Genomic DNA, 144179 nt, shown 5'->3' with positions numbered 1-144179 from the left:
AGGAAGAGCGGGAGCGCAGAGGCTCGGAGCCCGAGGTGAGGGGCTGGACGGACGGCGAGTCCGAAGCCGAGGGCCGCGCACCCGGAACCGACTGGGGACTGAGCTCTCTGGGGGTGAGCACGGACAGGCCGAGATTTGGGATGGGGCAGGGGGAGTCCTTGCGGAGGGAGCCAAGAGGATCCTTAGCTCTAGTCGGGGAGTCGCCAGCCCACCTGGGGAGACCGAGACAAGGAGAGCCAGAAGGGGCCGAGTTTGAGGACTCCCGTCCCTTAGGGCAGGGATGTCGGGCGAGTCCTGGACGGGTGGTAATCCCAGGACCTGGAAGGATGAGACATCTGCACCAGCCTTCAAGAACCCCTTTAAGGGTATTGAGACGTGGTGGGAAAGAGGCTCTTTTTACTTTAGTTTTATTTTCTTTTATTTCTTAAGGCAATACACTCACATATTTAAAGTCACAAATTTGTACAAGGCTTTGTTACTCAAAACCTCTTCTCTCCATTTCCTGCGGAAATATTTTCAAACCTTTGGACTTCCTCAGAAGTTTAATTTCTTCCTATTGTATTTGCATCTCTTCTCTGTGCTCTTCCTTCATCAGCCTCACTGAATTTGAATACTTAGATCTGAAGTATTTCCTCATTGATTTGCTTTGCTTCCTGGTCATTTTGCTGCTGCATGTACGTGCTCAGCCATTTGTTTTTCTTTCCCTTTTTCTAGTCGTACCCTTGACTATATTTTGCACTGGTTCCTTTTTTTTTTGGTGAGGAAGATTGACTTTGAGCTAACATTTGTTGCCAATCCTCCTCTTTTTGCTCAAGGAAGACTGTCACTGAGCCAACATCTGTGCCAGTCTTCCTTTATTTTTCATGTGGGATGCCGCCACAGCGTGGCTTGATGAGCCGTGTGTAGGTCCATACTGGGACAAACCCCTGAACCCAAAGCCACCAAAGCAGAGTGGGTGAACCTAACTACTATGCCACCAGGCTTTTTGACACCTCATCTTGGAATGAGCCTAAATTCAGCAGGTTGTAGGGGTGGGTCCAGGGCTTTGTCTCAGGCTCATGTATTTTCTTTTTGATCAAGATTTTTGTGTGTAGTTATTTTTTTCCCTTTTTTTTTTGAGGAAGACTGGCCCTGAGCTAACATCCATGTCCATCTTCCTCCACTTTATACGTGGGATGCCTACCATAGCATGGCTTTTGCCAAATGGTGCCATGTCTGCACCCGGGATCCAAACTGGCGAACCCCTGGCCTCCGAGAAGCGGAACATGTGAACTTAACCGCTGTGCCACCGGGCTGGCCCCTTTTCCCATTTTAAAAATAAGAGATATGACATATAAGAGAGAAATTATAAAACCTATCTCGAAGGTGTAAAGAATACTATTCAACTCAAGATCTGTGTATCCATCACTAATCTTAAGAGAACTTAATAGAACTCTACGCTTATGACCTTTTTTGTAGTTCCAGTCATCACAGCTCCCTCCCCGTCACTGTCTTGAATTTTAGCCTTGTCAATTACTTGCTTTTCTTTATAATTACACTAAAATTGTATGTATCCCAGGAAAAAATGTATTGAATAGTTTTGCATGTACTTGGATTCTATATAGAAGTTGTTTTATACTCTATGTTTTCTTCAGTGCCTTTCTTTTGTTAATCAGCCTTGTCTGTTGTCTTCAAAGGATCATTCCAAGACCAGGCATAAAGCTATAGTATTTTTTAGCTGTTTTATAGTATCCCATTTAACAAGCAGGCAATAATTTTTTTCTCCACTATTCTATTCAAGGACGTATTGGTTTTCAGTTTGGGATATTATAAACAGTGGTGCTTTGAACCAGCGGGTGGTGGCCAGAGGGCACATCTGCCAGACATACTTTAGGCTCTATACCTGGGATCGAATTCCTGAGTCATAGGGTTTGCCCACTTCATCATATAAGGACACTTTCTAAAATGGTTGTACAGTTTACCACCTTAACCCCAGTGGGATTGCTATATTATATAGTGAGTAAATATTACACTTTATAAGAAATTACCACATTTTTCCAGTGTCTGTCCTACTTTACATTCCCATTAGCATTTATAAGAATTCCAGTTGCTTTGCATCTTCAACTAGCACTTGAAAATTGAAACTTAAAAATTTTAAAATATTTATTTTAGCCATTCTATAGGGGTACATACCATATTTTATCCTGGCTTTAATTTACATTTCACTAATGGCTAATAATGTTGATTATCTTTTCATGAGCTTATTTGTCATCCCAATATCCCTTTGTAAAATATTTGGTCAAATGTTTTCCCATTTTAAAAAATTGGGTTGTTTCCTTCCTGTTGAGTTTTGACAGTTTTTTATACTTTGTAAATATAGGTTCAGATGTGTGATTTACAAAATTTTCTTCCAGTTTGTAGTTTATCTTCTCTTAACAGTGTTGCAGAGCAAAAGTTTTTAATTTTGATGAAGCCAAGTTTGTCAGTTTTTTCCTTTATTGATCTTGCTTTTGGTGTTACATCTAAGACCTCTTTGTGTAACACTAGGTCTTGAAGATTTTTCACCTATATTGTTTTTTTTAAAAGTTTTACACTTTTAGATTTACATATAGATGAAAGATTCATTTTGAGTTTTTTTGTTTTTGTTTTTTAATGAGGTGTGATATGTATATACAATATGGGTATACAATTGTTCCAGCACCATTTGTTAAAGAGACTATTTTCTCCATTGAATTGCCTTTGCTCCACTGTAAAAAATCAAGTGACCATATTTGTGTGGGTCTAGATCTGGACTCTTTAGTCTGTTCTGTTGATTTATATGTGTATTGTTTCATCAATAACTGTACTGTCTTCATTGTAACTTTATGCTGATTTCTAAAATTGTGTAGGAGTTCAACTTTATTCACCTTTTTCAAAATTGTTTGGCTGTTCTAGTTCCTTTGCCTTAATTAAGTTTGCCTCATTAAGTTTGTCTGTTTCTCTCAAAAATATCGCTGGGATTTTGATAGGAAATGTGTCAAACCTGTGTGTCATTTTGAAGGGGAATTGACATCTGTCTTTACTATGGTGAGTCTTTCAATTTGTGAACACAATATGTTCATTTACTTAGATCTTCTTGGATTTCTTTCATAAGCATTTTATAATTTTTAGTATACAAGCCCTGCATATGTTTTGTTAGATTTGTTAGATACCTAAGGTATTTTAATTTTTTGAGCTATCATAACTGGTATTATATTTTTAATTTAAATTTCCACATGTTTTATTGCTAGTATGTAGAAATATAATTGATTTTTATGTTGATCTTGTTAGTCTTATGTGCTTAACTTATTAGTTCGAGGAATTTTTTTGTACGTTTCTTGGGTTTTTTTATGTGGCACACCGTGCCATTTGCAGGTAGAGGTAGTTAGTTGTACGTCTTCTGTTCCAATCCATATGCCTTTTATTTCCTTTTCTTGTCTTTCTTCACTGAGTAGGACTTACAATACGATGTGGAATTAGAGTGGTGAAGTGGACGTCCTTGCCTTCTTCCTAGTCTTAGGGAGGAGCATGCAGTTTTTCTCCATTATGTGTGTTAGCTGTAGTTTTTATAGATGCTCTTTATCAAGTTGAAGTGGTTCCCCTCCATTTCCAACTTGCTGAGAGTTTTTATCATGAATGGGACGTTGCATTTTGTCAAATTTTTTTGTGTCAGTTCATATGATCATATAATTCCTCTTTAACCTGATGACGTGCTGCATTACATTGATTTTCAAATGTTGAACCAGGCTTGCATATTCCAAACTCTACTTGGTCGTGGTGTATAATTGTTTTTCTATATTACTGAATTCTATTTGATAATATTTTCTGAAGGATTTAGCATCTGTATTTATGAGGGATATTGGTCTAGTTTTTCTTTGTTTTTCCCATGTCTTTGGGTTTTGTGTCAGGGTATAATACTGACCTCATTAAATGACCCGGAGAAGTGTTTCCTCCTCTTCTGTTTTCTGAAAGAGATTGTTTAAAGTTGGTTTTAGTTCTCCTTTAAATATTTGGTATAGCTTTCCAGTGAAACCATCTGAGTCTGGAGATTTTGGGGAGAGTTTTAAATTACAAATTCAATTTCTTTAATAATTATAGGGCTATTCAAATTATTTGGGTTGGGTGAGCTGTGGTAGTAGCTTTTTGAGGAATTAGTACATTTCATCTAAGTTGCCAAATTTATGTGAGTAGAGTTCTTTATAGTTTTCCCGTGTTACTCTTTGAGGTTGTTTTGCCAAAATTGGAATATTTTCAGTCACTATTTCTTTGGATACTTTCCAGCCCCACATTCTTTTTCCTTCCCTTCTGGAACTCCCATGACATGAATGTTAGGTCTTTTGCTACAGTCCCACAGGTTCCTGAGGCTCTGTTCGTTTTTGTTGCTCTATTTTCTCTCTGTCATTCAGATCGAGTAGTATTTATTGTTCTGTGTTCAAGTTCCCTGATTTTTTTACCCCTCAATTGGTTCTACTCTGCTTTTGAGCTCATCTAGTGAGTTTTTTATTTTGGTGATTAAATTTTTTAGTTCTAGAATTTCTACTTGGTTCTTTAAATCTTCTTTTTCTTTGCTGTGTTGTACTTTTTCAGTTGTTTCAAACACGTTCTTAATTGCTCATTGAAGCATTTTTGTGAGGGCTGCTTTAAAATCCTTGTCAGGTATTCCAGACGTTGGTGTTGATGTCTTTTTGGTTTTCTTTTCTCATTCAAGTGGGTATTTTCCTGGTTCTTGGTGTGGTGATTTTTTTTAATTGGATCCTGGACATTTTGAGCAATTTCATGAGACTTACTTAAATCTGTTTTTAGCAGGTCTTCTCTGACGCCACACTGGCAAGGGAAAGGAATGTGCTATTTTATTACTGCCAGGTAGGGTGGAAGTCCAGTTTCTCTTCTTGGCCTCTGTTGACAGTCTGGGAATGGGGAATGGGAGGGTGCCTCATTCTAGTGGACTGGGGTAGCTGTCAGGTTTCTTACTGGACCTTAAATGACAGCACCTTGGCCGGGAGGGTGAGATGTGCTGTGTTGCAGCCTGGTGAGGCTGCGCTTCTTATTAGGCTTTGCTAATAAGGCTAATAATATGGGTGGGGATGGCGTCACACTTTTTTTCTGTGGAGTTTGGCCAGAGTAGGGTGGTTATTGTCTAAAGGTTTTTTTGTCTTGCAGGGTTGCCCCTTTCCTCATCCTTTGGCTCGAAAGAGCAGGCTTCTCTTAGGCTTTTAAAAATCTGTACCTATTGACATTTTCAGATTGCTGGCTTCTCTAACACTCAGTCTGGAATATATAAGGCAAAAAGAAAACCCAGGGAACTCAACATGTAATTTCCTGGATTCCGAGATCCCGTCTTGGTCTCCCATTTTCTTTCCACCTTTGTTTTGTTATGTTTATTTATATAATGTTCAGGATATTTATCTGTGCTTAGTAGATATGAAGTAGTATTTACTTCATCTTATCCTGAACTGGAGCTTTGCCTTCACTTTTGAAAGATATTTTTGCTATCTCTAGAATTAGACAGTTTTTTCTTTCAGTACTTTAAAGTTGTCACTCTACTGTTTTCTCTTTTGGATTGTTTCCAGTGAGAAATCTGATGTCGTCTTTATGTATGTTCTTTAACATGTTAGTTTTTTCTGACTGATTTAATATTTTTGTTTTTGAGGAAGATTAGCCCTGAGCTAACATCTGCCGCCAATCCTCCTCTTTTTGCTGAGGAAGACTGGCCCTGAGCTAACATTCGTGCCCATCTTCCTCCACTTTATTATGTGGGACGCCTGCCACAGCATGGCTTGCCAAGAGGTGCCATGTCTGTACCCAGAATCCAAACCGGCAAACCCTGGGCCGCCAAAGCGGAATGTGTGCACTTAACCACTGTGCCACCAGGCCAGCCCCTAATTTTTTTTTTTAAAGATTGGCATCCGAGCTAACATCTGTTCCCAATCTTTTTTTTTCCCTTCTTCTTCTCCCCAAAGCCCCCCAGTACTTAGTTGTAGATTCTAGTTGTGAGTGCCGCTGGTTGTGTTATGTGGGATGCTGCCTCAGCATGGCCTGGTGAGCGGTGCCATGTCCCGGCCCAGGATCCTAACAAGTGAAACCCTTGGCCGCCAAAGTAGAGTGCGCCAACTTAACCACTCAGCCATGGGGCCGGCCCCAACCTTTTTTTTAATCATTTGTCTTGAACAATTTGATTATGGTATTCTTTGGTATAGTTTTCTTCATGTTTCTTTTGTTTAGGGTTTGTTGAGCTTCTTAGAACTGTAGGTTTGTAGTTCTTTGTAAGTGTGGAAAGTTTTAGGCCATCATTTCTTCAGATGTTTTTTCTGTCCCCTCCTCCAGTTGTCTATCTATTAGTCTGCTTAAAGTCATCGCACAGCTCACAGATGTTCTTTCCATTTTGCGGGTTGAGAAATGAACTTCATTGTCTTTAAGTTCACTAATCTTTTCTTCTGCAATGTCTGATCTGTTCTTCATTCCATCTAATGTATTTTTCATCTCAGACATTATAGTTTTTATTTCTAAAAGTTTGACTTGGTGTTTTTATATCTTTCATGCCTGAACTTAACTTTTTGAACACATAGAGTACAGTTATAGTAATTCTGCTTAAGTCCTTTTCTGCTAATTCTTAGATCTGTGTCAGTTGTGAGTCAGTTTCAATTCATTCATTATTCTCTCCGTTATAGATCATATTTTCTTGCCTGTTTTCGTGCTTGGTAATCTTTTATTGGATATTAGGCACTGTGAATTTTACTTTGCTGAGTGCTGGATATTTTGTATTCCTGTAAATCTTTTTGAGCTTTATTCTGGGATATAGTTAAGTTACTTGAAAACAGTTTGATTGTTTTTGGTATTCATTTTTGTGAGATTTGTTAGGCAGGTCCAAGGCAGGGCTCAGTCTAGCGTTAGTTATTCCCTACTACTGAGGCAAGATCTTCCTGAGTACTCTACCCAATGGGCCATGAATTATGAAGTTTTCCTGTCTGCTACCTTGGGACAGGCACTATTCAAGGCCCTGGGTGAGCACTAGTCACTGTTCCCTCAAATGCTTTTGAATGGTTCTTTCCCCAGACCTGGGTAGTTTCCTTACATAGACATGCTGATCAGCGCTCTGCCAGTTGCTCAAGGGGGAACCTCTGCAGATCTCTGGAGTTTTCTCTCCTTGTAGCTCTCTCCTCTCTGGTAGTCTGTTCTGTGAACGCTAGCTGCCTTGGTCTCCCTGGACTCTCAGATCTCTCTCTTCAACTGAGGGGGTCCACCAGACTCTGCCTCAGTTTTTTCTCCTAGCAACACAGTCTAAAAACTTCTCAAGGCAGTAAGTTGGGGCAATTGTAGGACTCATTTCAGCCCTCATAGCCTAGTGGTTAAAGGTTGGTGCTCAGCACTTTGGCGGCCCGGGTTTGCTTCCTGGTCATAGAACCACACCACCCATGGGTCAGTTGCCATGCTGTGGTAGCAGCTCTAATAGAAGAACTGGAACGACTTACAACTAGTATATACAACATGTACTGAGGCTTTGGGGAGGAAAAAGAAAAAAATTTTAGGGCTCATCTCATTTGTTTTCTTTCTCTCCTTTGTTGTTTGATGTCCATTGTCTTGGAAAATTGTTTTCCCTATGTTTTGTCAATTTTTTTGATCATTTTAGGTGGGAAGGTTAATCTGGTCCCTCATACTTACTCCATCTTGCCTAGGAGTGGAAGTCCTCTGTATTTTGTTTTTATTTTTTACGTAAATCTTTTTGTTATTTATCTGTTTTAAAATTTGGACTGGAGTACAGAATGGTGAATGAATATTTTTTTCTTAGTTTTATAACACTCTGTGGTCCATTTTGTTATATTTATGCATTTATTCCCTTTTTTTAAATTTTATTTTTTTGATTTTTTTTTTTTTTGAGAAAGATTAGCCCTGAGCTAACATCTGCTGCCAATGCCCCTCTTTTTGCTGAGGAAGACTGGCCCTGAGCTAACATCTGTGCCCATCTTCCTCTACTTTATATGTGGGATGCCTATCACAGCATGGCTTGCCAAGTGGTGCCATGTCTGCACCCAGGATCCAAACTGGCGAACCCTGGGCCGCCGAAGCAGAACATGTGAACTTAACCACTGTACCACTGGGCTGGCCTCGTGTTTATTCCATTTAATCCCCATTTCCTATTTCCGTTCTCTGACCTCATGGCAACAATTCTAATTTGTATTATGTATGTCCTTTTATTTGTATGTGAATTTATGTATATAATTTGTATATACATATTATGTATATATATGTATTATATGCATATATATACATACAAATTATGTATATAACTTGTTTTCTGAGCATGTATTTGCAATGCACATAACTAACCTGCTGGTGAATTTGTTCATTTGTCCCCCAGCACAATATTTTCACATCTAAACATGTTGGTATGTGATAGTTATTCCATTCAGACTGCTGCTTACTGATGCCTGCTCATCTACCACTATAATGTGCCTTCCCACATTTCACTTACAAGCAGGATTGCTAGCTCATAGTTTATGCATGCACATATCCTGCCTCCTGCTATTCAGTATATCCCATATGGAAATTATTTACAATCTTAATTTTAGAATTTTATTTTATTTTTAAAAATCTATATTAATTTAGACTTAGCAATACGTTGTATACTTTTCTTCTATAACTATTGTTTATTTGCATCATATTTTCCTTTTACAATCAGTTTTTTATTTTGATAGATTATATCCTCTAATAATTCTTAAAAATAGTATTCATGGATCAAAATAAATCTGCATTTAGGCCTTATTGGTTAATTTATTTTCTAATTGAGAATTTTAGGATAAAAATTATATTCCCTTAGTGTGTGGAACTCTCTGCTGTCTTGTATTCTTGCAAACATTGTTGCTGATGTGATTCTGCTTCCTTTCTAGAACTGTCAAAAATTTTGATTTTCTAAGGGTGGTTTAAAAAATTGTGATATATTCTTCATTTTTTATTTTAACCAAAATTTGTTATAAGGATAAAGCAGATGGTTGCTTATGACCACAAGGCATTAGAGCAGTTATTTTGCTGGTTCTGTTAATCATAACAATTATTAAAGCCATAGACAGGAGTTAAAAATTAGAAGGTTTGATTGTCAAGGTGAATTCCAGCTTCCATCATTAGTCACACTCCATGTAAATATGCCTCCTATCACAAACAAGTAAACCAGTATTATTGGTTAAATGTAAGAGGTTATTAGAACTAAGACTATTACAGAGGAGTTCCTTATAATCAAATTACCAAATTTTATCATGACATTATAAGGCACCTGTGCCTTAACTTGACAATATTTGTATTCCCAGTATGTTCAAGGCATCTGAATCATATTTATCCTCCTTCTTTAGTCATATAGTAATACATAAAATATATGGACTCATATTTTCCTCCAATTTGGAGAAATTATCTTACTATTCTTGGAGTATTACCCCCAATTTATTCTCTTTTTTCTCCTTCTAGAACATTCAGTTGGTTACTAGAAATTATATTAGAAATTATAACCAATACTAAATACTAAACTCCCAATACTAAAGCTCACACTTTTTTCTTTTGCTCCACATTTGAGATCATTGACTAGGTCTTCCAGTTCACCATTTCACTCTACAAATTTTCCTCTGTTCTCCTACTTCCTTAATATTGTAAGCATTTTCTTTTTCAGATTTTGACACTTTTTAATATCCAAGACGAATTGTTCTTTTTCACTAAGGATATTTCTTCTTTTACAGGTTGTCCTAATCTCTCATATTTCTCTGCATATATTAGGCATACATCTTTCAAAATCTCCTATTTGCTGTATTGGCTTAGTTTTCTTCAGTTAACCTTTGTTTTTTCAGTTGGGTGATGCTCTTTGGGGTGTTGGTTATCCTCATATGTTGTGTGAGAGTCTCTGCTGGCCTGACTCTAAGTACTCTGTTTATCTACACCCTTTATGGGTAATAGGATGGGATGTGGTGTGGGTTATGGGTGCCAGGAGATGATAATGATGTGGGGTTCCAAAATTATCCTGGCTCCTGCCAGACACCAAGGACACTTTACTGCCTCACTGGTCACACTCACTGTGCCAGCCTAGGAGTGGACCCACAGCTGCTTTCCAGCCCTCTGAACACAAGGAGAAGGGAGCCCAGAACTCGGACTGTTCCTGGAGCTTCTTGCATCTTTTCCACCTGTCGTGTCCTATAGGTTCGGGATCATGGATCTAACTCTGTGGTCATTCCATCTTTACTGAATTACTCAAAATTCCATGTCCACTGAGGGTGACCCTTCTCATTTCCCAGCAATGGTACCCATTTATATTTTTGAAATATCTTTTGTCATTTTTCTAGGTTTTTTGGTCAGAGGGCCTACTGCAATATGTGTTCTGAGTGCCGTTTTGATTTTGTTTAATTGTGCACACTGTTAGTAATAGTTCAATTGTGCACACTCTATTAGTAGTATTAGATAATGCTTGTAGGTGGGATGAGGGTATTTGTACAAGCTTTGGAATCAGAGAGACTTGGGGTTAAATCTCACTTTTAAAACACATTTGGTATTCTTAAGTCTCTCTATATAATTTCAGTCATTATTACCTTCCTCCTCTATAACTGTGGGGAAAGTGATGCTTATTACATATCCTTGTTTTATATATTAAATGAAAAATTATGTTGTTTTTGCTTTGTTTTCAGCCATAAAATGTTGTAGCCAAGCTAGTTTGATGCCTGCCCTGTCAAGTGTCCCTGATGCTTGGTCCTTAAGGCAATGGAGGATTGATGACCAGCTCACCCTGGTGCTGTCTGCTGAGATGTGCAGAATTTCCAAAATTGAAGATGGGCATCAGGTGATCATTTCATCTTTTGTTAACTTTAATGGGAAGATTATATCAAATGGCCCTGAAAAAAGACGGAGGAACCATGGGACACAGATATATTGAAGTATTCAAGTCCCATAGAACTGAAGCAGGTGGATATTGAAGCATAGTGACACATAAAGTATTAGTCAAGACAGCTCAAGTTGATACAGCTAGTTTTATAGGAAAATTCCACTGATTTCAGTCTAACCTTATATAGGGAACCCAGGAACAATGAACTGCTGCTATTACAGAAGTGGAAGCTGTGTAGCACATTCGTGCCATGAACTTGGGAAATCAGTACTTAAAAAAAATTTTCTTTTCAGTGTTTTGTAATGCCTCAAAGTACTTCTTGCATTGTTAGCTTATTTCAATTTATATTGTAGTAGAATACCTTAGCACTATATGTATATACTGAAGAAATTTCAGTTATGTGAAATACAACTTTTATACCATGTTGTTCTAAACACATTCGAGAAATGTGCTTTTGAAAAATTAGTTTAAAGTTGTTAGATCCATAATTTTAAAAAAAATTGATTTTTTTCATTTTATTCTTTTTTTCGTTTATAATCCTTTAAGGTAAGTTAAGATTTTGCAATTATATTTGAAAATTGAAACATAATACTAATACTGTAAGGTTCTGGTCTTTGTGATTATATGAAATTGTGAAGCCTTAATTTAAAGCTCTCTTTTTACTGTTCATTTTAGGTGTGTTTTGCTAAGTGAAACATTTAACTAAAATTTTTGTTATCAAATTAAAATAAATTATTTTTTACAGAAAAGCTCACAGGACTCAGGATATAGACATACTTGTGGCCAAGATTTATTACAGCATAAGGATGCAAAGGGAAAAAAGATGCGTGGGGTGAAGTCCAGAGGAAGCCAGACGTGAGCTTCCCAGAGTCTCTCTTAGTGGAATCACACAGGATGCACTAATTCCCCCAGCAACAAGTTGCAACAACTTGTGTGAAGTGTTCTCTACCAGGGAAGCTCACCAGAGACTAGGAGTCCTGGGTCTTTCTCGGGGGTCCGTTATGGAGGCACAGAGTTTCTGTGTGACTGATGGCAGTCACTGAAATTCCAGATGCCCAGAAGGAAAGCAGGTGTTCAGCATATACCACATTGTTTGTTGATTTAGGCACAGTAAGCCACTCTTATCATTTAGGGAAAGTTTAAATGAGTGTGGGCAGCTGTTTATCAGGCCCGTTCTCAGGTGCCAGCCAAGGGCCAGCCTTGTAAGCAGGCCTTTCTAAGGACAGTAGGCTCAGGCCTGCTATGTTAACTCTTTTTGGCATGAAACATAAATGGCATAAGCATACCAATTAAATGACAGAGATTGTTAGATGTATTTAAGAAAAGACTCAATATCTATAAGAAAGTCTATATAGATCATTTTAAAGATAAAGAGAAGGAAAAGGATATAACGTGCAAACAGTAAACAAAAGAAGCCTGAAGTGGCTGTATTGATATCAGATGAAGTAGACTTCTGAACAATGAAAATTACCAGAGATAAAGAGAAGCAGTATATAATGAAAGAAAGAACTGAATAGCCAAAACTGTTTTGAAAAAGAAGAATAAAGATGGCAGAATCACACTACTGAATGTTAAGACTTACTGTAGGGGCCAGCCCCGTGGCTGAGTGGTTTAGTTCCCGTGCTCCGCTTCTGCAGCCCAGGGTTTTGCTGGTTTGGATCCTGGGCGCGGACCTAGAACCACTCATCAGGCCATGCTGAGGCGGCCGCCCACATAGCACAACTAGAAGGACCTGCAACTAGAACGTACAACTGTGTACTGGGGCCTTTGGGGAGAAGAGGAAAAAGATTAGCAACAGATGTTAGCTCAGGTGCCAATCTTTAAAAAAAAAGACTTACTGTAAAGGTATAGGAATCAGTCTAGCATGGTACTGGTGAAAGGATAGATTAGTGGAACAGGCTAGAATCCAGAAATTGACACAAATATGGCCAATTGAATTTTGATAAAATTGTAGGAATTCAGTGGAAAAAGGATAGTCGTTAACAAATAAGTGTTGGAATAACAAATAAGTGCTGATACCCATATGCAAATAAAAGAGGCCCAGCTGAAACCTCATACCTTGTATGTTAACTCAGAATGGATCACAGATCAAGGTATAAAACTGTAAAATGATTTATTGGTTAAACCCCTTAGGACCATGTTGAAGTAACAGCAATTGAAATATAGTCTAAGAATACCTCCCTTGTGGTGAGTGTAACATCAGTAATATCACCACCACTGTTTTACAAATGAGGAAACAGGCAAATAGAAGGTTAGTAACTTAAGGCTACACAGCTTGTAGATGTGTCTTGCAGTAGTGGTTTATGGGGGATTTGCGTGACAAAAGTGATGGTAAAGAAAGGGGTAGGAAGCAAATGTTTTAGAAGACTTTTTCTCAAGAGAGTCTCTGGATATTGGAAACTTGTTCCTTTTCCTGCTGATTCTGTTAATAAATTCTGTTTCAGGTTTTAAGCCAAACCTGGTGACTAAAAAGAAAATTTATTCTCTCACAGGTCTAGAAGCCAGAAGTCTGACATCAAGGTGTCAGTAGAGTTGGCTCCTTCTGGAGGTTCTGAGAGGGAATCCGTTCCAGTCCTCTCTCCTGGCTTCTGGTGGCTGCTGGCAATCCTTGGTGTTCCATAGCTTGTGGCTGCCCTTCATTCCCTGCCACCGTCTTCACATGGCCTTTTTCTCTGTGTATCTCTGTCTGTCTTCTCTTTTTCTGTCTCATAAAGACACCTGTCATTGAACTTAGGGCCCACCCTAATCTAGGATGATCTCATCTCAAGATCCTTACTTTAATTACATCTGAAAAGACCCTTATTTTATTTTATTTTATTTTATTTTTTTAAGATTTTTTATTTTTTCCTTTTTCTCCCCAAAGCCCCCCAGTACATAGTTGTATATTCTTCGTTGTGGGTCCTTCTAGTTGTGGCATGTGGGATGCTGCCTCAGCGTGGTTTCATGAGCAGTGCCATGTCCGCGCCCAGGATTCGAACCAACGAAACACTGGGCCGCCTGCAGCGGAGCGCGCGAACTTAACCACTCGGCCACGGGGCCAGCCCCAAGACCCTTATTTTAAATATGGTCACCTTCACAGGTTCTGGGGGTTAGGACTTGGACATATCTTTTTGGGAGGCCACTATTAAACCCACTACACTACTCATCTATTTACTAAATGTAACAACTTGCCCAGGCCACTCTTGGTCAGGAATGGTACCAGGTTCTGGAGACGGGGAGGTGAATAAGAGTGATGCCTTTAATGTCCCATAGTTTGATTCCAAGAAAAGATACAGAAACCCTTGGGGGCCGGCCCAGTAGTGTAGTGGTTAAGTTCGTGCACTTCATGTCAGTGGCCTGGAGTTTGCAGGTTTGGATCCTGGGTGCGGACCTACACACCGCTCATCAAACCATGCTGTGCCAGCATCCCACATACAAAATAGAGGAAGATTGGCACAGATGTTAGCTCAGGGACAGTCTTTCTCAACAGAGAAAACAAAAACCCTCACACACTTCTAATGTGATATGTTAAGTATAATGAACAGATAAATACAAATCTTATGGAAACAGATTAGAATGCTCACAAAGGTATTCCTTGAAAAGGTAATGTGTGTCTAAAACTGCTTTGTCCAATATGAAGCTACATGTGACTGTTGAGCACTTGAAAGATGGCTAGTGAGACTAAGGAACTGAATTTTTCCTTTTAATTTTAATGTAAGTTTAAATACAGATACTCAATTCAGTTATTGGAAAACTCTTTAAGTGTGCCTGGAATAACTTGGGATGTGAATATTTTTTTTCAATAGTAAATTTTGTGAAATCTAAATACAGATCAAATATTTCTGATGAAAATTTAGCATCTGAATTGAGATACTCCTAAGTGTAATATACACAGCAGATATTGAAGACTTAGTACAAAAAAAAAGGGCTTCAACTATGTCCTTATTCATGAAACGTGATTGACAGCACCTGTGCTGTGATGCTCTTACAAGCAGTCTATTTGGAGGAGCATTGTCGATTGCAAATTTTACATCATTTTATTATTGGAGCATTTACAAAGCCTACTAATTAATGGTAGGCTGGTAGAGAAGAGGAGTACTAGAAAGGAATTCCGGCGTCACAAAATAAAAACTACACTGGCTCTCTGAGGAGCCGGACAGCAGTGTGGTAAGTACGAGGGACCACGGGGCACTGTAGGATCTGCTTCCCAAGCCTGCTGTCTGATCTCTTCTTCCTATCTCACATTCCTGCAGCCCAGCTAGCCTCCTTACTGTCTCTAGATCATACCAATCATACTTGCTATGATCTTCTTCCAGGTACCAACATGCCTTACTCCCTTCCTGCCTTCACCTCTTTGCTCAAATATGACTTTTATCACAGAAGCTTTCCTCTGAGTCCTACATAATATGCCCCAACACTCTCACTCTACATCAGTCTTCATCCCAATAGTCTGCTTTATTTTGCTTCACTACCGCATGACATATTTATTATTTTCTTCCCATTAAAACAGCAGCTCCGGGGCTGGCCCGGTGGTGCAGCGGTTAAGTGCGCACCTTCTGCTTCGGCAGCCTGGGGTTCGTAGGTTCAGATCCCCGGTGCGGACATGGCACCACTTGGCAAGCCATGCTGTAGCAGGCATCCCACATATAAAGTAGAGGAACCTGGGCACGGATGTTAGCTCAGGGCCAGTCTTCCTCAGCAAAAAAAGAGGCAGATTGGTGGCAGATGTTAGCTCAGGGCTAATCTTCCTCAAAAAAAAAAAAAAAAAAAAAGCTCCATGAGAGCAAGAGCTTTGTTTCTTGCTTCATCCCTAGAAGCTGTAGTGTATGGATGTAAACGAGTGACCAGATGGGGCTGGGAGCAGAGTAGCTGGGTTCCGTCCTTCCTCGCTATTTTAATAGGGACAAGTGTGTCAGTTGTTCTTGCATTTCAGTTTCATTTGTAGGTAAGACATAATAGCAATTTTGTTTTTCACTCACAGTAGTTGTGGAGATTAATGGAAGAAGGGGTAAACTTATTTATGACCATATACTACTGGGTATGCATTGCTGCAAGTAATTTGCATATATTATCTAAACCCTGTATCAGCCTGATAAAATGGATATTAGTATTCCCATTTTACAGATTAAGAAACCGAGGTACAAAGAGTTTGTGACTTGTAAAACTGAAGTGATGAAAGTGTGTGAAATAAATATCAGAGATAGAAAGCTTTCTGCAATAAAGAATGAAAAGTACCTCAAAAATTTTTATATTGTTTACATGTTGAAATGCTAATATTTTGAGTATGTTTTAAATAAAATATGTTATTTTAATTTCAGCTGTTTCTTGTTATTTTTTAATGTGGCCACTACAAAATTTTAAATTACATATATGGCTCTCATTATATTTCTATTGGACAGCACTGCTGTGTCTAAAATGATGAAAGCCAGTCAGTCAGGTCAAGGAGGAAGGAATATTTCACAGAGGAGAAAGAGGTATTATTGAGTGCGATAATTAGTTATTGAATGAATGTATGGATTAAGTTTTACCCTGGTGTCCTTTCCTTGCTAGTTTCCCTTTTTGGTTTTAATGACCAGGAATGTCTAACGGTAAGGAGGAAGAGTATTTGCAAACAGTCTCATTGGAAATCTCCATCTTTGGCTATGGGGAGCAATCGAAGCAGAGGTCAGCCTTTCTCCCCAGGGGAATTTTACTGAATCTAGGACCACAATTTTTTCTTTTTGTTTTTAAAAAAAATTTTTATTTTATTGAGGTCATCATAATTTACAACATTGTGAAATTTCAGTTGTGCATTATTGTTCGTCAGTCACCATATATATGTGCTCTTTTACCCCTTAAAACCACTTCCCCCGCAACTCCCTTCCCCTCTGGTAACCACTAGTCTGTTCTGTTTGTCCATGTGTTTGTTTATCTTCCACATCTGAGTGAAATCATACAGTGTTTGTCTTTCTCTGTCTGGCTTATTTCACTTCACATAATACCCTCAAGTAGGACCACAGTTTTTAATGCATACTGAGTGAGGAATCTGAAAAAAATAAAAAATTTGATATCTCTAGACTTTTTTTTTAAGATTTTATTTTTCCTTTTTCTCACCAAAGCCCCCCAGTACATAGTTGTGTATTTTTAGTTGTGGGTCCTTCTAGTTGTGGCACGTGTGACGCCGCCTCAGCATGGCTTGATGAGTGGTGCCATGTCTGCGCCCAGGATTCGAACCCGTGAAACCCTGGGCTGACAAAGTGGAGTGCACCAACTTAACTACTTGACCACGGGCCGGCCCCTCTTGATGTTTTTGAAACCAGGCATGGAGAGTTATGGAGTATATAGACAATAAACAATTGAAAAAGCAGTCAGCCTGTTAGGTGGATTGATCCATACTCTGTTCTGTAATGTGACTCTGAAAACCTAGAGTTTGGAAATATATTTTCTTTTTCTAGTATTGTCTTTATTTTGTGTGTCTCAAATCTCTTGGATATACACAACCCAACTTTTAAACATTTCTAGGTTCACATATATATTGAGGGCTCCTGGAGTTTACGTTTTCCTTTAAAATTTTATAGTCTGAATTATTTTACTTTTTTAAAAAAGTTATTTTCTTTCATTGTAGTAAAATATATATATTGTAATGTTTCCCATTTTAACCATTAAGCATACAGTTCAGTGGCATTTACATGTACATTGTTATGCAACTATCACCACCATTTATCTCCATAACTTTTAATTGTGATAAAATACATATACCATAAAATTTACCATCTCAACCATTTTTAGATGTATAGTTCAGAAGTTTTAAGTACATTCATATTGTTGTGCAACCAATCTCTAGAAGTCTTTCATCCCCCAGAAGTGAAACTCCACACCCGTTAGACAACTCCCCACTTCCCCTTCCTCCCAGTCCCTGGCAACCACCAATCTACTTAGTTTCTATGAATTTGCCTATTCTAGGCACCTCGTAAGTGGAGTCAGACAGTATTTGTCCTTATGTGACTGGCTTATTTCACTTAGCATAATGTCCTCAAGGTTCATCCATGTTGTAGCATGTATCAAAATTTCCTTGCTTTTTAATGTTGAATATTCTGTTGTATGTATGTACCCCATTTTGTTGATTCATCCGTTGATAAACACTTGGGTTGCTTCCACTTTTTGTTGTTAATACTGCTGTGAACATTAGTGTACAAATACCTGTTTGAGTGCTTGTTTTCAATCCTTTTGGGTATATGCCCAGAAGTAGTATTGCTGGATCATAGGGTAGTTCTGTTTTTAATTTTGGGGGGAACCGCTTTTTTCCATAGTGGAAAAACTACTGTCTTCCATAGTGGCTGTACTGTATTACAGCAAGGCACCAGGGTTCTAATTTCTCCACATCCTCACCAATACTTGTTATTTTCTGTTTTTTTTTTTTTTTAATGATAGCCATCCTAATGGATTTGAAGTGGTATGTAATTGTGGTTTTGATTTGCATTTCCCTAATGATTAGTGATGTTGAGTGAAATAATTTTAAACTTACAGAAAAGTTGAAAAACTGGTATAGAGAGTTCATGTATACCTTTCACTCAGCCTCCCCTAATGTTAACAATTTATGGAACAAGAGAAACCAGCAAATTAACATTGGTACCATACATTAATTAAACTTTATTCACAACCCATCTTTTCCCCTTAATTTCCTTTTTCTGATCCAGGATCCCACATTGCATTTAGTTGTTTTGTTTTAGTCTCTTCTAATCTGTGACACTTCCTCAGTCTTGTTTTTCAAGACCTTTACACTTTTGATGAGTACTGGTCACTTATTTTATAGAATGTTTCTCAATTTGAGTTTGTCTAATATTTTCTCATAATTAGATTGGGATTATGCATTTTTGGCAAGAATACCACAGAAGTAATGTGTTTTTCTCAATGTATCATTGATGTCTATATGTTTTATTACTGGTGGTATTAATTTTGTTCACTCAGTTAAGGTGGTGTTTTCTGGGTTTTTCCACTGTAAAGTTACTATTTTTCCCTTTGTAAGGGATACTTTTCTTGTGGGGATATATTTTGAGACTATGCATATAGTGTTTTTCAAACTTTTGCCCACTGATTTCAGTTAGTGTCCATTGGTGGATCTTTGTTTGCCCAGTGGTGATTTTGCCTTCCCCTCATTCCTTTACCTTTATTTATTGGAACTATTTTGTAAGAACTGTCCCTTCTCTTCTATTTGTGCTTAATTAGATATGTTCTTACTCTATTCATTGAATGGTGAGTAACAAATATAATTCAAGTACAGTGGTGTGTTTTGATGTTGATCAATATGAGATTGTCTAGACCCAAGAGATCTAGAGAGGTCGACAGGGGCCGATGATATTCATGATGAGTCTTTAGTCTCAAACCTATGAAAAGTATGTATTCACAAGGAAAATCTTCCAACGAATCTCTTGAAATCCAGTGGCCCACTCCCACCTCCTTAGATATGGAAAAGTCGTGACCACAAGGTACATGAAGGACAAACTGCCCTACTTTCACCAGACATTTGAAGGCAGCAGGAAAGTTACAAATGTAGAAAATATCATGCTCTATTTCAGAGAATCTTTTCTCATTCTGTGTTGTTGTTAAGCTGGACATTCAGAAAGGTATGGAGCTGGAAGAGATGCAGCTGGTATGGTAAAGAACTGGAAGTGAAAGAGAAACCTTGAATTGAGAGAATCATGGATATAATAGATTTTTTTTAAAGTCAGTTTGTTAAGTTGTAAACAAATTTGACAAGCACAGAATTGGTCTTTGGTCATTTCTCATTCTTTCAAAACTGCGCTTACTGGCTCACTCTCTCCAACCTACTTATGTCAGAACTGGTAATTTCAGTATCAATGTAGATGATGAGTCCCACACACTGTTCGTTCCTCCCTTTGACTCCTCTCCTCCAATGATCTTATTCTTCATCTTGTGTGTACTGCTGATTGTCATGATCATGTCTGAGACCATGTCTGCCCCTCACCAAGTGATGTCCCCTTTTCTTACTTGTGCAGTTGATTCTCAATCATTATGAATCCCTCCATTCTTGCTTTATCATTTGGTCAAACCCAACATAGCTGGACTTGGGTGAACATACTTATTCTTAACACTTCACATTCATGAACAACTAACCTACAGGATTTCCACATGTATTCAGCAGTCATACTGTTTGTCTATAGTCTAGTTAATCTTCCATTCTTCCAGACAACTCATTTTATACTTATTTTATACATGAATGTTATTTCAACATTCATTGTTCTCCCATCCTGTCAGCAAGGAGGCCATCCCTACTGGTGTGAGAGGGATAGTCTCAGTCTACTCCTTTATCTAGGCCTAATAATTAGCAGTGCTCATTTTTGTTCTCAAAAGTGTTCATATTTAGATGATAAATTATAACCATCCTATTCTTAGCAGATAATCAAACCTTTAGAGCAGGGCATGTGCTTGGACCTTTTACTCTTTTCTGTCTCTCTGTTTACTTAAGTGATCTTATTAAATCACAAGGTATTAAATAACACCTGTATCCCTAAAAATTTCAAAGTGAGATCTCCTATCCAGACCCATACTCTGATACTCAGAACTCAAATATCCAGCCATTTGCACATCCTTGCATGTTGGTTAAATAGGCATCTTAAAATCTCTATAGCCAGCACAAGATCTGGTGTTTTCCCATCAACCTGTTCCTCTTGATTTTTCCTCAGAATAGTGATAATTAATTCCATCTGCCCAATTTATCAGGCCCAAAACAGCCATTTTTTTGACTCCTCTCTTTCTCTCACACCTCTCACGCACTGTCAGAAAATCCTATCCGCTGTACTCTAAAATATATCAAGATTTTGACCACATCTGTCTCCACTAATATGACCCCAGCCACCACCATCATTTTGTACATGAATTGTTGCATTGGCCTCCTACCTGGCTTTCCTGCTTCTGAACTTGACCTTCAGTCATATTCAGGGCTAGGCATCTGGATAGTGTCTGAAATATACAGATCATCAGTAGAGGCAGGTTATAGATGACTAGGGACCATAGCCTCCCATTTTAAATATTTGCTTAAATGTATACTGGATGACCTTAGTTTCAGATAATAGAAAACATGGGCTGCTGTACTGTGTCAGGCAGTAAGATCTGTTTACTAGTCCAACCAAAACAGTCCCTTAGAGGACCTCTAAGAGCAGAAGGTAGGGAGCATGGGGCCTCCCATCCTGTGACTAGGACAAATGATTCCTCCCTCCATCCTCATGTATGCCTTTTGCCAGCAGTGACATGTCAGTACCCCTCCCCACAAGTTCAAAAGCAGAATTCCCCTTTCAATTTCTTACAAAGCCTGCAACTCTCACACCGGGAGAAGAACAAAAATAAGCAAAACTCACCAAACCTGGAACCTGAACTTGCTTAAAATACACTCAACTCTAAAAATGTGACCCATTTTTTAAACTATAAAGAAGAAAGCCAGGATACAAGGAAAGAGAGTCAAAAAATGAGAGAAAACTCAGAAAAACATCTAGAAAAGTACAGATGAGTGCAAAGAACCTCACAGATACACAGACACACACACATGGGGTCCTACCGCCACTGTCATCTCCTGGGCGATTTGTCACCCTCAGTGATCCTGCCCTCTCATGTTCACATCCTTCTATAGTCCCCTACCATGTTGTATCAGGATTGCCTCTGCAGAATGGGGCAGAAGTGACGGCATGTAACTTCTGAGGTAATGCTATAAAGGACAGACACCATGGCTTCTGACTCTCTTGGACTGCTTGCCCTGAGGGAAGCCAGTTGCTATGTTGAAAGGCCCACATGGCAAGGAATTGAGGCCTCTGCCAAGAACCATGTGAGTGGCCATCCGGGAAGCAGATCCTCTAGCCTTGGCCAAGCCTTCAGTTGTCAGCAGCCCAGCTGAGAGCTGAAGTGCAACCTCAAGAGAGACCCTGAGCTGGAAACACCCTGCACCTGACTTGCAGAAATGGTGTGAGATAATAAATATTTGTTGTTTTAAGCCACTAAATTAAGCCACTAAATTTGTTATGCAGCAATAGATAACTAATAAACTGCCTGCAAAATTTGTGACTAACAGTTTCTAAGAGAACTAAACTGGAAAGGGACAGTGGTCCCACTATTTTCATATGTGCAGAAGCAGCTCGATGAATACCTTCTGAAATTCTGGACATCAACATATTAACTAAACCATCTGATAGAAGGCTAAGATAGTGGCTTAGGAAATACCCCAGAGAAACAGCATCACTTCCTTTGGGACACCTTCATCCTTTTTGTCACTTCCCTCGTCTATGTTGATGAGTTACCCGGAAACAAGTCCCTTTAGCTGCAGATCTAGAGCCTCTTGAATGGTGGCAGTGTTGACATCTCCACCCCCCACCCCCCCGGCCCCGGCACCCCCATCAGCTATTTCTTCTGTAACTCCATTTATATTCAATTTGAATTTCACTTTCAGCACTATCATTTTTCCTTTCTTTGCTGCAGTTTCATCTGTTTTGGCCAGTTCCCTCTTAATTATTCATTTTTTGTAAAGTGTAAGGTGAGTTTGTATAATAGAGAGTCTGACTCCATATGTAATGTTTGACTGATGAGAGCTGTCAAGCTCCATGTCTTCTTTCCCCTTCTGCCCCACATCTGAGGAAGCTGGTGTGAAAGCCCAGGTGCTCCCTCCTTTGGTTCTGGAGGGAGGTTCAAGCCACATAAACCCTGGCGTGTAGGTGGGAGCCCACTCTTCAGCCCCACCCCTTAACCACAATAAAACCTCTAAGCCAGTCTCTTCCCTGCTCTCTCAAGCCATTTTTGGACCTGCTTGGGAGCTATCCCTGTTCACTCCAGAAAGCAGCATTATGTGAGTAATAATCCTTTTCATACTCTCTTTGTGCATGTGGAGTGTCATCAGTTTTGACATCCATACCAAATTTTGGATGGAAAGTCCATCTCATTTCTTCAGGGTAATGTCAAAGATAAACACAGCTGGACATCAGTTAAAGTGGTCAAAACAGGTTTTATTCAGTAACTACTGACTGCAGGGAAAGGAGCTGAGCTCAGTTCTGATTTGTGCAGAGATGACTGGACATTTTAAAAGGAGAATGGGGGGCAAGTAGGGGTTCAAGTAGAGTCAGAGAAGTGGCAAATTACAAAGGGTTGGTCAGTGTAAATGCAATTAGGCCAGCTGTCTGCCAGCTGTGTCTGCAATTATTGAAGTTAGGATTCTATCCCACAGAGACTGGGAAACAGAAGCCCTATCCTTTCTGATGATTATATTTTAAAGGAGCGGCTTTCAGGTCCTTGAGAGAGACATTTCTGAATTGTAGAAGATACATATACATCTCAAAGGGACAGAGGAAGGAATCATAATTGTAAATTCTTTTTAGGAAATGCTTTAAGAAAGGAGGTCAGGGGCCTATTGTCAGGTGTTGGCTGGAACTAATAGTAAATTCTCCCAGCAGTGTTGAGTTTTCTCAGGCAGGCAGTTTAATGCGTGTGTGTGGGGGGGGCGGGGGGGGCTGGTTGGGGGGAAAGGGGCTGTGTGGGTGGTCATCAGGGGTCATCCTAGGGACATGGCCTTATGCTGCTTAGAAGCTATGTTAGAGTTTGGTTGTCTCTCTGCAGAGGTATGGATGGAGTCATTCTGTGCTAAGAGTGCAATTCTTAGTAACCACAACAGTTTATCACTGGGAGACAGAGAGCCCACACAACTATTGCTGTCTTTGCATGAATCGAATAACAGATTTGCAGTGACCAATTACGAATAGTCTTGGAAAGAAGCGATGTGGCTTGTCACTGATCATGATGCACATCTGTTATTAATGTAGTGATTGTAGACTGAAGAGCTAGCAGCCAAGTTTTTGTACTTTATGCGATTACTCATAGTTAATATAAAGTGGTAACTGAAATTTGAATCTGGTGTTACTTAACTAAACCATGATGACTGAAATTCATGCATGTCTGAACCATGCAAAGGATTGCCTGTCGAGTATAGTGCTGCCACATTTTACAGGAATGTAAATTGTGCAAATTTAAAATAATGTGAATAAATATTTCAAGGTTGTATATTATGCATAAAGTTTGACATAATGCAATCCTCTTAGTATTTTAAAAAATTGTTGGGAATCACAGAATTTCAAAACTCAAACAGCAAATTGAGGACAGTATTCGTTATTACTATACATCACCCCCTTTAACTAAGACACAAAATTTAACTCTATCATGTGTCAGTCTCCTATAAATGTGTGTGTGCTTTGAAATTTTTGTGAAAGATCTGCTGACTTGTGCTGTGTAGGGGAGGAAGACATTTCCTCTTCCCAAATGTGGGTTCGTCTGGCCGGAGAATGAATTAAATTCACATGAGACAGAATAGCAAGAGAAAATTAAACAAAGCTTTATGAGGACCATGGCCAGGGGCCTTTCTTCCCGAAGAAAGGGCACCGAAGAAGTGGGGTGCACAGAGTGGTTATATACCCCCAAACGGGGTGTTTCACATATGATTGAAATGTCCCTCCGACAATAGTCACAAGATTGCCCTGTCAGCACAGTGCTTGATGGACACAGCAGGTAGTGGTCTGCTGTCTCAGAGGGCATAGCAGGAGGCAAGTCTATTGTCTTGAGCTGGGTGGTCACAGGTGAGCGCTGCAATCAGTTCCTAGCCTAAGGAAAGATGCTTAATCCTTAAAGAAATGCCAATGTTGGGAGGGGGAGCAAAGTCAGTTACAGGAGGTTACCAGACAAGCACAATAAAATGCAGATTTAAGTCCTTGCCTTTGGTATTGATTAAGAGTTTTTAGAAAGAAGGTCATCGCCTTTCTTCTTCCTGGTACAGAGAGGGAGGCACCTTTACAGACAGAGATTTAGTTCTACTTTTTAGTTGCTTTCCTGTCTGCAAAGACATGAGCCACAAATAATCATGCCAAAGAGACATGTGTTGGGGTGGCCAATTCCAAACCCCTACAGCTGCTATTTTAATATTCAGTGTGGTTAAAATTCAAAATCTCTTTTTTTTAACCAACTAACCCAATTATTCATTTAAGAGTGCTGTTAATGCTTGTGCTGTAAAACATGCCTGAAAATTGATAACTCTGGGATAGAATTTTTATGTTTAATAAAATTTGATTTTGATGCACTGTGCAGTTGAATTGGTAGTTAACAGTTTGAAATGCTCAGAAAATATGAAGTAGAAGTAAAACAAAATTTCTTTAGCCCATTTGTAGATTTATGCTCTTTGAGAATGCACTCTCTACACTTATTCCGAAGGGAAAATTAGTACTTGATTATCTAGGGGGTGAATCTTGCCATGTCTTCACTTACATATTCTTCACATCACTACTATGTATTATAATATGTTGGTTTCGTTGAACCCTGATTAAAAAAAATAGCTTCGAAAAACTTAAACCTCTATAATAGACGTTCTCGGGACAATTGGGAAATTTGAATATGGACTTGATATTAGATGCTATTTATGAAATTACCATTAACTTTTATAGGTGTGATAATGGTATTGTGATTATAGTATGTCCTTAATCTTAGAAGATACATGATAACATATTTAGGACTGAAATGTCATCACAAATAAATAATTACACATCTAGATAAAGCAAATATGGCAAAATATTAACCAGCTGTTGACTCTAGATGAGGTATGTCTGTTCAATGAGTTCTTCCAAATTTTGTTTGAAATTTTCAGTAAGACCTGGGAAATACACTGACCAAGAAAACGTTTACCTTGTTTACTTAAAACAAGGATTAGATTAAAACTTAATCTCTAATAGTTATGCCCTTAAAATCCCATTTCTTAAAAATATCAGAAGGTTGTGCACAGTCGTGTAAGGGAGATGAGGCTGTGTATGCTAGTCCTTTTCTTTCTGTTTGTGTGTACAGTAGTTCCCCCCAGGGGATGCCTGAAACCACGGATAGTACTGAACTCTATATATACCAGGTCTTTTCCCATACATAACATACCTATCATAAAGTAATTTTAAATCAGGGACAGTAAGAGAGTAACAACAATAACTTCTCTGTGGCATATCTGAATTGCAAGCACCACTGCTCTTGCACTTTGCGGCCATTAGTAAGTAAAATAAGGATTACTGAACACAAGCCCTGGGGTACCCAACAGCCTGATAACCCAGACAAGCCACTAAGTGACTAACGGGCAGGTCGGGTATACAAAGGAATGATTCACGTTCCAGGCGGGATAGAGCCGGAAGGCAGGACCTTTCATCATGCTACTCAGAACAGAACGCAATTTAAAACTTAGGAATTGTTCATTTCTGGAATTTTCTATTTAATAGTTTTAGACCGGGGCTGACCGCAGGTAACTGAAACTTCACAAAGCAAATCAAGGATGAAAGGGGGTTTACTGTACTTTTATTCATTTACAGTTTTTGTGTATCGCAAGTAATTTTGAGAAGCTGGTGTCATCATTACTACCACTGCCAACGCCACAAGCACTAAGCTGTTGTACCTTCCTGGGAGAAGCTGTGCTCTTACGGGGCTCGTTTTCTTAATGTCTGCACTGCCGGTTTCCTCTCCGTTCTTTCGCCGGCGTCAGAGTCTGGCCTAGCACGGAAAGCTCCCCTCCCCTGCCGCCGTTCCCGCCTACGCGGCTCGGGCCCCACCGCCCGCTCCGGGGTGGGGGGTGGGGGTGGGAGAGGGTGGCTTTTGCCGCGAGGCCTGATGGGAAACGCCCCTCCCGGTCTGCGGCGCGCACTGTGCAGGCGCCGGGAACGAGCGCTCTGGCGCATGCGCCGCTAGGCCCACGGCCTACGTCTGGGTGCGGCGGAGGCTACTGGAGCGTGGTCGGGGCGCGGCCCTAGCGCAGACGGCCGAGCCTTCGTGGGGCTGGGGCCGAGACAGCGGGGGGCGGGGCCGAGCCTGCGGCGGGGCGGGGCCGAGCCTGCGGGAAGGCGGGGCCGGGCCTCCGATCCTAGTCAGGTGGAGCGGCAGCGGCGGGTTTGTCCTGTCCCGGTTCGGCGCTTGTGCGCCGACTGGCGCCTGCGGGTGGCGGTAGTGTTGACGGCTCCAGTTTGGGGGCTGCCGCTCACTCAGTGAGGACAGCAGGGAGTCCGCGCCTTCTCGCTCTGATTAGGAAACGGACAGTCGGGCCAGCGACTGCCTCCAGACCACACAGCTCATGGGAGACGGCGCTGAGAGGCACATCCACATCTGCCTGCTTTATAAAAAACGATTCTGCCTAAATCCATCGTTATATCCGTCCCAGCCCTGAGCCAAGGGACATTGCCGTCAAGTATAATGTGAACCCCGTTTTATCACTGGGCGCTTGTATTTTGGGGATTCTTGGTGTGTTTTCAGGGCTTTTGGGTCACATTTCATGATGGTTAGTTCTGGGCCTGATCTGGACTCTTTAGCCTGTGTGTCCTCAGTCCTTCTCATTTGAGTTTTTTGTAGGTCTAGCCCGAAATTGTGGGGCATAGGGAGTTCCAAGGTTTGGGGCCATCATGTAGGTTACAACTAAAATGATTTTGTCCCCTAGGTTCAGGTCCTGGGTCCTAGGAACTGTAGGGGAGGAGGACATTTCCTCTCCCCAAATGTGGGTTCGTCTGGCCGGAGAACGAATTAAATTCACATGAGACAGAATAGCAAGAGAAAATTAAACAAAGCTTTATGAGGAACCATGGCCCGGGGCCTTTCTTCCCAAAGGAAGAAAGGGCACCGTAGAAGTGGGGTACACAGAGTGGTTATATACCCCCAAACGGGGTGTTTCACATATGATTGAAATGCCCCTTTTACAATAGTCATGAGGCTGCTCTGTCAGCACAGCGCTTGATGGAAACGACAGATAGGTCTGCTGTCCCAGTGAACGCCGCGGGGTGGCAGGTGTGTTGCCTCGGGCTGGGGGGGTGGGGGGGGGGGGTCACAGATGAGCGCCGCAATCGGTTCCCAGCCTAAAGAAAGATGCTTAATCTTTAAGGAGATGCCAACGTTGGGTTGGGAGGGGGAGGGAAGTCAGTTACAGGAGGTTACCAGACTAGCACAATAAAATGCAGATTTTAAGTCCTTGCCTTTGGTATTGATTAAGAGTTTTTAGAGAGAAGGTCATCTCCTTTCTTCTTCCTGGTACAGAGAGGGAGGCAGCTTTTACAGATAGAGATTTACCTTACAAATGTAAATGTGTCCTAAGGAAGGGCAAGTTCCATTCCTCAGAGCCTCCTTCCCTGTCCCAGTTTATCAAAAGCAATCAGCCTCAAATAATCCTGATGCCAAAGAGACACATCTTGGGGTGGCCAATTTCAGGTCCCCACAGAACAAAGGTGACCTTGTGAGGTAAAGAGGAATCCCACCTGGAAGATGGCCCATCTGAAAGGAGACCTCCCACGGGGCCTGCAGAGCAGAGGAGCAGCAAGGCCGGAGAAAGAGCAGACCCTAGATTTGCAATGGCTATTAGCGGTATGAGATCCTTGTGCTCCCGCAAGCCATCCTTCAAACTGTGACAACCTGAGGTTTGAACCAAGTTTCAGGGGAGGTGAGCTGGAGCTAAGGCAAGGGGCAAGTCTGCCCAGGAAGTGTTGCTTCATTTGAGGGTTTGAGAGAGTATGGTCTGGGGGAAAGAAATTCCCCCACCACTAAGAAAATTCTCAGACCTCCCTAACAGCCTTTGACTTCTTTCAGATTCTTCAGTTTTTCCAGATCCTCAGGGGCCCTCACATCCTGCCCCTTACTACATGCAGCTTTGAGAGATGTGGGTGCTTTCTCCATCCTGACTTCACAGACTTAGAAGGTAATGCAGGAAAAAGCTCCCTGGATTACCCATGTCTGCCTAGCATGAAAGATGAAAACCACTGAGCCAGAGAAGGTGAATGTGTGGGTCATCTCGTTCATTACTCACCTAGGCAGTAGGTTTTCAGACACAGTTCAGTCAAAACCAGTTTCTGTCAGAAGACTGAGAAACTACTGCCAAGGTGGTTAAGAACCAAAGGATGTTCTCCAATGGAAGGATATTTTATTCGGCTAGCAAGTGGAACTCTCTAGGCAGGAGAATCCATGAGGTACAAGGCAGTTCAGATCTCTTGTAATCCGTTCTTTCTTCTCTCCCAGCTCCACCTTTGTACTTCTCTACACGTTTCCTAGACCCACAGAAGATGAACAAATCTCAGGTAAATTGTTTATTGTTTTTTCCCTACTTCGTTTATAATGTCTTGTGTGAGGCTTTTAAGGGTCAGGTGAGAATGAATATATAAGAATACATGAAAATCAACTTCAGGGAAAATATACAGGAGCACACAATATCAGGTAAAGTGGTAACGCAGAAATATGCAAGTTCTATACTATTACTATGCTATACTATGTTATCATCAGGCAAATTTGTCTGATTTTTCTGATGTTCATAGCAAAAATGCAAACATTCTCTGTTAGGTGATTTGCATTGGCCCTTAAAGAAATCTTCATGCAAATTACTCAAGAGACATTAAGAATTCTAAACAATGTTTCTTTCCTGGTCTTCCTGGAGATAACATAATAAATTATCTTTCAGTGACTACTGGAAACCAATGCAGCCTACTGCTTGTAATCGTTCCTTAGGGGAAGCAGGACACTTTGTGCCAAAGGGAACTCAGTCAATACAGGTTTCTAAGGGGCTGAAACACCGTGGTCCCGTGGACCTCTTTCTGATGGTCCTGCTTGATCCAGGTGTAGAACCTGGGATATCTGCAAGAAAGCATGGGTTATATCACCTTCAGATATCTCCTTTAATATTGCGTATAGATTGTGCAGCAGATGGGTATTTTCTGGCAAATGTTTCCCTATTTCCCTTCCACATGTCAAACCACATCACTTGCTGGATCTGTCTGGTAAGTGATACCAGTGACCTTATTATGGCAAATGTCATGGATACTTTAGTAGTTGCCAAAATTGAGCATTCTGTCCAGTTGATGCTCATGGCCAGTCTCCTAGAAAGTCTTCTCAGTTGGTTTCTGGTCTATTCCTCCCTCTGTGATTATTGTTTTTCTGTTTTCTCGATGGAGTCTTTTTCCTCTTCTTGCCTCTTATTTTTGCTTCTTCCAAGGTGTCCGTTATTGCTCTCCTGTTGTCCTCACTCTCCTGGTCTTGCTGGCTGATCTCTTCTCCTCTTTGGGGATGCACCGTTCGCTGGGGTGCTTGAATCTGGCTCTCCCCTATCTTAGGCCCTAATGGCCAACTCTCTGCTGAACATCTTTGTATAGCTCTTCTGAAGGCCCTCCAAACTCTACAGATCCCGAAGGAAAGTTGTTATTAACAGCACTCCACCCTTCTTCTTTATTTCTGATATGTGATCATCAAATGTTACCGTCAGCCAGCCCATCAACCAGGTGACAGACGTGGCATTTATTCTAAGTGCTGTCTTTTACCAGCTACCTATACATCCAATCAGTGATCAAATCTTATTACTTTTAAGTTGCTAATATTTCTTTCTTCTTTTGCAATTGAAGTAAGTTGCACAAATCCTAAGGGTACAACTTGATGAATTTTTCATATGTTCTGCATCTGGATAGTTATCACCCAGATCAAGATAAGGGACATTTTCTGTACTGTAGAAGGCTTCCTTGTGTTGTTTCCCAAATGGTACTTGCCCACTCTCCCTCGAGGGAGACTTTGACTTCTATTATCATATATTAGTTTTGCCTCATTTTAAACTTCATCTAAATAGAAGCATGGGTTATATATTCTTTTGTGTCTGACTTCTTTTACTCAGCATTGTGTTTGTGAAATCTTCCACGTGTAGCAGTGGTTTGGTTTTTTCCCATTGTATGAACATACCACAGTTTATCCATTGTGCTCTGGATGGATGTTTGGGCTGTTTCTAATTCTGGCTTTTATACATGTCTTTTGGTATACATGTGCACTTGATTCTGAGGGGTATAAACCCAGGAGTGGAATTGGTGGGTCATAGCACGTGTATGTGTTTGGCTTTGATAGATTTCTGCCAAACAGTTTGACAGAGTAGGTGTGCAGCTTGACACTCCTGCCAGCCGTATGTGAGAGGTCCTGTTGCCCCATAGCCTTGTCGGCATTTGATATTGTTTGTGAGGATTTCCTTTATTTTCTTTCTTCTTTTTCAGTGTTCAGTGGGTAAGTGTAGTGCTGTCTTATTGTGGTTTTGATTTGCACTTTTTTGATGACCAATGATGTTGAACATCTTTTCATGTTTCCTCACTATTTTGATATCTTTTTTTTTGAAGTGCATGTTCCAATCTTGTTCATTAAAAAAAATGATAGTTTTTCTCTGCTGTATTAACTTGTAGGAATTCTTTATATGTTCTAGATATGAGTCCTTTGTCAGATATATGTACTGCAAATATCCTCTTTGAGTCTGAGGCTTGGTGTGAATTTTAAGTCCAATTTATCAATCTTTTTTTAATGGTTAGTGCACTTTTTGTCCTATTTAAAAAAATCTTTGCCTAACGCAAAGTCATAAAGGAATTCTCCTATGTTTTTGTTCTAAAAGCTCGAATTGTTTTAGCCTTCACATTTAAGTCTATGATCCATTTAGAATTTTATGTATATGCATATATGTATATATCTTTTTATTTTTTGGTATGAGCTATAGCTATCCACTTCCCACAGTACTATTTATTGAAAAAACTTTTCTTTCCCAACAAAATTGCAGTGGTGTCTTTGTCGAAAATCAGGTGACCAAATATGTATGTCTCTTCGTGGATTCTTTTTTTTTTTAATTTTTAAATTTTTAAAATTGTTATTAGTTTTTAAAGATTCTATTTTTCCTTTTTCTCCTCAAAGCCCCCCGGTACATAGTTGTGTATTTTTAGTTGTGAGTCCTTCTAGTTGTGGCATGTGGGATGCCACCTCAGCATGTCCTGATGAGTGGTGCCATGTCTGCACCCAGGATTTGAACTGGCGAAACCCTGGGCCGCTGAAGCAGAGCACGTGAACTTAACCACTCGGCCACGGGGCTGGCCCCCTGTCTTTGTGGATTCTTGTTTCTGCTGCAGTTGTCTCTTTGTGTAACCTCATGCCAATACACCTGCCCTTATTATTGCAGCTTTATAAAAAGTATTCGTATCTGTGGATATAAATTTTCTGCTTTTGTTCTTCAAGATTTGCCTTGGCTACCTTAAGTCCTTTGTATTTCCGTATAAACTTTATAATCATCTTGTCCAACCCCCTCCTCCATGAATCTGCTGGAATTTGGTATTGCAATCAATCTATTATAGATCAATCTGGGAGACTGGTCATATTAATATTAACTTGAATTTTCAATCCATGAATGTGCTGTTTTTCTCCACTTACTTATGTCTCCTTTAATATTTCTCAGCAATGTTCGATAATTTCCATGTGTATGTCTTGTACTTCTTTTGTTAGATTTATTCTTACGTAGTTGAAAATTTTTCTTCCCTGTTTAGAGTTGCTAGTAGATAGAAATATAGTTGATTTTTCTATATTGAACTTGTTTTCAGTGACCTTACCATTTATTAACTCTAATAGTTTATCTGTAGATTATTTTGGGTTTTCTACCCATACAATTATATTATATGGATGTTTCTTCCTTTTTAATCCACTGTTTTTCCTCCCCAAAGCCCCAGTACATAGTTGTATATCCTAGTTGTAGGTCATTCTAGCTCTTCTATGTGGGATGCCACCACAGCATGGCTTGATAAGCAGTGTACAGGTCTGTGCACAGGATCTGAACTGGCGAATCCTGGACCACCGAAGCAGAGCACACGAACTTAACCACTTGGCCATGGGACCAGCCCCCCTTTTTAATCCATTTTTAAGCTCTTATTTCTTTTTCTTTCTTTATTGCTGTGGCTAGGAGCTCTAATGTACCATGGCATAGAAATAGTACATTTTTGTTTTCTTCCCAGTCTCAGGGAAAGTTTTTAATATTTTGTCATTTAGCATGATGTTTGCTGTAAGTTTTTTGGTAGATATTCTTCAGGAAGTTTCATTCTATTTGTGGTTTGCTGAGAGTTTTTATCATCTAATGGGTGTCGAATTTAAATATTAGGATGATTATATGGTTCTCTCCTGTATTTAACATGTTGATTGAGGTAATCCTATTAATGTTTTGATTTTCAGGTGTTAAACCAGCCTATTTTCTAGGAAAAATCCCACTTGGGCTTGATATTCTATCATGTTTAAATATATTTCATCATAAATTTTTTAGGAGTTTTGTCTTTGTCATGAGAGAGACTATTTTCATTTCTTATAATGTCTTTGTCAGGTTTTATGCCAATTTCATACAGACCTCAAAGAAACATGTTAAGTGTTTCCTCATTGTCTATTCTCTAGAAGTGTTTTTGTGTAAAGATTGGTGTTATTTATTCCTTAATTGTTTGTAAAAATTCACCAGTTAGTTTATCCAGGGTCTAGATTTTCTTTATGGAAAGTTTTTAAGTTATAGATTTAATTTCTTTATATTAGTGAAGTTATCCTTTAGAACATGATATAAGTTGTAGTTGTTTCTTCCCAGTTTGCCATTTGTCATCCCCAGCTGGGAGCAGATCCTTTTTGTTCCAGGGCAAAGCACAGCTCACACACACCAGTTCAGATAACCGCAGTCACACCAAGGGTTGCTCAGAGTTCACTTTGCTTTCTGGCTCTCTTTCTCCTTGGGTTGCTCCTCAGGGAGGAAGCCAGCAATGGTGCTAATTTAGCATCTTGATAGGAACTAAAGGCTTAAAACCCTATCCCACCCCTTAATATTTTAGTCAAGGTCAACAGTGACCTCCATTGCTAAATCCAGTGGTGAAGTCTCAGTCTCTGTCTTACTTGACCCTTTAGCCACATTTGACACCATTGGTTACTTTTTCCTTCTGATTCACTTTATTCACTTGGCTTCCACACTTGCTTAATTTCCCTTCTCTCTCATTGTTTGCTGATTCCTCCGTTTCTTCCTATCTCTGAATGTTGGTGTGCCCCAGAGCAAAGTCCTTGGGGCTCGTCCTTTCACTGTCTGAGGCCCTCCCTTGGTGATTTCATGTGTTCTCATCAGTACTGTTTGTGGCCTGACCACTTCTGATAATCTCTGGTGCACAGATGTCTTCCTGCACTTGAGATGCGTATATCTAACTGTCCTCTATATCTCCACTTGAATGTTTAGTAGACTCAAATCATCATGACTAAAACTTACCTCCTGGGCACCCCCTCCCAAACCTACTGCCTTGGGAGCCTTCCCCTTCTTGTTTAGTAGCAGACCCTTTGGAATCTTCTTTTTTTCTTCTTCTTCTTCTCCCCAAAGCTGCCCAGTAGATAGTTGTATATTCTAGTTGTGGGTTGTTCTGGCTGATTTGTGGGATGCTGCCTCAGCATGGCCTGATGAGTGGTGCTAGGTCCATGCCCAGGATCCAAACCCATGAAGCCCTGGTCCGCTGAAGCAGAGCACATGAACTTAACCACTTGGCCACGGGGCTGGCCCTGGAATCTTTTTGACTTGTTTTTTATCCCTCATGCTCCATATTCTTACTGGTTGCAAAACACCCTGGGCCCTATATCTAATCTAGAGTCTGACCTCTTCTGATCCTCTCCGCTGTAGTTACCAAGACCAGGCCAGGGTAATTGGTCTTGTCTTCTCTGGATTATGGGAATAGTCACGGAGCAGGCCTCGCTGCTGCTCAAGCCTGGCCCCTGAGCATATTACCCAGAGTGTTCCTTGTAGAACATGAGTCAGGTTATTCTGTGTCACTCCTCTGCTCAACATCTACATTTTTCTCTGTGTAAAAGCCAGTGTTCTTAGAGTGGGTTATGTGGCCCTTATTTCTCCAATCTCACTTCCTTAGCTCTTTGATCACTCTGCTCCATCCCTGCTTATCTTCTTGCTCTTCTCGAAACATACCAGGCACAATGCCACTTTCATCCTTGTACCAAATTACCCTCTGCCTGGAGTGCACTTTCCCCAGGGAAACTGGTGGCTCACTCCCTCTCCTCCTTGCTCAAGTGTCATTACTCACTGAGGTCTACACAGACTCCCAGCTTAAAATTGCTCCACTAACCCCCAGTGTTCCCATCCTCCTTACCTTGGTCCACTTTGTTTTTTTAACATAGCACTTCTCATCTCACACACTCTACGGTTTTCTCTGGTGAATGCACTTTTATATTCCCACCAGCAATACCTGAGGGTTCTAATTTCTCCACTTCCTTGCCAATATTTCTTATTGTCTATCCTTTTAATTGTAGCCATTCTGGTGGGTGTGAAGTGGAATCTGATTGTGGTTTTGATTACATTTCCCTAATGACTAATGATGTTGAGCATTTTTTCATGTGCTTATTGGTCATTTGTGTATGTTCTTTGGAGAACTGGCTGTTAAAAACCTTTGCCCACTTTTTATTTTTATTTTACTTTTGAGGAAGATTAGCCCTGAGCTAACAATCTGTGCCAATCTTCCTCCACTTTGTATACGTGGGTTGCCACCACAGCACAGCTGATGAGTGATATAAGTCCGTTCTGGGGATCCGAACCCATGAACCTGGGCTGCCAAAGCAGAGTGCGCCGAACTTAACCACTACACTACAGGGCTGACCCCGCTTTGCCCATTTTTTAATTGAGTTATTTGTCTTTTTATTATTGAGTTGTGAGAGTTCTTTATATCTTCTGAATGTAAGTCCTATCACAGCTGTGATTTCTTTCCTTACATTTCAAATGATTTTTGACCCAAATCATATACCTTTCTAGCTATTTATCATTTTCATTATTCCCAAACGGTTTTTTTCTTCCATTTCCATTACTAAATGGTTATTGCTAACACATAATTTAAAAGTTGCATCTAATTGCCCATCAGCTAGTGATTTTCATCTTGTGTCTCAGATTAATGTTTTGATATAATGACTCGTGGTGCTTAAGCTTCCTATTGTTGAACTGGCCTTACATTATTGGAATAAACCTGTCTTGGTCTTTCATTTATTTAAAAAAATTTATTGAGCATTCCCTATGTTTTATGTGGAAAGTCCACTGTGAACAACAGAAAGCCACTGCATAGTCCAGTGGGTTGTGATATATTGTTTTTATAATATACTCCTGAACTAATATTTTATTAGGAATACTTGCTTCAGCATTATAAGAGAAATTGTCCTATGTTTTGTTGTTGTTGTACTACTTTGTAAGGTTTTGGTATTAAGATTCTCATAGTTCACTAATGATTTGGGAGCTCTCCATGTTCTGTGGAACAGTGTATGACATTGTGACTTACCTCCTTTTGAAAGGCTGGGAAAAGATTTCTAGTCCTCCTGGTTTTTATATCATCAATGGATTTGCAAATCTCATGTTTAATTATTGGTCTGATGATCTTCTTTGGGAATCAATTTTGTTAAAATTTTGCTAGTAAACAATGTTTTCTCCTCTATGTTCTGAAAATTATTGCTGTGAAATGCCACATATGATTCTCCTATAATTTTACTGTTCTTGCATCTTTGTGGATATATGCCTTTTCTCAGCTCTGTTGTATATTTGTTCCCACTTTCCCACTTTTTTCTCCCAAATTTTGCTCATTTTATGGGACATACTAAAAAAAGGCTTTCAGTTTCAGTCTTCCTCATTAATTTTGACTTTATTTTAATTTTATTAATTTTAGATTTTATCCTTATTTTTTCATGTTTTCTTTGGTTTGTTTTTATTTTTCATATTTCTTTTAGCTAAATATAAAGTTCATAATTATTTTCAGCCTTTGTTTTAAAAATAAATTAAAAATAAGTTTTCTCTGTGATGGCTTTAGTTGTAGCTCTTAAGTTTTCATGTAATGAATTCCACCTTTGTTTCTTTCTAGGAAAGTAGTAATTTGGATGTTGGTTACTTTTCTTTGATCTAAAGTTTTTGATTTGGAGAATGTCTCATTTTATGAGTTAATGGCTTTTCGGTAAGATTTTTTTTTCATTTTGGTTTTATAGGTCATAATTACACAGAGTAGCTTGTAAAACCTCTGATCTGTAGAACTTAGTTTCTCCGAAAGCACAGAATTACATAATAATTGTAAGTGGAGCTTTATTGTCAATGACCTGGTTCCAATTTAGGATGACCTTGGGAAGTTGGGTAATCTTTTTCTGCCTCAATTTTCTTATCTGTTAAATGGGGAAAAATACTATTCACGTTATAGGTTTGTCCTGAATATGAGATAATGTATATTTAAAATATTCTTTGAAAAGTACTCTTCTAAACAAGTGCCCAATGAATTTTTGCTGTCATTATTAGCTACCCGAACATGAAAGTTAAATAAACTCCACTGGATAGTTCTTATTGAGAGAGATTATGTCTCACTGTAATTGTGATTTGTTTTCTTTAACCAGATTACCTTGTAATTGTAGCAGTTTTTCCTTTATTTAGATACATGCAGATTTGACTTAAACGTTGATTAATTTTACTATTTATCATTATATGGTATCTGTCTTTGCCCCATTGAAAGTTTAGGGCTGCAAATTCTACTTAATCTGATATAAATAAGGCCATGCTTGTTTCTCTTTTATTTGCATTTTCTTTTAATATTTTGTCCATTTCTTCGTGTTCCACCATTCTTTATTACTTTGTTTTAGACTTATTTTTGTAAACAACAAATGGCAACATTTTGGTTTTTTAGACCAATATAACAGATAAGAAATATATTAATTCACATTTTCTGCAACAATTCATATTTTGGTTTTATGTATCTACCTTAGTTTACTAAATATTCTATTTGAATATAATATAATAATATGTATCATAATTTATATTATTATACTTTTTCGGAATCTTTACTTTTTCTGCCTTGTTAAAATTTCTCATTATTTCATTTTTCTTCTCTGTGAATTTGATAGTTTTCTGGTTTTCAGTTCTCATAGCTACCAACCCCACTCCTGAATATTGTAACTGAGCCTCTATCTACTACCGTATCAGGATTACTTCACTGCTCTTCGGCCACTCCCTGGTGTAGTGATTACTGCTCCCTCTCCTCCAGCTGCTCTTGGATGACCTTAGAAAGCCCTAATCCACCCGTCCACCCCACACCACACCCAGACTCCTTCATTTTGCTAATTTATCAGTCTATTACTGGCTCTTCCCTTATGGAGAATCTCTTCCGTTTCAAGAGGTGGTCTTTAACGTTATGTTATACATTTCAAATCATGTTAATATTACCCATCTAGTTGTAACCACATATCAATAACAAGATCTGTTGTTTCCCACTCCTTCCCCTCCTCTTCACTTTCCCCTTGCTTGAGATTTGTTTGACAGCTTGTTGGTACCTCCTCAGTGTTTTCTCTGCAGAGCTTACCAGGGTGATTTATTCCCCGAGGCCCTGCTCATTTGAATGCATCTGGTTTGGGGTCTGTCACATGAAAGATAATTTATTTGTGTGTGGGATTCCTGGATTGAAATTCTTTTCTCCTAATCTCATCGTCTTTTTGTTTTCACCACTGCAGCGGAGATATCTGAAGCTAAGATATACTTCTCTTTACTTTCTGAGTCAGCTGGTCTTTCCTCTGAAAGCTTGTAAGAGTTTATCCTTGTCTTTCAGAGTTATATAAATGTATGCCTCAGTGTGTCTTTTTCATTAATTCTAGGTTGATGGTTTTCTTCTTTCAACACTTTGGACGTTTCACTTTACTTTCTTCTTGCCTGGATTCTGAGAAGTCTGTTGCAATTCTTATCATTCTTCCTTTGTAGGTAAGGTTCATACTTCTCCAACCTCCCTGCCCCCCAACCTCTTCACTTCTTTCAAGAATTTTCCCTTCGTCCTTGGTTTTCTGCAGTTTAACTATGATATGGTTTTATTTATCCTGTTTGGTATTCTCTGAGCTTCCTGGATCTGTCATTAATTTTTGGGTGTTTTTGGTCATTATTACTTCAGATATTTCTTCTACTCTGTTCCTTCTTCTGCTGATATTCTAATTATGCATATATTATACCTTTTGATGTTGTCCACAGTTCTTGGAGGTTCTGTTTTTTCATTCTTTTTCTCCTCCCGTCTCAGTTTGTGAAGTTTCTGTTGACCTGTTTTCAAGCTCACTGATTCTTTCCTCCGCTTGTTGTGTGATGAGCCCGTCAAAGGCATTCCTCACTTCTATTACTGTGGTTTTGACTTCTAGCATTTCCTTTTGATTTTTTTCTTAGAATTTCTATTTCTCTACTTATGTTACTCATTTGTTCTTGAATGTTGTCTAATTTTTTCACTTAACTCTTTAACATATTAGTCATAGTTATTTTAAATTTCCTATCTGATAATCCCCACATCTGTGCCGTATCTGAGTCTGGTTCTGATGATTACTTTGTCTCTTCTGAGTGTGTTTTTTCTTGCTTTTTGGTATGCTTGGCAATTTTTTCTTGAAAGCTGGACATGGGTCTGGTAATAGAACTGAGGTTTCTCGTGTGAGGATTTATGTTCCTCTGGCTAGGAGCTGGGCTGTGTTTCATGTTTTTTGTAGCTGTAGTTGCCAGAGGGTTCAAATTCCTTTAGTGTCCTTGTTTTTGACTCTCCACTTTGACTTTGGGCCTCCCTGTGTCCTGCTGTGTCTTGAAACTGTTCGGCTCTGATCCACAGCTGTGATCCACTGTTGTCGCCCTGGAGCCTGTTGATGTTGTGCGAAGCTGTAGAGAGGCCAGCATTCTATAATCTTAAAATTAAATCGCAGTCTTTTAATAGGCATGTGTCCCAGTGTTTCTCATGAACTAGAAAACTGCTACTATTTTATTTAAGTTTTTTTCGGCTTTATTGAGGTGTAATTGACAAATAAAATATTAAGATATTTAAAGTGTACATTGTGATGATTTGATATATATACATGTTGTGAAAGGACTTCCCCATCCAGTTAATTATCACATCACCTCACATATTTATTTTATTTTTTTGTGCGAACGTTTAAGTTCTACTCTCAGTAAATTTCGTTTATACAATATAGTGTTATCAACTATAGTCACTATGTTATACATTAGATCCTTAGATCTAATTTATCTTATAGCTGAAAATCTGTACCTTTTACCAACCTATCTCTGTTTCTACCACCCCTAGCCCCTGGCAACCTCTTTTCTATTCTCTGTTTCTGAGTTTGATTTTTTTTGGATTCCACGTATAAGTGATACCGTGCAGTATTTGTCTTTCTCTGTCTGACATATTTCACCCAGCATAATGCTGTCAAAGTCCATTCATGTTGTCCCAAATGGCAGGATTTCCTTCTTTCTCATGGCTGAATAATATTCCACTGTATATATATATATATATATACCACATTTCTTTGTCCATTCATCTGTTAATGAACACTTAAGTTGTTTCTATATCTTGGCTATTGTGAATGATGCTGCAGTGAATATGGGAGTGTAGATATCACTTTGATATCTGTGTTCTTTTCCTTTGAATATGTACCTAGAAGTGGGATTGCTGGATCATATGATAGTTTTATTTTTAATTTTTTGAGAAACCTCTTTAGTGTTTTCCATACTGCCTGCACCAGTTGACATCCCCACCAACAGTGCACAAGGATTACTTTTTCTCCATATCCTCGCCACCATTCAAGGGTCTTTCAAACCTTTGAGATTGTCCAAGCCACCTTCTTTGTTCTTAGTGGCTCCCTGTAGTCGAGGGCACACCAAGACCTGTCAGTGCACCAAAGGAGAGGATCTCAGTCAGCACATAGATGAAGGCTGATTGGAGGCTGGATCCTCAGACAGCAGCTGGGAAAGTATGTAGTTAGGTTCATTTCAAGGAAAAACTGGAGATGGCTTTTTTGCATGCTCCCTCTGCACTGGGCTTGGGTATATAGTCCTGGGGGGTAGAAGGAGGGTGGAGGTGTGTGCTCCTGCACAGTTTAGAACTCTTTTTTTTGTTTACTATAGTCCTGTGGGTCTTGTGAATGCAAGCCCTGGTGGATATCAGAGCCAGGCAATCCAGGGGCCTGTCCCTTGGGCAGCAGCTGTAAAAGTTGGGTTGCCAGACGAGTGTCCAAGCTCTTTCTGGGGAGATATTGGCAATTTGGAGCGGGCTTCAGGAAGAAGGCAGAGTGATGTCTTATGGCTTCCCCAGTTTGCTGGGAGCATTGGAGTTAGCTCCTAGATGCATGCTAAATTAGATGTCTGGTCCTCGGGCAGCAGCTTTTAAAGTATGCAGATAGCCTCTTTCAGGGAAAGACTGGGAGACTGGCCTTCTGTGTGCTCCCTCTGCGCTGAGCCCTTGGGGGATGGCCGCGGCAAGTCTCAGGAGCCCTTTAAGAACTGTTTCTTTGTTTGCCATAGTCTTGTGGTTCTAGTGGATGCAAGCCCTGTCTGCTTTCAGAGCTCACTGTTTTGAGGGCCTATCCTTTGATAAGAAAACTTCACATATTGAGGTATATGGGGTAGCTTATTCTGGTTTGAACCTGATTTGGCCTGAACTAAAGAAGCCTTCCTTATGGCCTATCAGACATACATTGTACATCTGCTTTAACCATTAAAGATAAGGATGCACTAAACATTATCTCAAAGTAAAAGAAGGCACTCTTTGAAGATAAGGATGCATACTTCCTTTCCTATGATGCCAGTAGCACCAGTATCAGTACCCCTGAAATAAGTTTCCTTTTCCGGTCATCAGGGTCATGTTGACCTGCTAATCTATAACTAAATATCTCTTTGAAACTTTGGTGAATATGTATCCTGGACGTGTTTGATGTATGTTCCTTGTTCTAAAAATGTATAAAACTGTGTTGTAAACCATGCTTCTCCGGAACACTTTCTTCCTTTGTGGAGACTGCCCTACCGGGCTAGTCCTCAGCTTGGCTCAAGTAAATCTCACCTTATCTGTCTTATCTGTAGATTGGTTATTGGTTATTTGCATCGATGCCCTCAGGTGGGAGTCTTAAAAGTTGAGGCACTAAATGTGGTGTCCATAACCTTTGCTCCTCAGAGAGAAGCTTAGAGTTGAGAGTTCGTTCCTGATGGTGTGGGACTGTTCTGGGGGTGGGGTTTGTCGTAAGGTTGTGTCTCAGTGTTTCCTATGCATTTCGACGTGGGTATATTCTTATTCGCTCGTTGTGTAGGAGTCACTCGGCTAGATTCTGGATTTCTTTCAGAAGGATTTGCTCTGTGTGTTGTTGTCAATCAGTGTGTCCATTGAAGGAGGTGAGTTCAAGAGCCTCCTATGTCACCGTCTTGGACTGGACTCTGTCACTATTTTATATGCCCAGGAAAGAAGGCTCAATCATCTTGAGATCTCCCATGTGTACTCACCAGTCTCTGTCCTTTGTCATATGTTCTAGAAGATTTGCCCAATTTTTCGTTTATGTCTGTTGTATGTTGGGCCTTCAGTTAGGAGTTTTGGTTTTCACAATTCAGCAGTCAGTTTTTAATTTTTGAGGACTTTTTCTTGTTCTTTGATTCTTTGTAATTGAATTCAGTTCTTTAAACAGTTTTCTGCTCTCTCTCTAAATGTGAGTTTACCATTGGAATTAAAAGATTTTTTTCCATTTCTTGCTGCAGTTTTGTTTTTTGTGTGTTTGGTTATTTTGATTATCTTAGTTCTTGTGTTATGCCCTTGGTTTTCCTAAAATAGCTCTGCTGCTTCATTTTCTGTTCATTTTCCGTAAGTGAAGAACTGTATGTTTATTAATGTAGGTTACTAGTTTTACTTTTACCTTTCAGATAATTTTTTTCTCATTTTCATGGCCTGTTCTTCCAGGCTCCTGTGCGGAGTTCCCCCACGTCCTGTACTTGTACTTTTACGTCCTCAGTCTCTTTCCTTGGAACCATCTGATTCACTGCTGGTTTCACTTACCACCAAATGCCAGTGACTCCCTTTCCTCACCTTCATCTTGGGCTTCACTCCTGAGCTTCAGGACCGCACATCCAGCTGCCTCCTGGAGATCTCTGTTTGCCTATTCCACAGACCCTTCGCGCAGAACATGTCCAAGAGCTCTCTGACTCTTATTTCTGCCCAACCTCTTTCTCTCTGCTTCCCAGTCTTTGCAAATGGCACCTGGATTTACCTGGATCCTCATAAAGACACCCTGGGAGGTAGTTTCCCTGTCTTTCCCTCTGTTCCATGAATCAGGGAATTGATTTTCTTTTTCTGTTGCATCAAGTCTCTATTCTACCTCTCCGTTATTAGCCCCTGGATTAGGTGGTCACCTCTCATCCTGGTCTTTTCCTTCCTTTTTTCCTTAACCCATTCTTCACTATTCTTCTAGATCAGTGCTGATTAATAGAATAGCCACGTATGTAATTTAAATTTTTCTAGTAGCCACTTTAAAAAAAGTAGAAAAGAAACAAGTGAAATTAATTTTAGTGTATTTAATTGAACTCAGCATATTCGAAATATCATTTCAACATGTAATCAATATTAGAAAAACACAATTAATAAAATCTTTTACATTTTTTTGTACTATCTTTGAAATCTGGTCTGTATTTTATACTTATAGCGTACCTCTGTTTCCCCTAGCCACATTTCCTTTGCTTGGTAATACGTGTGGCTATGGGTTACCTTATTGTTTAGCCCAACTCTGCATCATTGCTCCTGAAATGCATATTTGGACATGTAACTCTAGAGTTCATTTCACCTCTTCATTGACTCTGTTATCTGCATCCGTGATTTCAAAAGTGGGGCTCTATCTCCTACCTTGGTGGTCTAAAAGCATGCATTCAGAATCAGCAGCAGCATGAACATCACCTGGGAGCTTGTTAAATTACACGTTAATCATTCAAGAGGCAGTTTCTCTTGCATTTAGAGTGTATTTTATGAGTTTAAATTTGATATTACCATATTTTACTTTTCTTGCCTATTTTCTAGATCAGGGTTTAGCAAATTGTGGCACATAGACTAAATCTGACATGCCACTTCTTTTTCTGCATAAAATTTTAGTGGAACATGGACATACCCATATGTTTACAAGGTGTCTGGTTGCTCTCATGTTACAATGACAGAGTTGAGTAGTTGTGACAGGGATTCTGTGGCTTTCAAAGCTTACAGTATTTATTATTTGGCTCTTTAAAGAGAAGTTTTTCAACTCCTGCTCTCAGTCAGTGGTTTTTAAGCTTTGGTGTCTATCAAAATACCTGAAGGGCTTGTTAAAACTCTCTTTGTTAAGTCTCATCCTCAGAGTATCTGTTTATTAGATGTATTAGTTATCTAATGCTATGTAAGAAATTATCCAAAAACTTAGCAGCTTAAGACAACAACAAACATTTACTATCTAATGTAGTTTTACTGGGTCACCTATTTACAAGTGGTTTCAAAGCAGGGTAATTCTGGCTAGGGTCTCCTGAGGCTGCAGCCATCTCAAGGCTTGACTGGGCCTGGAGGAATTGCTTCCATATTGGCTCGCTCACATACCTGGCAGATTAGTGCTGCTGTTCAGCAGAAGGCTTCATTTCCTCCCCAGGTGGACCTCTCCATAGGGCTGCTTGACTGTCTTCATGACATGGCAGCTGGCTTTCCCCAGAGGCAGTGATCCAAGAAGGAACAAAGTGGAAGCAACAATATTCCTCTGTGACGTGACGTGACCTCATTAGTGATATTCTGTGATTTCTGCAACATCCTATTGGTTACAGAGGTCAGCCCTATTTAATGTGGGAGAGGATTGCACAAGGGCATGAATCGCAGGAAGTGAGAATCACTGATGACCATTTTGGAAGCTGGCCACCATGGTAGGTCTGGGATGGGGCCTGAGAATTTGGATTTCTAACAAGTTCCCGGGTGATGCCACTGTTGTTGACTTATGTCCACACTTTGAGAGCACTGTCCCAGGGGCTGCCCGAGAAAAGCTGTTGGAGTGTGGGAAGGAATTGCTAGCATATCTATATGCAGATATTTGTATTAAAAAAAATAAGAATGAGATTTTACGTACATATAAACGTATAAATAACTATGCTGGGAGAGTGCTCATATTTTAATTAAGGGGTAAAAGATCAAATATTCTGGAACCCCTAACTGTAGGAACATGTCTCCAGTTACTTTTAATCTCGCTTCTGATTATATCTTTGAGGCTTTATCTTGATACATCTCAAGCCCTATTCTGCTATCATGCATTTTCATTAACTTATCAAATATTTTTTAGTGCTGCTATGCCTTATCTACGTAGTTGGCTCATATTTATAAAGAACACATGATTTATGTATCAAGACTTACAGCTTTACTCCTCAATAAAGCTCAACCTGATATTACGTTAAGTTCCATTTTGAACTTAGCTTTTCTTCCCTTTTCGCAACTACCTGTCTACCTTTCAGAGACTTGTAGTATTGCTTTTGGAAAATTTATTGCAGATATATATGTTTAAATGTTTTCTGACCTGATTATAAACCACTTGAGAACAGAATTATTCTTTATTCATGTTTACATTCCCAGAAATTGGGACAGTTCCTGTCACATTGGCAGGACCTTGTATACTGTTTGTAAGAATTAAGAAGTTAACACACTGGCAAGTCCTTGTACTGTGATTTCTTATTTTCCCACAATGTGTAATACTGACAGAAGAGATCCTATATAGCTTTTTCTCTGCAACTATTAGCTGTGAACATGATAATGTGTTAGATCTCCAACATATTGCATGCTGTCCAGTTCTCGTCACTATAGATTGAACACAAATGTGCTGTTTCAGGGGTCAGTGTCATTCAAGAACGTGACTGTGGACTTCGCCCAGGAGGAGTGGTGGCACCTGGACCCTGCTCAGAGGACCCTGTACAGGGACGTGATGCTGGAGAACTACAGCCACCTCGTCTCAGGGGGTAGGGAATGTATAATTTGTAACTCCAAATAACATTTTTTCCTTTTTCTCTGCTGATATATGTGGTTTCTTTGTAGAGATTAGTGATTTATAGATTTGAAATTCCAGAGTCAAAGGCAATTGATCCCTTTCGGGCACTATGAAGAACATTTATGGGGCCAGCCCGGTGGCATAGTGTTTGAGTTTGTGTGCTCTGCTTTGGTGGCCTGGAGTAGGTGGGTTTGGATCCTGGGCGCAGACCTATACACCACTCATCAAGCCGTGCTGTGGCAGTGTTCCATGTACGAAATAGGGGCAGATTGGCTCGGATGTTAGCTCAGCGACAATCTTCCTCAAGCAAAAAGAGGAAGATTGGTGACAGATGTTAGTTCAGGGCCAATCTTCCTCACTAAAAAAAAAAAGAAGAAGAAGAAGAAAGAAAAGAAGAACAATTTGTGTTCTCTTCTCCAGTGAAATGTTCAAGTGGACCTATTTTTCTGCAGGCGCACCTTTGTCCTCCTTTAAAAATCTCGAACCTCACGCTACCTGGTCCAAGTCCTGTGTCATTTCCCATTCACAGGGTATTGTGTTACCAAACCAGAAGTGATTTTCAAATTGGAGCAAGGAGAAGAGCCGTGGATATTAGAGGAAGATTCCCAAACCCAGAGGCCCAGGTGAGTGAGTGAGTACAGAGGATGCTGTAACCCAGGGAGAAATTGGATGTTAGGGACTTAGTTCAGATGTTGGCATCTTTGAAATTTTCAGGAAACTCTTTTTAGAGTTAAAGGAACTTTGGAAGTGGCTGAGAATAATTGGCCACCGTGCCCCAGATTCATATATCACACTGACAGATAACAGCTAAATGGTCCCTTTTGTTTTCTTCCAAAAATCCAATCCTTGCCCCTCTTGTTTTAGATATTTGATTATTCTTTCTGCATCAATTTTAGTTGTCTTCTTTTAATCATATATTATGTATTCCTTCAATAATTATTAAATTGGCGTCTACTGTATGCCACTTTCGTCTGTGTGCTGGTGCTACAGCTGTTAACGATATGATGACTGTTTCAGTGATAAAGAGAATGAAATGTGGTGCTGTTTGTGAAAGTGTGGTCAGGGAGACCCTCTTTGAGGTTCAGTATAATAATGAACAGATTTGAATGGAGTAAGGCAGTAAATTTTGAATATTCTGGCCAGATGGTATACCCTGTACCATGATCCTGAGGCCAGAGTGTTTAGGGTGTGCAGGACAGGATGGTGCGTGCCAGGCTGGATAGAGGTCAGTGAGTGATGGGGAGTGCGTTAGAGATGATGTCAGAGAGGTAGTTGGGCCTTTGTTATCTTTGGCCGTGCTGGCTATTGTAAGCTCCTTAATTTTATTCTGATTGAGATGGAGCTATTGGAAGGTGTTGAGCACAGGAGCACATGTGCTGATCTGATTCGTGTGTGTCTCGACTGCTGTGCAGTGGAAATGCTGACAGAGGGGCGAGGAGGAGGGTAAGAGTAAAGTCAAGGAGGGCAGTTAGCTGTACTCCATGTAAGGGGTCCTGCCGCCTTACACTGGCTTGGGAATCATGAACGTCAAGTGACATGGTTGGATTCTTGCTATATTTTGAAGTTGTAGCCACAACAGGATTTGCTCTTAGATTGGATTGTGCATACAAGAAAAAGAGAATAATCAAGAGAAAAACTCAAAGATTTTTTTCCCTAGGCACTGGACACCTGATAATACCATCAACTGAGATGGGGAAACTTGGGGAGAAGCAGTTTGGGGAGGAAATAAGTAAAGATATAGGTAAACTCAAACAATATTGTCTGTGTAAAATAGTAGTAATGTTTGCTCTGTTGGGTATAAAAATGACAAAAGTAAAATATTGACAAATGATAGCACGTAAATAATTGGCCAGTTGATTTGACTCATGTTCTTAAATCCTTTTATTGTTTAGAAGAAATGTTGACTTAAATATAAATGGTAAAATTTAATGAATAAATGCTAAAAGAAAATGATAGGTAACTTCTAAACTTTTAAAGGGAAGAAAATGGAAAAGAAAAAAAATCACCAAAAATATATTGGATCAGACCAAAAAAGGACAATGAAGCCGGGGTGGGGGTGGGAGGGGGGGGGAGCAAGTGAAAATTAGAACAAGTGGGAACTGTAAATGAAACAGAGGAAACCAATCCAGATATTATAATCCAGTAATTACAGTACATTCAAAGGGACTAAATCCTGTTGTTAAAAGACAGATATTGTCAATTTGGAATTTTACAAATCTAGGTATATGGTGTTTGAAAAGTACACATGAAATATAAAAAGGAGTAAGGGAATATTCCATTACTAGAATATAAAAAGGAAGAGTGATATACTTCAAATATTAAACAAAATGGAATATTAACCCTTGGTGTACCATCAGGGTTCCAGTGTACCCAATTTTAGTTTTTGAGTTTCTTTTTGAAGCAGTTCTATTTGCAAGGATTGATATTTTATGTCTTTCATAATCTCTTATAATTATGAATTAAAATAAAATTTTAACCTGAATGAACAAAGAGAGAATTTACTTATTTTTTTAATTGAATAAAACTTATTTTATCTTGCAATTTCCAGAGGGATGACTTGGTCCCATTTGTAAATCTAAGAAACATAGGATTGTTGTCATCTAATTTTAACATACTTTGAAATGTTTTTCTGTCACCCTAGCAATTATTTTAACACTACTCGTCAGTTAGTCCAACTGTGCTAAAACAGACTAAAATATAAGAAAATAGAAAAATAATGGAATTTCTTAAAAGGATAATACAATAGTGAAGTAAATCTTCATTGTTATACCACCCTTCAGTTTTCTTATTGAGTTCTCTGAAGTTCTGCATCAATTGTGATGAAGGTATGAAAGAAGTCTGGAGACACCTTATTTGTCATTTCTTTCTTTTTTTAACCTTCATTGAACATAGTTGAGAATTCAGAATTTTTATCTTCTGCCTTTAATTGCAAAGAGTAGAAAATTGAGAAGACTTTTCACAATTATTAGACTAACAGAAGATGAATGTAAAGAGACAGGTAGAAGCATGGTATAATTGGTTGTATAAGTGGATTCTCAGACTGTAAGTTTTAGATGATGATATCCTAGATGAATAAAGATGTACATCTGATCCTGTTATAAGAACAACCTGAAGGTGTAGTTCGTTTGGACATTAATATTCCTTGTGAATCCCAGTGAGAATGCAAATATAGCCCAGGCAATAGAATTTTCCTTTTAACTCTAATGGAAATGAGCACTTTCGGAAATTTAATTTGATGGTGTTATATGGAATAGAAAAGAGAGGGATGAGGTTGTAAGCGTGTACATTAGTGAGGCTCTTGCTTCAGGAGGTAATGACTAGATCCTGACCTAATTGTTCTAAATCTAATTGTTCCTTTGATATCTCCCCTCACCATCACTGTCTATTAATTTTCCTTGTGATTCTACTTAGTATTTGTTGAGTTGTTAGGCTGATCCTATTCTTTGTGAGGTTCCCCATCCCAGCATCAAGCAGTCATCCAAACATTTTTCATTTATTGCTTGTTTGTGTTTATTTCAAATTCTATCCACTTTTGAATGTCACATTTTTTATATTGAAGTATAATTGACATACAACATTATATTAGTTTCGGATGTACAACATAATGATTTGATATTTGTATATATTGCAAAATGATCCCCACAATAAACATTTTTGAAGTGCCGAATTATTGTGTTTTGTTGCCAGATTTACCAGTCATTTTCCACTACTGCAAGTTATTTTTTCCAGACTTAGGGGAGCAAGGCAGTGTACCCTTAGGATTACTTTCCCAGCCAAAGACTTGGCTATAAGACATATGAATATGTCTTCCTTTCATAAGAAATGTGTTAACGTTTGTAAACTATAGTAAGTTATTTTAATTTCTAGACTTCTGCATAGTTGACCTGATGGAGAAGAGCCAGGAAAAGTAAAACCAGCCTTTGTGTAAAGTTGATTTTCTCAACAACAAAACACTGGCTAAGGAGGGAAATAGTGTATTAGGAAAAAACATTTTATCTGGACACAAACTCTGTTCTATCCAGAAAAATAGCTGGTAAATGTGACTCATATGGAATCAGTTTGAATTATATTTCAGAATTAATTATTAGTAATAGAAAGTCCTTTGTAAGGAAGGTTGACAAGTTTAATGCACATGAGAAATTGCGCCTCTGTACAAAGCACAAGAATTCTCATTCCAGAGAGAAACTTTTAAAATATGATAGAAGTGGGAAAGCTATCAGTCAAAATGAGGACCTATTTCAGCATCAGGATATTCAAGCTCTGAAGGAATATTTTGAATATAATGAATGTGGGAAAGCCTTCCGTGAGGGGGCAACTTTCATTATCCATAAGAGAGCATGCTCGTGGGAGAAACCCTGTGAATATAATGAACATGTGAGAACCTTTTCTGATAGACCAACATTCATTGTTCATCAGGGAACTCATACAAGGGAAAGTCACTGTGAATTTAAAGACTGTGAAAGGTGGTGTTGGTGAGAATTCAGCTCTAAATAAACACCATAGAGTCATGGGGAAGAAATACTATGAGTGTATTGAAAGTGAGAATAGTTTCAGCAAGAAGTCACTCCTTCAGTGAATGTATAAAGGAGAGAAAACCTTTCACTGTATTGAAGATTGGGAAGTATTCTGCAAGATGCCAAATTTCATTCAGCATCAAGAAACACATATAGGAAAGAAAGTCTGTAAAATTAACCAATATGTTACTTCGTTTTGCAAGAAGCCAATGCTTCCTACAAATCAGAAGACAGATATAGGAGAAAAACTCTGTGAATGTAGTAAATGTGGGAAAACCTCTTGTCCTCCATCAGAGGATACACAGAGGGGAGAAAGACTATGAATGCACCAAATGTGGGAGAAATTTTTCATATAGGTCAGGCCTTGCAGTACATCAGGGAACACACACAGGGGAGAAACCCTATGAATGTAGGACATGTCAGAAAGCCTTCAGTGATGGGTCAGCTCTCAGTACATCAGAGAATACATACAAGGGAGAAACCTTATGAATGTAGGGAATGTGGGAAGACTTTCTCCCAGAAGCCAAACTTCATTAATCATCAGAGAACTCACACAGGAGAGAAACTCTATGAATATGATGAATGTGGGAAATCCTCTGTGAAAATGAAACTGAGAGAACATCAGAAAACACATACAGGAGAGAAACCTCATAAATGTAATGAATGTGGGAGAACTTTCTACCACAAGTCATCCCTCACAGTACATCAGAGAACCCACACAGGAGAGAAGCCCTATGAATGTAATGAATGTGGGAAAACCTTCTACCAGAAGTCATCCCTTACAACACATCAGATGACACACACCAGGGAGAAACCTTGTGACTTTAATGGAACCTTTCACTTGAATCCTGACTTCACTAAACATCAGAGAAACAACACTGAGAAGAAATCCCTGTCAACATCCTGAAAGCTCAGAAAACTTCACCTCTTGTCAGACTCATTGCAAAGTAGAAACAACCTGAGATTGGGGTAGGGGACTCAATAAATATGAGAAATCTTTCACCCAGAAGTGACATTTCATTGAATAGCAAATAATTGATATTTGACCACTTTATTAATGTTTTGAAGATGTAACAGTGTCGACAAAAGTAAAAAAATATGGAGGCCTTTTCTTTTGCAGAGTATGTAGAAGTATGCCATATAAGAGAAATTTTACATGATAGGTTTGCTTGTTGGAACCCAACATGGTAGGAAATATACATGTATGTTGCTTAACAACTCATAAAATTTTCATTTCAGAGTTTTATTATGAATATGAAATGTGCAAGGTGTCTCACCTTAATACCTATGTAAATTTTTTTGTTTTAATTGAAATTTTTATTGAGATAATTGTAGATTGCAAGATGCAGTTGTAAGAAATAGTACAGAGAGATCCCATGTACCCTGTATCCAGTTTCCCTCAGTGGTAACATCTTGCAAAATCAGCCAGGATAATGACATTATTGGTACGATCCACTGATCAGTTCAGAGTTTCTCAGTTTTGTTTGTACTCATTTCTGTGTATGTATTTAGTTCTATGCAGTTTTATCACATGTGTGGGTTCATGTATCTACCACCACCTTCAAGATACAGAACAGTTCCATTAGCACAAGGACTCTGTGTGTTGTCCTTTTATATCCACATCCACCTCCCTTCAGTATCTCCCTCATTCCTGCTCCTGCCACCTAGTAACACATTCTCCGTTTCTAAAATTTTATCATTTAAAAAATGTTATATGAGTGGGGGCCGGCCCAGTGGCATTGTAGTGAAGTTCGTGCGCTCTGCTTCAGCAGCCCGGGCTTCGCAGGTTCAGATCCTGGGCGCAGACCTACCTACCGCTCATGAAACCATGCTGTGAAGGCTTCCCACCTACAAAATAGAGGAAGACTGGCACAGATGTTAGCTCAGGGACCGTCTTCCTCAAGCAAAAAAAGAGGAAGATTGGCAACAGACATTAGCTCAGCGCCAATCTTCCCCCCAAAAATAAAAAGATAAAAAAAGAAAAAAAATGTTGTATGAATTGAGTCATACAATACGTAATCTTTTAGAGTTGGCTTTTTTCTCTCAGCATAATTCCTTGAAGATTCATTCATCCACATTTTTGTGTATATCAATAACTTATTCTTTTTTATTGGTGACTGTTATTCCATGGCATGGATGTACCACAGTTTACCCATTCACCTGGGCTGTTTCCATTTTTGGCTATTTTGAAAAAACTGCTATGAGTGCTTGTGTATAGATTATTTTGTGTGTGAACATGTTTTCATTTCTTTGGGATAAATGCATAAGAGGGCAGTTGCTGGATGGTGTGGTAGTTGCATGTTTAGTTTTTAAAGAAACTGCAAAACTGTTTTCTAGAGTGGCTGTACTGTTTTACATTCCCACCAGCAATGTACGAGTGATCTAGTTTGTCCACACCACATTTGGTGTGTTACTTTTTTAAAAAAAATTTTAGCCATTCTGCTTGGTGTATGGTGATATATCATTGTGGCTTAATCTGTACCTCCCTGACGGCTAGTGTTGAACATCTTTCCATGTGCTTATTTGCCATTTGTCGATCCTCTTCAGTGAAATGTCTATTCCTGTCTTTTGCCTGTTTTTAATTTGGATTGTTTTTTTACTGTTGAGTTTTGAGAGTTCTTTATATTTTCTAGATACTAATTTTTTGTCAGACATGTGATTTGCAAATACTTTTGCCTAGTCTGTAGCTTGTCTTTTCATTCCCTTTACATGGTCTTTCACAGAGGGAAAATTTTTAATTTTTATGGAGTCCAATTTATTAATTTTTCCTTTAGCAGATTATGCTTTTGATGTCAAGTCTAAGAATTTTTTGCCTAGCTCTTGATTGTGAAGATTTTCTCTTATTTTTTAAGAAAAGTTTTATAGTTTTACTTCTTACATGTTAGTCCACAATCCATTTTTAGTTAATTTTTGTGTTAGGAGTGGGGTTTAGGTCAAGGTTCATTTTTTTGGCCTTTGGATATCCAATTGTCCCAGTACCTTTTGTTGAAAAGGCTGTCCCTCCATTGAGTTAATTTTGCATCTTTGCCAAAAATCAGCATATTTGTGTGGGTCTTTGGATTCTCTCTTCTCTTCTGTTGATCTGTGTCTGTCTCACCACCAATACGATATTGTCTGGATTACTGTTGCTATATATAGTAAGTCTTAATATCATGTAGAGTGATTTTCCCCACTTTGTTCTTTGTCAAGATTGTTTTACCTGTTCTAGATAGGGCCTGTTCTTTCCCATGTTTATTTTAGAATAAGCTTGTCTATTTGTACAAAAAACCTTACTGGGATTTTGATATTAAATTTGTAAATCAACTTGGGGAGTGTTGATCTGTTTACTTTGTTGAGTCTTCCAATCCATGAGCATGGTGCATCTCTTCATTTATTTAGATCTTTGATGTCTTTTATTAGCATTTTGTAATTTTCAGCATGCATATCCTGTACATGTTTTGTTAAGTGTATACCTACGTATTTAATTTTCTTTGGAACAGTTGTAAATGGTAATGTGTTTTAAGTTTTGGTTTCTGCATGTTCGTTGTTGATTTATAGAAATACGATTGATTTTTTTTGTGTTTATCTTGTACTCTGTGATCTTGCTGAACTCACTTATTAGTTCTAGGAAGTTTTTTTGTAGATTCCTTGGGATTTTGTAGGTAGACTATCCTGTTATCTGCAAGTAGAGTTTTATTTCTTCCTTTACACTCTGTATGCTTTTATCTCTGTTTTCCTTATTGCACTGACTAGACCTTCCGATACTATGCTGAATGAGAGTGGTGAGAGTAGACACCTTTGCTTGTTCCCCATATTAGGGGAAAAGCATTGTCTTTCAACATTAAGTGTGATGTTAGCTGTGGATATTTTATCGATTCTTTTTACTACGTTGAGGTAATTTCCTTCTGTGTTGATTGTCCCCAAGACCACTCCTAGGTTTGGCGCTTTGCTTGGAGGACTTACAGGACTCAGCATATAGTCGTACTCATGGCTAAGATTTGTTTCAGTGAGAGGATACAAAGCAAAATCAGCAAAGGGAATAAGTACATGGGGTGAAGTCCAATGGAAAAGAGGTACATGTTTCCAAGAGTCCTCTCCCAGGGGAGTCACACAGGATGCGCTTAATTCCTCTGGCATCAAATTGTGACAATATATGCAAAGTGTTGTCTACCAGGGAAACTCGTTAGAGACTCAGTGCCCAAGGTACTGTGCCTGACACATGCCAAAGTTCCAGATGTCCAGAAGGAAAGCAGGTGTTCAGAATAAGTCATATTGTCTGCACTCACAATTTAGGCACAGTGAGCCATTCTTATGAGGGAAAGATGGGAGCACTCCTGAGATCCAAGCTCCCTGGGGCCAGCCACAGGCCAGCCTTGTGAGCAGGTCTTCCTAACGATGTTAATCCCAGGCTTGCTTTGTTAACCCTTTTCTGCACACCTTCTCTTCCTAACTTGCTCAGTTTGTCCAGGTGTTGGATTTTGTTAAATACTTTTTCTGCATTTGATATGATCATATGGTTTTTCTTCATTAGCCTGTTTATATGGTAGATTATATTATGAATTTTCTAATGTTTAGCTAACCTTACTACTTGGAGTAAATCCCTCTTGATCATGGTATATAATACTTTTTACACACCGTTGCATTTCGTTTGCTAATATTTTGTTGCAGATTTTTATGTGTAAGTTCAGGAGAGGTACTGGTCTGTAGTTTTCTTTTTCCTTACTGTATAGCTGGTTTTGGTATTAGGCTGATGTTAGCCTCATAAAATGAGTTGGAAAGTGTCCCTCTTCTGTTTTTTGGAAGAGAATGTCTAATTGGTGTTAATTATTCTTTTAATGTTTGGTAGATTCTCCAGTGAATCTTGGTCTGGAGATGTCTTTTTTGGGAGCTTTATAATTATGAATTTTGTCTGTTCTGTCAGTTGCTGAGATTGAGGTGTTGAAGTTCTCAATTATAATTATGGATTTGGGCTTTTTTAGCTTTATCATATTTTTATGCTTTATGTATTTTGAGGCTCTTCCAGTTGGTTCATTTGCATTTAGGATTTCTGAATGTTATGTCTTTCTGGTGCATTGCTCCTTTTATCATTCGTTATGTAATATCCCTCTTTGTAGTAATTTTCTTTGTTCTGAAGTTTACCTTATTCAGTATAACACCATTTGTAATTGTCCAACAGTTCTTGGATCTTCTGTTCTGTTTTTTCTCTTTGCATTTCAGTTTTGGAAGTTTCTATTGACATTTCTTCAAGCTCACTCACTGATCCTTTCCTCAGCCATGTCCAGTCTCTTGATGAGCCCATAAAGGCATTCTTCATTTCTGTCACAGTGTTTTTGATTTCTAGCATTTGTTTTTGATTCTTTCTTAGAGTTTCCATTTCTCTGCTTACCTTACTCATCTGTTCTTGCATGTTGTTCATTTTTTCCATTAGCACTCTTAGGAGATTAATCATAATTGTTTTAAATTCTTGGTCTAGTAATTCCAAGATCTCTGCCATATCTGAGTCTGGTTCTGATGCTTGCTCTGTCTTTTCAAACTGTCCTTTTTTGTCTTTTAGTATACCCTGTAATTTTAATTGAAATCTGGACATGATGTACTGGTATATTAGTGTTCTCCAGAGAAATAGAACCAATAGGATATATGTAGAGATTTATATATATATATATATATCAAGTTCAGATGAGGTTCTTAGGGTGAACCTCAATCCAGTATGACTGTTACCCTGTGAGAAGAGAAAAGAGACACAGACACAAGAGGAAACACAAGAAGATAGAGGCAGAGAAGGGAGTTACCCTGTCACAGCCAAGGAATGCCTGAGACTACCAGTAGCTGGAAGAGGCCAGAAAGGATCCTCGCCTATAAGCTTTGGAAGGAGCCTGGCCTTGACACCATTTTGATTTCAGAATTCTGGCCAACAGATGTGTGAGAGAATAAGCCATGCAGTGTGTGGTACTTTGGTGTGGCAGCCCGAGGAGACTCAATGCACCAGTCTATTGAGCCCATTCAGCAAGTTTGTATTTGTGTTATTGTATTTTTCACCTCTATAATTTTCATTTAGTTCAGTTTTATAACCTCTGTTTCTTTGCTATTTTCTATTTTTTCATTTATATCAAGAGAATTTGTAATTGATTTTTGAAGGCTTTTTATTATGGCTGCTTTGAAGTCCTTGTCAGATAATTGGAACATCTGATTCGCCTCTGTTGATGCCAGTTGATTGTCTTTTCTTGTTCAGTTTGCGATTTTTCCTGGTTCTTGGTATGATGTATGACTTTCAACTGTATCTTGGATATTTTTTCCTATGCTGTTAGAAGACTCTGGGTCCTATTTAAATCTTTTCTTTTAGCAGGCAGTCACCCTGTTTAGGTTTAGTGTGCTGGTCCTGGCCTACTTTGTGGCCAGTGTGGTTGTGGGTCCAATGATAGATCCTTGATCTGTTTGGAATCATTGGGGCTCCTACTGGTCCTTGCTAGTATTGCTTGAGGGAGTAAAGGGCTTTCCTTAGGCTGGGCCACCAGGTTTCTCAGTGTGCTGAGGGTGGCCCTGCCCCACAGGTATGAAGAAGCTTCCTGGGCCAGACCTCTTGTTATGGCAGAATTGCTTTTGGCAATGCTGCCCAGCTGCTCTGGAATCTCTCGGTGGGAGGGGGAGTCTGCAGACCATGAGGAAAAGGAAGATTCCCAGGCCAGGTTGCTTGTTATGGTGGAGTCCTCTTGATCCTGCCCAGCCACTCTGATGTCTCTGGGTGGGGAAGGGAAGTCTTAGGCCCATGGAGACCAAGAATCTTCTAAGACTGGTCTGCTTGTTGTGGTGGAGTCCCTTCTTCTGGTGCCACCTAAAGGTGCAGGAACTCTTGATGAAGGAGGAGAGTCTCAAGTGGGAAAGAAGCATGCTTCCTCTGGCCATTCATTGTTAGTGGGGCTCCCGATTGATACTCCTTGCTATTAGTGCTGGGCTCACCTGGTGTTGTCAGGTGGGCTTGTGTTCAGTCGAGGGGAGGAATGAGCCTACTGCGCTTGCTTCTGTTGCTAGATTGGAGGTGGGAAAACACTGGGCCTGGGTCGCCTTTTCCTGTTGTGTGGGGGCATGTAAGAGACTCCCTGCCCCGTGCTGTTCCTTCAGTTCTGGGCCCCACACCGGTTTGCCTTCTCACCACATTTTAGAGTTCTCCTTTGGTTGCCTCCCAGAGTCTATAGCTGTACTTAGCAGAGGGGAGCAGGGAAGAAATGAGTATATACCATCTTGTCTGAACTACAAGTAGCTGCATATATTTATAGTGTAAAAACACAATAAATATACTTAAAATGTCTTTTTTTTTGGCTTCTTAGTTTTTATTTTTTTCGGATGTACATCATATTTCAAATTCTGGATACATTACATCATGTTCACCACCCAAACACTAATTATAGTGCATCCCCTCACATGTGACCCTAATCACCCCTTTTGCCCTCCCCCCTCCTCCCTTCCCCTATGGTAACCACCAGTCCAATCTCCAATGCTATGTGGTTTTTTTTTGTCGTTTTTATCTTCTACTTATGAGTGAGATCATATGATATTTGACTTTCTCCCTCTGACTTATTTCACTCAGCATAATACCCTCAAGGTCCATCCATGTTTTCACAAATGGCTGGATTTCATCATTTCTTATGGCTGAGTAGTAGTCCATCGTGTATAAATACCACATCTTCTTAATCCATTCGTCCCTTGATGGGCACCTAGGTTGCTTCTAAGTCTTGGCTATTGTGTATAATGCTGCAATGAACATAGGGGTGCAAGTATCTTTATGCCTTTGTGTTTTCAAGTTCTTTGGATAAATACCCAGCAGTGGAATAGCTGGATCATATGGTAGATCTATCCTTAATTTTCTGAGGATACTCCATACTGCTTTCCATAGTGGCTGCACCAGTTTGCACTGCCACCAGCAGTGAACAAGGGTTCCCTTCTCTCCACACCCTCTCCAACATTTGTTGTTTCCTGTCTTGTTAATTATAGCCATTCTGACCGGAGTGAGGTGATACCTCATTGTAGTTTTGATTTGCATGTCCCTGATAGCTAATGATGTTGAACATCTTTTCATATGCCTGTTGGCCATCTGTATTTCTTCTTAAAATATTTCTGAAGTTTAAATTACTATATAAAAATCTTGAGTGTGTTAGCATATATAAATAGGTATGACTATTTTTACTAAATTCTTCAATAAAGAATTCAAATTGTGTTTTTATAAATGTTTGAACTAATTTAGCATCAGCCTCATCGAATAATAAAATATGCAAAGGTTAGGTACAAAATTATTAATAGGAATTTTTTCTTCCACCCTTGAAGAAGTAACTCTTGTTCTGCTGGAAACAACTAAAATCCTGTAAATAATCTGTGAAACAACTAGAAAACTAGTTGGCTGTGTATGTGAAGGTAAAGATCCAGTAGGCTGGGCAAGGAACACATGCTGTGCAAAAAGCAATTCCTAGGAAGCTCTTTGCTGAATAATTCCTATGGCTCACCAGGAGCTGGGAAATCATTCTGGTTCTCACCAGGCAAAGCAGAGAGACCTCTGAATACACGAGCATTCAGTAGATACAACAAATGGATCATGCCTTTTGGTGGCTTTCTCTAGCCTTTGGTGGAAGAAAGCCCGCTCTAGATTAACTCTGCAAAAGCTTAAATACAAGCCCTGAAAGAATTAAAGTGACCTACAAATAATTGTTTAGAGACAAAGTAAAAAAAAACCCCAAACATTATAATAAAACCCAGCACTCAACAATATAATCACAAGGGCAGGCATGCAGCATATTAGTAGACTTACAAAAAAGCTATAAAATGTGATCCAAGCCACAAGAATAATCAGCCTATAGAAACAGCCTCATAACTAACAGAAAAGGAGCTTAAAACAGGTATTAATCATTTCAAATATATTCACATTTGTAAGGGAAAACATGACAATAAACAGATTGAAGGTATTAAAAAGACCGAGTGGAATTCCACAGATGAAAAATACAGTGGATGGGATTTCCACTGCAGAAAAGAGGTTCAGTGAACTTGAAGACAGCAATAGAAACTATCTAAAGCACAAAAACGAGAGGAGTCCAGGAGAGAAAACAGAGCCTAGGTGAACTGTGGGACAATATAATGTGGTTTAACAGACATGTAAATGGAGTCCCAGGGCAGGGATAGGGTGAGGAAAAAAAATATTTTAAGAACTAATGGCCAGGAGCCAGCCCAGTGGTATAGTGGTTAAGTTCACACACTGTGCTTCAGGGCCTCGGGGTTTGTGAGTTCAGATCCTGGACGTGGACCTACACACCGCTCATTGAGCCATGCTGTGGCAGCATCCCATGTACAAAATAGAGGAAGATTGGCACAGATGTTAGCACAGTGACAAACTTCCTCAAGCAAAAACAGGAAGATTGGTAACAGATGTTAACTCAGGGCCAATCTTCCTCACCAAAAAAAAAAAAAAAAAAAAAATGACCCAATGGCCAGAATTTTTCCAAATTTGATGAAAACTATACACTCATAGATCCAAATAGGTCAATGATACCCACAGCAAGATAAACAGAAAGAAAACCTCACCAAGACACATCATGATCAAATTGCTGCGAGCCAGTCATACAGAATAAAATCTTAAAAGCAGTTAGAGAAAATAGACACAGAACAACAAAGATAATACAGATGTTATTCTTCAACAAGTAGAAGGCAATAATGCTGAAAGAAAAAATAGTTAACCAAGAATTCTCCACTCAGCAAAAATATCTTTAAAAAATCAAGGTGAAATACTTTTCACATAAACAAAATTTGAGAGAATTAATTGGAAACAGAGCTGTACTATATGCTATGTAAAGAAAGTTTTTCAAGAATATGATAAATGATACCAGATGGATACTTGATTCTACAGAAAGAATTATCAAATTCTGGAAATAGTAAATATGTAGGTTAACATAAATTTTTTAAAAAGTCTTTAAAAAATAGTTGACTATTTAAAGCAGAGATCAGCAAACTTTAGCTGCATGCCAAATCTGGCCTATAGCCTGTTTTTCTGTGGCCCATATTGTAAGAATGGTTTTTACAGTTTCAAAGATTTGTAAAACCAAAAAAATGAAGACTATGTAACAGAAACAATAGTTGGCCCACAAAGCCTAAAATATTTGCTATCTTGCCCTTTATAGAAAGTGTTTGCAAACCTCATTTTACAGTAAAAGTATCAACGCTGTAAATGGAATTTCTAACACCCACAAGTAAAATATAGAACTACAAAATTATTAATAGGTCAAGCTTGAATTAATTTAAGGAAAGTAGCTGTCAGCAGTAGTATTTATTGCATTTTATACAAAATAAAGATGGTGCTTTGTTTTTGCAGTGGGTCTTCTCCTTACTATACGTGGCACTTGCTCGATGGTCCTTAATGTTGCCAACCTTCTGATGTTTGTGCCCTTGTGTAATTCCCTCCCTCTTATTGTGGGTGGACTTATTGACTCTGTTCTAACACAAAATACAATAGAAGTGATGGAATATCACTCCCAAGATTAGGTTACAAAAAGACTGTGGCTTCCATCTTGGGTGGTCTCTCTTGCCTTCTGTCCTCTGCCATCCCCTCCCCTCCCCTATCCCTCCCTCTGTTCTCTGCTTATCACTCTCACTGGGGGAAGCAAGATGCCACATTGTGACCAGCCATTTGGAGAGGCCCACATGGCATGGTGATGACTGAGGCCCTTAGTTAACCACCTGCAGGGAATTTGAAACCTGTCAACAACCACGTGGGTGAGCTTGGAAGTGGATCTTTTAGCTCCAGTAGAATTTTGAGATGACACAATAGATAACTAATTCACTGAGCCGTCTTCTTCAGTGCTCAGCCCCAACTTCCCTTTTATATCATAGGCTGATGGGCTGGCTGAACATTTCTCTTTCTATCCATTTACCTGCCTGCCTAGCTTTCTGACACAACAACCTTCATAACTAGCCTACTGAGCAGACTTCATAATTGCTTGATTAATTAGGTGACCAAAAGCGTATCTCTTTAAAATCCGTGTTTTTTTCCCCCTGAGCTCCAGTGACTGAACACATTAGATCTTCAGCTCCCTCCCTCACCTGATGGAGCCTTCCCCTCATTTTTCTAAGACCTTCCTTCCTCAGACTCCAAGCTCCCAGTTTCCTTTCTTAGATGTTTTTTGGTATGGTTCCTAGAGTTAGGAGGGGACACTAGGTGATTTTGATGCCTAAAAATCAGCCTTGTTTCCAGAGTGTCAGCCCTTTCCCTCTGTGGCCTCAATCTTCTCATCTGTAAAATGGGGACAAATATCTCCATCAGTAAGAGTGGAGCTCGTTCTAGGAAGCACTTGCATTCCCCAGAAAGCTCAAGTCTTCAAAACAGAGGATCGGGGGATCAGAAGTAATAACTGCATACCTCCTACTGAGGTCACTGTTGCCATCATGCCCTCTGGGTCTTTGAGTAACATTCTGTGAAAATGAAAGGAACTTGGAGAAGACTAGTAGCCATGGCCAGTCTCCATGGGTGAGCGGGGCCCTCACAGCGTTCCCAGATTGACTGGCAATCCTGTGCCTGCACCATCTGTTGTACTGGGCAGGAGAAGAGATGTGGAATCCCTGTAGAGAGTGCCTTTGAGGAGAATGAATGGGAAGTTGAGACTCAGTTATTGCTAGATGTGGTATACTAAGAAATACATTTGGTTTTTGTACCTGGTTCCTGGCACAGAGCTCCTAAAACCGCTGGAATTTCCCGAGTGATTGGAGTGTCTTTTGTTATTCATAACAGGTCTCTTTAGATCATACCTGAGTTTATGCTAATGAGGTGACTTATGGGAAGGGCCCCCAGATAGCCTCAGGACAGGGCTGGTTACCAGAAAGACCAAGTGATTAGAGGATTGGAACTTTTAGCCCCACCTCTGACCTCTAGGAAAGAGAGGGGTCTGGAGATTAAACTCTGTAAAAACTCTTGAACAGTGAGATGTGAGATTCAGAGAACTTCCAGGGTGGTGCACACAGTGAGGTGCTGGGAGGGTGGTATGCCTGGAGAGGGCATAGAAGGTCTACAGACTGCCCTCCCTCCGTATCTTGCTCTATGCATCTCTTCCAGCTGGCTGTTCCTGAGTTGTATCCTTTATACTAAACTGATAAATGTAAGTAAAGTGTTTTCCTGGTTCTAGAATCCATTCTGTTTCTGAACCAAAAGTGGGTTTACCTCCTGGTGAGTTAAAATCAGACTTGACTAGAAGTAGTTGTCACACAAAGCAGAACTTATTTGCAGCAAATAGGAGGCCACACGGAATCATTCCAAAAGTTGTGGCTGTCCCACAGCAAAGGGAAGCAGGGCCTTTTATTTCGGATGGGGAATGAACATTCAAGAGGCAGAGGTGGGTATTCGCTTGCACAGGCTCAGTTGGAAAACGTGCTTCCACATACACTGCAGGTTAAGGTAATAAGGCCTAAGCTCCTCCTGGAGAGTTCTTAGCATTAAAAATAAGGCAGAGGTCATGGGTGTTGCTCTTGTGGTGAGGCTTGGTCTGGTTCAGGATGTTTAGAGTTTGCACCTCTTAAATAGTTAAACGCTTCCAGAACCTCCCTTGAGTTCCTTGGGGCAATTAGTCGGTGACAATTCTAGCAAATTATTGAACCTGAGGAGGGAGTTGTGGGAACTCATTGACTTTGTAGCTAAATCAGAGAGAAGTGTGGGTAACCTGGGGACCTAGTATTTGTGACTGGTATCTGAAGTGAAGCGGGACCGAGCCCTTAAACCTGTGGAGTCTGACACTGATTCCCAGTGGTTAGTGTCAGAATTGAATTGCATTATCAGACACCCAGTCAGAGAACTGGAAAACACCCTAGAATGGATGACCGTAAGCAGTCACTTTACCTCCCTGCTTTGTATAGATGGTACAGTCATACTTAAAATACGTACTTATTGAGCACCAGCTGTGGTCCTGACCCCAGGTCAGGCATCCTCAAATTCAAATCTTCTTGAAGCCAAATGTGGTGAGTATTGGATGGATCCCTGTGATAAAGATGAAGAGGAAGGAGTCTTATAATCTCCAATTATGGTTGTGGATTTGCCATTTTCTCACTTTACTTTTGTCAATTTGGACATCTATATATATATATATATTTTTTTTTTAAAGATTTTATTTTTTTCCTTTTTCTCCCCAAAGCCCCCCAGTACATAGTTGTGTATTCTTCGTTGTTGGTCCTTCTAGTTGTGGCATGTGGGATGCTGCCTCAGCGTGGCTTGATGAGCAGTGCCATGTCCGCACCCAGGATTCGAACCAATGAAACACTGGGCCGCCTGCAGTGGAGCACGCGAACTTAACCACTCGGCCACGGGGCCAGCCCCCTGGACATCTATATTTTGATCTCTGTTATTATGTGCACGCACATGTACAATTGTTACATCTTTTATCATCTCAAAGTGTCACTGTTTATCTCTGTTAATACTCCATGTTTTGAAGTCTGCTTTGCTTAATATTAATATGGCCACACCAGTTTTCTTCTGCTTAGTGTTCGAATAGTATATCTTTTCCCATTCTTTTACTTTGAACATATCTGTGTTTGTATTTAAGCATACCTTTTTGTACACAGCATTTAATTAGGTTTTGCTTTTTTATCCATTCTGAACATATCTGTCTTTTAATTAGAGTACTTAATCCATTTATATTTTTTGTTAACTTTTAATTTTTATATAATTCCAAAGTGCAGAAAAGTTGCAGGAATAATAGAGGTAACATCCATATATTCTTTAACCAGATTCACCAGTTGTTTACCTGATGCCCCATTTGCTGTATCAGTCTCTCTCTCTGCGTGCACAAACACACATGTGCATTTATATACATACGTACACATATATACAGCATATGTATATATGTATGTGAATGTGTGGCTTTTTGTGTATGTATTATATATATATGTATATACTTTTTTATGAACCATTTTAGAGTTAGTTCTTGACATGATCTTTTACCTCTGAATACTTTATTGTTTATTTCCTAAATACAAGGACATTTTCTTACATAATTACAGTATAATTATCAAAATCAGGAAATTAACATTGATTCTTTATGTAATCCATGTCCAATTCAAATTTCTGAATTTTCCCAATAATATCTTTTTTAGCTGTTTTTATTTTTCCAGTCCAGAGGCCAGTCCAAGATTATGTATTATATTTAATTGTCATATCTCTTTAGTCTCCTTTAATTTGTCTTCCTTTGTCTTTTTTGACCTTAACTTTAAAGAGTGTAGATCAGTTGTTTTGTAAAATATCTTTCAGTTTGGGTTTTTTCCTGAAGTTTCCTCTTTGATTGGATGCAGCTTTGCAATCTTTGAGGGAATGTGATAAAGCGATGTTTTGTTTTAGTTCATCATACCATGAGGCCCATGATGTTGCTTTGTACTGATGTTGGTGATGTTCACTTTAGTCATTGTTTAACCTATATCCACCGGGTTTTTCTACTATGAAAGTCAGTTTCTTCCCCTTGTATAGTGAATGCATAACTTTTGCAGAAAACTCTATGACAAAATGTGAATATTTCTTTTTTTTTTTTTAAGGATTGGCACCTGAGCTAACAACTGTTGCCAATCTTTTTTTTTCTGCTTTATTTCCCAACCGCCCCCAGTACATAGTTGTATATCTTAGTTGCAGGTCCTTCTAGTTGTGGGATGTGGGACACCGCCTCAACATGGCCTGACAAGCGGTGCCATGTCCGCACCCAGGATCCGAACCCTGGGCCACCGCAGTGGAACGCGCAAACTTAACCACTCAGCCATGGAGCCGGCCCCCTGAATATTTCTCATGAAACTTTTGTACATTAGTTTAAATATCCATTACTGATTTTATGAGTCCATTATTTCATTGGTATTCTACCCTGAAGAATTTCCCATTCCCCCCCTTATTACAGTCGATTCTCATTATTTTCAGATTCTATCTTTGTGAATTTGCCTACTTGCTGCAATTTATTTATAACTTCAAAATCAGTACTTGTGTCACTTCCACTGTAGGTTGTGGACATGGGCACTGTGGTGAAAACTTTGAGTTGACTGATGCTTACGTTTCCAGCTGAGGCTGAACACTGTGATACTCTGCCTTCTTTATTTTATTTTATTTTTTATTACGGTAACGTTGGTTTATAACATTATGTAAATTTCAGGTGTACATCATTATATGTCAATTTCTGTAGATTACATCATTTTCACCGCCCAAAGACTAATTACAATCCATCACCATACACATGTGCCTAATCACCCCTTTCGCCCTCTCCCCTCCCTCTCTGGGAACCACCAATCCAATCTCTGTCTCTATGTGATTGTTGTTGTTTTTAATCATCTGTTTGTGAGTGAGATAATATGGCATTTGACTTTTTCCCTCAAACTTACTTCACTTAGCATAACAACCTCAAGGTCCATCCATGTTGTCACAAATGGCAAGATTTCATCCTTTTTATGACTGAGTAGTACACCATTGTGTATATATACCACATCTTCTTTATCCATTCTTCCCATCATGGGCACCAAGGTTGCTTCCAAGTCTTGGCTTTTGTGAATAATGCTGCAATGAACATAGGGGTGCATATATCTTTATGCATCTGTGTTTCCATGTTCTTTGGGAAAATACCCAGCAGTGGAATAACTGGATCATATGGTAGTTTTATTCTTAATTTTTTAAGGAATCTCCATACTGATTTCCATAATGGCTGTGCCAGTTTGCACTCTCACCAGGAGGATACTCTGCCTTCATGTTTCAACTCTCATACTGTCAACAGTCTTCCTTTTCCTGGTATATTTAGTGCCATGTCTTTACATTTTGTGCTTTTTGTTGGTGATTTTACTGTTTAAAATGGCCCCCAAACATAGTGCTGAAGTGCAGTCTAGTGTTCCTAAGTGCAAGAAGACTGTGATGTGTCTTATGGAGAAAATACTGTATGAGAAAAGCTTTGTTCAGGTATGAGTTACAATGCTGTTGCCCATGAATTCAATGTTAATCAATCAACAATATATATTATATGTATAGTTATATAATATATATAATATATTAATAAGGTGCCTTTAAACAGAAACACATGTAAAACAACATTATGTATTGATGGGTTGACAAAAATGTTCTGACCAGAGGCTCATAGGAACCTAACTCTGTATTTCTTCTAGGAGCACTGCCTCATTATTTGCTAATTCAGTGTTTGCAGTGACTTTGTAGAACACAGCTACTATGAATAGCAAGAACTGACTGTAATTTGTTTATTTATATCAATTTGGCACATGAATTGTATTTATCCATGAGTGTCCTTATATATTTGGAAATTCAAATTGTTCTTCTTCTAGCTCCTGTATCCTTTGATGTTTCCATTATTCCTTGAGCTCTTTCTCATTTTCTGTCACAAGATGTTTCAAGTTCATCATACTTTCCTAGCCCCTTCCCTAGATCCAGCCATTTCTCCAGTGAACCCTGATTCCTTTTAGTGAAGAATGGTATTTAGGAATTAAGATCTAGGTGCCAGATGTGCTCATTACTTTTATAGTATCACTGCTCCTGTACCTCTCACTGGAAATAGCTAAGGAACAAACACATGCATACACACATAGATACATAGATACATATCTGTACCTAGCTATGTAAAAGCATGAGTTCATCCATCCAAGTTGTTGCATGTATCAATAAGTGCTTTCTGTTTATTGCTAAGTAGCATTCCATGGTATGGATATATCAGTTCATTTAACTATTCATCTGTTGAGGGATATTTTGGCTATTTCCAGGTTTTGGTTATTGTAATTAAAGCTGCTATGAACAATTGTGTACATGCTTTTGTGTGAATAATTTTTCATTTCTCTGGGGTAAATGCACAAGAGTAAAATTGCTGGGTCATATGATAAGTGTATATTTAGTTTTATAAGGAACTGCCAAGCTGTTTTCTAGAGTGGCTATACCATTTTACACTCCCACAACAGTGTGTGAGAGAGTCAGTGTCTCTGCATCCTCGTGAACAGTGGGTATTGTCACTATTTTTCATTTTAACTGTTCTAATAGGTGTGTAATAATATTTCACCCTTGTCTTAACTTGTATTTCCCTACTGGATAGCGATGTTGAACATCTTTTCATGTGCTTATTTGCCAGCTGTCTATCCTCTTCAGTGAAATATTTTTTTTTGTCTTTTGCTCATTTTCTACTGGAATTCATCCTTCCCTGCTTTCTCCCTCCTTCCTTCTTTCCTTTCTTTTTTGTTTTGAGAGCTCTTTATATATTCTAAACACTAATCCTTTGTCAGATTTGTGATGTGCAAACATTTTCTCCTAGTCTATAACTTATTTTTTTAATCCTTTTAACAGAATTTTTCTCAGAGCAAAAGCTTTTAATTTTGATGGAGTGTGAGTTTGTTTCTGGGTTCTATATTCTGTTCATCTGTGTCTGTTCCTCCATCAATACCACACAGTTTTGATTACTGTACTTATAAAATAATTCCTTCAATTAGGAAATGCAACATAAGGATTATAAGTATTCAAGAGGGAGAAGAGAGAGAGAAAGGAGCAGAGAGCTTGTTCAAAGAAATAATAGCTGAGAAGTTTCCAAACCTGGGGAAGGAACTGGACTTACAACTGTACGAAGCCAATAGAACTGCTAATTACATCAATGCAAAAAGACCTTCTCCAAGGCATGTAATAGTAAAACTGGCAAGAGTCAATGACAAAGAAAAAATATTAAGGGCAGCAAGACAGAAGACAATAATCTACAAAGGACCCCTATCAGGCTTTGAGCAGATTTCTCAGGAGAAAATTTACAGGCTAGGAGAGATTAGAATGATGTATTCAAAATGCTGAAAGAAAAAACTTTCAGCCAATAATACTCTATCCAGCAAAACTATCCTTCAGGTATGGTGGAGAAATAAAAGCTTTCCCAGATAAACAAAAGTGGAGGAAGTTCATCACCACTAGACCTCCCTTATAAGAAATGATCAAAGATGTCCTCATATCTGAAACAAAGAGGCAAAGGTTTACAAAGTCTTGAGCAAGGAGATAAATAGACAGACAAAATTAAAAAATTACAGCTATCAGAACAGGTTGGCAAACATTTAATTACGACATGAAAGATAAAGGGGAGGAAAGCATCAAAAATAACTATAAACACTTCATGTTAATCACCAACTCACAACACAAAACAGAATAATTTGTTACAACAATAACTTAGAAGGGGAAGGGGGATGGAACCTGCTTAGGGTAATGGAGATAAGAGGCTAGCAGAAATTGGATTATCTCATCTATGAGATCTTTTATGCAAACCGCATAGTAACCACTAAAAAAAAAATCAGAGCAAAGACACAAATGATAAATAAAGAGAAACAGAAAACCACCAAATTGAAATGACAGTCAAAAATACAAGGGAAGAATAGAAACAAGGGAAGTATAGAACAACTGGGAAACAAGACAGAATGTCAGTATTAAGCCCTCACATGTTGATAATCGCTCTAAATGTAAATAGATTGAAGTCTCCAATCAAAAGATACAGAGTGGCTGGATGGATTTTAAAAAAAGACCCAACAATATGCTGTCTTCAGGAAACACATCTCAGCTCTAAAGAAAAACATAGACTCAAAGTGAACGGGTGGAAGACGACACTCCAAGAAAATGGCAAACAAAAGAAAGCAGGTGTTGACATGCTTATATGAGACAAAGCAGACATCTAGATAAAAAAAAAACAATGAGAGACAAAGAGGGGCAGTATAGAATCATAAAAAAGACATTCCATCAAGCGGACATAACATTTATGAATCTATATGCACCAAACACAGGAGCACCAAAGTATATAAAGCAACTATTAACAGACCTAAAGGGAGAGATTGACAGCAACACAATAATAGTAGGGGACCTCAACACTCACTTACATCAATGGATAGATCATCCAGGCAGAAAGTCAACAAGGAAATAGTGGATTTAAATGAAGCACTTGAGCAGATGGACTTAATAGATATATATAGAACATTCCATCCAAACCAACAGAATACACATTCTCCTCAAGTGCACGTGAAACATTCTCAAAGATGGACCATATGTTGGGAAAAAGGCAAGCCTCAATAAGTTTAAGAAGACTGAAATCATATCAAGCATCTTTTCTGACCACAATGTTATGAAACTAGAAATCAACTATAAGAAAAAAACTGGGAAACTCACGAATATGTGGAGACTAAACAACATGCTGCTAAGCAACCATTGGATCAATGAAGAAGTCAAAGGAGAAATCAAAAGATACCTGGAGACAAATGAAAATGAAAATACATCATACGAACTCTTAAAGGATGCAGCAAAAGTGGTTCTAACAGCAAAATTCATAGCAATATAGGCCCACCTCAACAAAGAAGAAAAATCTCAAAGAAGTAACCTTAAACTACACCTAACAGAACTAGGAAAAGAAGAACAAACACAGCCTAAAGTCAGCAGAAGGAGGAAAATAATAAAAAATTAGAGCAGAAAGAAATGAAATAGTGACCAAAAAAACTGTAGACAGGATCAATGAAGCTAAGAGCTTGTTCTTTGACAAGATAAACAAAACTGACAAACTCTTAGCCAGGCTCACTAAGGAAAGAGGAGAGAAGGCTCAAATAAATAAAATTAGAAATGAAAGAGGAGAAATTACAATGGATACCACGGAAATGCAAAGGATTATAAGAGAATACCATGAAAAACTATATGTCCACAAATTGGATAACCTAGAAGAAATGGCTAAATTCTTAGACCCATATAACGTCACAAAATGATACTAAGAAGAAATATAGAATCTGAATGGACCAATCACAGGTAAAGAGATTGAAACAGCAATAAAAAAACCTCCCCTGAAACAAAAGTCCAGGACCATATGGCTTCTCTGGAGAATTCTAACATTCAAAGAAGATTGAATACCTATCCTTCACAAACTATTCCAAAAATTTGAAGACAGAATCCTTCCTAACTCATTCTATGAGGCCAACATTACCATGATCCCAAAGCCAAACAAGGACAACACAAAGAAGGAAAATTACAGTCCAATATTGCTAATGAACATAGATGCAAAAGTCCCCAACAAAATACTGGCAAACTGAATAGGGCAATATATTAAAAGGATCATATATCATGATCAAGCGGGATTTATATGAGGGACACAGGGAGGGTTCAACATCCACAAATCAATCAATGTGATACACCACATTAACAAAATGAGGAATAAAAATCACGTGATCATCTCAATAGATTTAGAGAAAGCATTGGACAAGATCTAACTTCCATTTCTGATAAAAAACTGTCAAAATGAGTATAGAAGGAGGGCTCGCCTGGTGGTTTAGTGGTTAAGAATGCGTGCTCCTCTTTGGCGTCCTGGAGTTCGCAGGTTCAGATTCTGGGTGCGGACCTACACACCACTCATCAAGCCGTGCTGTGGTGGCATCCTACATACAAAATAGAGGAAGATGGGTACAGGTGTTAGCTCAGGGCCAATCTTCCTCACACACACAAAAAAATTAATATTAATAAAATTTTTAAAATAATAAATAAACAATTATAAAAATGAATATAGAAGGAAAGTACCTCAATATAATAAAGGCCATTTATGACAAATTCACATTTAACATCATACTGAATGGAGAAAAACTGACAGCCATCCCTCTGAGAACAGGAACAAGACAAGGGTGCCCACTCTCACCACTCCTATTCATCATAGTACTGGAGGTTTTGGCTAGAGCAATTAGGCAAGAAAAAGGAATAAGATGTATACAAATTGGAAAGGAAGAAGTGAAACTCTGTTTGTGGATGACGCGATCCTATATATATATAGAAAACCCTAAAGAATCCACCAGAAAACTATTGGAAATAATCGGCAACTACAGCAGAGTTGCAGGGTACAAAATCAACTTACAAAAATCTATTACATTTCTATACACTAATAATGAACTAGCAGAAAGAGAAGTCAAAAATGCAATCTCATTTACAATTGCAACAGAAAGAATAAAATATCTAGGAATAAATTTAACCAAGGAGGTGAAAGACCTATACAATGAAAACTATAAGACATTATTGAAAGAAATCAAAGAAGACTTAAAGAAATGGAAAGATATTCCATGCTCTTGGGTTGGAAGAATAACCATAGTTAAAATGTCCATATTGCCAAAAGCAATCTACAGATGGAATGCAATCCCAATCAGAATTCCAATGACATTCTTCACGGAAATAGAACAAAGAATCCTAAAATTTGTATGGAACAACAAAAGACCCCAAATAGCTAGAGCAATCCTGAGGAAAAGGAACAAAGCTGGGGATATCACAATTCCCGACTTCAAAATATAATGCAAAGCTATAGTAATCAAAACAGCATTGTACTGGCCCCAAAATAGACACAGATCAATGGAACAGAATTGAAAGCCCAGAAATAAAACCACACATCTACAGACAGCTAATCTTTGACAAAGGAGCCAAGAGCATACAATGGAGAAAGGAGAGTCTCTTCAATAAATGGTGTTCAGAAAACTGGACAGCCACAGGCAAATAATGAAAGTAGACCATTATCTTGCACCATACTAAAAAATTAACTCAAAATGGATTAAAGACTTGAATATAAGACCTGAAACCATAAAAATCCTAGAGAAAAATATAGGCGGTACACTCTTTGACATTGGTCTTAGCAGCATCTTTTTGAATACCAAGTCTACTCAGGCATGGGAAACAAAAGAAAAAATAAACCATGGCACTACATTAGACTAAAGAGCTTCTGCAAGGCAAAGGAAACCATGAACAAAATGAAAAGACAACCCACTGACTGGAAGAAAATATTTGCAAATCATATAACTGACAAGGGGTTAATTTCCAAAATATATAAAGAACTCATACAACTCAACAACAAACAAACAGCCCAATCAAAAAATGGTCAGAGGATGGGCCAGCCCTGGTTGCCTAGTGCTTAAGTTTGGTGTGCTCTGCATTGGTGGCCTGGGTTTGGTTCCCAGGCATGGACCTACACCACTCACCTGTCAGTGGCCATGCTGTGGTGGCGGCTCACATATAAAAAAATGAAGATTGGCAACAGATGTTAGCTCAGGGCAAATCTTCCTCAGCAAAAAGAAAAACGAAATGGACAGAGGATATGAACAGACATTTTTCCAAAGAAGATATACAGATGACCAATAGGCACATGAAAAGATGTTCAACATCAATAGTTATTAGGGAAATACAAGTCAAACCGGCAATGAGATATCACCTTACACCTGTCAGAATAGCTATAATTACCAAGACAAAAAATAACAGTTGTTGGAGAGGATGTGGAGAAAAGGGAACCCTCATACACTGTTGGTGGGAATGCACACTGGTACAGCCACTATGGAAAACAGTATGGAGATTCCTCAAAAAATTAAAAATAGAAATACCATATGACCCAGCCATCCCACAACTGGGCATTAATCCAAAGAACTTGAAATCAACAATGCAAAGAGATTTATGCACCCCTGTGTTCACTGCAGAATTATTCACAATAGCCATGATGTGGAAGCAGCCCAAGTGCCCATCTACAGATGAATGGATAAAGATGTGGTATATATATACAATGGAATACTACTCAGCCATATAAAAAGACAAAATCATCCCATTTGCAACAACATGGATGGACCTTGAGGGTATTATGTTAAATGAAATAACGGAGAAAGACAAACACTGCGTGATTTCACTCATATGTGGAAGATAAACAAACAGATGGATAAAGAGAACAGAGTAGTCATTACCAGAGGTGAAGGGGGTTGGGGGGGTGAAAGGGGTAAAGCTCACATATGTATCGTGTTGGATAAAAACGAGACTGTTGGTGGTGAGCACGATGCAGTCTATACAGAAACTGATAAATAATAATGTACACTTGAAATTGCACAATGTTATAAACCATTATGAACTCAATAAAATAATTTTTAGAAAGCCCCCCCAAATGTCTTGAAATCAAATGGACTGATTCTCCCACTTCTTTTCAAGATCATTTTACTTACTCTAAATCCTTTGCTTTTCATTTAATTAGAGAATAATCTGGTCTATCTCAGTAAAAAAATCTTGCTGAATTTTGATAGGAATTGTCTCAAACTTGGCATGTCAGTTTGAGGAGAACTGATAACTTTACCGTGTTGTCTTCCAATCCATGAACAGAGGGCATCTCTCCATTTATTTAGATCTTCTTTGATTTCTCTCAGAAACATGTTCTAGTTTTTTGTAGACTGCTCTGGTACATGTTTTTGTTAGATTACACCTAAGTATTTAATATTTTTTCTTTTTTAGTGATTGTAAGTGCTGTGTATTTTAAATTTTGGTTTCCATAGGTTTGTTGCTGGTATATGGAAATACAAATGATTGACTTTTATATGGTCATATTTACATTGACTGTATTGTTATTAGAGTGTTTATTCTTTTTTTCACCTTGTGCTTCACTTTGAGTATTTTCTGTTGGTCTGTCTTCCAGTTCATTAATCCTATCTGCCATTATGTCCTATGTACTGTTAATCTAGTCAGTTGATTTCTTAATATCATATAGCTTTTTCAAATTTTTTTAAAGATTTTATTTTATTTTTCCTTTTTCTCCCCAAAGCCCTCCAGTACATAGTTGTATGTTTTTAGTTGTGGGTCCTTCTAGTTGTGGCATGTGGGATGCCACCTCAGTGTGGCCTGATGAGCGGTGCTAGGTCCACGCCCAGGATTCGAACCGGTGAAACTCTGGGCTGCTGAAGCAGAGTGCTCAAACTTAACCACTTAGCCACAGGGCCAGCCCCCTTTTTCAATTTTAAAATTTCCATTTTGTTCTTTTTTATAGATATCAATTCTCTGGTGAATTTCATTTATCTATTTTTCTTCTATTTTCTTTAATAAAGTAAGCCTAATTATTTTATAATCTTTTTCTGTAAACTTTAGACGCTAGGTCATAAGTTGACCTGCATATAACATAGGAGTTTTTCTCTTTACTAGCAGAAAAATGGTCTTGCCTCTTCGTGTGTCTAGTTCTTTTTGACTCTATGGTGGACATTGTATGTAAAAGTACTACTGAGGCTCCAGACGATGTCCTGTTCCATTGGTGAGAGTTCTCCCTTCCATCTCTTGGACACATAGGGTAGAGAGCTAAACAGGTTCAGTCTGGGATGAGTCTTGGTCAGAACTAGGTTGTAATTTTGGTCTACTTCTGGTTTGTTCTTGATATTTGGGTATGGCTCTACTGGGCTATCAATTGATAGCCTGGTGGGTCTTTTTCTCATCAGCCCTAAAAGACTATGGAAAATTAAATTCTGCCCTTAAGAAATTTTAAGTCTTTCTCCTCATGGAATTTTAAATTTGTACTTACCTTGACACACTTCAGATGCTCAAATTTTTCCTTTAACTCCGGTACTTTATGAATGCTAAAATCTCTGTTCTCCACAACTATTTTCTTCAGAGGTTCAAGCCTTATTCTCAACCTCTTTCTGTGCCAGAATCAGTAAGTTGTCCCAGGTTAAAAGTGGACTAGATCCTTAAGAGCAATTCACTACATTGTGTAGGGTTTTCCCATCTTTCCTGTTCTCTTTTCAGGTAACCTCACCCTGAAGGTCTCTATTTTCTAAGCACTGCAAGACTGAGCTAGATTTCATTCTGCCTTTTTGGAAGCATTTGGTCTCATCTCATTAGCCTCTTGGTAGACTCAGAATTCAACAAATGTTTTGTGGTGAATACTAGTTGTGTATTTGAGGTACTTCACGGGTTGAATTTGTTATTCCAATGCTATACCACTGCTAAAAGTTTTGTTTCTTTGTTTTTTGCCTCAGCAGAGACACAGTTCCTGGTGCAAGACAAGTCCAGGTGCTCTGCTTGTATCCAGAATTGGAAAATACTATGAGGAGAAAGAAAAAAGCCCAAATAGCAGGAAATTTGGATTTCACCTCTTCATGATTCTCCTTATTCTGAATTTTTGGTCTCCCTTATCCTTGTTGCTTCCACAACTGTCTGTTGCTTTTAAAATATGTTTCTGTTTTTCTATGGGCTTTGCTAGATGTTTTCAGAAGGAATGTCAGCCTACAGCAATGTAATACATTCTTCCATGAGGAGACGTGTGTTAATGTTTTTACAAAATATTATTAGTTTTAATTTTACAAAGAATTAATAACGTAGTCTGTTTTAAAAAGTTAGCTATTTAGACCATCTCTCTCTCTTTCTCTTTCTATGTTTTTGTGTATATATTGTATAATACAGTACTATAGCATTTTGGGAGAAATTTTAATTATGCAAATATGATATAGCATTTTCTATTATATATATAACACTGTACAATACTAATAAATTCTCACATTATGCACAAAATTCAAAACAATGCAATTCCTCCCCAAATTTTCAAAGTTGTCAGGAATTGCAGAAGTTCAAAAACTGCCATGACAAGTGAGTTGGAGGCCGTGTTTATGGTAGTGTTATTCAGTGTTGCCCTTCAGCAAAATTTAGCTCTCTCATTTTTCCCTTGGAAATGAACCACACTTATATTAATGTGCTTCATAACATTTGTTAATGATCTGGTGAAATTTGCTATTATTTTATATTTAATACATTTTCAGTTATTTGACCCTCATAAACAAATATAACATTGTCACCCATGCATTGATATCTAGTTTTAGTGTACTAACTTTAGTGGAATTTTGATAATCAAAAGAAGATTAAACCTCAAACGCATGCACTGTGCACATACTCTGGTAGAGAACAGTATGTGAAATAGTAAAGGTAATGCTGAGAAAATAAAAAGCAGCATTAAAGCAGAAATCATCCAAAGTTGATGTAATGGTATGCTCTTTTTGAATGCTTCCTCTCTAATTTATTTTTATTCCTGTGAGAAAATTAGTCTTGAAATATGTCTGAAGGAGTTCTGCCAATTTCTCATGCCAAATCTTTCATGTATAGTTATCTGTTCTCGTATGTAAATAGGATTTTACATCTTGATATCTTTCTTTTAGGAAAAATATGAAAATCATCTTAAAGGGTTTTATATAACCTGCATTTTTAATTTCACCTTATATTGTGACTATCTTCCCATTTGAGAAAGTATACCTTTGTATTGCCATTTATAATTTCACCCAATAAACCACACTGCAAGTGGCCGTGTAGATTGGTACCATCTTCTTGCTGTTATGATTTAAATTGTCAGGTACATCTTTAAGATATTATTTCCTTAGTAAATTGCCTAAAATGGAACTTCTAGACTAAATGACATGCTTATTTTATTATAGTCTGTCTCTAGGTAGAGTTTCTACAATAGCACTATCCAATATAACTTTTCTCAGTGAAGGAAATGTTCTGTGTCTGCACTGTCCAATATGTCAGGAGCTACATGTAGGGTTGAGCACTTGAAATATAGTTATTGTGACTGAGAAACTGAATTTTAATTTAATTATATTTAAACAGCCACATTTGACTAGTGTCTACTATATTGAAGAGCACAGCTCTAGAATGTTTCTATAAATTACCCTCTCAATAAAGGTGAATGCAAAGGATCAGTTTCTCCAGCCCACAGCAACTGTGGATATTCTTACTTTTCAAAAGCTTTTACATTCTTAGATACCTTGTTTTTTCTCAATGTTTCCAATTCTTTTACTTTTTTTAAAGTCACTGTCTTTTTTATTTTTATTTTTTGAAGATTGGCCCTGAGCCAGCATCTATTGCCAATCTTTCTCTTTTTTTTTTTTCTCCTGAAAGCCCCCCAGTACCTAGTTGTAGGTTCTTGTAGTTCCTCTGTGTGGGACGTCACTTCAGCGTGGCTTGATGAGCAGTGCTAGGTCTGCACCCAGGATCTGAATCGGGGAACCCTGGGCCACCCAAGCAAAGTATGCGAACTTAACCACTTGGCCACAGGACTGCTCCCAACTCTTTTACTTTCTTAATCAGCCTTGTAGTATTTGTTTTTCTTTTATATTTTCTTAATTGATTGTCTTTAGCATCTTTATATTGTAGTGTTGAACTTTCTATTGATTTGTTTATGTTTACAAATTCAGATAGTAAATCTTTGTCTCTCAAATATGTAATGAGTATATTCTCAAGTTTATTAAACTTTTTCACCTAAAAGTAAGATTTAAAATTTTCTGTACTAAAATTGATCAGTCGATATCTAGGACTCCAGCTCTCAGTGTTATCCATCCAAAGATACTAGGTTTTATGGGGAAAAATGATACCTGTCTTTGTTTTAAGAATTTAGTAATTTTTTTCTCAACTCTTTTTTATGAGCATTTTGAAAGATGCTCATAAAGATGAAGAAAAGATGAAAGAATAATATGATGAGCACCTAGATATCCTCTGTTTAGATTGAACACATCAAATTTTTGCTAAATTTGCTTCATGTAGCTGTGTGCAGTTTTTTGTTGTTGTTAAACCATTTGGAATTAATGTTTTGATATCTGACACTTTGTGAATAAATCTGTCAGGATCTGCTAGGAATAAGGAAATTCTCCAATATAACCAGAATTCCATTATCACACATACAAAAGTTAACAACAATTCCATATTGTGTAATCTAATATTCAGCCCAAATTAAAATTTTCCCAATTGTCCAACGAATGTTCTATACCTGATATTGTATGAACCAAGATTCTATCAAGGTTAATTCATTGCTTTTGATTTTTATGTCTATTTATTTTAATTGAGCACTATTCTATTCACTATTTTTTTCCCCTTAACATTGACTTTTTTTCCCTTCCCCAATGCCCCAGTGCATGAGGCTTATCCTAGTTGTAAGTCCTTCTTGCTCTTTTATGTGAACCACCACCACAGCATGGCAACTGACTGACGGGTGGTGTGGTTGTGTGACTGGGAAACAAACCTGGGCCACTGAAGTGGTGAGTGCACCAAACTTGAACCACTAGGCCATCAGGAGTGGCTCCAATGTTTTAAGGAGTCCAGGCCAGTGACTTGTCTAATGTTTCAGATTCTGTAATGGATTAATTTCTCAGGTGTCATTTAATTTAAAAAAACTATTTCCCGTGTTGTGTGTAAACTGGAAGTTAAGTAAAGAGTAGATTAAATTCAGGTTGAAAAGGTTTTGTGCCATGTACTCAATATTGTATCACATCAGGAGATATATCATGTCAAGTTGTCCCCTTCTTGGTGATGATGAGTTAGGTCACTCAGAGTTGCAGCCACTGGAACACTCCATTGTTAAGGCATAGTTTTCTCCCTGCAGTTAGTGTGCGATCTGTAGTATTGCATGGTAATTATGGGCAGTATTAAGGCACCATGTGCTTATCATGTTTAGCAGGAATTGTTCACATCTACATTTTAGCACCTACTGATGTTTGTTCAGTTATTATACTGGGGTTTGCAGAGTGGTTATTTTCCTAATCCGTTATTTGATCTACATTGATTAACTGGCATCCTACTGTAAGACCTCCCCCCTCCTTCTTTTTTTAAAACTAACTTTTTTCTTTTGAGGAAATTGTAGATTAACATGCAGTTGTAAGAAGTAATACAGAGAAATTCCATGTACCTTTTACACAGTTCCCCCCAATGTACCATTTTGCAAAAACTGTAGTAAAATACCGCTGCTAGACATTGACCTCTGTACAGTCAAGATTCAGACCATTTCCGTCACCGCCAGGATCCCTCATGTTGCTCTTTTATAGCCACACCCACTTCTCTCCTCAACCCCAGCTCTTCCTTAAACCCTAGCAACCTCTAATCTCTTCTCCATTTCTATAATTTTGTCATCTTGAGAATGTTACATAAGTGGAATCATACAATATGAAACTTTTTGAGATTGGCCTTTTTATTTTTCATTCAGCGTAAATTCTTTGGAGATCCACCAAGTTGCTGTGTGTCAATAGTTCATTGCTTTTATTGCTGAGGAGTCTTCCATGATATGGATGTACTGCAGATTAACCATTTACCTGTTGAAGGACATCTGGTTTTTTTCCAGTCTTTGGCAATTGTGAATAAGGTTGTTATAGACATTTGAATATAGATTTTTGTGTGAACATAATTTTTAATTTCTCTGGGATAAATGCCAGGAGTACAATCACCGGGTTGTTTTGTGGCTGCATATATTTAGTTTTAAAGAAACTGCCAAACTGTTTTCCAGATTGGCTGTATCCTTTTGCATTACCATCGGCAATATGTGAGTGATCCACTTTGTCTATATCCACACCAACATTTGGCGTTGTCACTGTTTTCTTTTTCTGATTGATTGATTTATTTAAAAGTTGGCACCTGAGCTAACATCTGTTGCCAATCTTCTTTTTTTTTCTTTTTTTCTTCTCCCCAAAGCACCCCCCCGCCGCCACTACATAGTTGAATATTCTAGTTGTGAGTGCCTCTGGTTGTGCTATGTGGGACGGCACCTCAGCATGGCTTGATGAGCAGTGCCATGTCTATCCTCAGGATCCAAACTGGTGAAACCCTGGGCTGCTGAAGCAAAGAACGTGAACTTAAGCACTCAGCCATAGAGCTGGCCCCTCTGATTTATTTTTTTTACTTACTGGTTATACATCATTTCTGTTGGAAACTTTGATTGCTTATTTTTTAAATAAATTTATTCAGATATAATTAATATATCATAAAACCCACCACTTTAAAGTAAGCAATTCAGTGGTTTTTAGTATATTCACAGAGTTATGCAATCATTGCCACTATCTAATTTTAGAACATTTTCATTACCCTTAAAAGAAAGTCTACCCCCATCAGTCATTTCACACTCCCTCCTTTCCCACCCCTACTCTGGCAACCACATTTACTTCCTGCATCTATAGATTTGCCTATTGTAGACATTTCATATAAATGGAAATATACAATATGTGACCTTTTGTGTATGCGTTCTTTCACTTGGTATAATGTTTTCAAGGTTCAATCATTTTGTAGCATATACCAGTACTTCATTCATTTTTATGGCTGAATAATATTTCATTGTATGGATGTACTACATTTTATTTACCCTTTCATTATTTTATGGACATTTGACTTATTTCTACTTTTTGGCTATTACCAATAATGCTGCTGTGAATATTAATGTAGAAGTTTTTGTGTGGGCTTATGTTTCTCATTATTTTTTTGTTTTAGCTATTCTGATAGGTGTGTAGTGATATCACATTGTAGTTTAGATTTCTGTTTCCCTAATGGCTAATGATGGCGAATATCTTTTCTTGTGCTTATCAGCCATCTGTATCTGTATCTGTTTGGTGAAATATTTTTTCATCTCTTTTGACGATTTTCTAATTGGATTGTTTACTTTTTTACTGTTGGGTTTTGAGAGTTCTTTATATATTCTACATGATAGTCCTTTGTCAGATATCTTGTTTGCAAATATTTTCTACCAGTGAGCAGCTTTTTTTAAATTCCAGCTTTATTGGGATATAATTAACATATACCATAAAATTCAACCTGTGAAAGTGAATTTCTGTCTTTAGCAGAGTAAAAGTTTTTGATTTTGATGAAGTTCAATTTATAAGTTTTTTCATTTATGAATAGTGCTTTTGGTGTTAACTCTAAGAACTTTTTCCTATTACCAGATCTTGATTTTCTTCTGCATTCTTCCCTAAAACTTTTGTAGTTTTACATTAAATCTGTGCTCTATTTTGCGTTAATTTTTGTTTAAGTGGTAAGACATAAGTCAAGGTTCATTTTTGGCCTATGAGTGTCCAATTGGTTCAGCACCATTTGTCGAAAAGGCTGTTCTTCTTGCATTGAATTAATTTTGCATCATTATCAAAAATCAATTAAGCTTATTAGTGGTTCTCTATTTTGTTATATTAATCTCTGTATCTATCCTTCTGCCAATACTACACTGTCTTGATAACTATAACTATAAAATACGTTGTGGAACGTGATTTCTCCCATTCTTTTCTTTTTCAATGTTTTAGTTCCTTAGGAGATTCTTCTGTCTTTTAGCTTTTCTGTCTTTCCATATAAATTTTAGAATAATCTTGTCTATATCTACAAAAGATCTGGCTGGGATTTTTATAGGAATTGCATTAAACCTGTATATCAATTTGGGGAGAATTGACGTCTTTATTGTAATGAGTCTTCTAATCCATGAACATGTTTTCTTTCTCCATTTGTTTAGATCGTTGAATTCTTTAGTCAATCTTTTGTAATTTTCTAGATACAAGTCCTGTGTATGTTTTGTTAGATTTACACCTAAGCATTTGAATTTTGTGAATGTTGGTATTGTATTTTCAGTTTCGATGTCTGTCGGTGTCGCAATCCAATGTACACACCAGGATAGATGTGGAGAGGGCTGATGGCCACTCTGAGTTTATTATAACCAGCGTTTCAATATATACATAGCTTACATCTGTTAAACATACACAGGTGTTCTGGATGAAGTAACTTGCAAATGCCAAGAATTCTTAGTGATTTCTCAAGGAGCCCTCTCTTGGCCTCTGTTTTGATATTATCATGTTATTGCTGTGCTCGTATATTTTATCTCGGAGCATGCAAGGCCTCCTAGGCAACGGCCCCTCCTGCTCCCGATATCCTGTCTCCATCTGTGCCCCTGGGCGAGCGATGCCTGGCTTAGGTTGCCTCCCCCTGGAGGTCTTACCCGTCATTGGCTAACCGGCCTTCTCACCTCCGGGTCACAGTTTGTTGGCAAGCATTTTCCAGTGATTATTAACCCTTCCTGCGTCAGGGGTGGCTACAATGTCCATGTATTTGTTGCTATTATACAGAAATACCATTGATATATTTGCATGTTTCTCTTGTATCCTGCAACCTTTTTTTTTCTTTTTTCTTTTGGTGAGGAAAATTTGCTCTGAGCTAACATCTGTTTCCAATCTTCCTCTTTTTTTTGCTTGAGGAAGATTAGCCCTGAGATAACATCGGTGTCAGTCTTCCTCTATTTTGTATGTGGGTTGCTGCCACAGCATGGCTGATGACTGGTGTAGGTCCATGCCTGGGATCCAAACCCACAAACCTGGGCCACCAAATTGGAATGCACTGGACTTAACCACTACGCCATGGGGCCAGCCCCTCCTGCAACCTTTTTAAAATAGATTTCATGAGATTTTCTATATAGACAGTCATGTTATCTGCAAATAGGGACAGTTTAATGTTTTCCTTTCTGATCTGTATGCCTTTTGTTTTCTTTATTTACCTATTGCATTGGCTAGAACTTCTCGCACTGTGTTGAATAAGAGTGATGAGAGTGATTCTTGACTTTTTCCTGATCTTAGAAGAAAGCATTGGTCTAAGACCATCAAGTATAATGTTAATTGTAGGTTTTTGTAGATGTTATTTATCACATTGAGGAAGTTCCTCTCTATTCCTGTGTTTTTTGGAGTTTTTATCTTAAATAGTTGAATTTTTTTTTGCATCAACTGGTAGGATCATATGATGTTTCTTACTTAGTCTGTTAATATGGTGGATTATACTGATTGATTTTTGAATATTGAATCAGACTTGCATTCCTGAAATAAACCCCACTTGATTATGATGTATAATCTTCTTTACTTACTGCTGAACTATATTTGCTTATATTTTGCTAAGGAATTTTGCACCAATATTCATGAGGAATATTGGTCTTGGTCTGTAGTTTTGTTTTTTAGTAATGTCTTTGGTTTTGGTATCAGAGTAGTACTGTCCTCATCAAATGAATTGGGAAGTGTTCCTTCCTCTTCTGTTTTCTGGAAGATATTGTATAGAATTGGTGTTAATTATCCATTAAATGTTTGGTAGAATTCTCCAGTGAAAACATTGGGGCCTGGAAATTTCTTTTTTCGGAGTTTTTAAAATGATGAATTCAATTTCCTTAATTGTTATGGAGCTATTCAAATGATCTATTTCATACTGGGCGAGTTGTGATATTTGTGGGGTTTTTTTAGGAATTAGTCCATTGGTTGTCATGTTTACTTGTGTAGAGGTGTTTATGATATTCTTACTTACCTTTTGAGGTCTGCATGTTCTGTCTTGTTATCCTTTGTTTCATTCCTAATATTAGTAGTTTGAGTCTTCCCTCTCTTTTCCTTTGGCATTTTTGCTAGAGGTTTGTCAATTTCATTGCTCTTTTCTAAGAAGCAGCTCTTTGTTTCATTGATTTCCTTTATTTTTCTGCTTTCAATTTCATTGATTTCTGCTCTAATATTTGTTATCTTTATTATCCTCTTTCTGCTTGTTTAAGATTTAGTTTGTTCTTTTTTTCTAGGTTTTTGAGGTGGGAACTTATTGATTTGAGAATTTTCCTCTTTTCTAATATATGCATTTAGCGTTATATATTTCCTTCCTAGCACTAGTTTAGTTGGTATCTCACAAATTTTGATGTTTTATTTTCACTTTCATTCAGTTTAATGTTTTCAAAAATTCCTGCTGAGATTCCTCTTTGACTCATAGATTTATTTTACAAATGTGTTGAGTTTACAAAGGTTGGGAAAATTTCCTGTTATCGTTCTCTGTTGATTTTTAGTTTGGTTACATTATGGTTGGAGAACATACTCTATATGATTTCAATTCTATTAAATTTGTTGAAGTTTGTTTTATGGCCCAGAGATGGTCTATCTTAGTACATTTTCCATGGGTACTTGAAAATAATGTGTATTTGCTGTTGTTGGGTGAAGTGTTTTATAAATGTCAGTTAGGTCTTGTTGGTTGATGCTGTTGTTGAGTTATTTTATATGCTTGCTGATTATCTGTCTAGTTATTGTATCAGTTGTTGAGAGAGGTGTGTTGATGTCTCTAACTATAATTGTAGATTTGTCTGTCCTTGCACTTCTGTCAGTTTTTGCTTCACATATTATGTGGCTCTGTTGTTTAGTACATACACATTTAGGACTGCTATGTCTTCTTGGTGGAGTAACCCTTTTATCATTATATAATGTTCTTCTCAGTGTTGGTAATTTTCTTTGTTCAAAAGTCTACCTTATCTGATATTTATATAGCTACTCTTGCTTTTTTTTTTTTACATCGAATCAAAAAGTTAGTGTTTGCATAATATATTTTTTCCATTCTTTTACTTTCAACCTGCCTATATCGTCGCATCTGAAATAAATTTCTTCTAGACAGTATATAGTTGAGTCATGTTTTAAAAATCCACTCTGCCAATGTTTGGCTTTTAGTTGGCATATTTAGACCACCTAGATTTAGTATAATTATTGATATATTAAGGTTTAAATCTGCCATTTTAGTTTGTGTTTTATATTTGTTCATTTTCTTTCTTTGTTTTTGTCACCTGCTTTCTGTGTATTTCTTGGACTTTTTTAGAATTCCATTTTGATGTATCTACAGGGCGTTTGCGTGTATCTCTTTGTATAGCTATTTTAGTGGTTGTTCTATGTATTATATTATACATATATAACTTATTAACTGTGTCCTCATTTTATTGACTTGAGTGAAGAATAGAAAACTTATCTCCCTTTATATTTCTTTTCCCTCTTCTGCTTGTAATTGCCTCAAATGTTTCCTGTATATACATTCAGAATCACATCAGATAACATTATAATTTGTGCTTTAACTGTGAAATATAACTTAGAAAACTCAAGAGAAGGAAAGTCTATTGTTCTTACTCATATTTTTGTTTACTTGTTCCAAGATCCCTTGCTTAATCATTTCCTTTCTGTTTAAAGAATTTCTTCTAGCTATTTATCAGGGAAGTTCTGAGGGTGATAAATTTTCTTAGCTATCCTTCATCTGAGAATGTCTTTTTTTTTCTGAAGAAGAAGATTAGCCCTCAGCTAACATTCATTGCCAATCCTCCTCCTTTTGCTAAGGAAGATTGGCCCTGAGCTAACATCTGTGCCCATCGTTCTCTATTTGATATGTGGAACTCCTGCCACAGCATGGCTTGATAAGCAGTGTGCAAGTCCACACCCAGGATCCAAACCAGCGAACCCCAGCCGCCGAAGCAGGGCACGCAAACTTAACTGTTGTGCCACTTGGCCAGCCGCTGAGAATGTCTTTATTTCCCCTTCAGTACTGAAGGATATATTGGCTGGATATAGGATTTGGGTTTGGCATTCCTTTTCTTTCAGCACTTTTGTGCCATTTCTTTCTGGTCTCTATGGTTTCTAATGAGAAAACCACTGTCATTCAAATTAATTTTCCCCATAAGTAACATGTCATTGCTCTCTTGCTGTTTTCAAGAATTTTTTAAATTTTTAGTTTTCAAAAGTTTGATTATGATGTGTCTTAATGTAGATTTCTTCAGATTTATCCTATTTGGGGTTTACTCATTTTCTTGAATGTTTGTCTTTTGCCAAATTTGGAGAGCTTTTAGCTATTATTTGTTCAAGTCCTTTTCCTTTGCTACTCTCTTTTTCCTCTTCTTCTGTGACTCTGAGAACATGAAGGCTAAATTTTTAAACGTAGTCTGTCAGGTTGCTGAGGCTCTTTTTTCAGTCTACTTTCTCTCTGTCTTTTAAGTTGGGTAATTTCTATTGTTTTCTCTTGCAGTTCACTATTGTTTCCTTTGTCCTCTCCATTTTTTTTTTTTTTTAGCTCATCCAGTTTTTAATTTTAGTTATTATATTTTTTACTTCTAAAATTTCTACTTGCTGATTCTTTGTATCTTCTGTTTCTTTCCTTAGATTCTTCAGTTTTTTATTTTGTTCAAGTGTGTTTGTAATTGCGTGTTGAAGCATTTTCATCATCATGGCTGCTTTAAAGTCTTTGTCAGATAATTCTAACATCCTGTTATCTTGGCATCTATTGATTGTATTTTTGCATTCAGTTTGAGTTTTTCCTGTTTCTTGTTATGAATGAATTTTGGTTGGAACCTGGATATTTTCATATTATCTTAGGAGACTCTGGATCTTATTTAAATCTTCTGTTTTTAGCTGGCTTTCACTGATAGTGCTTCAGCAGGGGAATTGGGAGACACTGCCTGTCTATTGACAGGTCGAGGTGGAAATCTAGGTTTCCCAGTCATCCTTCTTTGAAACCTGAGTTGGGAGATTTTTGTTACTCCAGAGGGAGGGTGGGAGTTCTGGCTCCCCACATGGTGTCCACTGACTTCCTGGTAGGGATAGCCTCATCACTACTGGATGGAGACAAATGTCTCAGTTCCCTTCTTGGCCTGTCTGATACCCTCTAGTGGAGGATGCGGGGATTGAGGCATATCATTACAGGCTGGTGAGGGTGGAAGTCTAGGCTTCCTGCTTAGTCTTTACTATTGTGGGTGGGACTGGGGCCACAATTTTTTCTGTGATATTTGTCTGGAGCATAGTGATTATTGATTAAAAGCTTTCTGTCTTGCTAGGCTGCCCCTTTCCTTGTCCACTGGTTACAGAAAGCAGGCTTGTTTGGGGGCATTTGCTGTCTGCAGCCCTTGGCACTTCCAGGTTGTCACTTCCTTTAGCTCCGAATTTGGAATATATGAGGCAAAAAGGAAACCCAGTGACCTGATCACTATTTTGTTCCTTGGATCCTGAGGTCCCTAGCTATTTTGTCTTCTCTCCATCTTTCAGAGTCTTCTTATATTTGTTTTATATATAATGTCCAGGGTTTTAGTTGTACTTAGGAAGTGGAATAGGGAAAAGTACATCTACTCTATTGTCTCAGAAGTGGAAGTTTTCCTCCTTCCATATAAAAAAATTATTCTTTTAGGTGTTTTAATTGACTCCATAATGTTGCTAACGTCTGCCTCCTCAAGATTGCTCCTATGTGTATTTTACCCCATTGATCTGTAAGTGATTTTTGTTCTCTAGCATGTGTTCCCATTTTCATCTGTATTTTTCTTGGCCAGATTTGCAATCAATCACTTTTCCAAAGATCACTGTCTACTATTCATGGATAATTTCTGAGTACTAACTATGCTCATTGCTACTGGGGGATCATTGTGTTAAAAACCACCTAAAATTCAGCTGAGCAAATTTGAGGATATAATTGGCTTTATTCAATGATTCATGAATTGGACAGCATCCCCTCTAGCAAATAGAAAGGAGCACCAAAGAGCTACAGAAAGAGGTTTCTAATGGCAGGGACGGGGGTGAGACAAGGAAGTCATAAACAGAAAAAAGGATTGTTTCAGACAAGGTCCCCTTCCTTCGGAGGACTAAAGAGTCAATTTAATTTGGTAGATTATTTCACTGGTGCTGACCACAAATTCCATACTGACTGGTTAAGATTACATTCCTAGAGAAGGTTGAAACTGTAATTAGATTAGGTATTAGCTCTTAGTTTGGTGACAAGGGCTTAGCACAAGTAAGTCCATTTTGGGTCTGTTTCTTTTAAACAATTGCATCTAGGCTCTTTGAGTGGCCAGAGCTAGGAAATACATTGTTAAAAAAAAAAATTGTGAGAAGAATATAATACTTTACATATAAAATTTTAATCTTGATTTCATATTTGAAATATATTTAGTGTAATGTGTGAACTGGTATATAAGCTCATTTAATTTCAAGTGTCTCTTTGTCCAATATGATTAATTGAATACTCAATTCTTTTCCTGCTAATCCATGTAATAAATTCTTAAATATTCTTGTCTTTGGTGCTAATTCCAAACTTAAAAAAAGTATAACAATATAATACTTTTAATACATATTAAGCATTACCGTTTTTTTAAACAGTAATTTTTGTTTTTTCCTCTTAGAGTAACATTATGGTGTTCTGTTGAGTAAGACAATACAAAATAAAAAGCAAAACAGGCACAGAAAGTTGTTGATATTCTGTTTGGAATATTGTTAAAGATTGAATTTTCTTTCTGGGAAAGTAATAGAAATCTCTACCTGTTCAAATCTTTTAAATATACACCACAAAATGTCATTTTCTTTATAGGTTTTCTTCTTTTATTAATTCGAATAAGTATTTTGTACAATTTTTGATGCTATTGTGAATGGAACTTTACTTCTCCTATCTTTGGGAAAAAATAATTGGTGATATTTTACAAGAAAATGTTTTCTGCAAGGATGGTGGTAAAATTATGCATATGTGATCACATTTCTGCAAACTACCAGAAGGTTGTGCATATAATGGTTAGGCACATAAATCTCAGGGAGCGAGAGGTGAAGCTGTGTCCGTTGTTTCTTCTGGTTTGTGTGTATTTTCTAATTTTCCTAAAATTTTCGTATAGTACTGTAATTACTGTAACTCTTGAAGGCTAGTCTTGTAAAAAGTATGATAATGAAACATTCATCATTATTTTCCTATCCTGGGAGAAGCTGAGTCCGGGGTCTTTCATTCCCAACGTCTGTCTCTACTTGCCAGCTCGTCTCGCAAATCTGCGCTTGAGGAGGCGCGGTCGCGGCGCGGGTCTCCAGTGGAGTCCGCCGTCTCCCCGCGTCGGCCCTGCGCCGCAGGGGCTGATGGGAAGTTGCGCGCGCGGCGCCCCCGCCCCTCAGGCGCCTGTGCGCCGGGAGGCCGGCTCCTTACTTCCTGGCTGTGCCGGGGCGGTGGTCGTGGTTTGTTCGGGTCTGGCTGTGGAGGTGCGCCCCAGAGCGGGCCGTGAGGGCTGCGAGGGTGCGTGGAGTGCGGTCGAGGGCCCGGTGCGGGTCAGGGGCTGCTCTGGGCCGGGGCGCGGGGGGAGCAGGCCGCCTGCGGAGAGAGCGCAGCCCGACGCCTTGCCCCTGCGGCCCCGGGCCAGCGCGCCCGGTGACCGCTCCCTGCGGGAGACCCGGCTCTTGCCCGGCTTCTCTGCGCGCCGAACGACAGCATTTGCGCAGCGTTGAGCCCGGTCTGTGGTTAACAACTAAGCAGCTGTTTTCTTGTGGTATCTCGTTGGATTTTCACAACCATCTGTTTTAGCAAATAAAACAGGTTTGAAGGGAATGATTTACCCAAGGTCACCTAGCCAGTAGACAGGGGAGTTGGATTGAAGGTCAATTTGTTCCAGATCTCCTGTTGCTGCTAATAGGACACTGCCCGAAGCCAGCGTTGGGTCCTTCACAGCCCCTGAGTGGCACAGGTAGCTTCCTAGCGACTTTGAGGAGCCTTGTATTCAGAGTCCGTAATTGAGAGTATGGGCTCCTCCCAGCCTTCCCAGAGTGTACGCCCGGTGGTCCTGCTTTGAGCCTATAGGGGGTCTACCCTGGGGAGCAACCGCCTAGAGAGTCAAATTCGGGGCCCTATATGAAGATTCCAACTAAATGATTTTGTCCTCTTGGCCCGAGTTCCATTTCCCTTGGAGCAAAGCAGTTCGGGGGAGATAAAGAGGGAAGGAATTGCACGAACTAGAAATCCACCCGGAAGAAAACACCCCTGAGACCTCTCACCAGCGCTCAGAGCAAAAGTGGAAGAGACCCCCAAAGGAAAAGATTCTAGATTTCCAAGGCCAGAAGCAGTTTTTGATCCCCTTGCCCTAAATAAGCATGTGTTCAGATGTCACATCTGAACGTATCACAGCTTTGTGACTGTGGAAGGTCAGGACCAGAGACGTGTGCTGTCTTGAGCGGTGAGTGAGGGGCAGGCTGCGCAGGAAATGCCGCTTCTCTGTGGGTGCTTAGCTTGGGGGCAGGATCACCACAGCTGAGAAAGTTTTATTTAGCTCTTCAACCAGCCCACATTTCTTTTGTTCTCCACTCCCATTTTCCAGATCCTGACCTTGTATATGAGGTGCGTCCATATATTTAGTATCCAGATATTTTTATTCTCTTACTCTGAACTTAGAAGCACATGATGGTAGTGCAGGAGGGGTTTACAAGGTTTATTTCTGCCTCGTTTGAAAGATAAAACATGTGGAGCCTGAGAGGGTAAATGAATTGTTGTGGGTCACTCCTTTGTTACTGATCAAGACATGAGAGTTTCTTGATTCCGAAGATGTCTCCTCTGCACAGTGAAAACAAGTTTCTTATCAAAAAGTTATGAAATGGCAGTCAAGTTAGGACAGATATTTTTTTAAAACTCCTATGAAAGCACTCATTCTCTTTTTCAGAGTTTCTGTGAGTTGTTCAATTTCAACAATATTTCCAGTATTACGTTAGTAGGAAAACAGATAACCAACCTTGTCTCAGTATTTCCAGCCACATCAGTTTAAAGAAAACAGTGTTTCTATATAAGCATCCTGTAATGTATAAATTGGTTGTGATGAGGATTTTAGGCTGGTTAATTTTAAAACTGCAGATGAGAAGCAGGCTCGAGGAGCGAGGAGCGGAGTTGCTTGCCCTTTGTTGGGAAACATTTACATTTGTAAGGGAAACCTCCATCTGTAAAGATGCCTCCCTCTCTGTGCCAGGAAGAAGGTGGGATGGCCTTATCTCTGGAAACTCTTAATGGGGAAGGCAAGGACTTAAGTTGTTCACTGTCTGGCAACCTCATGTAACTGACACCCCTCCCCCCCCCCCAAATCCTCTTTTGTCTTTAGCTGAGGATAATATTTAAGCGGTGACTTCTGCCATTTACTCAATCCAGTTTGATTCTTATCTAAAAGTTGTGGGACCGCCCAATGGCTGGACCATACCGGCACTGATACCATTTTAACTTTTTTTTACATATTCTTTCCTTTGTCTTGCAGAGATAACTCACATACCTATGCCTTAAATTTAGCCTTACTCTCCACCCATGTTTGCAGCAGAAGCGGCAGCAGCAGCTCCCCATGCAAGCAGTACCTCCTCCTGCCCGTCGGTCCTGTCCCCATGCAGCAGCTCTGACTGCCCATGGGTCCTGTCCCCATGCTATTCCATACTATTCTCTAAATAAAAGAGTGCCACTGCCAGATCTTGAGAGTCCAAGAAATCTTTCTTTCGACTCCTCGGCTCACCAACCCCGCATCAGTTGTATTTTAAGTATTTTTGTGCTTCAGCCAGAGAGAGACATAAATTATTAATAAAATCCATGGCAGGCATATGTTTACTTTCACCCAGTGAAAAATTGCTTGTCTAAGCTCAACATGACCTGGTCGTTGATATGTCTCCATATTGTTCAAACTCCCGCCTCTGTCGAGTGTGTTAGGGTGGATCCAGGAACTGCAAGGCAGGCCAGATTCTCCTGACTTCCTTCCTGCTTCCTTCTTCCCCAGCTCTACCTTTACACTTCTCCATACTTTTCCAAAACCAGCAGAGAATGAACAGATCCCAGGTGAGTTTGTTATTCTTAAGTTTATTTATAATACCTTGTATAAGGTTTTTAAGGGTTAGTAGATTAGCGTGGAAATATAGAAATAGGTACAAATCAACATGGAAAATATATAGTAGTAGATCAATGACAGGATGGCGTGTAATATATAGATATGTACAAGTTTTATGATCTTACAGAGTTAACAAAGTTGAGCTGCAAATTTGTTACTGATCTTTCCAATAGTCATGGTAAAATGCAGACCTCTGTTATATGATTTACATTTTCCGTAAAGAGAAACCATATTGCTTGTTAATGGGGCATGAAGACTTCCCAGCATTGAAGTCTAAAACAGTTCCTTTCTTGTTCTCTGTGTGGATGATGAAGTGTACAACTTCCAATAACTTCCCTGAAAGAAATGCAGCCTCTTTCGTTGGGCTGTTCTTCAGTGGGAGCAGAAGACTCTAGAGCTAAGGGAGAGCTCGGTGAATATAGGTTTTCAGACAACCAAAATATCGTGGTCCAGTATTGTATGCTGTCCAGTACATTAACCACTAGCCATATGTGGACATTTAGTTTAAGATAATTGAAATGTAGTTCCTAAGTCACATATCAACGTTTTAAGTGCTTAGTTGTCACATGTGACTAGTGGCTACCAAATTGGACAGCACTACCCTAGAACACTTCGTGATGTTCCTGCTTGATCCAGAGATAAAACAGAGAGTATTTGGAGGAAGGAATCAAATGTACCTCCTTTACTGATTATTTCAGGAAATAATTTTTTTCATTAGGCTGTGTTTACCAGGTAGCATAGACTGTTCCGAGTTATACTCTGTGGCATTCTTGTCCATAATTATATTTCACATTTCAGACCATTCTTGCTTCTTCCTTTCCTCTTGCCTTAATCTCTTGGTAAAGGTCACAGTGACCTAAATATAATCAAATTATGGCTCTTTGTCTGGTGTCTACTGCCTCACCGACACTGTTGACCATTCTCTCCTGAGAGTCTCCTGTTGTTTTCTCTGACATCACCCCACTGGCTTGTGCCTTTGTCTGGATGTTCTATTTTGTGGTATTTTCATCATCTTTTTGCCCTTAAAAATTTTATCCTTAGGTGCCTATCCTGGTCCCTCTGCTTCTGGTTACTCTTGTCCCTCACAGATTCCATCCTCTCTGTGCTTATATGTGGGGAACACCTGTGGGACTCCAGGTCTGTCTTTCCAGCGCTCCTTGGTGCTGGTCCCCTGTGTGTAACTTGTCCAAAAGCATCTCAACATAACAGATCCAAAATGAAAGTACTCATGTTTCTTTATTCTCTGTCTAATGTTAACACTGCTTATCCAGTCATCCAAATGGTAAAAAGCAGATACTAAACCACTCCCTATCTCAGTTCTCCTGTCCATCTAGTTAGTCATCCCGTTCTTCTTTTAAATTCTTAGTATTTCTTTAACCTGTCTTTTCTCACTCATCCTTGTAGCCCAGCATAGCTTCATTTTCTCTTCTTTGTACTAGTCTGTATCATCTGTTTTCTAGCATATCAAGTTTGTTTTCAGTACTTTGTCTAATATGTTCATTGGTTAATGTTTCTCCCACTTCATTGGCTTCCAGCAGTCGGCAGGGTTGAGTCCAAGATCCTGAGACCTGCAAGCCTGCTGCTGACACAGTGACTTTCTATTTCCGTCATTAAATACCTCCTGTGGCTGGGCTGCTGTTTACCAGTGAATCACTGAGCAACTGTGATATGTTACCGTTCTCCTGTGGATTGCCTTGTTTATGTATTTGCCCATTTTTTTCTATCCTTTATAATCTTGTAAGAATCCTTTATGTAATTTCGATAGTAATCCTTTTTCTCTATTTATGTTGCAAACACCTTTCCCCTCTATGTCCCTTGTTTTTAACACGGGAATTTCTTCGGTAATAATAAAATTTTAAATTGTCATGTACTCAATGGAGTTTTTTTTATGTGTTTAAAAATACCATTTGCCTCTGACAAGATTGCTATGAAGAATCCTTAACATACTAAACATAGTTATTTTAAATTCTCTGTATGATAATGCCAACATCTATGTCATAGCTAAATCTGGTTCTGATTCCTTTTTCTTCAGTGTATTTTTTTTGTTGCTTATTGGTAGACCTTGTAGTTTTTTGTTGAAAGGTGGAGAAGTATCTGGTAAAGGGAACTGAGGTAAATAAAGAATATAGGTAAATAGGCCTTTAGTGTGAGGACTTATGTTATTCCGGCTAGGAGATGGGCTGTGTTTAACGTTTGTTGTAGCTGTAGGTTCCAGAGACTTCAGTTTCCTCTGGTGTCCTTATTTTTGTTTCCTCTCTTGACTTTGAGATTCTTTAAGAACTCTGCCTCAGTGAGAGCCTGTGTCTTGCAGCTCATTTAGCTGGTACTCATGTTGGTGTGGTGGTAAAGTGTGGAGGAGGGAAATATTCTATAATCTCTTGATCAAATCTCAGTCTACTGAGACTAAAAATGTGTCCCTGGGCTGTGATTTTTCACTAGTGTTTCTTTGTGGTATAGTGCCCTTCTCTCCCCTCCCACCCTCTCCCTCCCTTGGCTGAGAGTTCCTACTCTCTTTCCTTGAAATCTTGACCTTTATTAAATATCCCTTCACCCCACCTTAAGTGAGACAGGAAGGCTGAAGATGGGTGGAGTGGGGAATTCCCTTCCTCCTGCTGGGACTAGATTTCAGAGAGTAGGCCTTTGTTATGAACTGTGAACCTATTTCCACAATGGTTACTGTTCCCTTCCTCTTGCCATGTCTAAGAGGGGATCTTTTCGGTTCTCCATGAAAACCTGGTGAGGTTCCTAAGGGAAAGCCCATGACAAATAAAAATGGCAAGCAATAGGATATTGGAGTATATGAGGAAGCCATTTGGTATAAACCTAATTCAGCCTGACTTTGTTTTTTCCAAAAGGGCCTGACTGTGGCTATTGAGCACGCATTGCATATCTGCTTAGACATTTCCTATGGCCAGAACAAAGGCCCTTGAGATAAAGGTGCAACTTCCCCCCACATTAGCATTTCCTTAGGGATAAGCATTTTTCCTTAGGCTAGGAACTGATTGCTGCACTCACCTTTGACCACCCAGCTCACCTGTGACCACTCAGCTGGAGACAACAGACTGCCACCCTGCTGTGTTCACTGAGACAGAAGACCTACCTGCTATTTCCATCAATTGCTGTGCGGACAGAGCAGTCTCGTGACTATTGTAAAAGGGACATTTCAATCCTATGTGAAACATCCTCTCTGGGGGTATATAACCAGTCTGTGCACCCCACTTCTTTGGTGCCCTTTCTTCCTTCGGGAAGAAAGGCCCCGGGTTATAATCCTCAGATTTAAGCTCAGAATAAACTCACCCAAATTTTCATTTATAGATTGGTTATGGATTATTTTCGTTGACACCCGTGAACGTGTGAACCCCCTAAGACTGCTGTGACTAGGAGTGTTTTACTCTGAGCCTTCTCCCTGCTTAGCCTCCAGCAATTTTCAAAATTACCACTTCAGTGTTCCTACCAGTTTATGTCTCTGGCAGCTTCTGCTCCAAGTAAGCAGATCTTGGCTGTGACTCTCTGGATATGCCTGTCTCTCCAGCTTTCAGGATGGCAGTTTGCCTTGTGACTCGTTTCTCTGTTGAGTTCAAGAAAGAAAAGTCTTTGATTTTCAATTTGTCTAGCTGTTTGCTGTTATAAGGATGGAAATGATGACTTCCAAGCTCTTTATATGTCAGAGCCGAAACCAAAGTTTTTTTTTTTTTAATTAATTCTGATCTCTTTTAGTATGTTTCTTTCAATGTGAAAACTCAGGCTTTCAATTCAGTGAAAATATCTTATTTCCTTCATGATTAATTTTTTTTCCATCTGTTCCTTTAATTTACTAGAACCTTATTATTTACTTCTTTTCTCAGGATTCTTGTTCCTCTTAAATCGGGGTAGTCATTGTCCTTTTCATGATCTAGATTGTGTATTTCCTGAATACTTTGACAGACAGGCTGTTATGGTCTATTGAGTAGGTGTCACCCAGCAGATAGAGGGCAAGTCAGTTTCTCCTTTTGTGGTGGCTAATAAGCTGGAAGACTGTTACTTTTTTTATGTGCTTAGGAAAGAAGGCTCCGACCTCCCGTGTGTACTGGGCAGTCTGTCTTTTATTCTACATTCTAGGAGACTTGCACAGTTTTTCATTTATGTCCATCCATTTTCTTTCAGGCCTTCAGTTGAGAGTTTTGATTTTGGTTTTCACAGTTCAGTAGTCAAGTTTTTTAATTTTTGAGAATTATTTCTTGTCTCTGATGGCCCCTTGTGATTGAATTCAGTTCTTAGCAGTTTTCTTCTCAAATATGTAAGAATGCTATTTGGAATTAAAAGCCGATTTTCTTCCATTTCTTGCTGTGATTTTGTTTTATTCATGTTCAATTGTTTTGATTATCTGAGTTCTTACCATTATGCCCTTGTTTTTTAAAAAAAATCTCTTCTGCTTCATTTTCTATTCATTTTCCATAAGTGAAGAACTATATGTTTAATGGAGGTTGCTAATGTGTTTTTTACAGAGATCGAAATGATGCGGGGTCGGTGAGCCGAGGAGTCGAAAGAAAGATTTCTTGGACTCTCAAGATCTGGCAGTAGTGCTCTTTTATTTAGAGAATAGTGTGGAATAGCATGGGGACAGGACCCATGGGCAATCAGAGCTTCTGTGCCCTGAGTTGAGGGTTAGGGCTAATTTTATAAGGCATGGGTACGTGACTTATTTTTACTGGAAAAAAGAAAAGATGATGTAAAAAGTCATTAAATGATTTCAGTGCAGATGGGGTCTGGTTATTGTGTGGTCATATAACTTTAGATACGAATCTGGCCATATAGATCGGCACATAGGTGAGGATGCCCTGGGCTTCTCTCCCTGGGGCAGTCCTAATTCATACCATAAAAAAAAGTCCACTGGGTCATATAGTTTGGCATGTAGGCCAGGTCACCTTGGGCTTCTCTAGCTGGGGCAGCCTTAATCCACATCAATAATAGTTTATAACATTGTGAAATTTCAGTTGTACATTATTATTTGTCAGTGATGATATAAATATGTCCCTTTACTCTTTATGCCCACTCCCTCAGCTCCCTTCCCCTCTGCTAACCACTAATCCGTTCTCTTTGTCCATGTGTTTGTTTATCTGCCACATATGAGTGAAATCATACGGTGTCTGTCTTTCTCTCTCTGCCTTATTTAGTGTACATAATACCCTTAAGGTCCATCCATGTTGTTGCAAATGGGGTAATTTTGTCTTTTTTATGGCTGAGTAGTATTTCATTGTATAGATTTGTACTATATCTTCTTTACCCAATCATCAGTCAATGGGCACTTGAATTGCTTACTTGTCTTGACTATTGTGAATAATGCAGCAATGAACATAGGGATGCATAAGTCTCTTTCAATTGCAGGTTTCAGGTTCTTTGGATAAATGCCCAGTAGTGGGATAGCTGGGTTGTATGGTATTTCAATTTTTAACTTTTTGAGAAATCTCCACACTGTTTTCCATAGTGGCTGCACCAGTTTGCATTCACACCAGTGGTGTATGAGGGTTCCCTTTTCTGCACATCCTCTCCAACCTTTGTTATTTTTTATCTTGGTGATTATAGCCATTCTAAGGGGTGTAAGGTGGTATCTCAATATAGTTTCTTTGTTTTCTTTTTGCATTTCCCTGATGACTATAGATGTTGAACATCTTTTCATGTGCCTGTTGCCCATCTGTATGTCTTCATTGGAAAAATGCCTGTTCATATCCTCTGCCCAGTTTTTGATCAGGTTGTTTGTTTTTTTGTTGTTGAGTTGTGTGAGTTCTTTCTATATTTTAGCAATTAAATCCTTGTCAGATATGTGATTTGCAAATATTTTCTCCCAGTTGTTGAGTTGCTTTTCACTTTGTTCCTAGTTTTCTTGCCTTGCAGAAGCTCTTTAGTTTGATGAAGTCCTATTTTTTAATTTTTTCTTTTGTTTCCCTTGCCCAGATAGTCATGGTATTTGAAAAGACTCTTCTAAGTCTGATGTCACAGAGTGTATTGCCTATATTTTCTTCTAGGAGTTTTATGGTTTCAGGTCTTACCTTATTGTATTTGATCCATTTTGAGTTAATTTTTGTGTATGCCAAAAGATAATAGTTTACTTTCATTCTTTTGCATGTGGCTGTTCAGTTTTCCCAACACCATTGATTGAAGAGACTTTCCTTTCTCCATTGTATGTTCTTGGCTCCTTTGCTGAAGATTACTTGTCCATGGATGTGTAGTTTTATTTCTGGGCTTTCAGTTCCATTCCATTAATCTGTGTGTTTGTTTTTGTGTCAGTACCCTGCTGTTTTGATTACTGTAGCTTTGTAATATATTTTTAAGTCAGGGATTTGGGGCCTGCAGCTTTGTTCTTTTTTCTCAGGATTGCTTTAACTATTCAGAGTCTTTTGTTGCCCCTTATGAATTTTAGGATTCTTTGTTCTATTTCTGTGAAGAATGTCATTGGGATTCTGATTGGGATTGCATTGACTCTCTAGATTGCTTTAGGTATTATGGACATTTTAACAATGTTGATTCTTCCAATCTGTAAGCGTAGAATATCTTTCTGTTTCTTCATGTCATCATCAATTTCTTTCAATGTCTTATAGTTTTCACTGTATAGGTCTTTCACCTCCTTTGTTACATTTATTCCTAGATATTTTATTCTTTTTGTTGTGACTGTAAATGGGATTATATTCTTGAGTTCTCTTTCTGTTAGTTCGTTATTAGATTATTGAAATGTGACTGATATTTTTTGTAAGTTGATTTTGTACCCTGCAGCTTTGCTGTAGTTGTTGATTATTATAGTTTTCCGATGGACTTTTTAGGGTTTTCTCTATATAATATCATGTCATCTGCAAATTGTGACAGTTTCACTTCTTCCTTTCCCATTTGAATCACTTTTATTTCTTTTTCTTGCCTGATTGCTCTGGCTAGGATTTCCAATACTATGTTAGATAAGAGTGGTGAAAGTGGGCATCCTTGTCTGGTTCCTGTTTTTAGAGGGATAGCTTTCAAGTTCTCTCCATTGAGAATGATATTAGCTGTGGGTTTGTCATATGGTCTTTATTATGTTGGGGTACTTTCCTTCTGTACCCATTTTATTCAGAGTTCTTTTTTTTTTGTCATAAATGATGCTGTATCTTGTCAAATGCCTTCCTTGCATCTATTGAGATGATCATGTGATTTTTATTCTACATTTTGTTAATGTGGTGTATCACATTGATTGATTTGTGGATGATGAACCATCCCTGCATCCCTGGAATAAATCCCACTTGATCATGCTGTATGATCCTTTTAATGTATTGTATTTGATTTGCTAGTATTTTATTGAGGATTTTTCCATCAGTGATATTGGCCTGTAATTTTCTTTTTTTGTGTTGTCCTTGTCTGGTTTTGGTATCAGGGTGATGTTGGTTTTGTAGAATGAGTTAGGAAGCTTCCCCTCCTCTTCAGTCATTTGGAAGAGTTTGAGAAGGATAGGTATTAAGACTTCTTTGAATGTTTGGTAGAATTCACCAGGGAAGTCATCTGGTCCTGGACTTTTATTTTTTGATTACTGTTTTGATCTCCTTGCTGGTGATTGGTCTATTCACATTCTCTATTTCTTCTTGATTCAGTTTTGGGAGGTTGGATGAGTTGAAGAATTTTCCATTTCTTCTAGATTGTCCCATTTGTTGGTATATAGTTTTTCATAGTATTCTTTTATAATGCTTTGTATTTCTGTGGTATCTGTTTTAATTTCTCCCCTTTCAGTTTATTTATTTGAGCCATCTCTTTTTTTCTTAGTGAGTCTGCCTAAGGGTTTGTCAATTTTTATTTATCTTTTCAAAGAACCGGCTCTTAGTTTCATTAATCCTTTCTACTGTTTTTTTTTTGTTTGTTTCAGTTTCATTAATTTCTGCTCTAGCTTTTACTATTTCCCTCCTTCTGCCAACTTTGAGTTTTGTTTGTCCTTTTCCAATTGAGTTATGTATAGTTTAAGATTGCTTATATGAGATTTTTCTTGTTTGTTAAGGTGGGCTTGTATTGCTATGAATTTCCCTCTTAGGACTGCTTTTGATTTTTGGGTGCTTGTCATTTTCCTTCTGCTCTGCAATATTAATATATTTCCTCATAGTATTTGATGGCACAGATTTGTGCCTTCGCATAGTGATAGTATTGGTTGCAGATTCCACCTGATGCCACTGGGGGCTGCTGGTCAGGAGCTGTGTATTCTGAGCCTGCTACAATCCCTGGCTTCTGTAGCTGCTACTTTTTGAACATTTGTGGGGTGCTCTTGCTGGCTGGCTGAGCTGAACCAGTGGGCAGGGGGAGGGGTGCTTTCTTTTGTGTGCATGATCCTGGGGACCTTCTCTCTCTGCCCTTGCTATCTGCTGTTCTGGGGTGCTGAGTTGATGAAGACACCCCTGCAATACTTAGCCTCCTCTTTGTGGGGTTTTCCCACCAGCTGTGAGGGAACTTGGAGAGCGAATGCATTCCTGCTAAGGGCCAACCTTCCCCCCTCTTTTCTCATAGCCGTGTGCCTGGGATCCTGCACTCTGGGTTGCTGTTGGGGAAGGAGAGGAGTTCCCCTTGCCTCCTTCCACTTCTTCCCAGGGAGTCCAGACATATGGACTTCAGACCTTCAGACATATGGCTCTGTGGGTCTCTCAGGTGTCTTTTGTATTGTGTGATTGTCCTTTCTTAGTGTATGAATGTCTTTTTTCTTGTATCTTAGTGGGGAGAGTCTAAGGGAAGAGCTCACTCCACCATCAGGCAGATGTCACTCCCTGTAGGTTGCTAGTTTTATTTTTACCTTTCAGATAATTTTTTTTTTCATTTTTATGGCCTGTTTTTCTTCCTGGCTCCTGTGCAGAGTTCCCTCACATCCGGTACTTGTACTTTTACCTCCTCAGTTTCTTTCACCTCCTCAGTTTCTTTCCTTGGGAGCCATCTGATTCACTACTGGTTTCAGTTACCACCAAAATGCCAGTGACTCCCCTGTCCTCACCTTCATCTTGGGCTTCTCTCCTGAGATTCAGGACCACACATCTAGTTGCTTACTGGAGATCTCTGTCTACCTGTTCTGCAGACACTTCAAGTACAACTTGTCCAAGACCTTATGTAACTCTTGTTTCTTCCCAACCTCTTTCTCATGCTTCCCAGTCTTTGCAAATAGCACCTGCATTTACTAGGTTGCTCGTAAAGATACCCTGGGAGGCAGTTTCCTCAGTTTTCTTTTTGTGCCGTGGATGTGGGACCAAAATCTCTTAATGTGTTATTTTGTAGGATCAGTTCTTTCCAGGAATTAGCGGCCATTTTTTTGTAAGGAGCCAGACAGCAAATATTTTAGGCTTTGTGGGCCAAGAGATAAAATCAAGAGTATTATGTAGGTGCTTATTGAACAAGAGAGTGAATAAATTTCCACCAATTTTTTTGTTGATCAAATTCAAAATGGTATAATGATTGAGTGTTGTGTTTTGTAATGCGGGTCTAGTAATGAGAAAAATGAAATTCTTTTGGGGTGGATAACATTTTGCTTAATTGAGAATCTTTGTTAGTTTTTCCAAATATCATCAAAATCTATTGCAAATCTTCATCTGTTAATGTCAAACTGTAATGAGCTTTTACATATTTCATCCTTGGAAATGTTTTCATGCAGATAGGTACTGTCAATTACTGATATCAGTCCACAATATATGATTTTAATTTATCAGCATATTCCTCATTTGTAAGCCATTTGTAGAAGTCTTTCAAATTCTTCTCTTGACATTTGCCTTATAGCTTGTCATTATGTTGCAGATTAATCACTTCCAACTGGAGGTTAGGTGGAATCTCTTTAACTGGGCAGTTAAATGGATTTTGAAATATGGAAATATCATATGATTTGCATTGAGGTCCACAAAATGCCACTGAAAATGTAGTTTGAGCTCAGAAAATATATCCACTGCAAATTGGTTAGTGGAGATCCCAATTCTTGCTTAAACTTTTGACAGCATTGAATGTGCTGCTTGACATTAGTTGTGATTCTAATAATATCAGTTATTGAAATGACTCTCATATTATAAAATTTGTGCAAGTGCCATTCTACTCTGTAATTTTGGGTTGAATTTGTTAAGAGACATTATTATATTTTCAGGAAGAGCTAATTTCCAAACCTGTTCAGTATTTGGTATAATAGATGTTAAGGGATATTCTCATTCAGAAACAATTCAGTTTCAGCCTTGAGCTCAAAGAATCACAAAATTTTATCATTGCTAAGCCATTGCAATACTGTGTGGAAAGGCAAGTGAAGAGATTCAACTTCTAGTTCTGACTGTAATTCATGGAAGTGACCATGGTTATGTCTGTGAGAGCGAATGAAGTTTACCATTGCCATTGCTGGTTCAATTATCAATCATGATAGATTCAAAATTTTTCTGTAAAGTGCTTATTGATGAGTAGTACAGTGAATCACCATAGGCTTTAGACAGCTTACCTTTTCATAGTCTTTATAAATTTGTCCCACTAAGGCTTTTTCTGCTGTACGTATGTTTACATTATCATCAGTTGTAACACATCCTAGCAGATTCCACTTCAGTTGGTACTGAATTAGTGTTTTCTCAACCTGTTTGAGAATATTCTCTCCTGTATTTCCACAGAGACTGGTTATTGGAATGAATTCTCTAGTTACTTCAAACTTAATATTGACATTCTGAAGAAACAATAACAACTGAACAGTATTGTTAACATCTTTTGACTCATCAAGAGCAAGGAAAACAACTTGATCATTTGCCTTATTTTTTAATTAACTATTGATATTGCTTCCAGTGTCCTCAATTCTGTGAGCAACTCTTCTCATCAAGAGGCTAATAGTCATAAACAGGTTTATTTTCTCTGGACACATTTCTTTAGCTATTTTTATCAAATAAGATTTAATTAACTCACCATTAGTAAGTGGTTTCCTTGCTTGACTATGAAATGAGACACTCAGAAATGCAACCTTATTTTCATTTTTAATTTTTGTGAAGAAATTCTGCTGTGATGAGATATTCTGTTTTAAATGATCACATTTTTCAGACTAGTACTTTCCCGTGAGTTGGAAATACAGTTGTTGAATGCTTACTCTGGTAATGTCAACCTATATGGTGTTCTTTTTAGCACAGCTATGACATCATTCCATAATAAACACAATGCTTTGCCATCTAATTTGACAAGAAAATACTACATACTCTACTGTTCCTTAAAAATGTGACATTCAAAGTCCACTTTTCATTGCAATGAAAAAAGAAAGAAATACAATTGAGAAACTGGGAAACAGTCACAAAATATATTTAACAAAAAAGAAGAAAAGAAACCGAATTTTGATCTAGGCCTTTGAATTCCTATCTCACAAAACGTTAAAGCCAGATTAAAAAAAATAAAGTATATTAAATAAGTTGGTTGGTCTCAACAATATACATATTTTTTTAAGATTTTATTTTTTTCCTTTTTCTCCCCAAAGCCCCCTGGTACATTGTTGTATATTCTTCGTTGTGGGTCCTTCTAGTTGTGGCATGTGGGACGCTGCCTCAGCGTGGTCTGATGAGCAGAGCCATGTCCGCACGCAGGATTTGAACCAACGAAACACTGGGCCGCCTGCAGCGGAGCGCGCGAACCCAACCACTCGGCCACGGGGCCAGCCCCGGTCTCAACAATATTTTTAAGATGAGAGAGAACATAAAGGTCTTCTGAATCTTTAATAAATAAAATATTTTAATGTTTTAAAAACAAACAAAAAAACAAAGTCCACTTTTCTTGTTTTGACACAATGTACACTGGTAATAATAAAAGTAAAATAAAATGACTTAATATGGCGGCCAGGCACTCAAAATGCCGTGAAGTTATAAGTGCATCCCTGTGATGTGTAGTGTGCCAAGCAGCAATGCACAGCAGTGAGAGTGCCACATACAGTCTCTTGCAAGTACTCAACTCTGCCTGTTTCTGTGGTGTGAAAGTAGCTGTAGACAATACATAATCAAATCAGCATGGTTGTAGTCTAATAAAATTTTATGCACACTGAAATTGGAATTGTATATAATTTTCATGTGTCACAAAATGTTCCTTTGCTTTTTCCCCCCAACCGTTTAAAAATGTAAAACCTATTCTTAGTTTGCAGGCTGTGAAAAATGGGGCTGGACATTTTTGGCTTATGAGTCATAGTTTGCCAACTCCTGCCCACTCTTACCACCTGAGTATAGGTTCTTCTCTCCCTCTGGTCTTTGCCCTCTGTTTCCTCTTAAGCCATTCTCCACTCTTGTTTAAATCATTGCTTCTGAAATGCAAGTCTGGATGTAGAAGTACAGTGCTTAGTTTACCTTTCCACTAGCTCCTCGTTATCCACAGTTGTGATCCAGAAGTGGAATGGAGGTATATACCTTAGGGAGCACTTAGGGAAAATCAGCATATCAGAAGAAAATACTAGCATATCTATTTACATATATTTGTATTAAAAAACAGGAAATTTCCTAGTACAGGTATGTAACTTATGATAAAATATTTTGAGGACCTCTGGGCAATAGGAATTAGTACCAAATTACTTATAATCTTGCTCCTGATTTTGCTTATGGATCTTTATTTTAATACTGCTCAAATCCTTCCACCAACAAACTATGCTATTTGTAGTTGCATTAACTTGCATAGAGTTTTCAATGCCTCCAGGCCTTTGCTTTGTTGGACCCATAACCATAAGAACACATGATTGATTTGTAAGGACTCAAAGTTTTACTTCGCTAAGGTATCCCAATCTCATTTATAAATAGAACTTAATACCTCTCTTCCTGTGCAACCACTATCTTCTAGATAATTCTAGCATTTGTTCTGTAACACTTTATTGCAGGTATACATTTTTTGAATATGTCCCTGAATCATGATGAGCTCCCTGAAAGCAGGATTTTTAAAAATTCACTTTTATATCCCCAGAATGTGAGACAGTTCCAGGCACAGTGGGGAACCTCAGTTTGTTTTTTCATGAATCAAGAAATTAATATGTGGTTAGGGTACTTCTGTGATTTTTTGTTTTCCCACAACATGTAATGCCAAATAAAGTATAGAGTAGATGTGCTGTGTGATATTTTCTCTTCATCTATCAACAGTGAACACGACAAGGTGTTAGATCCCAAACATACTGCATGTTGTCTAGTTCTGGACTGTAAATTGAACACAAATGTGCTATTACAGGGGTCTGTGTCATTCAAGGATGTGACTGTGGCCTTCACCCAGGAGGAGTGGCAGCACCTGGACCCTGCTCAGAGGACCTTGTACAGGGACGTGATGGAGAACTACAGCCACCTCGTCTCGGTGGGTAGGGTTTGTGTTTTATATAATTCCAAATAGCATTTTTTTTAAATTGCTGATTACATGATCCTTTTTAGAGTTTAATGATTTTTAGAGTTGAAATGTAGGGTTCAAAGGTGACCCCTGGGCTCTAGGTATAAGGTGATTGATCCCTTTTGGTTGCTAGAGAAAACAATTTTCTCCCTCTTCCCAGTGAAAAGTTTAAATGGTGCTTTTGTTTACAGTTTTTTTTTTTTTTTTTTAAGATTGGCACCCGAGCTAACATCTGTTGTCAATCTTCTTGTTTTTCCTTCCTCTTTCCAAAGCTCCCCAGTACACAGTTGTATATTCTAGTTGTAGTCCTTCTGATTCTGCTTTGTGGGATGCTATCTCAGCATGGCTTGATGAGCCGTGCTGGGTCTGCGCCCAGGATCCCAACTGGTGAAACCCCGGGCCACCAAAGCGGATCACGTGAACTTAACCACTCGGCCACAGGGCCAGCCCCTGTTGTACAGCTTCCTACCTTTCTCCTTTAGAGGCCCTGAAACCCATGAGCCTGGCCCATGTCCTGTGTCATTTCCTGTTTACAGGATATTGCATTACCAAGCCAGAGGTGGTCTTCAAGTTGGAGCAAGGAGAGGAGCCATGGGTATTAGAGGATGAGTCCTCAAGCCAAAGTCCCCCTGGTGAGTGAAGTGAGTACCTAAACAGCCGCAAGGCAAGAGACGTTGGAATCCAGTCACGTCAGGGGTTGGCCCTTTTGAGATTTTCTTTTAGGAATTTGTTTTTTAGAGACACCACTTCTTAAGTTGGCTGAGAGTATACACACTTGCAGGTAATGATCTCATAGCTGAATGTTTTTGGTTTTTTGCTTGAATTTTTTAAGCAGATTTACCATTTTTAGTGCTTACAAAAATCCAATTCTTGCCTATCTAATTTTAGATCTTTTTAAAATTTATTCCCTCCATATTCTTTTAATTGTGTATCATTTTAGTTGTGTACCATTTATCCATTCATTAAACATTAAATTATTTATTAATTTATATCTAGTTATGTCTATCAGCTGGAAATAGACCTGTGGACAATATTATGATCCTGTTGTTACGGAGTCTGTGTTTTTATTTTGGAGGAAAGTAAAATATGGTGTATTATTTTAGCAAATGTTTTACTCTCCTACACAACTACACAACACACACAACATAACTACAGTGTCAGTAGATATTTAAAAGTTTATATGAGACTATTATGAACAACTTCATGCTGATAAATTTGAAAAATTTAGAGTGGAAAAATTCCTAGAAAACTAGAATTTGCCAAAACAGAAAAAAAGCAATACGAAGCCCTAATAATTTCAAAACCATTATAGGAATTGAGTCAGTTCTTAAAATCTTTCCAGAAAGAATACAAATTACAAGATTGTTTTTTAGGCAGGTTCTAAGCAATTTTAAAGAATCAGATCATTTTAATATCCTACAATTACTTTCAGAGATTAGAATAAGAGAAGAAGCACTCCCAAGAATTTACTATGAAACTGGTATAACATCAACACAAAAATCTTACAAGATAAAAGCAAGAATGGATAATTCCAAAATTAGGAATCCTAAACAAAGTATCATTAATAAAAAGTAAATCCATGTCGTCTTAATAGATGAAGAATATAACTGATAAAAATCAACACCCATTTTTGATATGATAGAAGGAAACTTCTTCAGGCTTCAAAGGGAACGGACAGGAGCCTGTGTCGGGTATCATTCCCCTTCAAACTGGAGGAAAATCAGATTTCCACTCTCATCATTGTATTTAATATTGTTCTAAGGACCCTAACCATAATAATCAGACAAAACGTGAAATTAATAAAAGTTACAAACATTGGAAAACCAAACGTATTTACAGATGCTATGGTTGTCCTATTGAAAAAAGGATTCTGCTGACAAATGATTAAAAATAATGCGAGTATATAGCAAGGTGGATGAATATAAGATCATTGTATACAATCTATTACGTTTCTGAGTGGTAATAATCTTTAGAAAATATAATTGAAAGAATTTAAACCATTTACAATAGCAAGACCTTTAATGCGGAAGATAAGAAAAATGTATTGAAAGACGTTAAAGGAAATCTAAATATGGAGATAGGGAACATTCAATAATAGCAAGTTGTCAAGCCCTCCTTAAAGTTACCTGTAGATTCAATGCATTCCAATCCAAGTCCCCACCATTTTAGTTTATTTTTTTGAGATTTGACTTGGTTGGTTGTTGTTTTTAGCACTTAATCTCATAATTCTAAAATTAGGTATGGAATAACAAGAATAAGAAAAAGAAACAGGAAGGGGAACTAGGTCTCCTAGATGTTAAAATTTATTGTAATGCATCTGCAATTAAGACTAAATTTTTTTTTATTGAAGCAAAATTCATATAACATAAAATTTTTACAGTTTTAACCATTTTAAAGTGTATCATTGAATGACTTCTAGTACGTTCAAAGTGTTGTTTAATCATCACTACTATGTATCTCTGGAATATTTTCATCACCCCAAAAGAAACCCCATACTCATTAAGTAATCCTTGTTCTCTCTATGGGTTTGCTTGTGCTGGACATTTCACATACAGAGAATCATACAATATGTGGTCCTTTTATGTCTGGTTTCTTTCACTTAGAGTAATGTTTTCAAGTTTTATTCATGCTGTAGCTTCTATCAGTACTTCCTTTTTATGGCTTAATAACATTCAATTGTATGAATATACCACATTTTGTTTATCCATTCAAAAGTTAATAGACATTTGGGTTGTTTCCACTTTTTGGCTGTTATCAATAATGCTGCTGCTATGAATATCAATGTACAAGTTTTTGGTTGAACACCTGTCTTCCGTTCTCTTACATATATATTTAGGAGTGGACTTACTGGGTAATATGGAAATTTTATGTTTACTTGTTAGAGGAACAAGTACCAAACTGTTTTCTGTAGTGGCTACACCATTTTACATTCCTTCTTCTAATGTATGAGGGTTCCACTTTCGACACATCCTCGCAGCACTTGTAATTTTCTGTTTTTTCATTACAGTTGTCTCATGGTATATCTGGAGGATTGGTTCCAGGAACCACCATGGATACCAATATCTGCGGATGCTCAAGTTCCTTATATAAAATAGGTAGTGCAATGAATACAGTTGGACTCTGTGTCCGCAGGTTTCGCATCTGTGGATTCAGCCAACCATGAATTGCACCAATCTGCACTTGGTTGAATACATGGATGGCAAAACCTGTGGATAAAAAGAGCCAACTGCATAGCCATTCTAGTGGGTGTGAAGTTATATCACATTATGGTTTTGGTGTGCATTTCCTTAATGACTAATGATGTTTAGTATCTTTTATGTGCTTATTGGCATTAGTATATCTTGTTTGGAGAAGTGTCTAATCAAGTCCTTTGCCTATTTTTCAATTGGGTTATTTGTCTTTTTGTTATTGAGTTGTAAGTTCTCTTTGTATATTCTGAATCCTAGACTATCAGATATATTATTTGTAAATATTGTTCCCATTTTTTGCATTATGTTTTCACTTTTCAGATAGTGTCTTTTGATGCATAAAAGCTTTTAATTTTTATGAAATCCAACTTAGCTGTTTTCTCTTGTTGCTTTTGCTTTTGGTGTAAATTTAAGAATCCATTGCTAAGTCCAAGGTCTTAAAGATTTACACGTATGTTTTCTTCTAAGAGTTTTATAATTTTAACTTTTATATCTAGATCTTTGATCCATTTTGAGTTAATTTTTGTATTTGATATAAGGGAGAGATCTAGCTTCATTCTTTTGTGTGTGGATATCCAGTTATCCCACTACCATTTGTTGAAGAGATTGTTCTTTCCCCATTGAATGATCTTGGCACCATTTTTGAAGATTGATTGACCATGGATGTGTGGGCTTATTTCTTGTCTCCTAGATGTTAAAATTTATTGTAATGCTCTATTCCATTGATCTATATATCTATCCTTATACCAGTACAATGCTGTTTTAATTAATGTAGCTTTATAGTAAGTTTTGCAATTGAGAAGTATGAGTACTCCAACTTTGTTCTTATTTTTTATTTATTTGTTTTTTTATTGCAGTAACATTGGCTTACAACTATATAAATTTTCAGGTGTACATCATTATATTTCAATTTCTGTGTAGATTACATCATGTTCACCACCCAAGGACTAATTACCATCCATCACCATATGCATGTGCCTAATCACCTCTTTTGCCCTCCTCCCTCCCCACTTCCTCTCTGGTAGCCACCAATCCAATGTCTGTGTCTATGTGTTTGTTTGTTGTTATTTTTATTTTTTATTTATGAGTGAGATTGTACATTATTTGATTTTCTCCCTCTGACTTAATTTGCTTAGCATAAAACACTCACGATCCATTCATGTTGTCACAAACGGCCAGATTTCATCTTTTTTTATGGTTGAATAGTATTCCTCTGTGTATATATACCACATCTTCTTTATCCATTTGTACCTTGATGGGCACCTAGGTTGCTTCCAAGTCTTGGCTATTGTGAATAATACTGCAGTGAACATAGGAGTCCATATGTCTTTATGCATTCATATTTTCATGTTCTTTGTGTAAATACCCAGCAGTGGAATAGCTGGATCATATGGTAGTTCTATTATTAATTTTTTGAGGAATCTCCATACTGTTTTCCATAGTGGCTGTACCAGTTTGCACTCCCACTAGCAGTGTATGAGAGTTGCCTTCTCTCCACATCCTCTCCAACACTTATTTCCTGTCTTGTTAATTATAGCCATTCTTACTGGCATGAGGTGATATCTCATTGTAGTTTTGATTTGCATTTCCTCGATAGTTAGTGGTGCTGAACATCTTTTCATGTGTCTCTGTATATCTTCTTTGGAGAAACATCTGTTGAGATCTTTTGCCTATTTTTTAAATTGGATTGTTAGTATTTTTGTTGTTGAAATATATGAGTTCTTTATATATTTTGGATATTAACCCTGTATCAGATATATGGTTTGCAAATATCTTCTCCCAATTGTTATGTTGTCTTTTCATTTTGTTGATGGTTTCCTTTACTGTGCAGAAGTTTTTTAGTTTGATGTAGTCCTATTTGTTTATTTTTTCTATTGTTTCCCTTACCCAGTCAGACAAGGTACTTGAAAATATGCTGCTAAGAGCAATGTTGAAGAGCGTACTGCCTGTGTTTCCTTCTAGAAATTTCATGGTTTCAGGTCTTACATTCAAGATTTTAATCCATTTTGAGTTAATTTTTGTGTATGGTGTAAGATAATGATCTACTTTCATTCTTTGGCACCTGGCTGTCCAGTTTTCCCAACACCATTTATTGAAGAGACTTCCCTTTCTCCATTTTATGTTCTTGGCTCCCTTGTTGAAAATTAGCTGTCCATAGATGTGTGGGTTTATTTCTGGACTCTCGATTCTGTTCCATGGATCTGTGTGTCTTGTTTTTCTGCCAGTACCTTGCTGTTTTCATTACTATAGCTTTGTGGTATATTTTGAAATCAGGATGTGTGATACCTCCAGCTTTGTTACTTTTTCTCAGGATTCCTTTGGCTATTTGGGGTCTTTTGTTATTCCATATAAATTTTAGAATTCTTTGTTCTATTTCTGTGAAAAATGTCCTTGGAACTTTGATAAGGATTGCATTGAATCTGTAGATTTCTTTAGGACGTATGGATGCTTTAACTATGTTAAGTCTTCCAATTCAAGAGCACAGAGTATCTTTCCATTTCTTTGCGTCTTCAATTTCTTTCTACAGTGTTTTATAGTTTTCATTGTACAGCGCTTTCACCTCTTTGGTTAAGTTTATTCCTAGGTATTTTATTCTTTTTGTTGTAATTGTAAATGGGATTGTATTCTTAGTTTCTCTTTCTGTTATTTCATTGTTAAGTGTATGCAAACACAACTGATTTTTGTATGTTGAATTTGTATCCCTCAACATTACCATATTCATTTATTTTTTATAAGAGTTTTTCAGTGGATTCTTTAGGGTTTTCTGTGTATAAAATCATGTCATCTGAAAATAGTGACAGTTTCACTTCTTCCTTTCCAATTTGGAACCCTTTTATTTCTTTTTCTTGACTGATTGCTCTGGCTAAGACTTCCAGTACTATGTCAAATAAGAGTGGTGAAAGTGGGCATCCTGGTCTTGTTCCTGTTCTTAGTGGGATAGCTTTCAGTTTTCTCCATTGAGAATGATATTAGCTGTGGGTTTGTCATAAATCGCCTTTATTATGTTGAGGTATTTTCCTTCTATACCAATTTTTTTCAGAGTTTTATCATAAATGGATGCTGTATCTTGTCAAATGCTTTCTCTGCATCTATTGAGATGATCATGTGATTTTTATTCTTCATTTTGTTAATGTTGTGCATCGTGTTAATTGATTTGTGGATGTTGAACCATGCCTGCATCCCTGGAATAAATCCCACTTGATCATGTTGTATGATCTTTTTAATGTATTGTTGTATTCGATTTGCTAGTTTCTTTTATTTGAGGAAGATTAGCCTTGGGCTAACATCCACCACCAATTCTCCTCTTTTTTGCTGAGGAGGATTGGCCCTGAGCTAATATCCTTGCCCATCTTCCTCTACTTTATATGTGGGATGCCTGCTACAGCATGGCTTGTAAAGTGGTGCGTAGGTCTGCGCCCAGGATCCGAACTGGTCAACACCGGGCCGCTGAAGTGGAGTGCATGAACTTAACTGCTACACCACCAGGCTGGCCCCATGATTTGCTAGTATTTTGTTGAGGATTTTTGCATCAATGTTCGTCACTGATATTGGCCTGCAATTTTCCTTTTTTGTGTTGTCCTGTCTGGTTTTTGTATCAGGGTGATATTGGGCTCATAGAATGTGTTAGGAAGCTTCCCCTCCTCTTCAATTTTTTGGGAGAGTTGAGAAGGATAGACAGTATTGTCTTTGAATGTTTGGTAAAATTCATCAGGGATGCTTTCTGGCCTTGGACTTTTATTTTTGGGGAGGTTTTTGATTACTGTTTTGATCTCCTTACTGATGATTGGTCTATTAAAATTCTCTATTTCTTCTTGATTCAGTTTTGGAAGGTTGTATGATTCTAAGAATTTATCCATTTCTTCTAGATTATCCAATTTGTTGGTGTGTAACTTTTTATAGTATTCTCTTATAATCTTTTGTATTTATGAGGTGTCCATTGTAATTTCTCCTCTTTCATTTACAATTTTATTTATTTGAGCCTCGTCTCTTTTTTTCATGGTGAGTCTAGCTAAAGGTTTGTCTATTTCGTTTATCTTTTCAAAGAACCAGCTCTTTGTTTCATTGATTTTTTTCTATTGTTTTGTCAGCCTCTATTTCATTTATTTCTGCTCTGATTTTTATTATTTCCTTCCTTCTACTGACTTTGGGCTTTGTTTATTCTTCTTTTTCTGCTTCCTTTAGTTGCACTGTTAGATTGTTGATTTGAGATTTTTTTGTTTGTTGAGGTAGGCCTGAATTGCTATAGACTTCCCTCTTAGAACTGCTTTTGCTGTATCCCATACATTTTGGCATGTTATATTTTCATTTTCATTTTTCTCCAGGTACTTTTTGATTTCTTGTTTGATTTCTTCATTGACCTAATCGTTGTTCAGTAGCATTTTGTTTAATCTCCATGTATTTGTTGCTTTTCCAATTTTCTTCCTGTAGTTGATTTCTAGTTTCATATCTTAGTGGTCAGAAAAGATGCTTGGTATTATTTCAGTCTTCTTAAATTTATTGAGACTTGTTTTGTGGCCTAATATGTGATCTATCCTGGAGAACATTCCATGTGCTTTTGAAAAGATTATGTATTCTGTGGTTTTGGATGGAATATTCTGTCTGTATCTACTGAGTCCATCTGGTACATCTGGTCTAATGTATCATTTAAGGCCATTGTTTCCTTATTGATCTTCTCTTTGGACGATCTATCCATTGGTGTAAGTGGAGTGTTAAAGTACCCTACTGTTATTGTGTTACTGTCTATTTCTCCTTTTACATCTGTTAATAATTGCTTTATATATTTAGGTGATCTTCTGTTGGGTTCATAGATATTTACAAGCATTATATGCTCTTGTTGGATTGTTGTGTTTATCATTATCTAGTGCCATTCTTTGTCTCTTGTTACAGTTTTTGTTTTAAAGTCTATTTCATCTAAGTATTGCTATCCCACCTTTCTCTTCTTTGCCGTTTGCATGGAATATCTTTTTCCATCCTTTCACTTTCAGTTTTTGAGTGTCTTTAGGTCTGAAGTGTGTTTCTTGTATGCAGCATATGTTTGGGTTTTACTTTTTTATCCAATTGGCTAACCTATCCCTTTTGATTTGAGCATATAGTCCATTGACATTTAAAGTGGCTATTGATAAGAATGTACTTATTGCCATTTTGTTACTTTTTTTCTGGGTGTTTTAGTAGTTCTTCTCTGTTCCTTTCTTCTCTTGCTGACTCCCCTTGTGGTTTGATGGCTTTCTTTAGTATTATGTTTGAGTTCCTTTGCTTAATTCTTTCTGTATTTATTATAGGTTTCTGGTTTGTGATTACCATGAGGTTCATATATAACAACCCAAGTATATAGGAATCTATATTAAGTTGATGGTCTCTGGTCTCTTCAGTTTGACCTTTTTCTAAAAGCTTTACTCTTTCACTCGTCTCCTCCAACATTTTATGTTTTTGATATCATATCTAATCTCTTTTTTTGTGCATGTGTATCCATCACCCTCTTATCATGGCAATAGATCGTTTTAGTACTTTTGTCTTTTGACCTTCATATTAGCTTTGTAAGTGGTTGATCTGCTACCTTTACTCTATATTTGCCTTTTGCAGTGATTTTATTTTATTTATTTATTTTTTGGAGAATTTTCTTATTCCTATTTGTGGTCGTCTCTTTCCCACTTAAATAAGTCCCTTTACCCTTTCTTGTAAGGCTGGTTTCTTGGTGACAAACTCCTTTAACTTTTGCTTGTCTGGGAAACTCTTTCTACTTCCATTCTGAATGATAACCTTGTTGGTTAGATTATTCTTGGTTGTAGGCTTTTTCCTTTCAGCACTTTAAATATATCATGCCACTCCCTTCTACCCAGTGAAATTTCTGCTGAGAAGTCAGCTGATAGCCTTATGGGGTTTCCTTTGTATGTAACTTGTTGCCTTCCTCTTGCAGCTTTTAGGATTCTCTCTTATCTTTAATTCTTGACATTTGAATTATATTGTGTCTTGGTGTGGGCCTCTTTGGGTTGATCTTATTTGTTGCTCTCTGTGTTTCCAGTACCTGGATGTCTGTTTCCTTCCTTAGGTTAGGAAAGTTTTCAGCTGTTATTTCTTCAAATAGATTCTCTGCCCCTTTGTCTCTCTCTTCTCCTTCTGGAACGCCTATAATATGGATGTTAGTGCATTTGATGTTGTCCCAGAAGTCCCTTAGACTCTCCTCCTTCTTTTTAATTATTTTTCCTTTGTCTGTTCAGCTGGGGTGATTTCCTCTAATCTTTTGTCCAGCTCACTGACCCATTCTTCTGTATCATCCACTCTGCTATTGAGTCCCTCTAGTAAATTTTTCATTTCCAGTATTGTATTCTTCATTTATGATTGGTTCTTTTTTATATTTTCCAATTTTTTGTTGAAGTTCTCACTGAGTTCATCCATTTTTCTCCCAAGATCAGTGAGCATCCTTATGACCATTAGTTTGCACTCTTTATCAAGTAGATTGTTTATCTCAGTTTCGTTTAGTTTTTTTTTCTGTGGTTTTGTCCTGTTCCCTTACTTGGAATGTATTCCTTTGTCTCCTCACCTTGCCTCTTTTTCTGTGCTTATATCTCTATGTTAGGAAGATCAGCTACATCTGATCTTGGAGAGGTGGCCTTATGTAAGAGATGCCTTATGAGGCCCAACAGTGGCTTCCCTCTTGTCACCAGTTCCAAATGTCCAAGGAGTGTCCCCTGTGTGAGCTACATGTGTCCATCTGTTATGGCAAGGTTCTTGCTGCAGGTGCCTGGGGAGGCTAGCCTGTCCCCCTGGCCGGCTGATTGTAATGCTCAGGTTTGTGTGGCTGCTATGGTCTCTTCAGCTGTTTTATTGGGCATGGGGAACCCCAGCACAGTTGACTGCAAGGTCTAATAACACATTCCTGTTCCACTTTTTCTATTAAGTGACTAGGCCCCCAGCATGACTGGTTGCTAGGCTCAGGGGCTTAAATTGCTATAGGCCTCCTGCCTGCAAGGCTCTTGTCAGCTCTCTCAGGATTGCAGCTCAGTGGGACTGGTCCCAGGCATGGGAGCACACAATTGTTTCAGGCTTTGGAAGGTGAGGCCAATCTCCTATGTGGCTCTTTGAGAAGCACTAATCTGCTGTAGCTGACAAGCCCCACTACCCAGAGGTCTACACACCCCATCAATGCAGGCCTGCCCCTTGTGCATGCCCTGCCCCACAGAGGTGGACCCACTCTTCTGGCTGCAGAGGTTCCAGGCACCCAGCCTATGCTGGCCCACAAGTTGCCCGAGAGCTTGCTGCTGGGTGGGGCCAATCCCTAGTGCAGGCTGCCTGCCCTGGCTGAGCTGGATTAGATTGATGCTCTAGTGGGTGGGGCAGACCCCTGCACTAACAGGCCGGGGGAAGAACTCCAATAGCATCTGGCAGTGTCTGTGTCAGTGCACCTGTACTAGGTCACAACAATGGCTGCTGCCAATGTTTCAGTCCCTGGGGAGGTGGTCCCAGCCTTGGGGGTGTGTGTCTCACCTCTCACTGAGATGCACCCAGAGCCTATCAGGTGACTTTCTTTTCACCAAAGGACTGTGCACCTTTCTTTCTGGTGATTTTAGGTTGCTTTCCAAAATGGGTAAATTTGTGTACGGGCCCTTTAATTGAGGCTTCTCCTCCCCCCCGCCCCATGTCTGATAGTTTTTCTTGGGGTATTCCCTGTTGTTGTTAATAGCCAGCAAAGCAGGATATTATGACACTTGTCTTGGTTGTGCTGAGTCCAAAAGCTGCTTGTTGTGGTAACACTCCCCCACTCAGATGCCTCTCTCCTCCAGGGAAAGCTTCATACCTTAAGATTGCTCCTGGTTGGCCATGAAGCATTGTGGCTAGGAGGTGGCTTTTTTCTCCCCAGAAAGGAATTTCTGCCTCTTCTACCTCAGTCAGCATTGTCCCTTGTTGTGGTTTTGTTTTTTAACCCAGTTTTCAGATCTCTCAGGGGAAATTGTTTCAAGAGTAGTTGTAAATTTATTGTGTCCATGGGAGGAGGTGAGTTCAGAGTCTGCCTATGCCGCCATCTTGACACCAGCCTCTTATTTTTCAATACTATTTTAGTTCTTCTGGGTCCATTACAATTCCATGTGAATCTTAGGATCAGCTTGTTCATTTCTGCAAAAAAGGCATTTGGCATTTTGATAAGGATGGCATTGAATCTGCAGATCACTTTGAAGGATTTTTAACAATTTAATTTTAACAATATTAAGTCTTCCAATCCACGAACACAGGATATCTTTCCATTTATGTAGATATTTAATTTCTTTCAACAATGTTTTGTAGTTTCTAGTATACAAGTCTTACACCATCTTGGTTAAATTTACTCCTAAGTATCTTACTTGTTTGATGCTATTGTAAATGGAATTCTTAATTTAACTTTTGGATTGTTTGTTGCTGGTATATAGAAAGACAACTGATTTTTGTTTGTTAATCTTGTGTGTATCCTGCAACTTAGCTGAATTTATTAGCTCTAATAGTGTTTATTTTGGATTCTTTAGGATTTTCTATATATAAGATCATGTCATCTGCAAATAGAGATAGTTTTACTTTTTCCTTCCTATCTGAATGCCTTTGTTTTTTTGAAGATTTTATTTTTCCTTTTTCTCCTCAAAGCTTCCTGGTACATAGTTGTTTATTGTTAGCTGTGGGCCCTTCTAATTGTGGCATGTGGGATGCTGCCTCAGCATGGCTTGATGAGTGGTGCCAGGTCTGCACTCAGGATCCGAACCAGTGAAACCCTGGGCTGCCAAAGCAGAGTGTGCGAATTTAACCACTCGGCCATGGGGCTGGCCCCCTGAATGTCTTTTATTATTATTTTTTTCTTGTGAAATTGCCCTGGCTAAAACTTCCAGTCCAATGTCTAATAGAAGTGGTGAGAGCAGACAGTTTTGTCTTGTTCCCGAGATAAGGAGAAAAGCTTTCAGTCTTTTGCCATTAAGTATGATGTTGACTGTGGATTTTTCCTAGATATTCTTTACCATGTTGAGGAAGTTCCCTTCTTTTCCCAGTTTGTTGATTATTTTTATCAGGAAAGGACATTGGACTTTGTCAAATACTTTTTCTGTATCAGTTAAGATGATCGTAGGGTTTTTTCACCCTTATTCTATTAATACAACATATTACATTGATTGACTTTTTGTAAACATTGAAGCACCTTTTTAATTCCTTAGAGAAATCCGACTTAGTCATGATATATAAATCTTACTGTTGAATTGGGTTTGTTAGTATTTTGTTGAGGATTTTGCATCTATATTTATAGGGGGTATTGGTGTGTAGTTTTCCTGTGATGTCTTTGTGTGACTTTAATGTCAGAGTATTGCTAACCTATTATAATGAGTTAGGAAGTATTCTTTTTGGTTTTTTGGAAGAGTTTGAGAAGGATATGTGTTAGTTCTTCTTTATTTGTTTGGCCTAATTTACCAGTGAAGTTATCTGGTACTAGGCTAACGTTTGTTGGATTTTTTTGCCTACTGATTCAATATCTTTTGTTTTTGAGGAAGATTAGCCCTCAGCTAACTGCTGCCAATCCTCTTCTTTTTGTTGAAGAAGACTGGCCCTGAGCTAACATCCATGCCCATCTTCCTCTACTTTATATGTGGGACACCTACCAGAGCATGACTTACCAAGTGGTGCCATGTTCGCACCCAGGATCCAAACTGGTGAACCCTGGGCCACTGAAATGGAACATGCACACTTAACAGCTGCACCACTGGGCTGGCCCCTGATTCAATATCTTATAATGGGTCTTTTCCTATTTTCTATTTCTTCTTGAGTCAGTTTAGTAGTTTGTTTCTTTCTAGGAATTTTGAAAATTTTATTTAGGTTATGTAATTTGTTGGTACACAGTTATTCATAGTGTTTACTTATAATGTCCCCACTTTCGTTTCTGATTTTAGAGATTTGGGTCTTTTTTTCTTGGTCAGTCTAGCTAGTGGTTTGTCAATTTTGTTGATCTATTCAAAGAACCACCTTTGGTTTCATTGATTCTTTCCATTGTTTTTTATTCTCAATTTCATTTATCTCTGCTCTATTTTTTTGTTATTTCCTTCCTTCTGCCTGCTTTGGGTTTAGTTTGCTCTTCCTTTTCTAAATGCTTAAGGTGTTTGTTTATTTGAGATCTTTTTAAAATTTTTACAGCTATAAATTTTACAGCTATAAAGGTCTTTACAGCTATAAATTTCCCTGTTGATTACTGCTTTTGCTGCCTCCCATAAGTTTTGGTATGTTGTGTTTTCATTTTCATTTGTCTTAGGTACAGACATACCTCATTTTATTGTGCTTCGCTTTGTTATGCTTCACAGATACTGAATTTTTTACAAGACCCTCCACCAGCAAAGGGATTATGACTTGCTTGAAGGCTCAGATGATGGCTAGCATTTTTAATCAATAAAGTATTTTTAAATTAAGGTATGTGCATTGTTTCTTATACATAATGCTATTGTACATTTAATAGGCCACGTTATAATGTAAACAAAACTTTTATATGGACTTGGAAACCAAAACATTTGTGACTCACTTTATTGCGATATTAACTTTATTGTGGAAGTCCAGAACCAAACCCGCAATATCTCTGAGGTATGCCTGTATTTTTAAATTTCCCTTTTGACTTCTTTCACCTGTCGGTTGTATAAGTGTGTTGTTTAATTTCCACATGTTTGTAAATTTCCCAGCTTTCATTCTTTCTTTGTTTTCTAGCTTCATTCCATTGTGGTTGGGGAAGATACTTTGTGTTATTCGATCTTTTTAAACTTTTTGAGAATTGTTTTATGGCCTAACATGGTTTATCCTGGAGGATGTTCCATGTGCACTTGAAAAGAATATATGTTCTACTATTGTTGGTTGGAGTGTTCTGTATATGTCTATTAGATTTACTTGGTTTATAATATTGTTCAAGTTCTCTGTTTCCTTATTGATCTTCATAATAAAAAGACACAGTTGATTCTTGTTATTCACAGTAGTTGTGTTCCATAAAGTTGACACAAACACTGAACTGGTGAATACTGAACTGTTATTCCTAGGAGAAATACAGGGTTAGGTTCCTGTGAGCCTCTGCCCACAATATTTTCATCAAGTGATCAATACACAATCTTGTTTTATGTGTGTTTCTGTTTAAGGACACCTTATTTAATATATATTGTTGATTCCTTAACATTGAGCTCACCACCGACAGCACTATAACTCATGCCTGAATGAAGCATGTATAACAAACCTATTTTCCCTGTAAGACATATCACAGCCTAGTTGGCAGTTCAGTCCTACACTAGGGGGCCCATTTTAAAGAGTAAAATTTCCAACAGAAAACACAAAACTATGAAAAATGTGGCACTAAATATACCGCAAAAAGGGAACTTGTTTACAGTATGAAAACTGAAACAAGAAGGCAGAGCATTGCCTTGTTTGACTTCAGCTGGGAACATGCGTGTCAGGCGACTCAGATTTTTCAGTGTGCTGCGTGTCTGTGAATGATCATGAAGGCACTGTGAGTATTGACTTTGGGGTCATACATAAATTTTAGCAAGTTAGGCAAACTTTCAATTACAGAATCCGTGAATAATGAGGACTGATTGTATAAAGAATAATAAAGATCTAAGACTAGGTTGAAAGCTATAATCTTTAAAGTTCACGTAAGAGAAACCAGAAATGCTAGAATATATACATATTTAGACAAAGTAAAGGATTAGTGACATGTGAGGGGCAAGACTGTTTATGAGATAAGCATATTGGCATATAGAAATAGGAAAACTTTATAATTTGATGGCTATGGAAGGTTCATTAGTGAACAACTCTAGTAGAAGGAAATGAAGATACAGCAGCAGAATAGAACTGAGCACCTCATCTTGTTTGGCCTAAACGCATGCTTTCTTTGGATGTTGGATTTACATGTGAATCTGAGCTAGAATGAGAATTACAGTCCACACAATAGGAATTTTCTTTTGAAGAGAAAATTATTGCTCTTTAGAATTTTAATTTGATGTTGGTAATGCACTTTTCTTTTAAGGAACAGAAAAGAGTGGTGGGAGATTGGAAGCATGTATAGTGTGAAGATTCTACAGTAGGAGATAAGGACAAAGATATTTATTTGCCTCTTCTAAACCTAATTTTATCTCTGATATTGCCCCTCTAAACTGTTAGCTACTGATTTTTCTTTTGACTCTACGTACTATTCGTTGCTTTGTTGTGTTTCCTCCTTCATGCCTCAAGCATTCATTCAAATAGTACCTTGTTTGTTATATTTTGTGTTCAGTTCACTTTCTCCATCAGATTTTGAAGGTCACATTTCTAAAGTGCCAAATTACTATGTTTTTATTGGCGGATTACTCTTTTCTTTTCCACTACTGCAGTTATTTGTTTTGTCCAATCCTAAGGGAGTGGGAGAAGTATGCCCTCAGGATTATTTTAGATCATAAGACTGGGCTATGCTAGGACATTTTTACATTATGTCACATTCCCAGATGAAATATATTAACATTTATAAGGCTTGATAAATTATTCTCATTTCTAGAATTCTGGGAAGTTGATGACCTCATGCAGAAGAACCAGGAAAACCAAGACCAGCATTTGTGGAAAGTTGATTTTGTCAATGATAAAACACTGACTAAGGAGAGAAATAGTGTATTAGGAAAAATATTTAATGTGGACACAAACCCTATTCCAATGAGAAAAGTACCTAATAAATATGACTCATGTGTAATGAATTTGAATTAGATTTCAGAATTAATTATAAGTAATAGAAATTCCTTTGTAAGGAAGCTTGATGAATTTAATGCACAGAGGAAATTGCTCCTCTGTACAAAGTATGAGCATTCTCATGCCAGAGAGAAACCTTTTAAATATGATAGAAATGGGAAAGCTGTCAGTCAAAATGAGGACCTATTTCAACATCAGGATATTCAAACTCAGAAGCAATATTTTGAATATAATGAATGTGGGAAAGCCTTCCGTGAGGAGGAAGACTTCATTACCCATAAGAGAGCATGCTCATGGGAGAAGTCCTGTGAATATAATGAACATGCGAGAAGCTTTTATGATGATTCAAACCTTCTTGTCCATCAAACTCTCACACAGAAGAATCACTGTGAATTTAATGACTGTGGGAAGTGGTCTCTTGGTGAGAAGTCAACTGTAAATAAACACCATAGAGTTGTCATAGGGAAGAAATAGTATGAGTGTGGGAATAATTTTGGCAACAAGCCACTCTCCACTAACACTGAGAGAACTCACAAAGGACAAACAACCTTTGAGTTTAATGAGGGAGGGAAAGTATTCAAGAAACCAAATCTCTCTCAACATCGGCAAACACACACGGAAAAGAAAACTTCTGAAAATAGTCAGTATGGGAAATCTTTTTGGCCTGTGTCAGTTCTTCCTAAACATCAGCAAACATGCATAGGAGAAAAACTCTATGAATGTAGTGAATGTGGAAAAACCCTCAGCCACAAGTCATCTCTCAAAGTACATAATAAGATACACAGGGGGAGAAACCTTATGAATGTACTGATTGTGGGGAAACTTTCACAAATAGGTCAGGCCTCACAGTTCATCAGAGGATACACACAGGGCAGAAACCCTATGAATGCATTGAATGTAGAAAAACCTTTAGATATAGGTCATGCCTCACAGGACATCAGAGAACACACAAAAGGGAGAAACCCTATGAATGTAATGAATGTGGAAAAACTTTTCTCTACAATTCATTCCTCATGGTACATCAAAGGATACACACAGGTATAAGACCCTATGAATGCAATGAATGTGGGAAAACATTCTCCAAAAAGCCAAGCTTCATTTATCATCAGAGAACTCATACTGGGGAGAAACCCTATGAATGTAATGAATGTGGGAAATCCTTCTCTGTGAAGTCAAAACTTAGTGTTCATTAGAGAACTCAAATGGGGGAAAACCAATGAGTGTAGTGAATGTGGAAAAACCTTCTTCCAGAAGTCATCTCTCATAGTACATCAGAGAATACACACAGGGGAGAAACCTTATGAATGTAATGAATGTGGGAGAAGTTTTTCCCAGAAGTCATCCCTTACTGTACATCAGAAATCACACAAAGAGGAGAAACCATTTGAGTGTATTCAATGCAGGAAAACATTTTATCAGAAATCACCTCTCACTAAACATCAAAGAACTCACAGAGGGGAGAAACTTCATAAATATAAGAATGCAGTAAGACTTTCTATCACAAGTCATCCCTTACAGTACATCAGAGAACTCACACAGGGGAGAAACCCTACAAATGTAATAAATGTGGGGAAACCTTCTACCCTAGGTCATCTCTCACAGCACATCAGAAAACACATACAAGGCAGAAATCCTGTGAATCTACAAATGTGGGAAAACCTTTTATCAGAATTGAGAGTTCACTAATCAAAGCAATTACACAGAGAAGAAATCCTCGTCGGTATCCTGAAAGTCCAGAAGCCTTTTCTTATTGACTTACTCGGTTTATATCAGAAATAGTGAAGGGGAGAAACTTAATAAATATGGGAAATCTTTTACCCAGAAATAAAGTGACATCTCACTGAACAGCAGATATTTGATAAGTTGGAACATCTTATGAATATTTTGAATAAGTTGTAGCTTTCAAAATAATTTATTCTTGATCATATATCAGAGGTTTTAGTTTACTGGAAATATACCAATTTGGAAATTGAGAATAAAAAACTTCCTGTAGAAATATTATATGAAAACTCTTGTTTCTGATATGATACTAAAATTGCTATTGAAAATATTCAGTTATAGACCTATTCATTGTGTGGTAGGAATCTAACTTTGAAAAAGCACAATTAAGTTGAATAATCACAAGTACTGCATTAAACACAAATGTGAAGAGTTACTGAATTATACTTTATAAGAAAAATATTGCATGTGTTGGTTTGCTTATTGGAACCCATCATAATCCTAGGTAAAATATACTCTTAGCTTAATAATTATTATGATGTATTTAAAGTTTCCCATACTTAATATTTGTGTCTTTTTCAGCCATAAGAACAAAATATGCATTTTAAACAAATATCTGTGGAATGTAAACTGATGTGCTCATATCTTTCTTGCTACTCTCTTAGCATATATACGTAAGTATGGTCACTGCTACTAAACTAACCTCGCAATAAAGAATCCAGACAGTGTGTTTGTAAATTTTTCACCTAATTCAGAATCAGCTAAGTGGAGTAATAAACTGTGCAACATTTAAGTGAAAAATTATTTAAAGGACTTTCACTTCCATTCGTGAACATCTGCAGGACTTGCTGTCTCACTGTAAACAACTGGAAAACTGGGCAAGATACATGAAATAACTAGAAAACTGGAAAAACATGAAACATCTGTTCTTAGCTTCTGGATATTAGAGGTTGTGCATCCATGTTTCCTGAGATAAAGGAAGCAAATATTATCATCCCTACCGTTGTTCCAGCTACTGTCAGGAGGAAATTCCCAGACCATGCATGGCATAGGTAGGGATAACTCCAAACATACTTTTACTCAATGAAGAAGACATATTTCAGAATTCAGCCAGCCCTGGGGGTCTAGTGGTTAAGATTCGGTACTCTCACTGCCATGGCCTGGGTTCATTTCCTGGTTAGGGAATCACATCACCCATCTGTTGCTTGTCACACTATGGTGGCTGTGTGTTGCTGTGATGCTGAAAGCTATGCCACTGGTGTTTCAGATACCAGCAGGGTCACCCATGGTGGACAGGCTTCAGCAGAGCTTCCAGACTAGACAGACTAGGAAGAAAGACCTGGCCACTCTCTTCCCAAAAAATTTGGTCATGAAAACCCTATGAATAGCAGTTGAGCATTGTCTTACATAGCACCAGAAGGTGAGAAGATGATTCAGAAAGACTGAGCAGGGTTCCACTCTGCTGTACACAGCGTCACCAGGAGTCAGAATCGACTCCATGGCACTAACAAAAACAAAATTTCAGAGTTCAGGGAGATCAAGGCAGCTCTACTGTGTGGAATAGAATGCTGGAGAGGGGGCTAGCGGAGAGAGCTTGAGTAATCTGAGTACTAGCCTGGACATGCAGATGGTGAGGCTCTGAGGCTCAGCAAAAATCAACTGCTGACAAAGTAACAGTTTTGGAGGGACTCTAAGACAATTCCCAGAGCTCAATACAGAGGTGGGAATTCTTCCACTTCCTACTAGCCAAGACCCCTCTTCCTTCAGATCCTAAGATCACAGTCTGTTCCCTTTTGGTATGGTTTTTGAAGACCTCATGGGTATGTTGGCAGTGGATAAGAGTTGGGGATGTTTGTGGTGCTACATTAGTCTTCTTGGGCTGCTATAACAAAATGCCACAGCCTGGGTGGCTTAAATAAAGACATTTATTTTCTTAGAGTTCTGGAGGCTAAAGTCCATGATCAAGGTGCTGGCAGATTCCATATCTGGTGAGGGCTCTATTTCTTCATATGACCTTTCCTCAGTGTGTGCACTTGGGGGGGAGAGAGAGTGAGCTCTCTGCTGTCTCTTCTTATAAGGGCACTTGTCCTATCAGACCAGGGTCCCACCCTTATGACCTCATTTAACCTTACTTACTTACTTAGAGGCCCTATTTCCAAATACAGCCACACTGGGGGGTCAGGGCATCCGCATATGAGTTTAAGAGGGCCTACAAACATTCAGTTCATAACATTCTGCTCCTGGTTCCTCAAAATTCATGTCTTTCTTGTATTTGGAACACATTCATTCCATCCCAATGCCTCCTAAAGTCTTAATTCATTCCTACATCAACTCTAAACTGCTTTAGGTCCAAATTAGATGACTTTTAGATATCATCTAAATCAGGTACTCTGAGACTTAAGGTACAGTTTATCCTGAGGCAAAGTTCCTCTCCAGCTGTGAACCTGTGAAACCTGACAAGTTCTCTGCCTCCAAAATACAATGGTGGGGCGCGCAAAGGATAGATAATCCCATTCTGAAAGGGAAAATCAGAAAGAAGAAAGGGGGGATGGGTCCCAAGCAACTCTAAAACCTAGTGAGGCAAATTCCGTTAAATTTTAGGCTCAAGAATAATCCTCATTGGCTTTCTGGACCCATTTGGGGCAGCAGACCTGCCGCCATGGCCCTAGGTGGCGGTGCCACCCCTGTAGTTGTGCCTGACAGTCCTGTTCAAGGATCTGGCATCTGCACCGTGTCCTGTTGAAATTGAAGAGGCAACCCTGATGATCTCTGAATTGCCTTCTGGGTCACTTTTCCCTTTGCTTGAATAATAGCTCTGTTGTCCTGTCCTTTAGAATCCAAGAATTCTGATAGACTTCCTTCATTTCATCTCATTTCTATTCCTTCAGTTCAAACTGACGTGTTTCTGCTCATGTAATCTCTTTATTGAGTGATAGTCCAGCCACACCCTCGGTGTTCTCTTTGGAATATGTTTTCTGATTTTTTTTTTTGAGGAAGATTAGCCCTGAGCTAACATTTGCTGCCAATCCTTCTCTTTTTTGCTGAGGAAGATTGGCCCTGAGCTAACATCCATGCCCATTTCCTCCACTTTATATGTGGGGCACCTGCCACAGCATGGCTTGACAATCAGTGTGTAAGTCCGCACCCAGGATCCGAACTGGTAAACCCTGGACCACTGAAGCAGAACATGCAAACTTAACTGCTGTGCCACCGGGCTGGCTCCTGTTTTCTGATTTTTTTTTTTTTCAGTATAGATGCTCAGAATTTTCCAAATCTTTAAGCTCTGGTTCCTTTTTGCTTAACAATTACTTCTTCAATTCATCCTTCTCCTCTCACATTTTACTATAAGCAGTTAGGAGGAGTAGGCTGCATCTTCAACATTTTGGTTAGAAATCTCCTTGGTTAACTATCCAGTTTCATCTCTTGCAAATTCTACATTCCACAAAACACTAGAACACGGTTTAGCCAAGTTCTTTGCCACTTTATAACAATCTCCTTTCCTCCGGTTTCCAATAACGTTCTTTTCTGTCTGAGACCTGACTAGGATGGCCTTTAACCTCCATATTTCTGCTAACATTCTGTTCATGATGATATATGTATTCTCTAAGATAATAGAGGCTTTCTTCTATAGCTTCCTCTTTTCTTTCTGAATCCTCACCAGAATTGCCTTTAATATCCATATTTCTACCAATGGTCCCTTGAAGGCAATTTAGGCTTTTATTTATTTATTTATTTTTTAACTTTTTCCTTTTTCTCCCCAAAGCCCCCTGGTACATAGTTGTATATATTTCTTTAGTTGTGGGTCCTTCCAGTTGTGGCACATGGGACGCTGCCCCAGCATGGCCTAATGAGCGGTGCCATGTCTACACTCAGGATCCCAACTGGCAAAACCTCAGGCTGCCAAAGGGGAGCGCATGAACCTAGCTACTCCGCCATGGGGCTGACCCCCAATTTAGGCTTTTTTATAGCACGTACCTCAAAACTCTTCTGGCCTCTGCCCATCACCCAGTTCAAAAGCCACTTCCATATTTTTAGGTATTTGTTATAGCAGCACCCCACTTCACAGTACCAAAATCCATTTTAGCCTGCTCGGGCTGTGATGACAAAATACCACCAAGTGATGACAAATGGGTGGCTTACACTGCAGAAATTTATTTTCTCACAGTTGTGAAGCCTACATATCCCAGATTGAGATCCTGGAAGATATGGTTTCTGGTGTGGACTGTTTCTTATTTGCAGATGGCCACCTTCTCACTATGTCCTCACCTGACTTTTCTTCAGTGGGTGCTTGCTGGGAAGTTGGGATGGAGGGAAGGAGAAAGAGATTGAGAGAGATCAGAGAGATCTCTGTTGTTTTGTAGGGGTATTAATCCTGTCAGATAAGGGCTCCACCTTTATGACCTCATTTAACCTTAATTACTTCTTTAGAGGCCCCATCTCCAAATACAGTTGTACTGGAAATAGGGCTTCAACATTCATATGTTGAATAATTTGGGGGGAACCCAAACGTTTGGTCCATAATAGATGCCTAAAATCAGCCTTCTTGGCTCTGGAATATCCAATTACTTCCCTCCCAACAGCCCCCACCCCCATAGGAGTCTCCATTGGAGCTTCATCTATAAATGGGTAGAAATACACATCTGGAAGAGTGGAACTGACCCCTGAGCAAACCTTCATTAATACACTGTCTAACAAGGTATCCCTCTGCCTACTACCAGGGAGCTCAAGAGAGGGGGTGCAGACCTTCTGACTGCACAGTTCCAACTCAGTTCCTGGATATAGTCATGCTCTACAGTCTCAGAGGACCTTATGCAACTCACTTCACATTTCAGTGCTCCCATCCCTCTCTCAATGGTGATAAGTACTTATGTGCATTTCTTATAGCTACTTATATATGCATACCTACTATGCACCACATCCATCCTAGGAATGCCAAAATTCAAATTTTACTGAGCTGAACATGGTAGATACTGGTGTCCCTGTGATAAAGTTGAAGACGATGAGGATCCGAGATAGGAATGACTTACAGTGGCCCCCAGGAAGAAAGGTTGTGTTCACCTACCCATCTCAAATAGGAATATAAAAATATATAAAGGTGTACCTGGGATATCTGATCATCACCTTTTAAAAATTAATTTTCATTTCACAAGTACTATATAACATTTAAAAAAATAAATTTACGAGTAAAGTTAAGGTCTCTCATAATGCAGTGACTCCAACACTCCTTGCTATTTGGAACCAGTTTTATTAGGTTAATGCTCACCATTGCTGATCATTTTCTATGCATTTAAATTCACATATAAGTACAAATACCAAATATATAATACAATAGTGACATTTTATGGGAATTTGAATCATGCAAATATGAAACCTGCCTTAAAAAGTAGTACTATCAAATTGTATGTAAAATTTTAACCAATACAGTCCCCAAATTATTTTATAATTATCTGGTATCACAGAGTTTAAAGCTATCATGCTTAGTCATTTATAAATTTTGCTTATTGCTGTCTGGTAGTGGCATTTTAGCCAGTAAAGAAAAGAACTGTTGTGTGTCAGTATCCTAAGAATGAATTATGCTGTTATTTCCATGCTTTGGAGGATCTGGAGTTGATTTATTGACTTTGGCTTCTATTTCATATTCAGTGTGAATTTAAAATCCCATAGAAATGTCATCCAAGCGTTTACAAGGCCATGTAGAAGCCTTACTGAATCACTGCCAGAGGGCTGAGAAGAAATTGTCAGTAACACCACGAAACGTAGTTCCACTGGTTTGTTGAATGATGCTTAGAGAATATAAAGCAGCATTAAAAAAATAGGCTGAAGTGATGTAGGTCTGTGCTCTGCATGAATGCATCTTCACAGTTTCATTTAGTCCCGCTGGGAAAATTGGTATGTAATCATGTCATTAAAATTTTTTTTAAAGGTCCTTAGGATAACATCTCTGATGCAGACTGTTTGGTTTGGATTGCTATGTGTAGGTAGATTGCTGTTTATTCTTTGAATTTTTTCTTTGTTTCTTGTGTTTCAGTGTTTAGATTTTAGGATATGTATACAATTTTTTAAAAAATGAGATTATACCTTACATATTTTTATGTAACTTGCACTTTAAATTTTATGATATGAATTCTTCCATGTTCCTATTTTATCTTGATAATATCCTTAATGGCCAAATAGTTTCCCTACCTTTCAAAGCTGCATCTGATTTTACCCATATCCTATTTTGGGACATTTAGATAGCTTCTATTTTTGCTACTGAAGGGGACTTCTTCTGTTCAAAGTAGATAAGATAATTTTGACCAACCTGTGCACTGAAGGAAATTGACAAAGCTGAACAAAATATTTTTGAAGAATTTTCTTGAATGCATCAAATAACTAATAAGACAGTGGCTACTGGGATGTGGTATGGAGAGAACAGTATTTCCCAAGATGTCAGCTCAGCCTAGGAGGCTGCTTTAGTCCTGGAGGTGCAGGTTGATTTAAGAGAGGTGGCAGGCTCAGGGTTCCTGTTAAGAATGTTCTGGGGATGTTGGAGCAAAAAGAGACATCTCTGGCTGGTGCATAAGAGGAACTGTGATAAAACTTCTCTGCCTAGACTAGGTCCATGGAGGACTTTTGTACATGTAGCATGACCAGGAAGTAAATCAACTGTCCCACAAATTGTAGCCAGACTTCAAGATGTTTGGGAAGTCTAGAACATTCTTAGCCCTGAAATTCTATTAAAGATTTCAAGGAATGTTTGTATTCTCAATGTCTGTCAGAAGCAAGAAAAATTCCTCTGGAGGAAGAAACTTCATCTTAGGGTTCAATGTATTTTTAAAAATACTTTTTCAATTACAAGGTAATAGAATTCTATTTCAAGCAAAAATGACTTTTAAGAATGAGAACTAAATAAAGATATCTTAAGAAGACAAAGGTGAGTTTTCTCTCAGATTTGGGCTAAAAGAATATCAAAAGGGCATTCTTCAAAGAAGAGAGGCATTCTTGCCCGTTTGTTTAGTTGAACGGCAATGGAAGGGTAGTCTGCCTCTTTCAACTCTGTTTTTTAAGTTCCTCTCTCCTTTCATATTTTTTTTTTTTTTTTTTTGCTTTTTCATTTAGCATTGGACTTTGGGGTCGAAAGGATCTCTTTTTATTTGCTGCTTTTAAGCCGAGCACAATTTAGTTTTCATGCTGTCTTAATCCAGAGTCCTCTTGCTTATCCTTATTGGGAGAATTGCACTATTACTTTAAAAACACACATACACAAAATCCTTAAGGAAAAAAAGAAAAGAAAGACAATTCCAGAAGGAATGACCTAGATTAAGGAAGGAATGAAGTGCAATGAATGTGGAATATATATATTCGTGCAGTGGAATAGTAGATAGCAAGAAAGATGAATGAACTCTACTGACACATGAAACTTGGATGAATCTGATACACAAGTTGAGCACAGGAAGCTAGTCTGGTACATAAAGAAAATCATAGAAATGCTTGCCATAAGACTCAGGATATTAGTTACATTCAAGGGAGTGTTTGTGATTGGGGACACTTACTTGGAGAATTTCTGGGGTGCTGGCAATATTGTCATTTTTACCTGAGTGTGTATATGTATGTTTCATGTAGTACTCTGTATATGTATTACATTTCACAATAAAAAGATATAAACAGAGAATTTTCTCTTTTTAATAAAATTTCAAGTTGCATTATCTGGAAGAAATTAGGCTTCATGGCAGTAATTTGACAAGATGAAAAAAATCAATGAAAGATAAAACTGCAAAATTATCATTTATTAGAAATTAAAGACATAATTTTTGACAGGCTATATACCAGCAGAATTTGTCTGGATAGACAAAATACCCAGAGTATCTTAAATTTGTTGCATTAAAATAAAAATAAATGATTGATGGATCACATTGTGTTTATGAAATGCATATTAAAGAGTTGACATAGATTAAAATAATTTATGCAAAGATAAAACAGGAAAATTTCCAATATTAAAAATTAATATTGTACAGAATAGAAAATTCACTTAATAAAAGAGGCTTCACTGATTTGCTGCAGAAAATCTTCTCTCAAAGCAAATTCATCAGTGTTGATATAATTCTGGTAACATTGTTTGCCTTTCTAAATGTTTCAGTCATCCTTGAATCTAAATGGCAGCGTCACAAAGAGACATGTCAAAGAGTCCTGTGCTACTCACTGCCTTACCAAAGTCTTACATACTTTCAAAGTACCCAATAATGATCTTCATGGATTCTATGTCCATTTATAATTCCATTGTTGGATTATTTATTATTTGGTTAATCTATTTATTTTACTATACTGTAAAAGTAGGAGTGATGTGTGTTGCTCACCATAGTTTTCATAGCACAAAAATTTTTGCAATATATTATGTATTGTTTAAGCGAATATGTGAAGGAGTAGTTTAATGATTGCCTGTATTTTTATAAATATTTACATAAACAGAGCTTCTAAACATTGCAAATAACTGCAGTTTTGTTTTTGGCGTAAAAGAATTATCAATGAGTGAGCGTTTGCGAGAATAGTTCCTAGTCAGGATATTCAAGTTCCATCTCAGGGTAGACACTAATGGCATAGGGACTTGTAAATTACATAGATGAGGTGTGATATAGTAAAGGTCATCAGGATGTTACTACATCCAGCAACCCTACCTCCTCCTTCTGCAAATATTTTTTTTTCCTTTGAGAATTATCACAGCAGAACCTGTTCATCAACTAGTATGTATCTGGTTCTTTTGTGTTTTCCATTTTCCTTCTACTGAGAAGATTCAGTGAAGATATGAAGGTGTGTCTGGAGTCAGACTTGTAAGAGGTTTTGTTTTGATTTATTCAGCAAAATTATTGTATGCTTTCTTCCTTCCAGGAGCTTCATTAGCCTCAAGGGAAGTAAGTGAACATGACAGTTTCAATCCTTGCTGCAAAGAACTTTCATATTTACCACCAGGTCCCTTGTGGACTTTTATTAGATGCAGTCCCTGAAAATAAATTTTGTTCTAAGAAGTGAGGTCTTCCAAATAATTGGCTTGTTGTTGGGGTTGGAACCTCGGGCAGGAAGGATACAGGTACTGCATTCTAGAAAATTTGGACAAATTTTCCACTGAGAAATGGTAGGAAATATTTTGAATATTGAAATGCACTGTTTTTTTGTTTTTGTTTTTCTTCACTCAACAAAGTTCTAGTAGTAGAGATAAAATAGTATTACATCCAGACATGATGCATGCTGAGATGAAAGGACTGTGCATTTCTGAGAGAGGCTGTCTATGGCTGGACCTTTGGCTGTCTAAGGTCCAAAATGCGAAGCCTTGTATAGCTGAATAATCCAGGCTCATCTGTGGATCTAAGTTCAGGAGCACTAGAAGGATAATTCTGAATGGGCGTTCTTAAGGGAAAATATTGGCCCAAAGGGCTTTAACAAGCAAATTTTTGAAGTATGTCTTTACCAGACAAATCTATGGCAGTTGCTTGCAAAGATGGGGTGAAGGGTGTTACCTCCTCAGCAGAGCTAGTCCATTTTTTCAATTGAGTTTTTATTTATTTAAAGATTAAACAGGGGCCGGCCCCATGGCTGAGTGGTTAAGTTCGCAGCCCAGGGTTTCGCCAGTTTGAATCCTGGGCAGGGACATGGCACCTCTCATCAGGCCATGCTGAGGTGGCATCCCACATGCCACAACTAGAAGGACCTACAACTGAAAAAATACACAACTATGTACCGGGGGGCTTTGGGGAGAAAAAGGAAAAATAAAATAAAATAAAAATAATAAAAAAGATTAAACAAAATCATATAATAGGAACAAAAATCTGATACCTAAAAAGATTTTGATAAAAACGTATAGTTTATTAAACATAGGCTGATGTTTTTCTCTGAAAGGTTTTATTCAGACTAAAAGAATAAAGAGTAAAAGTGTCAAGCAAGTACCAGGCATTTAAAAAATCAGCTTTATTGAATTAAAATTTCTGTACGATGATCTTTATTAATTTTAAATGTACAGTGTTAGGAGTTTTTGACAAATATATACATTTGTGCAACTACCACCACAAACATGATAAATTACAGGGGTTGGCAAACTTTTTTTCTGTAAATGGCCAGATAGTAAATATTTTAAGCTATCCAGGACACGTGGTCTTTTGTTATAATTACTCAGCTCTGCCTTTGTAGTTCAAGAGTGGCCATAGAAAATATGTAAACGAGTGAGCAGGCTGTGTTCCAGTCAAGTTTTAGTTACAAAACCAAGTGGCAGGTTGGATTTTGTCCGTGGTCTGTAGTTTGCCGACATTTGATATGGAATATTTCCATCACCCCGAAAATGTCCTCGTGCCACTTTGCAATCAATCCCTTTTTCACACTCCCAGCCCCTGGCAGCCGCTATAGTTTTGCCTTTTCTATGGTTTCATAAATGGATTTATAGTCATGAAGTATGCATTCTTTTCCATATGGCTTCTTTCACTTAATATAACGCTTTTAAGCTTCACCAGTGTAGTCTGTTTCTGGATGTACCACAGTTTATTTAACCATATACTTGCTGAAGGACATTTGGATGGTCTTAATTTGGGGGCGATTATGAATAAAGGTGCTGTGAACATTTTTGTATAGATTTTTCTGTGAACGTAAGTTTTAATTTGAATTTATCTGGGATAAATGCATAAGAGTACCATTGCTGGTAAGTGTATGTTTAGTTTTTAAAGAAAATGTCAAACTAACTTCCATTCTATGTTCCTACCAGCCATGTATGTAGGGGAGATCCATTTTCTCCATATTCTTGCCAGCATTTGTTATTTTCGCTATTTTTTATTTTAGCTGTTTTAACATGTGTGTAGTGATATCTCCTTCTGCTTTGAATTTATATTTCTCTGAAGGCTAACGATGTTGAACATCTTTCCATGTGTTACTTGCCATCCCTGTCTCCACTTTGGTGAACTGTTTCTTTATGTCTTCTGCTCATTCTCTAATTGGATTGTTTGTTTTCTTACTTTCAAGTTTTGAGAGTTCTTATGATACAAGACCTTTTGTCAGATACGTGGTTTACAAATATTTTCTCCAAGTATATGGCTTGTCTTTTCGTCTTCTTAACAGGGTCTTTCACAATGCAGAAGTTTTCACTTTCAATAAAATTCAGTTTTTTCCATTTATTCTCTTATGCATCATGCTTTTGGTATCATGTCCAAGAACTCTTTGCCTAGCCTCAGTACTGAAGATTTTCTCCAGTGCTTTCTTCTACAAATTTTATAATTTTACATTTAAAACCATGATCTATTTTGAACTGGCTTCTGTGTAAGGTGTGTGCTGTTTAGGTTGAAGTGGTTTTTTTGTGTCTGGATATCTAGTTACTCCAGCGCTGTTTGTGTAAAAGATTATCCTGCCTCCGTTGAATTGCTTTTGTACCTTTTTCAAAAATTAGCTGCCTGTACTTGCGTGAGTCTATTTCTAGATCCTTCTATTCCATTGAACTATGTGTCCTCTCTTTGCCAATTCTACACTATGTTGATTGCTGTAACTATAAGAAAGTCATAAGGTTGGTTGGAGTGATTTCTCTTTTATTCTTTTTCAAAATTGTTTTAGTACCTTTGCTTTTCTGTGTATTTTAGAATGAGCTTATTTATACCTACATAAAAATCATGCTGAGATTTTGATATTTATTGTATTACTACTATAGATCAATTTAAAGAGAAGTTACACCTTTAATATCAATGAATATGGTGTGCCTCCATTTATTCAGATGTTCTTTGATTTCTTTTATTAGTGTTTTGTTATTGTCAGCATACAAGTCCTGTATGTGTTTTGTTAGATTTATGCGTAGTTATTTCTTTTCTGGTTGCTATTGATTGCAAATTGTATTGGGTCTTTAATTTCAGTTTTTACATGATCATTGCTAGTATATAGAAATGCGGTTGATATTGGCATATTGATCTTGTATCCTATGACCTTGATGAATTCACTTATTTTAGCAGTTTTATTTTGTGTATGTGTGTGTTCCTTTGAATTTTCTATGTAGACAATCATGTCATTTGTAAATAGTGTCAGCTTTTTTTCAAACTGTGTATTCCATTTTTTATTGCATTATTGCACCAACTAGGACTTCCCGTACGATATTGAATAAGAGTTGTAAGAGTGGCATCTTTGCCTTGTTCCCAGTCTTATGAAGAAAGCACCCAGTCTTTCACCATTAAGGATGGTGGTAACTGTAGATATTTTTAGGTGCTCTTTGTCAAGTTGAGGAGGTTCTCCTCTATTCCTAGTTTGCTAAGAATTTATTATAAATGGGTATTGAATTTTGTTAAATGTTTTTCTTCATTATTTGATATGATCATGTGATTTTTCTTCATTAGCCTATTAATATGGTGGCTTAATATGTCGAACCAGCCTTGTATTCCTGGAATAAGCTTCACTTGGTCATTGTGCATGACTCTGTTTATATATTTCTGGATTAATATTTTTTTGAGGATTATTTTTGTGTGTGTGTCTATGTTCATGAAGTATATTGGTCTTTAGTTTTCTTTCTTTGTACTATCTTTATCAGTTTTGGTACTAGGATAACACTGGCATCATTAAGTGAGTTGGGAAGTATTCCCTCATCTTCTACTTTCTGGAAAGGATTGTGTAGACTTGATGTAAATATTGATATACCTTCTTCAAACATTTGGTAGAATTCTCCATTGAAAATATCTGGGCCTAGAAATTTCTTTTTAGGGAAGTTTGTAACTACAAATTCATTGTCTTTAATAGTTATAGGTCTATTCAGGTTATTTATTTCATATTGGGCTGCTTTTGGTTTGTACTTTTCAAGAAATCACCATCACCTCATCTCCCTACTAGCAACCACAATTCTGATTTTTATCCATATAAGATAGTTTTGCCTGTTCTAGAACTTGATGTAAATAGAATCACATTATATATATACTATTTTGTGTAAGGTTTCTTTCACTTAGCATAATGTTTGATATTCATCTATATGGTAGTGTGTTTCCTTCCTTCCTTCCATGTTCTGAGTAATATTCTACTGTTTGAATATACCATAGTTTTTATCCATTATGGTAGGCAGAATTTTTGCCCCTGTGACTTAGCCCCTGATGTTACATCCATGAATATGTTACTTTACATGGTAAAAGGGACTCTGTGGATGTAATTAAGATTACTAAATAGTTGATCTTAAAATAGGGAGTTTATCCTGAATTATCCAGGTGGGTCCAGTATAATCATATGAACCCTTAAAAGCAGAAGAAGGAGGCAGAGAGAATCAAAGTATGACAAAGACTTGACCTTCCATTGCTGGCTTGAAGATGGAAGGAGGCCATCTGCAAAGCATGATAAGGACATGAATTCTGCCAACAGCCAGCTAGCTTGGAAGAAAACCCCAAGCTCCAGATGAGACCTGAGGTCCAGCCAGCAGCTTGATTTCAGCCTTGTGAGACCCAAAGAAGAGAACCCAGATAAGCCATACTGTGTCTGTATGTCTCACCCATGGAAAATGTGAGATAATAAAGGAGTGTTGTTTTTAAGTGTTTAAGTTTGTGGTAATTTGATATAGCAGCAAGAGAAAACCAATACATCCATTCTTTTATTAATGGACACCTGAGTTATTTCTAGTTTTTGGCTATTATGAATAAAGATGTGGACCTTGTGCTCCAAGTCTTTTTGTAGATAATATATTTTTATGTCTCTTGGGTAAATACTCAGGAGTGGAATTTCTGGGTTATGGGGTTTATATTTATTTTTATAAGAAACTGCCAGATATTTTTCTGAAGTGGTTTAACATTTTATATTCATACTGTCAGTGTATGAGAGTCCTGCTTGCTGTATATTGTCACTCATATTTGGTGTTGTCAGTCCTCTTTTTTTGAATTTCCACTTATTTTTATTGAGATATAATTGACATATAATATTGTATTAGTTTCGAGTGTCCAATGTAATGATTTTGATATATGAATATATTGTGAAAAGATCACTACAATAAGTTTAGTTAACATCCATCACCACACAGTTACAGATTTTTTTCTTGTCATAAGAAGTTTTAAGATTTACTCCTTTTGTAATGTTCAAATATGCAATACAGTATTATTAACTATAGTCATCAAGCTGTACAATACATCCCCATGACTTATTTATTTTATAACTGGAAGTTTTTACCTTTTGGCCACCTTCATCCATTTTGCCCACCCTTACCCCTGCCTCTGGCAACCACCAGTCTGTTCTCTGTATCTGAGAGTTTGGCCTTCTTTTTTTTTTTTCAGATTCCACATATAAGTGAGATCATATGGTATTTGTCTTTTTCTATCTGACTTATTCACTTAGCCCCCAGATCCACTCATGTTGTTGCAAATGGCAGGATTTCCTTCTTTTTTATGGCTGAATAATCTTCGTTCATACTCATTCATTCATATATACACACACATACACACCATATTTTCTTTATCTGTTCCTCTGTTGATGGACACTTAGGGTGTTTCCATGTCTTGGGTGTTGTGAATAGTGCTGCAGTGAACGTGGGGGTGCAGATATCTTTTCAAGTTAGTGTATTCATTTCCTTCACATAAATACCCAGAAGTAGAAGTAGGATCATATGATAGTTCTATTTTTAATTTTTTGAGGAACCTCCATACTGTTTTCCATAGTGACTGCACCAATTTACATTCCCACCAACAGTGCACAAGGGTTCCCTTTTCTCCACATCCTAACCAACACTAGTTAGTTCCTGTCTTGTTAGTTATAGCCATTCTAACATGTGTGAGGTGATAGCTCACTGTGGTTTTGATTTGCATTTCCTTGATGATTGGTGATGTTGAGCACCTGTTCATGTACCTGTTGCCCATCTGTATGTCTTCTTTGGAAAAATGTCTATTCAGATACTTTGCCCATTTTTAAATCAGATTGTATTTTTGCTATTGAGTTGTATATTTTGGATATTAACCTCTGATCAGATATATGATTTGCAAATATTTTCTCCCATAGGTTGTTGATGAATTCCTTTGTTGTGCAGAAGCTTTTTAGTTTGATGTAGTTCAATTTATTTAGGTTTTCTTTCATTGCCTTTACTTTTAGTGTCAAATCTAAGAAATCATCACCAAGACTGATGTCAAAGATGTCAACTCCCAACCCAGCTCCCTCTGCCCCAGTGCCCTGTCACATGACCTGAGGCTACCAGTCACACAGGACCACTCTCTTCCTTTCCTTCCTCCCCTCCCCCTACACCCTCCCCTCAAGACTTGCTTAAAGAATAAAGTTCATTAAATAGGAAGATGTAATAATACTAAATTTGTATGCATTAAAAACAGCCTCAAAGTATGAAAGCAAAAATTGATAGATGTGGAAGGGAAAATATAGGTAAATTTACACCTGTAGTTGTAGACTGTAATATATCTCACTCAGTAAATGAAACAACAGTAGCAGAAATTCAGTAAGAGTACAGAAGATATGAACAATAATAAGCAAATTGATCAAATTGATAAGCATAAAACACTATACCCAACAAAACGAATACATATTCTTCTCAGGTGAACATGGAACATTTACCAATATAGGTCATAGGCTGCACCAAACAAGTCCTAATAAATTTCAAAGGAATGAACACATGTGGAGTATATTATCAAACCAGGGTAAAATTGAGCTAGAAATAAACAGAAAGTTAAGTAAAAATGACTAAATGTTTGCAAGTTGAGCTACAAACTTCTAATTAATTGATGCCTCAGAGAATTAATCACAATTGAATTTGAAGACATGTTTTGCACTAAACAATAATGAATTTTGCATATTAAAACTTGTGTGATGCACACAAAATAGTGCTTATAGAGACACATAATTCTAAACATGTTATAAAAGAAAGACTAAAATCAGTTATCTAGCTGCCATCTGAATAAATGTAGAAGGAAGAAAATGAAGATCACAGTTTAAGTCTATTAAATATGAAAGATTTGTACAAAAATAAAATCAAAGCTGGAAGTTTTTTTGGAAGGCAAATAAAGGGAGAAAAAAGCCATACACAAATAACCAATGTTAGATATAAAAAGGAGATGCCACTACAAACTCTATGGATATTATAGAAAAGAGGGTATTATGACAAACTTTATGCTAGTAAACTACTTAACTTAGAGGAAGTGGACAAATATACTGAAAAACATGATGTACTAAATCCAACTCAAAAACAAATAGAAAAGGCAGAAGAGCTTTATATCTATTAAGTAAATTGAATCTGTACACATGGGATAGTCATCAAGATAGGCCATATTCTGGGCCATAAAATAAGTCTATTTAGAAGGATTGATCTAGCATAAATTAAAACCCAGTGGATTTGAAGATAGAACAATAAAGGTTTCCATTCTAAATAAGTCAATAGAAATTATCTCCCAGGGGGTCCAGATTCTGGACTTAGCAGGAAAAGTGTTCAAAGCAGCTATTGCAAATATGTTCAAAGAAATAAAGGAAACAATCCTTAAAGATTTAAAGAAAAGTTTGATAAATCTGGCTCATCAAATAGAGAATATCAATAAAGAGATAGAAATTATTAAAAGAACCTTATGGAAATTATGGACTTGCAAAGTATAATAAGTGAAATGAAAAACATCAGTAGAAGGATTTTTAACATGAGATTTGAGCTGGCAAGGGAAAGAATCAGTGAACTTGAAGATAAATCAATAGGGATTTTACAATCTAAAGAACAGGAAGAAAATAGAAGAAAAGTGAACAGAGCCTCAGAGACCTGTGGAACACCAGACATACCAACAAAATAATAATGGAAGTCTCATTAGGAGAGGAGAGAGAGGGGCACAGAAAACATAATAAGAAGTAATGTCCAAAAACTTCCCAAATTTGATGAAAAATGTTAATCTACACATTTATGAAACTCAACAAACTCAAAATAGTATAAATTCAAACAGATTCACACCTAGATACATCATAGTCAAGCCAGAAATAGAAAATTTGAAAGCAGCAAAAGAAAAACAGTTCACCATATATAGTAATCTTAATAGCTGATTTCTCATCAGAAACGGTGGAAGCCAGAGGCAGTAGAATGACATATTACAAGTGCTGAAGGGAGAGTCCACATCATGGTGGTGTAAGACATTCCTCCTTTTTGTCTCCTTTAACACGTAATCAGGCATCTATCCATGACTAAAAGTGCCTCTCTGGGAGGTGTGGGATCCAGCACCATATGCCAAGGAATCTGGGAGGAGTCTCACCCACCTGTGCATCTGGTGATAGGTGGACAGGTGTTGGTAGGGGTTATGGAACTAGCAAAGCCTGCAAACCTGCCCCAACCCCTCTCAACTGTGGTCGGGGGAAACATGGAGTATGAAGACCTGGGCAGATACCCACAGACGAGAGACTTTGTAGAAGCCCATCTTTCCTGAGGGGAGATTCTAGCATTCCATTGGAGAAAAAAATTATGAGATTGAACACAGAGGAGAGGCTGAGAGGAGCTGTGCCAGTGCTGCCCATCCCCTAAGGCAACACAGTCGGGCTGAACTATCTGTTGGTGACCTCTCTCACAGGGGAAAAGGAGAGCAGTGAGTGAGTGCCCAGCTATCCCAGTTGTGTGAGATGGTGCTGGAGAAACGTGTTTCTCTCCAGCAGTACCTGGAGTACTGAGCTGCAACTTCCATGACTGGGAGAGGGGAGAAGATTGGAAAAGAGGCAGATAAGAATAGCAAAGGGCCTTAAAGGGACGTGGTTCCTGCTGACTGCCCTCAGGACTTCACCAGGAATTTCGCCCATGATTGTGTGGGACAACCTCACCCAAACATTTTTCACTGGATTTGTGAGTACCCCCAATGCCCCAAGTGCTAAACCCACACCGCCTCCCACTCTGTGGCCCCTTTCTTGTGCACACTCCTGAGTATGGCAGGGAGAGTGAGTCCAGCAAACAGTAAACAGAGTGCTTTCGGAAAAAATGACCAGGATCTGTGGGCATGAGAGAATACTCAAACTTGAGCTATAGCACCACCTTCTGGAAAACAAAAGAGAGTTTCCAGCAGTTTGCTGAGTCAAAGAACCAGAGAAAACATAAAAGGCTAAGAATTCTGCCACAAGAGAGGGCAAGAAGTGTGGAGCAGGTGTTTACACAGAAAGGTAGAGAACACCCCAAATACAACAGGTCCAATGATTGGTATCCCCTTTTGAAGGCACCTAGTAATGATGTGAGGAGGTGTCTGCTCCTTCAAATGTGAAAGCAGCAATGCAAAACTATGAGGAACATGAAGAATCAAGAAAACATGTCATCACCAAAGATAACAACAGTCCTCTGATAAATGAACTCAAAGGCACATAATTTAGTGATCTAGCTGGTCAGGAATTCAAAATAACTCTTTTGAAGAAAATCAATGAGCTGCAAGGAAACTCAGAAAGATAATTCAATGAAATAAGGAAAAAATACATGAACAAAATGAGATATTTATCAAAGAGATAGAAATTATAAAAAAGAACCAAAAGGAAACTCTGGAGTTGAAGAATTCAGTGAGTGAAATGATAAGCACAATAAACAGCATCTGCATCAGAATAGAGCAAATGGAAGGCAGAATAAGTGAGCTAGAGGACAGGGATTTTGAAATAACCCAGTCAGAGCAGAACAAAGAAAAAAGAATGAGAAAGAGTGAAGAAAGCCTCACTATGGTAGTAATCATATTGCAATATATAAATGTATCAGAACAACACATTGTACACCTTAAACTTACATGATATTTATGTCAATTATATCTCAAGAAGGAAAAGAAAAAAACCCATAAAGTGCTAAAAGGAAAAAAAAATCCCTGTAAAGCAACAGTTATCTCTCTAGTAAAACTATCATTAAAAAAATGAAGGTGATAAAATAATAAGGTTCTACTATACACCTATCAGAATGGTGAAAACCCAAATCACTGACCACAACAAATGCTGACGAGACTGTGGAGCAGCAGGAACTCTCATCTATTGCTAGTGGGAATGAAAATGCTTCAGCCAGCTTGAAAGACGGTTTAGCAGTTTCTTACATAACTAAACATACTCAAAAAATTAGGAAATCCTGCCATTTTCAACAACATGGATGGACCTTGAGGGCATTATGCTAAGTGAAATAAGTCAGACTGAGGAAGACAAATACTGTATGATCTCATATGTGGAATCTAAAAACCAACAACAATAGCAGAAAACCAAGCTCAGAGAAAAAGAGATCAGATTTGTTGTTACCAGAGGCAGGGGGTGGGAGGAGGAGGAATTGGAGGAAGGTGGTCAAAAGGCACAAACTTCCAGTTATAAGATAAATGAGTACAAGGGATGTAATGTGCAACATGATGACTATAGTTATGTTTGCTGTATGATATATGTGAAAGTTAAGAGAGTAAATTCTGAGTTCTCATTACAAGGGGAATCTTTTTTCTTTTTTTTCCATTTTATTTTACTGTATCTGTAGTAATGTAGATGTTAGACGACAGATGTTAACTAAACTTATTGGGGTAATCATTTCACAATAAGTCAGTCAAACCTTTATGCTGTACACCTGAAACTCATACAGTAATGCATGTCAATTATGTCTTTTTTTTCCTTAAAGGTTGGCACCTGAGCTAACATCTGTTGCCAATCTTCTTTTTCTTTTCTTCTTCTTCTTCTCCCCAAAGCCCCCCACTACATAGTTGTATATTCTAGCTGTAGGTCCTTCTGGTTGTGCTATGTAGGATGCCACTTCAGCATGGCTTGATGAGGAGTGCCATGTCCATGCCCAGGATCCAGACCTGCGAAACCCTGGGCCACTGAAGCAGAGCACATGAACTTAACCACTCGGCCATAGGGCTGGCCACTGCCAATTATATTTTAACAAAACTGGAAAAAAACCCCAAACATACTCTTAGTGTGCAATGCAAAAATTGCATTACTTGGTATTTACCTAAAGGAGTTGAAAACTTATGTCCACACAAAAACCTGTGTGTGGATGTTTAGAGTGTCTTTCCATAATTGCGAAAACTTGGAAGCAACCATGATGTCTTTTGGATAAACAAACTGTGGTACATTTAGACAATGGAATGTTATTCCGTGCTAAAACGAAATGGCATGATCTTTTCACACCATGAAAAGACATGGAGGTACCTTAAATGCATGTTACTGATTGAAAGAAGCCAACCTGGCATGGCTAAATTGTGTGAGATTTCAATTACACAACATTCTAAAAAAGGTAGAACTATGGAGACAGTAACAAGTTCAGTGGTTGCCAGGAGTAGGGGGAGGGAGGGATGAATAGGGGCAGCAGAGGATTTTCAGAGCAGTGAAACTATCCTGTATGATACTGTAATGGTGGATACATGTCGTTATACATTTGTCAAACTATGGAGTTTTGGTGATGATGATGTGTCACTGTGGCTTCAGTTGTAAGAAATAGGCTACTCTAGTGCGGGTTGTTGATGACAGTGGGGGAGGCTGTGCATGTGTTGAGGGGCAGGAGGTGTATGGGAACTTTCTGCTCAATTTTGCTGTGAACCTAAAACTGATCTAAAAAGTAAAGTGTACTAAAAAATGAAGGCAAGGTAACATTCCTAGATTAACAAAAACTGAGAGAGTTTGTTGCTAGCAGATCTGCCTTACAAAAAATACTAAAGAGGGGCCAGCCCCATGGCCTGGTGGTTAAGTTTGGCACAATCTGCTTCTGGTTGGGTGGCTCAGGTTGGGTTTCCAGGTGCAGACATACACCACTCGTTGGTGGCCATGCTGTGGTGGTGGCCCACATACAAAATATAGGAAGATCGGCATGGATGTTGCTTCAGGGCAAATCTTCCTCAAACAAAAAGAAGAAGACTGGCAACTGATGTTAGCTCAGGGCAAATCTTCCTCAGCAAAAAAAGAAAAAATAAAAAAACCCCAAAGGAAGTCCTTCAGATTGAAAGGAAATAACACTGGATTATAAGTTAAATCCACCCCCCAAAATTAGGAGCACCAGTAGAGGTCATTACATAGGCACAAATAAAAGACATTATAAATATTTTTTTTCTATTTTCCTTTTTTTTTTTTTAAGATTGGCACCCGAGCTAACAACTGTTGCCAATCTTCCTTTTGCCCTCCTTCTTCTTTACCCCCAAAGACCCCCAGTACATAAGGTATATTCTAATGTAGGTCCTTCTGCTTGTGCTATGTGGGATGCCACCTCAGCATGGCCTGATGAGTGGTGCTATGTCTGCGCCCAGGATCTGAACCTGCGGAACCCTGGGCCCCAGAAGCTGAGCGCATGAATTTAACCACTTGGCCACGGGCTGGCCCCCCTATTTTCTTAAATGGTTTAAAATACAATTGTATTGTTAGGTTTATCACATGTAATCTATATGAGTCTACAAATATATTTTTCCTTTCTTTCCTTAACTTCTTTAAAAGTCCTACGTTTGTATAAAGCAATAATTATAACATTGTATTGGTCGACTTATAGCATAAATAGATGTAATATGTATGACAATAGGAGCACAAAAGAGGAAAGGAGTCCCTATATTTTACTGGAATTAGTGTAATCTGAAGTAATTGTGATAAATTGTGATGCATATTGTAATCCCTAGAGCAACCATTAAGAATAAAATACATTAAAAATAGGAATTAAAATGGTACACGAGAAAGTATGTAATAATTTTTAAAAGGGCAAAATTTTCAAATTTTAAAAATAATTTTTAAAAGTGTTTAAAAAAACCCCAACAATATCCAACTATATTCTGTCTACAAAAAACACACTTTAGAATCAAAGACACAAATAGATCGAAAGTAAACATAGAAAAAGATATGCCATACAAACAGTAATCACTGGAGAACTGGAGTGGCTATTCTAATCTTAGACAAAATAGACTTTAAGACAAAAATGTTACTAGAGACCAAGGGGGACATTTTATGTTGATAAAAATTTCACTCCAGAAAATGATGTGTCAAATACATAGATTTTTCTGTTTTAAAAGTTTATGTAAATGCTGTCAAACTGTAACTACCTTTACGTAGTTTGCTTTCTTAAACTTAAAATTGTGTTTTATGATTCCTCCACATTGATACATGCAGATATAGTTCACTCGTGATATTTTGATGTATGTGTATACCATAATATTTTATCCAGTTCAAGATGGATGAAGATTTATGTCATTTTCCAGTGTTCCTCAATTTCAGAAATGGCTGTAATGAACATCCTTATGCATGTCTCTGTTTGCATATGGTGGACAGTCTCTCCAGGGAGCACACTTAGGAATGGAACAGCTGGATTGCAGGAATAATGTCAAAATGCTTTCTAAAGGGGCTGTACAACTTTTACATTTCTACCAGCAGTCTATGAGAATTCTTGTTTTCATGCATCATGGCCAAAACTTGATATTATTTGGCTTATGATTTTTTGTAACCTGATGTTCGTGAAACAAAATCTCAATTTTGCTGTTTTAATTTGCATTCTTCTGATTGGTACTGATGTTGCACATCTTTTTGTATGTTTATAGGCCACTCTGTTTTCTTCTTCCATGAACTGCTTTCTCTTTAA

The 144179-nt window shown here is 38.1% G+C and overlaps 2 protein-coding genes, 1 long non-coding RNA gene and 1 pseudogene across 8 annotated transcripts in view; all 4 read left to right on the top strand.

The window, feature by feature from the left end:
• LOC138915058 (uncharacterized) overlaps positions 1–16142 on the top strand; it is a 16600-nt gene extending 458 nt beyond the window's left edge. The window contains exons 1-3 of the long non-coding RNA XR_001379068.3: positions 1–113; positions 10653–10804; positions 13339–16142. The exon at positions 1–113 is cut by the window's left edge and continues 458 nt beyond it. This is a non-coding gene — a long non-coding RNA (uncharacterized lncRNA). The remainder of the gene's footprint in view (positions 114–10652; positions 10805–13338) is intronic.
• Positions 16143–26532: 10390 nt separating this feature from the next.
• On the top strand, positions 26533–118280 carry LOC102150917 (zinc finger protein 248). Of its 6 annotated transcripts, XR_011423652.1 has the most exons (10): positions 26581–27047; positions 27556–27637; positions 28430–28538; positions 28856–28914; positions 45272–45398; positions 45957–46050; positions 104001–104120; positions 104687–104782; positions 107158–107245; positions 117634–118280. XR_011423652.1 is itself a non-coding variant. In XM_070228731.1 (7 exons), the coding sequence occupies exons 2-7, from the start codon at positions 27587–27589 to the stop codon at positions 74795–74797; spliced, it is 561 nt and encodes a 186-aa protein (XP_070084832.1). In that variant the 5' UTR covers positions 26533–27047; positions 27556–27586; the 3' UTR covers positions 74798–75987. The 6 variants fall into 6 exon arrangements, 4 of the variants coding, with proteins under 4 accessions (XP_070084832.1, XP_070084836.1, XP_070084824.1 ...); XR_011423651.1 differs by lacking the exon at positions 107158–107245 and having other exon boundaries at positions 26567–27637; positions 117634–117746; XM_070228731.1 differs by lacking the exons at positions 104001–104120; positions 104687–104782; positions 107158–107245; positions 117634–118280 and adding an exon at positions 74677–75987 and having other exon boundaries at positions 26533–27047.
• ZNF487 (zinc finger protein 487) lies at positions 104094–120591 on the top strand. The gene is given in 3 exon segments (XM_070239245.1): positions 104094–104124; positions 104687–104782; positions 119835–120591. Coding segments are annotated over 3 exon segments (786 nt in total). The 3' UTR covers positions 120494–120591.
• Positions 120494–121878, top strand: LOC100055185 (zinc finger protein 33B-like; annotated as a pseudogene).
• Positions 121879–144179: the final 22301 nt, after the last annotated feature.

Source organism: Equus caballus, chromosome 1, assembly GCF_041296265.1.
Source record: "Equus caballus isolate H_3958 breed thoroughbred chromosome 1, TB-T2T, whole genome shotgun sequence".
NCBI lineage: Eukaryota > Metazoa > Chordata > Mammalia > Perissodactyla > Equidae > Equus > Equus caballus.
This window is presented reverse-complemented; position numbering and strand designations above follow the sequence as displayed.

Bases quoted from the DNA above. Each gene is read 5' to 3' on its own strand.
- LOC102150917 (XM_070228723.1), top strand. From the start codon at position 27,587: ATGGAAACGACAGATAGGTCTGCTGTCCCAGTGAACGCCGCGGGGTGG. The intron at 27,638-28,429 runs GTGTGTTGCCTC...GACTTCTTTCAG, and splicing joins TGAACGCCGCGGGGTGGCAG to ATTCTTCAGTTTTTCCAGAT. The intron at 46,051-74,673 runs GTGAGTGAGTGA...TTTTTGCCTCAG, and splicing joins TCCCAAACCCAGAGGCCCAG to CAGAGACACAGTTCCTGGTG.